General features: G+C 33.9%; 7 protein-coding genes and 2 pseudogenes across 7 annotated transcripts; 6 read left to right on the forward strand and 3 right to left on the reverse strand.

The window, feature by feature from the left end:
- Window positions 1-3,955: 3,955 nt before the first annotated feature.
- LOC114166248 (histone H3.2) lies at window positions 3,956-4,624 on the reverse strand. Its single transcript, XM_028050959.2, has one exon. It carries the CDS (start codon window positions 4,546-4,548, stop codon window positions 4,138-4,140), a length of 411 nt encoding a protein of 136 aa, XP_027906760.1. The 5' UTR covers window positions 4,549-4,624; the 3' UTR covers window positions 3,956-4,137.
- An 11,452-nt stretch (window positions 4,625-16,076) lies between these two features.
- On the forward strand, window positions 16,077-17,468 carry LOC146883216 (uncharacterized). The gene has a single exon (XM_085667477.1). It carries the CDS (start codon window positions 16,077-16,079, stop codon window positions 17,466-17,468), a length of 1,392 nt encoding a protein of 463 aa, XP_085523603.1.
- A 5,500-nt stretch (window positions 17,469-22,968) lies between these two features.
- Window positions 22,969-26,174, forward strand: LOC114166511 (aspartate aminotransferase, mitochondrial-like). Its single transcript, XM_028051253.2, has 10 exons — window positions 22,969-23,270; window positions 23,363-23,448; window positions 23,613-23,819; window positions 23,900-24,005; window positions 24,113-24,217; window positions 24,307-24,479; window positions 24,726-24,885; window positions 25,036-25,131; window positions 25,224-25,318; window positions 25,846-26,174. The coding sequence occupies exons 1-10, from the start codon at window positions 23,103-23,105 to the stop codon at window positions 25,943-25,945; spliced, it is 1,296 nt and encodes a 431-aa protein (XP_027907054.2). The 5' UTR covers window positions 22,969-23,102; the 3' UTR covers window positions 25,946-26,174.
- A 1,508-nt stretch (window positions 26,175-27,682) lies between these two features.
- On the reverse strand, window positions 27,683-28,562 carry LOC114166558 (uncharacterized). The gene has a single exon (XM_028051305.2). The coding sequence runs from the start codon at window positions 28,436-28,438 to the stop codon at window positions 27,941-27,943; it is 498 nt and encodes a 165-aa protein (XP_027907106.1). The 5' UTR covers window positions 28,439-28,562; the 3' UTR covers window positions 27,683-27,940.
- A 9,135-nt stretch (window positions 28,563-37,697) lies between these two features.
- On the forward strand, window positions 37,698-45,913 carry LOC146883217 (uncharacterized; annotated as a pseudogene).
- A 9,416-nt stretch (window positions 45,914-55,329) lies between these two features.
- Window positions 55,330-58,130, forward strand: LOC114165725 (weak chloroplast movement under blue light protein (DUF827)). Its single transcript, XM_028050301.2, has 4 exons — window positions 55,330-55,347; window positions 55,477-55,652; window positions 56,280-57,233; window positions 57,357-58,130. Exons 2-4 carry the CDS (start codon window positions 55,485-55,487, stop codon window positions 57,897-57,899), a joined length of 1,665 nt encoding a protein of 554 aa, XP_027906102.2. The 5' UTR covers window positions 55,330-55,347; window positions 55,477-55,484; the 3' UTR covers window positions 57,900-58,130.
- Window positions 58,131-59,394: 1,264 nt separating this feature from the next.
- Window positions 59,395-63,932, forward strand: LOC114166284 (uncharacterized). The gene is made up of 6 exons (XM_028050999.2): window positions 59,395-59,515; window positions 59,967-60,056; window positions 60,736-60,881; window positions 61,752-61,946; window positions 62,818-62,877; window positions 63,618-63,932. Exons 2-6 carry the CDS (start codon window positions 59,972-59,974, stop codon window positions 63,783-63,785), a joined length of 654 nt encoding a protein of 217 aa, XP_027906800.2. The 5' UTR covers window positions 59,395-59,515; window positions 59,967-59,971; the 3' UTR covers window positions 63,786-63,932.
- Window positions 63,933-78,628: 14,696 nt separating this feature from the next.
- On the forward strand, window positions 78,629-82,277 carry LOC114166680 (CBL-interacting protein kinase 2-like). Its single transcript, XM_028051444.2, has 2 exons — window positions 78,629-78,777; window positions 80,213-82,277. Exon 2 carries the CDS (start codon window positions 80,641-80,643, stop codon window positions 82,039-82,041), a length of 1,401 nt encoding a protein of 466 aa, XP_027907245.1. The 5' UTR covers window positions 78,629-78,777; window positions 80,213-80,640; the 3' UTR covers window positions 82,042-82,277.
- Window positions 82,278-82,843: 566 nt separating this feature from the next.
- Window positions 82,844-83,590, reverse strand: LOC146883218 (secreted RxLR effector protein 161 pseudogene; annotated as a pseudogene).
- Window positions 83,591-117,291: the final 33,701 nt, after the last annotated feature.

Genomic DNA, 117,291 nt, shown 5'->3' on the forward strand with positions numbered 1-117,291 from the left:
GTGTATGACGAAATTCCATCTAGCTTCTATTGGATTGACAGTTTCTGCTGTAATGTTTAACTTCACGTAATGACTTAGTTAAAAGTATGATCTCTTAAGATATAAGATGGGTAGTGACTCTCATCTGATATATATATATATATATATATATATATATATATATATATATATATATGCATTACCTACTTCATTCCTGTGATGGTTGTTGACTCTCATCACTAAAACATTTGAGTTCAACTTTTGTGTGGAGAACAAGATGGGAATCAAGGAGAGACTGATACCATTCCAACTCCTATAGTTATAACTTATAATTGATTAAGACTCTGATCCAGATGCAACGGTGGTTGAGATAACCTTTGGTGATCGCCTTGGTGCTCTTCTTGACACTGTAATTGAAGCCATTCACTCTCTTTTTACTTTCATTTTTGGATAATGAGTATTACTAGAACTGACTATAACCACTGTTGCAGATGAATGCGTTGAAAGACTTGGGGCTAAATGTTGTTAAGGCAAATGTATTTTTGGATTCTTCAGGCAAGCACAACAAGTTTTCCATTACAAAAGCGTTAGAACTGTATTCTAGAATCAATTATTTGTTTAAAAGGAATAACAGGAAAAAAAAGGGTAGGCTTGAAAGTTCTAGATGGCCACTAAACTGGGAAAGCTTCTAATCATGTCCACTATTTATATTGAAACAACCTTCAGAATTGACCAATGTAACCCTTTGTATTGATTGTGTTAATGGAGCTTTGTTTACAGTGATTGTGGTGTAAAAGTGGAAGATCCAGAGTTATTAGTGGCAATCTGTTTGACAATTTTGAATAGAATGATTTAGTATCGCCTGGTATGTCTCTTCAGAAACTATCATTCTTGTATTATATTGAAGCATGCATGGTTTAGTTTTGGAATTAACAGATTTAATTTGATTGAAAATGGTGGTGAAGAAATAAAGCGCCCCCTTTCCTAATAACAGTTTGAAATGAGATGCCCGTGGATAAGCTTAAAATAGTGAAAGAGTAGTGTAACTTACTTGGAGGATCATGTTCCTCTATGCTTTAAATCCTAGGTTCTTTAAAATAGCTTGTAGAAATGATCCACCATATTTCTCCTATTCTGTTGCTAATGTTTTAGTTTGTTCATTAAATATTTTTATAAAATACTTACTTTCTTTCAATTTTTCGGGGATCTTTCTTGACAGAGTCATCGTGAAGTTTATCTTGGGAAAGATTGAGGGACAGTTGTTGATCAAAGAGGCTTAAAGAAGGGTCAATGGAGGATTCCGTGTCCTTGATTCTTTTTTGTGGGTTTTTAGGAGGTGGGGTTTTGGAGAGCCGACGAAGGAGAGGAAGTGATTAAAGTTGAAACTAAAAGCAGTGAAAATTTTGTTTGTGCTGAGGTTTGTTAATGTCTTTTCAGCATAATGCATGTATCACATGAATGGTGCTCAAGCATTTGTTAAATATTTTTAAGATTCTGAGATTAATGAAATGATTTATACTCTAATTATCTACTTAAAAATTAAGAAAACTAACTATTAGGGATATTACCCTAAAACCCATATCTACTATTTTGGTGTTCTTCTATCAAAGTTAAAGTTCTACTAGAAAATTTACATACTAAATGTTAGCATTACAGATTAATATAGTCACTTAAATGAATTCCAAATCATTGAATAATAATGTTAAAAGCACAGAGAGTTACACCTAAGTTTTGTCTTTTATTGTTGCCTATCATCTTTCATCTCTTCTATTTGGCATCAACCAATAATTGATTGCATTTGTTGTTCTCATGTTAGTTGACCCGGAGGGACTATGAAGAGTTCAAAGTCAGGATTAATGCATTGGTATAAATGGGACAAAAGGTTCATGCGGATAGTTGGAGAATGTAGGACTCTACTCCGCGGCCTGAGAACAATGTCAAAGATCCTCTTGGAATATTTAACTACATTCTATTTTTTTTATCAAATTTATGGCATTAACTATGTTTTATGTGAATATTCTGGTGCCAACATTTGGTTTTTCCAATGTTTGCAAGATCTAACTTATGGTAATCTTGAGATTGTAATTATTGGCAAGGTTTTATAGGATCTGTTTTTCTTTCCATTTAAGTTATAAATCATTTTACTTGATTGATAATAAAAAAAATGTGCCTCTAATGGTCATAAAGAATTTAACATCTAGATTGCTCTAACAGAAAATCATATCCAACAGAGGTGTTGTCTCCTCTATATATTTAAATAGTCTTTAGTAATATTTATTAACTATTTTAACATTTAACTATTGATTCAAATGTTATTTTGTAATTTTAATATTTATGATTAAAAAAATAATAATATCTTTGATTTTATATATCAAACTATTTCAATATTTTGTATATGTTTGTTAATATCTATATGTGTTTTTATTTACAAATTTTAATATCATGTTATTTTTATTTTTTACAGGACCATTCGATTATGTACATATTTTCTACATGATCATATTATTATTTGAATTAATATTAACAATAGTATTAGTAACATTAATATTATTATTAGTGGTAATGTTAGTATTATTATTATTAGCATTAACGTTAACATTATTATTATTATTATTAGCATTAACATTGATATTAACATTATTATTATTATTATTACTTTAAGTACTTTTATAAATCGTCAATCTGAATTGATATGAGAGTTAAACTTTTAACTTTAACTTTGTATTTGGCCGTTACGTCCCACGTCCCAATATCAATTTCATGCAGTATTTATTTTGTACAGATCATATTACACAATATATTTACAAATTTTTTATGTTTCTTTGTTACTTAAAACAAAACTATTATGATTGAAATTTAATTGAATAAAATTTTGAAAATGTCGAGAACACCCTTCTAAACATATTTTTCTGTAATTGTTAAAATTTATTTAAAATATCGAGACCATTTTATTTTATATTTTTATTTTATCTATTATTATTTATTTAATATTAAAAACCAAATTAATTACTATAATACTTTCATATTTAGTGTATTATGTTTAACTTTTATTATAAATTTAATGTCTGCGTTGATAACAATACCGATGTATTTTTGTTTAAAAAATTTAGCATCAATTTTAGATTACTCTAACTTTTTTTTAATAGGGACCATATCATCTTACAATATGCTTGCATTTTTTTTCATTTTTCTTTAAGTTGATTATTCATATGTGAACAATACTTTTGCACGGGACCAAAATTCACAATATACCTTTATTTTATTTTAACAACGATATGTATATATGCATTTTATTTTAATATAATATATAACAACCAACTCTACATGTGTATAAATTAACTCAGAGTCAATGTCTACATTAATAACAATATCTTATGTATTTTTTATATTATTTAAACCTTGAATTCATGTTAAATTTTTAATAAAATTACATTTCATATATATTTGCACTTTATTCATATTTGTATGTTACTTTTTATCTAAAATAATTTAAATTTAATTTTTTTTTGTTTTGATTTCATAAGTCAAACACTTTTGAAATATTATTTTTTTTAGTCTCGATCTATCTGGATGTACTTCTATATACACTAAATTAATTTTTATTTTATTATTTAAATGTCATATATGTAATTATAACTATAAAATATAACTAAATAAATAATTTATTCAACTATAAAAATAAAAATATTATTTTTCTTAATCTAAATTATAAAAAAAAAAAAAGACCCGTGCGTAGGCACGGGTCTCATACTAATTTGTATTATATATAAACTATGTCAAAAGTTCTTCCGGTTACTTTATTCACGATCATTTCAAATTTCAATAAATAAAAAATAGAGAAAATTAAGTGGACGTTAAAAGAAATAGCATATTTTTTATTAAAAATATAATAAAACTTGAACTATTAAATTTATTTGCTCACAATTCCTTATTATAGTGAAAGTTATTATTTACGGACTCTATGTTCACCTTGAAATTCAATAAAGAAAATATAATAGTTCTGTATTAAAATGAAAGATAAATGAAAAATAATAATGAAAACAAATTTAACTAGAAAACACTTCAAAAAAATTTATCTACATTAGACTGATACACAACAGTTCAAACAGCTGAACCAGTAAATTAGAATAAACAGAACTTCAAAATAATTATGAAAACTCAAGCTCTCTCGCCCCTGATTCTGCGAGCAAGTTGAATGTCCTTGGGCATGATGGTAACGCGCTTGGCGTGAATGGCACAAAGGTTTGTGTCTTCAAAGAGTCCAACAAGATAAGCCTCTGCAGCTTCCTGCAAAGCAGAAACCGCGCTGCTCTGGAAACGAAGATCTGTTTTGAAGTCCTGAGCGATCTCTCGCACTAAACGCTGGAATGGAAGCTTTCTGATCAGCAATTCCGTGCTCTTTTGGTACTTTCTGATCTCTCTCAGTGCCACCGTTCCCGGCCTGAAGCGGTGAGGCTTCTTCACACCACCTGTTGCCGGAGCAGATTTTCTGGCTGCCTTTGTGGCCAGTTGCTTCCTAGGAGCCTTCCCTCCGGTGGATTTACGTGCAGTTTGTTTGGTTCGAGCCATTGATGAGAAGTATTAGTTTCAGTGTTTGTTTGTTTGCTTGCGGTGGCCTCCAGATCCAGAATTGTTTTTTTGCTTCAGTGTAAGAGAATTGTATTCCAATGAATATTTATACACAAGATACAAATGATACGATATATCTGAGCCTTCCATTTCCAATTAATCTACGGTTACCATTGCGATCCATGTCTATGTGAATGAACCAATGAGATTCGATTGTTGAAGCGGCAACTTTAATTTCGTAGCGTTCGTTGTTTCGTTTCATCGAAGAGCGCGGGCTACTTCAATTTCAAAAAGTTTTGTTATTACTGTTGAGGCCCGCTGATATCTATTTGTTTCTTCTGATGTTTGTTATCAGATAATTTCTTTCTGCACCCCATACTTTCTTCTTCTAACTCCATAATTGTGTTTAAAATCTATAATCTCATAGTTTATTACATATTATAAATCTATCATCTCATTATTTATTATATGTCATAAATCTATAATCTCATAATTTATCGTATATTATGCAATTTAAATTTTAGAAATGCATTATATATTATATAATATAATATACAATTCATTTCAGATTACATTATAAATATACTTTTAGATTAAGCTGAAAACATATTATAAATCGTATAATCCATGATATATTTTGTAATGTATAATCTAAAATATATTTTAAATTATACCATGTAAAATTTGTCTCAAAACTCTACGATGTAAAAATCAGAACCATGAACAATTTACACTTTTTCAACATCTATAAAGATGTATGTTGAAGGAAAAAAAGAGAATCGATATTATTGTAAAACAACTACAATCATTTGAATTTTTGTTATTGAAAATTTAACGGGCCCAATCTATGATGCATGGGCTATTCAAACATTACTTTGCTGGCTTACTCTCTATGCACCTCCATAATTTCACAAATAAAATATATTTGGAATAATAATTTATTTGCATTGACTTTGTAGCAACCTAAATTTTTATTTATTTATTTATTATTATTATTATTATTTTCTATAATATATTTTTAAAATTTAGAGGCAAAATTATACAATAACATCTAATTATACTTAAAAGATTCAAATATATATATATATATATATATATATATATATATATATATATATATATATATATATTTACAATATTGTATGCATCTTATATCCACATTATTTAGTACATATTATATTTCCTACACTAGAAGAGGAATGAGTGTTATTTATTTACAGTTTTCCCCTCATATACTGATTTTCAAACAGGTGGAGGGAAAAGGTTATGGATAGGATTCACTTGGATTGTTGGGGGTAAATAGAAGGTAACTTCGATTTTTGTCCTTCAATGATAATAGGCGTGTTTAGGGTAGAGAGGAAAGTAATAGTAGAGTTTCATGTTCCCTGAAATGTCACAGAATTATTCACTGCATTGGTTTGCCATGCATTCTCGGGGAAAACAACCACAATGTCGGCGAATAAGGGATCAGGTGTGTTGGGAGCAGCCATCTATGATAAGGTTATAATTTTTTTTTTCACACACAATCATAAAACTGAGAAGTGAGACAAATATCACATAAAGATATACAGCATATCATAATAAGATAAAATGAAATGAAAATTCTCCCAAATCCATAAAATTGGATTTTATCATACTTTATAAAGATATTGATTAATTTTGTAGTGACTAGTCAGGATAAATGAGCTCATGGCCAACAAAGTAACTCAAAAACATCTCATCTTGAGTAATACTAACTCGTTCAACTCCCCAAGATCATAACAAATCTTTATTTATTGTAAATTTTATTTCAATATTAAACCATATAATTATATAAATAAGTAAATAAATAGGATCAATGCATAATTAAAATAAATATAAATAAACAAAAAGGACCAGTATGTAACTGGAGATAAATATAAATAAGTAAATGAGAGTAAATATAAATTAAATATATAGGAATGAGAACTAAATATAAATTAGAATAAGGTTAAGGACACCTCACTTAAAGGTAAATATAAAAATAATTATGAGACAAGAAAAAATAAAAGTCAAAAGATTGAATGATAAATGTCTCCTCCCCTTATCTCAAAGATTGAAAAAGATAAATGCATGTTTCTCCCTTTTATACACTCGCATTGTTAACACTTTTTTTTTTATTTAACTATGCCTTCATTATTTTTATTGTTCACTTCTCTATATTGCTTCCTTTCCCTCTCATTGTCTTTTTTTTTTTTGCTTTTAGTCGTTCAAATCTTTGCTATTTATAGACATCTAAATCTATACATACATATATGGATACATTTTGCATTCAATTTCTTTAGATTTTGGTTAGATTTGATTTATCTTCATTCTCAAATTTTTATCCAAAGCTCTTAAACATTTAATGTACTGACGCTTTGTACTTAAATTTTATCCATCAGTATTCTATGTGATTAAGCCAAGTAGTGAAAAGTTAAAGCTATTATTATATTCTCTGTATCTTAAATCCTTACGTATTGAAAAAGAATAAAAACTAACAAAAATCATATATATATATATATATATATATATATATATATATATATATATATATATATATATATATTACAATATTCTATGTATGTTAAATTAATAAATATCTAGAAGCTAAAAGCTAACAAAAGCTATATACATTGACGATGCATCAGCTCCTTCAATATATTTATATATATATATATATATATATATATATATATATATATATATATATATATATATATATAAAAATAAGGTGTTTATTGTTCAATATATATATATATATATATATATATATATATATATATATATATATATAAATTTATAAATTTTATCTACTAACTAAAAAACTATCTTAATTTAATTACTTTATCCTTCCATTTATATTTTTATTATTTTATTTAAATATTTGTTATCATCATTATAGTAGTACTTATTAATTATTATCATTCTTTTTTTCTTTATGACTTCATTATTTCTAATAAAATAAAATTTATAAATAATGTGATTGTAATAAATTGTATATTATTGCATTATAAAATTTATGCATGTTACAATTCTTTCCTTCTTACAGAAATTTCGTCGACGAAATTTTGCTTTTATTTACTAAAACAAATGAGGATAAATTCCTCTTATTTTTTCTTCCAATTCCCATGTGGTATCTCTAGTAGTTTCATTCCAAATGACTTTTACCATAGGAATTTGTCTACCTCTTAGTTCTTTGACCTTCTTGTCCAAAATCTGTATAAGCATTGCGTCAAATGTAAGGTTATTCTTTAATTGTACTATATCAGGTCTTATCACATGAGATGGATCAGAAATATATTTTCTTAATTAAGACACAAGAAAGACATTATGAAGGTTGGGAAGGAAAGGAGGTAAGCAGATTTCATAAGTAACAGCACCCCTCTTTCTAAGAATTTGGTAAGAACCAATGAATCGTGGAGTGAGTTTCTTTGATTTCATCACTCTACCAATTCTAGTTATTGGTGTAACTTTCAAGAATACATGATCACCTTTTTGAAATTCAAGAGGTCATATTTTCTTGTTAGCATAATTGTTGTCTACTTTGAGTTGCTTTCAATTTGTCCCTGATCATTTTGATTTTCTCTGTTGTTTGTTGAATCATGTCAGGACCTAATACTAAGTTTTCACCGGTCTTAAACCAACACAAAGGTGCTCTACATTTTCTCCCATATAATGCCTCATAGGGTGCCATACCTATGCTAGAATTTAAACTTTTGTTATAGGTGAACTCAATCAAAGGTAGGCATCAGTCCCAACTATCAGAATTTTCTAACACAAGCTCTCAACAAATCCTCCAAAGATTGAATGGTTCTTTCAAATTGTCCATCAATTTGAGGATGATAAGTTGAGCTAAGGTGAAGCTTGGTACCTAAGGCTCGATGTAAACTTCCCCAAAATTTCGAAGTAAATCTAGGGTCCCTATCAGATATAATACTTATTGGAACTCCATGTAACCTGACAATTTCTCTTATGTACAATTCAGTCAAAATCTCCAATGAATACCTAATGTTAATGGGTAAGAAATTATCAGACTTTGTTAACCTATCCACGATAACCCATATGGAATCAAATTTTTGAAGGGTTAGTGGTAAGCCAACTACAAAATCCATTGCTATACTATCTCATTTTCATTCAAGTATATCAAAGGATTGTAGCATTCTTGCCGACTTTTGGTGTTCTATCTTAACTTTTTGACAAACTAGACATTTTGCGAAATATTGTGCCACTTCCTTTTTCATTTTGGGCCACCAAAACATTTTCTTGAGATCTTGATACATTTTCGTTCTGCCCGGATGCATGCTTAATTTGCTTTTATGTGCTTCCTCTAGAATCAATTTCTTAATTTCTTCATTGTTGGGTACACATATCCCATCCTTAAATCTCAAAGTCCTTGTCCTATCTATGCCAAATTTTCTTAATCCTTTTGAACTATATATTTCTTTTTCTTTTGAATGAGTTCATCACTTTCTTGTGCCTCATGTATTTGCCTATGCAAGTTGCTAGTGATCTGGATGGAGTTTAATTGAATTTTATCATGGCTTAAGGTGAGTGAAAAATTCATGTCTAAATTTTTCTAAAAAATTCATTTCTTGAATCATCAGTAAGGAGACATGTAAAGATTTTCTGCTTAAAGCATCTGCCACTACATTTTCCTTTCCTGGATGGTAATGCAATTCAAAATCATAATCTTTCAGAAATTTCATCCATCTCCTTTGTCTCATATTTAATTCCTTGTGGTCAAACAAGTATTTGAGACTCTTATGATCACTAAAAATTTCAAACTTACCACCATAGACATAATGTCTCCATATCTTAAGTGCAAAAATAATGGCAGCTAGTTCTAAATCATGGGTTGTGTAATTTTTCTCATGTGTTCTTAGTTGCCTAGAACCATATGCCACTACTCTTCTATCTTACATAAGAACACATCCTAATCCAATTTTAGAAGCATCGCAAAATATAACAAAGTGTCTAGTAGGATCAGGTAATGCTAAGACAGGAGAACTGGTTAATCTTTTCTTGAGTTCTCGAAAACTATTCTCACATTTTTCTGTCCACGCAAAAACTTTGCCCTTTTTGCTGAGTTAGGTTAATGGCATAGAAATTTTAGAAAATCCCTCAATGAATCTTCTATAATATCTTGCCAAACCGAGAAAACTGTGAATTTCAGTCACTGTTTTTTGTGGTTCCCATTGTAAAGCTACTTCTACTTTGGTTGGATTCACTAACACTCCTTCTTTGCAAATCACATGACCTAAGAATTTCACTTCTTCTAACCAGAATTCATATTTAGATAATTTCATACAATTTTTTTTCTTTCAAGATTTGCAATACAGTCCGAAGATGCTCCTCATGCTCCTCGGGAGTCCAAGAATAAATAAGAATGTCATCTATAAAAACAACTACAAAGTGATCTAAAAAGGGACGAAAAATTCTATTCATATATCCATAAATATTGCAGGAGCATTGGTTACACCAAAAGGTATCACTTGATACTCATAATGACCATGTCTAGTTCTAAAAGTACTTTTTTGAAAGTCTTCTGTTTTTACTCTAATCTGATGATATTCGGACCTCAAATCTATTTTAGATAACATAAAGGCTTCTCTCAATTGGTCCATCAAGTCATCTATTCTACGAAGAGGGTATTTATTCTTTATGATACATTTATTTAATTGACGGTCTAAAACTTCCATCTTTATTCTTAACTAATAAAACTAGAGCTCCCCAAGGTGACACACTAGGACGAATGAACTATTTTTCAAGTAACTCCTCCAATTGTTTTTGCAGTTCTTCTAATTTAGAGGGTGAAATCCTATATGGTGCTATAGAGATTGGTCCAACTCCAGGCATCAAATCTATGGAAAATTCAATTTCTTTGTTGGGTGGTAAACTAGGAATATCATTGGGAAAGACTTCAGGAAAATTTTGAACAACTGGAATATTTTTCAAATCAACTTCCTCTTTTATTTCCATAGAAGATAATAACAAGTACCCTTGAATTTTATTCACTAAAGGCTCACTTTCTGAGTTGGAAGGTGATTTCAAAAGATTATCAGAGTTTGGAAATATTATTGATTTCTCAGCACAATTCAAAAGGACTTGATTAGAAGATAATCAGTCCATACCTAAGATTACATCTAATTGAGATAAAGGTAGACATACTAAATTTACAAGGAATTTTCTATTCTTAATGAATATTGGACAATCTAAACAAACTCTATTAACAATTATTGAGTCATTTGTGGGAGTTGAAACAACCAAATTAGTTTTCAGAAAAATGATCGACAGATTAAGGTGTTGAACACAATAGTGGAAATGAATGAATGAGTTGCACCTGAGTCGTACAATACATTTAAAGTTTTTCCTTTAGTAAAACACATACCTTGAATTAGATTATGGTTTTCATCGGCTTCAACTCCAATCGTGGTGTAGACTCTTCCTGTTGTGGTAGGTCTTGTCTTGGTTGCAGTTGGATTGAAATTTGGCTCCTGTTGTCCACACTCAAAGAATAGGTGACCAGGTTTTCCACACTTGAAATAAATTGGTCCCTTAAGATGACAATTTTTAGCATGATGACCTTGTCCGCATTTAAAGCATCTAATATGATCATATACATGTCTACTAGAATTTCCTGATGAAGATTGATTGGATTGGATCCTCCATTGTAGGCGATTGTAAGATTTTTCCTCATTGCGTTTATTTTTATTTGTCTAGGGTCTAAAATATTTCGGTTTGTTATTTTGGTTGTTCTCAAAATCTTCCAAAAATCTACATTGTGAATAAGCGTAGGAAAATCAACAATTTCTAGTATCCTTACTGCTTTTCTCAATTCATCCCTAAGTCCATTTTAGAATTTTATACACTTCATTCTCTCCTCTGGGTGATAAAAGAAAGAAGAGTATTTCCCTAATTCTTCAAACTTAGAACCATATTCCCCTACTGTCATATTTCCTTACCTCAATTGCATGAACTCTATTTCTTTTGCTATCCTCACATCATTTAGGAAATATTTCTCTAAAAATCTTATTCTAAATACTTCCCAAGTAATGATTATTCTCCCCCCTTCAAGTAATCTCCTAGTACTAGCCCACCAATATTCAACTTCTCCTATCAGCATAAATACAACATAATTCACCTTTTGGTTGTCAGCATAATTCATAACTCAAAATATTTCCCTGTTTCTTTAATCCATAACTCAGCTTTTCTTGGGTAATATGAGGAGATAAGAAAAAAATAAAAGTTAAAAGATAGAATGATAAATGTCTCCTCCCCTTACCTCAAAGATTGAAAAAGATAAATGCATGTTTCTCCTTTTTATACACTCGCACTGTTAGCACTTTTTTTAACTATGCCTTCGTTGTTTTTATTGTTCACTTCTCTGTATTGCTTCCTTTCACTCTCACGGTCTTTCATTTTTCTTTTAGCCGTTTGAATCTTTGTTATTTATAGACATCTAAATCTATACATACATATATAGATACACTTTTGCATTCAATTTCTTTAGATTTTGGTTAGATTTCGTTTATCTCCATTCTGAAATTTTTATCCAAAGCTCTTAAGCATTTAATGTACTGATGCTTTGTACTTAAGTTTTATCCATCGACATTCTATGTGATTAAGCCAAGCAGTGAAAGCTATTATTATATTCCCTACATATTAAATCCTTACGTATCGAAAAGAAAAGAAAAACTAACGAAAAAAAATAAATATATATATATATAAATAAAAGGAGTTGATGCATCGTTTTATATATATATATATATATATATATATATATATATATATATATATATATATATATATATATATATATATATATATATATATATATATATATATATATATATATATATATATATATATAAAAGGTGTTTATAGTTCAATATATATTTATAAATTTTATCTACTAACTAAAAAATTATCTTAATTTAATTACTTTATCCTTCCATTTATATTTTTATTATTTTATTTAAATATTTTTCTTTATGACTGTCATTAATTCTAATAAAATAAAATATTTATAAATAATCTGATTGTAATAAATTGTATATTATTGCATTATAAAATTATGCATGTTACAAATTTGGCTGATGTTAATGAGAATAACTTCAAAAAACAATTTGTATAGTACCTTCATGTTCAAATAACTTAAAAAAAAACAAATAGCAAAAAAATTATAATGGGTGAAGGAAAAAAGTGTAGATAAAGAGGATGAATGTGAATGAAGAAAATAAATGTGGATGAATAAGATTAATATGGATGAAAGAGATGAGTGTTGAGACGAGGGTAAGAATGTGGATGAAGAAGATGAGAAAAAAAATGTAAATGAAGGAAACGTGTGTGGATGAAAAAGATGAGTGTGAAATGAAAGAGACAAATGTGGATGAATGAAATAAGTATGGATGAAGGAGATAAGTATAAGGAGATTTACAGTGGCGGAGGATCATTGGGGCAGGGGGTGGCCATGGCCCCCCCTCCCCTCCCCCACAATTTTTAATTTTTTATATTATATATATTAATTATTTTCAATTTTTTAATTTTTTTATTATATATAACATATAAAAATTGATAAAAATTAAATGAGATATATTTTTATTTATTTTATAAGGCATAATATTTAATGTTAATAAATATTAAAATATAAAATCAAATGTAATAAATAATAAAAATATTTATTAAGATATTGTTTATTTTCTTTTTCATTGTATTTTACATTTTTTTCACAAGTTATATTGATTTCACATTTTCACATGTTTTCTTTTCATTTTGAGTATGGATATAGGTCATCTTTAATTCTACACATTTAGATTAAAAATAATCTCTAAATTAGCATCAATTAAGTTGACGCTAACTTAAAGAAGTATAAATATTAAAAATGATTAAGTATGTCTTTTGTCTCTCAACTTTCAAAACTTTCAATTAAGGTTGAAATTACTTCATCTTCAAAATTTTGATCCAATTTAGTCTTCCAACTTTATAAATGCGTGAATTTAGTTTTTTTAACTAATTTTTGTTAAGTTTTTAACTTTCAAACACACTTTATGATAACATTTGAGTTGTTTAGATAGTTTGACACATTTATGATACAATGTTTGAAACATCGAATCAATTTAGCAAAATTTGGTTAAAAAAACTGAATTCATTTATTTTTAAAATTAGAGAACTAAATTGGATTAAAGTTTCGAACATAGAACAATTCTAATCTTCATTGAAAATTAAAGGATTAAAAACATATTTAATCTATTAAAAATAAATAAGACTAACATATGTTAAGCCAACGCCAACCTCATTTTAGTTAATACAAATATTTATTTTAGGTAAGTTAACCCTAACATAAATATTCATTTAATTAAAATTTTAAAAGTAATTTTACGATGCTTTTTTGTAATTTGTATAAATAATAACATAGCATTAGCTTCACCTACTTTTATAACATTGTAATTTGGTTGACTTTAATATTTAAAAACTAAATTTATATTTTCTTGTAATGTTAAGAGGAAAAATAAAAGTGAAGAACCACATTTTAATATCACAAAATCCTGAATAGAAAATGTACTTGATCGAAGCTATTTTAGTATGGAACTAGACGATCTCAAGAACCCTATGTGTCGATCTTTTCTCCGCTCCTCTCCGGACTTTTCCTGGATCTACTTGCTGCGTGAACCTCTAGGGTGAGGTACTTGTAGGCACTCCGACACTCAAATCAAATAGTGATTCGATATGAGGTGTATCTAGGAAAGTGAGAAAAGCATACATCTTTGTAGTCACTAGACCCTAATTTATATTATTCACTTAGCATACCTTCGGAACCCATAGTTGGCTTTTCAGGTGAAAGGGTGGACACGAAAGGCTATATCGACCTTTTCACTAAATTTGGAGGAGAAAAGGTGACGAGGACGGTAAAGATCAGGTACCTCATCGTCGATGCGCACACATCATATAACATATTATTAGGAAGGCCCTCTCTTAATTCGTTGGGCGCAGTCGTTTCCACGTATCATTTGGCAATGAAGTTTCCCTCCGCATCTGGAGACATCATCACCATACATGTGGACCAACCTACTGCCCGTAAGTGTTATGCAGATAGCTTGAGAGGAAGACCCAGGTCACCCCCAAGACGCGCAGTGCACAACATTGAGAGAACATCGAGGATTGAGGGCGCAGACTTAGATCCTCGCTTCAATGATGACACACGGGTCGAACCAGTTGAGGCCACAGAAAGACATGACTTCGGGAATGGGCTCAAGTACACCTACACTGGTAAGGCGTATGCAGATGTCGCAGAGCTGAAGCAGACGTTGAACGAGCACGCCGATTTGTTTGCATGGAGTGCAGCTGACATGCCTGGAATCGACCCTCGAATTGCTTGTCACAAACTGTCTGTTTATACATAAGCAAAACCGGTCGCTCAAAAGAGGCGAAAAATGGGGGGAGAAAAGAGGGAAGCAACCAAGAACGAGGTGCAGAAACTGCTCTCCGCGGGCTTTATTACAGAGGCTACGTATACCATTTGGTTGGCCAACGTGGTGTTGGTCAAAAAGTCCAATGGTAAGTGGTGGATGTGCACGGACTATACAGACCTTAATAAGGCCTGCCCCAAAGACACTTATCCTTTACCCAGCATCGACCGACTTGTCGATGGAGCAGTTGGTCATAGGGTACTTAGTTTCCTGGATGCCTATTCGGGTTACAACCAAATACCTATGTACGTAGGTGACAAGGAGAAAACAACTTTCATCACAGAGGAAGCCAATTTCTACTATGAGGTAATGCCCTTTGGCTTGAAAAACGCAGGAGCGACATATCAGAGATTGATGGATCGGGTTTTTCATCATCTGATTGGAAAATGCATGGAGGTTTACGTGGATGACATGGTGGTGATGTCCGATTCGTTAGAGCAGCATATAACAGACCTCAGGGAGGTGCTACATGCAGTGCGCCAGTATGACATGCGTCTGAATCCAGAGAAGTGCGTGTTCGGGGTCACAGGAGGGAAATTCTTAGGCTTCATGTTAACGCACCGAGGTATTGAGGCTAACCTGAACAAGTGCCAAGCGGTGCTGAGTATGCGTAGTCCTGCAAACATCAAGGAGACACAGAGGTTGGTCGGACGTTTAGCAGCACTGTCACGATTCATGCCAACATTAGCTGAGAAAACACAGCCCATGCTTAAACTGATGAAGAAGGCTTGTAAGTTCGCGTGGGATGAAGCCTGTCAGCACGCGTTTGTTAAATTGAAGGAATATCTGTCCTCACCCCCGATATTGCACAAACCCGCAAAAGGTAAACCACTTTTAGTATATCTAGCTATTTCTAATAACGCTGTAAGCACTGCTATAGTCCAGGAACACGATGGACAACAACAACCTGTTTACTTCATCAGCAGAGTTTTGCATGATGCTGAGCTGCGCTACTAGACGGTTGAGAAGGTGGCATTAGCATTGGTAGTCACAACCAGAAGACTACGGCCGTACTTTCAGAGCTATGAGGCCATAGTGCGAACTGACTACCCAATACACAAAATGCTGAGGAGACCCGATCTGGCGGGCCGTATAGTGGGATGGTCGGTTGAGTTGTCCGAATTTCATATTCGCTGTGAAGCGAGAGGAGCAATCAAAGCCCAATGTCTAGCTTACTTTGTTAACGAGCTGGCTGGACAGACAGAGCTGAACGATAACACATGGACACTTTTCGTGGACGGCTCCTCTAACACCAAAGGCGGAGGGGCTGGTATAGTTTTGCAAGGACCGAACAATCTTCTTCTTGAACAATCCTTGCGGTTCGGATTCAAGCCCTCCAACAATCAAGCGGAGTATGAAGCATTGATTGCTGGACTGCATTTGGCAGCAGACATGGGCGTCGAGAATCTTACGTGCAAATCCGATTCACAACTCCTAGTTGGACATATGGATGGTAGTTTTCAGGTGAAAGATCCTCTCCTCATCCGCTATTACCATGTTGTAAAGGGAATGTTGGCACAATTTAAAACAGTACGGCTGGAACACATTAATCGCGCGCAGAACTCCATAGCATATCTACTCTCTAAGTTAGCCACGACTAAGATAAAGGGACATCATCACACAGTAATTCATGCTACTCTCAGTCAACCCACTGTCACCATGATAGATAGCAATGTCACAGAGGTCGCAAAAACAGAGGACAAGGGGTGGATGGCTCCCATAGTTCAATTCATACAACACGGTGAGGACAGCGGGACTGACGACCCTGCAATCAGAAAGAAGGCTTCGCGGTTCATGCTCATAGGCGGCGAGTTATATAAAAGAGGATTTTCCAACCCCCTCTTAAAATGTGTGGCCGAAAATCAAACGCAATACTTGATGGATGAATTGCACACAGGCATTTGTGGTTTTCATTCCGGCTCACGAACCATGGCGTCCCGCATCTTGAGAGCAGGGTACTATTGGCCTACCCTCAAGACACATTGCGACAGGTATGTCCAACGATGCACTCGCTGCCAGCAGCATGGCAATCTCCTACACGCGAAGCCAGAAGAACTTCATACCATTATGTCTCCATGGCCTTTTGCTATGTGGGGTATGGACATCTTAGGACCTTTCAGTCCTGGGAAAGGACAGGTCAAGTTTTTGCTCGTGGCAGTAGATTATTTTACCAAATGGATCGAAGCAGAACCTCTCGCTACGATCACGGCTCAGCAGGTACAAAAGTTCGTTTGGCGCAATCTAATCTGCAGGTTTGGCGTTCCAAAAACCATCGTAACAGACAATGGGCGACAGTTCATTGATAAGGGGCTGGCTGACTTTTACAAAGGACTTCATATTCACCATGTTACTAGTTCGGTAGAACACCCGCAGACAAATGGCCAAGCAGAGGCTGCAAACAAAGTCATATTGAAGGAATTAAAGAAACGACTCGGGGATGCAAAAGGCACCTAGGCCGACGAACTACTAGAAGTTTTGTGGGCCTATCGCTGCATCCCCCAATCCACGACTCAGGAAACACCATATAGCTTGACATACGGGGTTGACGCGATGATTCCTGTTAAGATCGGTGACACTTCACTAAGACGACGGCTCTTTGATGTTAACCTTAACAACGAGAGCATGCTCATCAACCTAGACTTGCTCCAGGAGCTCAGGGATCGTAGTTGCATCCGGGAAGCAGCATCCAAGGCTCGAGCTCAACGCCGTTACAACTCTAAAGTCAAGCATCGATCGTTTCATCAAGGAGATTTGGTTTGGCGAATGGCTAGTAACGCACGAAAAAATGCAGGCAAATTCTCTCCTAACTGGGAGGGCCCATTTCGCATCTGTGAAGTCGTTGGCAAAGGAGCTTACCACCTTGAATATCTATCTGGGAACCCTATACCAGCAACTTGGAATTCGTCACATCTAAAATTTTATTATAGCTAAGACTATTCATGTGTCAAGCGATGTACTCTTTCCTACCTCGATTTTTTTTCCCTAAGGAAGGTTTTTGTCGAGGAGGTTTTAATGAGGCATCCTTGTTACTAATAAAGTATTTACGTTCCTTTTATATTGTTTTGCAATTGGATTATTTTTCTCACACGCTAATGTTGTTCTTACTCTCCCAAGGGCTCTGGCAGCCTCGTTAACCATGACGAGCCCTCCCCTCAACTCTTCACCATGGGTCAGGTAGTATCATTAACCATGATGATCCCTCCCATACACTGCCACTGCGCTCTATATAATGTTAAGTTTTTCCCATATCACGCCAACAACTACCTTCGCCAAGTGCTCGGCCATCGCGGCCGAGAACATATCTCCCCCTGTGGCCAACACCTGCTCTTGCTCGCATGCTAAGGGACGCCGTTATCGCAATACAAATGCTGACGTGCCCCTGTTGAGTTCAGTCACAGTACATATACGACAGTTAATTTCAACATCAGATAATATCACACAAACATAACGGTAGTTCATTACAGACGTCCTACAAATCATAAATGTTCAGCATCTGACTTAAAGACCTTTTACACAACACAAAAAGTCATATTAGCACACAACAACATCACACACACAAGTTCATCATATAGACGGCGACGATGACACCTTCCCGGGATCGCTAGCAGCAGCTTTGGCAGATGCTATGTCATCAATACTCATCAAGACCCATCATAAACATCCTTCTCGATGCTAATAAGATCATCTCCTGCATCAAAGTTGAATAGGTGGGCAGTCTGACGAACGACTTTGTAAAAGCCTTCCTCATGTTGAGCCATGACATATCCCTCCAACTCGTAGATTCGCTCCAGGGCCGCAGTATGTTCGGCCTGTAAGGCCGCCAATCTCTCCTCTAACCTTTCCAGCGCTGTTTGCGATTCTTCATCCTTCATTTCCAGCTCTTTGCAATGCGCTTTCAGTGTATTGCGTTCCCCTAATAGTTGGGACCGCTCATTTTTCACACTTCCCAGTTGTAGAGACACTTCTTGCCTTCTTTGATTTGCCTCTGCCAAATCCCTTTGCAATATTTGAATTTCACCAGATAGCCTACTGGAGTCTGGCAACTTGCTTAACACCGTCTCCAGGTGCCGTCCCATTACCACAACTCTCGCTTGGAACTCGTTCAGTGCATACAGCACGGTCTCTGGACGGATGGCCGACACTATCTCCGCCTCCTCTGGGGACAAGGACACCTCTATGCCCTCATTTATCTTCAATTGGGAATCAAAGAGGGCCGATAAAGCATCTTGACCTCCTTCTTCAGCATTCTTCGTCTTTTTTGGTGAAGGAGGGTGGGGGGTTCTTGGTTTGGAAGGCCTGTCATGACGTTTACCCCTCTTCTTTTCAACAGGTGGGGGTAATAGGTCCCCCCTCTGTGATGACCCTTCTGCTGCCATCCGCCCAGCACTTCCACCACTCTTTTTCTTTTCTTCTTCCATTCTCTTGCGCCTTAGTTCCAGGTAGATATCTTTTCCAGAGCCACCAGCTGCTGCCATGATACCTGCACAAGCATAAATGCATCAACCACCATTAAAATCATATCCCTGGCATTTAGCCAAATAAACATACATACTGAATAATTCATCGCGTGGATGGGTGGATCTAAATACACCAATAATTTTCTTTGAAGAGAGTTTCTTGGGCAGTTGGTCCAAGTAGGACAGTGTATGTCGGTCTTCAGGGGTTAGCGACTCTCTCGGCCAAGTACGGTATGTGGTAGGGGATTTGGTCCAATAGAAAGGAAACTTAGGCGTTCCATCATCACAATAGAAATACTCAGTCTCGGCGGACCTAATAATGACTTTAAAGAATCCTGTCTTAAATCTCTTAAACGATTGGGTGTACGTCGCTAACAGACACTAGTGACTTTGACCTACAAGGGACACCCAACTAGCTAATTCCCCTGGCCGAGTACTATAGTACTGTAGAAAGACTTGGGGTGATGGTTTTAGATGCAGCACGCGACAAATTAGTCTGAAGGACTGCAAGGCAGCCCAACTGTTGGGGTGCAATTGACTAGGAGCTACATTTAACACCCTTAATATGCCCATCGTGAAATCGTCAAACGGCACGCATACATGTAAGTCGGTAACCAAGGTTGAGTACATATAAAAGAAATCATGTGAATGACCCTCACGCCCGTGGCACACACTATCCCCTCTCTTAACCCGCTCAACACTCAGAATACGCTCGTCGACAGTATCTGCTATGATATCAACACGCTTGCGCCAGGTTGCTAGTTCGGCGGATCGGGTGAACCGCAACAAGGGAAGTTTAACTCTAGGGTCTACCCAGTCATACCCTGGCTGATGTAGGGCCGCATATTCCTCGGCCCCTACAGCACAGTCGCTATCCTCTGGGGATGTTACACTGTTCGACGAATCAGGTATATCCCGCTCCTCGTCTGACTCACTACACCTACTAGAAGCACAATAAGCCGAAGGGGATGACATACCTGGGGAAGCTGCAACTTCTTCGCTTGGGGGGACCTCCCTTCTCAAAGCACGAATCCCTCTCAATATGGGCCCTCTTCTTTATTTATAGGAGCCCTAAGGTACCAAGTGTACATAGGTTATGCACGGGTTCCAATGTCGCCATTATGGCTTGTATCTCGAGCCCCGCGCTACTCTAACTCTACCTCTAGAACCTGCACTCCTAGTTTCGTTTTGCAGCGCCGTCGTACGATTAATTACTCTTTCATTTATGTTTTCATCCAGACTCTTGTTTCACTTCGTTTACTACGAGCCTGGGGGGGCTAGTGTATAGGAAGTCTGGGTACATCCCATTAGTTAGGTACAATAGGGAAGCTTGGGAGGGATGTACTCGGCCACGGACACGACAGGAAAGGGTGTTACTCAAGATAAGGCACAGTCGGTAAAAGAGGGTTAGAGTGGTGTGGTCAGAGGCATGTATCTCGGCCCAGGTGCCGTAAACACCACGGCCCAATGGCTAGACACATTTCAGGCACTGAAGTCAGGGAGTGGCTTGGTAGGGTGGCAGGCACGTGTAGGGTGGAGGCCGAGTAGATGTCGGCCCTTGGTGCCTGGTACATCTCGGCCCAAGGGTCCTGATGTGTAATGGGCCAGCAGTGCAGAGGGGTAGACCCATCCCAGTCATGACAAAGATAGCACACAGGTCCAAGAGTTCGGAAGTCCAATGGAATGTAGAAATGTTACCGTTAAGGTCTGGGAGGCAGTTACTGTATTGATTAAGATTCCTTAGTGTTTAATGGGAGAAGGAAACCGCTATGTAGGCAATAAAAGTGGGAATAATGCCAGGTAGTATAAAGAGATATTTTTACTGTCTAATAAGGGGTAAGTTATCTGAAGCTAATATTTTACAGAGAGTATCTGGGGTTATTGCTGACTTAAGCATCGGAGTATTTGCAGGTACCCACCCCTGACGGTGATCCAGAGTCAGCTGTAAGGAGAAGAGACGTGAAGTGGGAGGAAGAATACTGAAGGCCTTTGAGATCGCTTGGCTCTTACCCTTACAAGAACACTATTATTTGCATACTGTTCGCATTCGATGATCAACTCTTTCCTTTCTGACTGAGATTATGTGCATCAGTTCTTTCCTTATTAACTAAGATTGCGCGCGCGGCTCGTTTGTACATTGTCAAGGATCAGTTCTTTCCTTAATTACTGAGATTACGCGCTGCTCGTCTGTACATCATCATCCTTACCCAATTGGCCACTATTGGGCCAGGATATACCCGACTAGGCAGCGGGCCGAGATGTACCTGACCTCTACACCATGTTGGCCCATTTTCCTTTGCCTGATGGGTTTGCGCACACATCTCCTTCTCTCTCCCTGAGGTCAAGATGTGGTCAGCCTTTCCACATACAGATGGGTCGGGATATGGTCGGCCTGTTACCCATACAGAGAAAAGAAAAGATTGATAAAAAATACAATAAAAAATATGAAATTGAATAAAGATATAATCCTAAAAAAAGATTAAAATGAGAATTACAAGTAAATAAAAGAAAAGAAAAATAATGAAATTTAAAATTAAAAAATATTAATAATATTTTTAAATATTTTTATTTAAATTAATATTTATAAATATTTTAATTTGAAAAATATTTTTTTACATAAAATAAAAGCATATTTGTTTATTATTTAAATTTAGAAAATTAAAATAAAAATATTATTAATATTTAATATTATGTTACATTTTTATCCTTTACATATAATCTACATAAATAAAATAAATAAGAAATTCTCTGGTATACTATATCTCTACACTTTTTAGCATATATTTTTAAAATCCTAAAACTCGAATAATATTAATAGGTAATGGGGAGCACAAGTAAGTAGCGTCAGAATTCATAGTAATAGGAAAATAATAGATTGCCTATGTTTTAATCATCGCTGTGTTATATGTGTAAATCTTTTACTGAAAAGTTCTACCTTTCTTCCAAACAAATATTTATAGTCAAACTTTTTCAACCCTTTATTATTTCTTTAATTTTATTTGTTCCATACATTTACTTTATTCGCTTTTAAGATAACACCTGTTCTCTCTAGAATAAATCAAACGCACCGACCACATACTTTTCTTATATCTTAATCTAATCCTAATACTATTTATAAGGAAATTCTTTTAAAAATCCTAAGACAATAAATAAATAAATAAATCCTTTATAAATTAAATTTACTTTATATATAAATTAATTTGTAAAAATAACTTTTATATACATTTTTTAAAATTTATACTTTTAACTTGTACATGAACCAATTTAATTTATGAAAAAATATAAATTTATTTTTTCTTTATATTACCAACAGAAAAAATGACAAGGATTATGCAAGATGACACATTAACGTAAATGCATAATATATAATAAGCAAATCCAATCAAATCAATGAGCCCACTTTGGTTTTCCCACGAAAAGAAACCGTAAACAAACCAAAGCAGCACATAGGAACTCCTTGAAAAGATCAATGCAAAACCACGGCAAGAGAAAGTTCACTCTGCATCATCTTTTTCTTCTTCTTTACTTTCATTATATAACCATTCAAAAGCCTTTTTCTTGTTTCAACAAACCAAGAGCATTTCACTGAGTTCACAGCGTATACTATAGCATAAGAGTGTTGCATTGCACTATGTGGAGGTACATCAATGGAAGAATATCCAGAAGATTTTTATCCACTTCTTGTTCCAGTGCCCGTGGTTGGTGGGACCATGTAAAACCAGCCCCAAAGGACCCCATTGTCAGTGTCAACGAGGCCTTTCTATCAGACCCTTTTCCCCACAAGATCAATCTTGGAATGGTATATGCTTATATATAGTTACAGTATATCTATATCTGTTCATGTTTCATGTTTTGTCATCACTGACTTTTTCTGATCTTCGTCTTTGTAAGGGAACTTACAGGGGTGATGATGGCAAACCTTTCATTCCTCAATGTGTTCGTGATGCAGAAAAAAAGATTCAGAGATGCAAATTGGAGTGAGTAATCTTGGATTCTCCTTCTTCTGTTCTAAGGGTGATCTTTGGCTAGTGATGTTTCCATTTTCACACCAGAATTTGTGTATCACACTCTATCAACAGTAGTGCTTCTATGAATATGTTACTACTTTTCAAAAACGAATTAACGTTATATTTATTGACAGGGAGTTAAACTGTTCCGCAGTGAGAACAAAATTTGTGGAGGAGTGTGTAAAATTGGCATATGGGGATGATTCATATGTTGTAAAAGAAGGATTTTTTGCAGGAGTTCCGACTCTGTCTGGAACTGCATCATGTAGGCTTTTTGCTGAATTTCAAAGACATTTCTATCCTGAATCTCAAATGTATCTACCAGACCCTACCTGGTCAAAGTAGGTTCTTTTCCATTGGATTATTTTTTGAGATATTTTCGTTCTTTCAATATCTAATGCATGAAGTTTGCATTCTGCAGTCACCACAATATATGGAGACAAGCTGAAGTTCCTGTCGAAACTTTTCACTACTACCATCCAGATACAAAGGGTTTGGATTTTTCTGCACTCGTAAGTGATGTCAAGGTAAAAATAAGTAAGCTTTGGTATGAATTTCATGCTTCTTGTCTCTCAAACAAATAAATAAGCTATACTTTTAATCTTCTCTTTTTATTCTGTGTTGCTAATTTCAGAATGCACCAGATTGTTCTTTCTTCTTGCTTCATCCTTGTGCCCACAATCCAACTGGTGTTGACCCTACTGAGGAACAATGGAGAGAAATATCATACCAGTTTAAGGTGAAAATGAGACATGAGATGCTTCAGTATAGCTTTTTTCTATAAATCTAAATCAATTATAATATTATTCTAACTTATTTATCTTCCAGGTAAAAAATCATTTCCCCTTCTTTGACATGGCTTATCAAGGATTTTCTAGTGGGGATCTTGACAAGGATGCCATGGCACTTAGAATTTTCCTTGAAGATGGGCATTTAATAGGATGTTCTCAATCATTTTCAAAGAACATGGGATTGTCCGAACATAAAGTTGGTTGTCTTAGGTAAGAGAAGTCCTATACACAAGTGATTAGATATTTAGAGGCATAGGATGTGCTATGTAATGTAAAATAGAAGTTAGATATCAAATATGTTCCATGATGCATTTTTTAGGCAAGGATCAAGTACATGATATAATATAATGATAATATAACATGAAGCTCAACCTCGTAACAATGTTTCCTTAGTTTTATTGTTTTACTTTTCACGTTCTTATCAGCTTTAGTAATCTACATTAAAATCTATAACAGTGTTTTGTGCCAGAGTACAAAGCAAGTAGCTGCACTTAAAAGTCAACTGCAGTTGATGTCCCATGCAATGTATAGCAGCATTCCTTTTCATGGTATTTCACTAGTTGCTAAAATATTAAGCGACCCTGATGTAGAAGCACTTTGGAGGAAAGAAATAAAGGTAGTATTCATCTTCTTAAGTCCTTGTTAAGAACTAAAGGGTTTGATATACCTATATCAGAGCCTTTAGTTCTTAACACTCCTTTTAGTAACTTTTCTTTTCTAAATCAATTCAGGATCTAATCACATTTTTTGGCAATGCTATTTGAAGGTCATGGCTAATCGGATTGAAGCAATGCGAACTACCCTTCGACAATATCTTGAGAACTTGGAATCACCTTTCAACTGGAAGCATATAACTTCTCAGGTTTTGGATGCTTGATTAGTTACCTTATGCTTAATGAATCATATATTATAACTTTAGCTCACAATTGTACACTTTGATGCAAACACATGCAGGTTGGCATGTTCTGTTTTTCTGGATTAACACCCGATCAGGTTAAACAGTTGGAGAAGCTGTTCCATATATACATGACCCTTGATGGAAGAATAAGGTATTCTTTAAAGGAAATACGAAAATTCAACCATAGTTACTATGATTAAACTGTCAATTTGTTTTTTCTTCTTTTATTACTTCGATTAAATATGTTTTGTCTCTAAACTTGAACACGAAATTAGAATTCCTTCATGTTTTAAACTTTGATATACTTTTGCCTCCAAACTTTAAGAATGAATAGATACAATCCCTTTAGTCCAACAACTTTAACTTCTTCTTTTTTCGTGTTATACAGTGTTTTGGGTTAGCATTTGAGCTTAAACGTGTCAAATTGCGTAAACATTTCAAATGTCAATCTAGAACATCATTTAACATGTAAAAAGAAATTAACATTGTTATGTTGAAAGACTATATTCATTTATTTTTAAAGTTTAAGCATCAAAATATATCAAAGTTTAGGACATTGACAAATTCCAATTTTTCATAAGTTTAGGGACTAAAAATATATTTAATATTTCTTAATTTGATAACTTTGACTTCACTACAACATATTCTTCCTACATAACTCCTTGGTGATACTTGCAGCATGGCAGGTGTGACCACAAGCAATGTGGCTTATTTGGCAAATGCAATACATCAGGTGACCAGAATCCATGAAGAAGCACTAAGCTCATGTTACGTTTAGAACTAACAGTTCATCTCTACCTCATTCTAATCATTGGATATACACAAACCACTTATATACTTCTGTAATTCTCTATATACCTGGCATACACAAATGCCGATTACGTGAAATACTCAATTCGACAATTTTGTACTATGTAGTGATTATTGTAAAAATGTAATTTGTAAATACAGCCACATATTGAGTGGTGATAAAATAACGCATATGCTTTGAAAAAATAGGTGTCCATCTTGAGTTCTTAACTTGCAACTGCTTTTGACACTGCTTTTCTTCAAGACCATCTTGGACAATATTTTTATCCTTTGACTCCTATGAAATCTTCAGTTGGTGAGGCCAAGATAACATATAGGGAACTTGTTAAAGAAAAGAAATTGAATATGAATCATAATCACATAATTGAGCTGAAAGTCTGGGGAACCGTGTGGTGTAGCATTTTAATGGGTCGAAACAGACAAAAGGAAAAGAATATTCTGCTTCTTTTGCCGGTGAATAGGGAAAGAAAAATCTAAAATTGGGGTTGATTACTTGTTCTTGGTGATCTTCTTCGATCGCTGGAAAATCTTAAGGGGCCATATAATTATAATATTCCAGTTACTTTTAAGTTATAGAGACTAGAATTATTATGAAAGTGTCACAGTTATAAGTTAATAGTTCTTTGTGTTACTGATATATTACACAATATATGGCCCATGTGCACATGGAACCTGGGACAAGATAAAGTCACTACCAGCTTCTCTGCCGACAAATTAGCTTAAACAATTTCAAACAAGTTTCAAGTTGTTGGTACTCTCTAATCTCTAGTTCTGGTAATGTGCTATTGCATTATACTAAAATGTCGGTTCTGAGATGTTGTTATTAACTATTTTTATAATTGTTTGAGCCACAATAAATTAATAATACATAGTTAAATTGGAAAAGACTAGTTATTTTTAGTAGGTACGTGTCTTTGAAGTAAATACACTAAAGACAACAGTGGTTACTGTTGTTTTATCTGATGTAATGTTAAATCTGTATTTGTAACACAAGGGAAATGTTAAACCAAACGGAAACCCAAAGTATATGTAGTCTTTCTTTACCAACACGAATCAGAAACAAGCCAAATTAGTTAACTCTGAAATGATTCCAAATGTTGCAAGGCAGATTATTATTGGAACCAAGTGTTGCTTCACATTCCATACAAAAAGGACTAGAAAAACAAATTCACTATCTTAATATTCTTCGTTGAAGCTTGTGCTACGCATTGATTTAATTCTGATCTTATAATCAATTTTTCAACTAAGCATGTGAACATCTAATTGAAGTCATGATAGCTAGTATTTTTGACACGATTCATTAAATGATACTTTTTGATTCCTAGGCTAAAACTAGAAGCATATACAGAATTTGGAACTGTGAAACATTTTCTCGTTGCAATTTCCACCAGTTCTTCTCTTTGCAATAAATAAAATCATTAAAGACAGACAAAATAAACACCCTATAGTAGAGGTATTGGTGAAAAGATAAAGCATTGGTCAAAGATGCTGATTAAGGTGTTTCTCCTTCCCATCCCTCAAAGTAAAAGTGTGGTGTAATTAATTGTGTACAAGTCAATCAAATGCTTAAAGATCATTCAGCTGCAAGTGGATTAGTACTAAACTTTCTACCACTAAATGTTCTGTTATTACGTGTTTTATACGTTTATCACCACCACTACAATCACAACCACAAAAGTAATGTATACGGTTCTGTTTTGGCACATTCTAAGAACAAAAAAAGGGACTGTGATAATTTCAAACTGCACAAAATGTTTAAGATACACTCACACACCAGAAAATATATGTCCTTGGAAGCAAGCTTGTAATTTGAGAGGACAAAACTCTCAAAGACAAATTCTAGCATAGAAAATATATTGTCCTCTAAGAGAGTATAAGCTAGAAAAATTTACAAAGAAAAACTATATAAGCAGCACATTGTCCTCTTCAGATCCAAGGCCAAGCTTTGATAACAACGAGTACCTTAAGAACTTGAGGCTCGAGGAATGGTAAAGCATAACTTGGAAGAAGGTGAACTAGCACCACCTCCTTCATTATCATTGGATGATCCATAGCCTAAGAGCTTCTTCTTTCCAAACTTGGCCATAGGGACAACTTTGGAGGAGTTTGATGATGATGACCATGAAGAGTATGAGGATGAGAGAATCATTTTCTTGAGGTTAAGTTTTGGTAGCAAAGTGAGCAAGAGATTGGATTTTGAGTGCTTCTTCTCTTTCTTTTTGTAGGCACTGAAGTTAAAATGATAAGAAGGTGGAGGAGTAAGAGGAGGGAGAGTGTCCTCTGAGAATGTGTGTTTGGGTGTGCCTGGCTGAGATTCCCACACAAATGGCACAGCAAGGGCCATTCTGAAAGAAGGGTTGGCCATGGAACTTTCCTTTGAGAGTAGCCTGCAGAAGAATTTGTCATCTTGCTTGATTTGAAGGACACTCTTCTGATGTAACTCGGATTTAGCGTTAACCATCTTTGCTTGATTGGAACCGTACGAGTTGTTGATTTGAGTTTTGCAGAGGAGATAGAAAAAGGTTTTGGCCTGGTTTCTGGTTCAGTTGCAAATGAAGTCATAATAGCTTGTGTATCCTTTTATATCTAACAGTGTACCTTAACTATGCAACTTGTTGTTGACAAATAATCGGTATTAACTTCACACTTTTAAGGACAAACCTTCCAATTTTCTGTACCTAACTGTTTTGACCATTTGTCTATGTTTTATTACACTGTCTTTGAGCAAAATATGAGACCATGTCCTTGTGTTACTCCCTAAAACAAGACTATTAAGACAAGCGTTGTTCTTTTTCTTGTGTCAAAAATGTGAACAAACAATGTTTAATCTTCTTGTAAACTGTATATAATCAAATGATCAAAAATTATCCTTCACATACTCATTTCTTTCAATTAGGAAAAACAAATCTGAGTACAAGTTTGTTAGGTCATTACATTATATATACTTCAAACTATTGGATTTTTTTAGAGAAGATCACTCGGGAGATACTATACCAATGAACCTAATTTACATATAAGGGATTGATACTACCTCTAACCCAAAACCTTAAGGTAATCGGTCTATGGGTCTTCATTTTTATATGGTGCTCAACTTTCTCAATGTGAAACTTAGACTTACTCTTGGATTCCCAACACAAACCTACTAAGAAATGGATTTTAAACTTAACTCAATCTTAAAACATCGACTTATGTAAATTTGCTTTATATCTAATCGATATAAGATCTCTAATACTCTCTCACGTAGAAACATATACATTTTAAGTGTGGAACTAAACATTAATGGATAGTGTCATAACAAATGACCCGATAAGCCTAATAAACAACACATCTCACTAAGATAGGTTTCAGATGACTCTGATACCATCTTTAAAAAGTGAACTTTAAGTATAATTTAACTTTACAAAACCGTTATAAGTAAGGTTTTACGCTCACTTTCTGGAATTCTCTAATCAATTGAGATCTCCAACAAAACTCTTTTTTACACGGTGACCTTGTGAAATATATGATACAATCTTCACCAGCCGGTTAAAGTCGTTTCATAGTTAGTTGGTTGTAATCTTCAACTGAGAAATGGTAAGTAAACCATCCAAATTTTCAATGGAGAAATGATGACTAAAACATGATGATTATCTCCCAACTGGCCTGTGGTACATGCTAGCTTTTGATTTCTGGTATACTGAGTTAGGACCCTACCCTAAACATGTAAACAAGGTTATGTATGTATGCAACATTGTCCACATTCTCATGATGAACCACTTCCTTTCAGGAAAATAGATACCATATACAGTCCATATAGGTTAATTAATTTTTTTCATAAACCTTTCAAAACATGAATTTCTTGATCCAGCACCTAGAGGAGGAGGTAAGTTTAGGGCTTGAGGTCCTATAGACCAATTGTCATGAGGAAGCAGCAGCACCTGAAAATGGTCACTTTAAAATGAACCTAACATGGGACGCACGTGCCACATGAAGGGACATACACATACTCTACTCTACCCTTCTCTCCTCCTGCATTAAAATTATCTCGTATTAAGTGCTACCCTCACATGCAGCTTCCATTAATGGTGAGTTCAGAGTTTGATATGGCCACATGGGTTTCTTTTACATAAAAGAGACTTTAGATATATGGGGGTATGGTGCTATGATAATGAATGAGACCTAACTAATTGTGTTAATGGGAAGATGACCTACCCTGTGGTCCTACCCTCCTCTAACTATTTTTGCATACTTGACACATTTTTGTGGGTTGTGATCACAGTGTGGCACCTGGACAAGTTTTGACACAGACAATTTTCTGTGAGTTTCATGTAGGTGTAGGTGTGAGTGGATATGCATAATAAGGTAGCTGCAATTTATGTAATGGCTGAAGCATTTAAGAAAGCTTCATTGCATGATTTTATATCTAATGATTAGTAGCATTCACTAGAACTATCTGATGGTTGTGTAAAGCTATCAGATATTATTAATACGTGCCTTTCAACAGGAAACTCTGGAATTGTCTTTCTGTGAAATTGCATTCCAAGAATGTATTTTGTTGGTGCAACAGGTAAAACGTCTTTGCAATGGATAGAGGTGCTGATTTGAAAGGGTGAAGTTAGAAGCTTTCATGATCTTAAGCGTATCCCACCAGAATTTATTATAGGGTTAACCATATTTTTTTTCCTTAATTTGTAGGAAAAATTAAAATTAATCTATTTTCAAAATTTTGATCTAATTTAATTTTTAACTCTAAAAATATGTAAATTTAGTCATTTAAATTAAATTTATTATATATTTTAAACACTTCTTTTATTTAATATTGAAGCGAAAATGTGTCAAACGATATAAACAGTTAAGTGTTATCATGAAATATGTTTAAAATATCAAATAAATTTAACAAAATTTAATTAAAATTATTAAATCTACACATATATAAAATTAGGAACTAAACTGACCACTCAAAAAATGGACTACTAATTTCAATTTTTATTAAACAGACGAAAAATATAGTGAAATTATAATTTCACCATGCTTCTGTCTTAGGAAACTCTCACTTAATTGTTGTACAATTTTCACAACTAGTTTGTATAAGTGAGACTAGTTACAAAGTTATTATTCTAGGCTAAGTAATTAGTTAATTCTTTTATACTAACGAGAGAGAGACGTAGACACCATGATTTAAACTATTTAGTGTTATTCCATGCTCATCCGCAAAAAGAAGAATAAGTATTAAAAATCCTAAAACATTTTCTTACTAGAATTGTTGACAGGTTTAAACAAGTTTAAGTTCAATCAAACTCTCCGTTACTTTATTAGGAAAATTGTAAGAATGTAATTTGCTAAGATAAGGAAGAGATAAAGAAGAAAAGAAAAGAAAAGAAAATTCAAGAACATGGATGAATAATAATTTAATTATAGAAAGTGATGAAATTACTAGTTAATGTTACCTAATTTGTTTATAGCTTGCATTTATTTCTGATGGCCATTCACTTATTTGCAATAATATACTAGTATACAATGGTCATGTATTCTTTCTTAAATAATTCCTGAATAATATGAGAATGGTATAATGAACCAAGACTCTTCTTGAATGATTATTAAACGATTGAAACTCAAAATACTACGTACAAATATAATACTCATAACTGAATTTTTGATAGAGAAAAATAAATATTTTCAATATATCTCTCTGTATAAAGAATCAAAATTATGCCATCTTTAAAAATATGCTTAATTATATTTGTGTCTATGATAAATTTAAAAATTTTTAATTGAATCTCTAATAAAATTATGTGATTTATTGACTTCTTGAAATTTTAAAATTTTTCAGTTAACTGTGGTGATTAACTTTGTAACGTGAGAATTATCTTATATTGTGACTCTTCATGAATGTCCTCACATAATATAAAAATATAAAATTACAAAATATGAAATATGAAACTATAAAATTATGAAAAGAAATTTATAGAATTATCAAATTGTAATTTTTTTTTGTAATTTTATAATTTTATATTTCATAACTAACTTGTTATATATTTAATATTTTTGTAATTTATATTTCTTTTATTTTAAAATTTATAAATTTAATTATCATGTTTAATTTTTAAATATTAACAAAATTAAAACACATTAATTGGTAAGTTTTTATTGTAAGTAATTTACTGTAATTTGAAACAAAATTTACTGTAAAAATATAAAATAATTTACTGTAAAAGGTTTTTATTTATTTGCAAGTAATTTTATAATTAAAAAATAGTTAAGCTTAAAATAACGATTAAATTTAAAACAACGATCACTTAAAAAAATAAAATTGATAAAATAAATCTTTTAATTATAAAATATATTTATTTATAGAATAAAATTAAAAAACAAAAACACAATGTATATAAAAGGTATATGGCGGAAAGGAACAAGAGTTCTAAGACTCTAAACAAAACTATCTACAACCACAAGCTACTCCTACTGGATAAACTCGTTGTTATCTCCACTTGCACTTCCCTCTACTCACACATTAAAGTAATCATCGCAAAAGAAATAACAAAGACATAATACATAATCAGCTGAAGGGTAAGCTAATGTATATAAAATCACATGTCACATATTAAAAGCATTCAAATTCAGCAAGACAACATGTGATCAAACAATTTCATCACAAACAATGACTCTAGATTCAATGATTCAGATCTATGCAATCAACACTAGACTCATGGTGATGTGCACTTGTGGTGGTTTCCAAACTCTACAGAGTTTGACCTCAAGGGGTTATCATCTAACTACTCACAAGGTAAGCCCCCTTCGCACCTAGGACTTTATCCAATTCAATGACTGGACCTCCTGCATCTCTTCACGACATAACCTACCCTCTATATTTGAGTGTGAGTAGTTATTAGAGAAAGTATATCACCATAAAGAATCCCTATGTTATTGCATTTACTAGAATACCATCAATTAGAATTTCTCCATGAAATTCCATAATGTATATCTCATTCCATGTTTCCAAATACCCAATACATTCCATTCATCATTATCAATTAAATATAGAACTCTTCATAGTAGAAAATGGGTTTATTGATATATGTTCTGACCTTGGAACACTCGCTCAACGAATTCATTCTCTCGATGGGCGAAACACCAGTTTCGACCAGCGACCAAATGGTCGCCCAATGAGTATTCCATTGGGAGTGCATGGAATTAAATCCCTCATAAATCGTCTAGCAAGTAAGGCTCTTCCAGCGAAGCATGAATCAGAGGCATCTTTGTTTTGGAAAGTCGCCTGGCGAGAATTACTTGCCCGACGACCTCAATATCAGAGCTATCCCTGATGTATAATTCGCCCAGCGAGTATTTACTCAACCAACGAGTCTACACAATTATGCAGAACAGACGTTTCTACATAAATTTGCAGCCATTACCAATCCACTTCCTTAGAGAATCCTCACAAACATTAGACAACATAAAAGCTCAATGCCATATTATTATCAGTGTAAATTGGTACTAGCATAAATATCAGATACAGACAAACTGCAATACAATACTCAATTCAATTTATCCCTAATTCTCATACTTCTTAACATCAATTTCACAATCAAGAACTCAATTTAAATCATGAATTCTATAAATTAAATAATCACACAATCTCTAAACAACGAAATTAGTTTCTCTTACCTATGATTGACTCAAACGATTACGGAGTAACCTAAAACCCTTACTACTATCGATGCTCAAAATTCAACCAGAAACATGATCATGGAACATCATTAGAATCACTGATTAGCAGGGATTCTCACAAAAGACTCAAAACTCACATGCGATGTAGAAAGTATCACATGTAAAGTTTTAAGAGGATTGATTGAGAAAAGAGTAGAAATGCAACTTACTCAATTAAGAAATTTGATAGGACAGACTCGAAAATCTCGCCACGGTGGTCACTCTGGCAGTCTTTGATCTTCACAAAGATGAACATATAGTGAAAGGTTTTAGAGATAAGGGAGAGTTTTTTTTAGAAAACAGATTCTAGAGATGAAGTGTTTTCTAAATAATGAAATCTTTTTATGAAATTTCTATTTATATATAACATTTTATTATTAAAATAATAATAGGATCTCATTATTTTTTAACACTGCCACTCTTAAAATATGATTTTTTAGGTTCTCACAATTTTTGTAAAATTAATTTATAAACTATTTTTTAAATATATACATATATATATATATATATATATATATATATATATATATATATATATATTTCTATTATACCAATGGAAACAATTAGAAATATTTCATTTAAATCTTTCTTGTTCTTCTTTTCTTTCATTTTTCATTCTCCTAACATTATGAATTAGAAGAAATTTCATACCTTGAAAGATTACTCAAATTAACTCTCTTGTTATAAATAATCAACAAAAAAATATATAATTATTAAAAATTAAAAAAATGTGAATTATTAAATTTATCCTGGAACGCACTGATTGGAAGATTCTGTACACAACAATATTAGTGGGTGGTGGGAGGGCAGAAGATGTGTGTGATCATTATTTTCTAAGCTACAATCACAACTGTGGGACATTTGATATAGTGGACTATGTTCAATTTTGAAGAAATAAATGAATTTAATAGAAAAATGCTTTTAATATACACCTCACATTCATTTCGTAAATTGAATTTAATTAAAATGTTAAACATTCAGTTTGATAAATACTAAAACAGTTCTTATCAGTATTTTAAGAACACAGATGAAAGAATTAAAAATAGAAAAAAATATTAAAATACGTTCTTTGTGAATTTTTAATGTATTATCAGGTTTTTCCATTTTATTAAAAAAATAGTTTTAAAATATTATCTAAGTAAAAAATTATAATTAGTTTATAAATTAAAATTATATTCTAATATTAATTAGCAAACCTATAAGGAACTAGTATCTAATTTTATGATTAAACTTTTAAATTAAAGATCTAAATTATTATTATTATTTTGTAATTATTGGTGTCATCTCAACCTCCTCTGTGTTGTTTCTAGGGTTAATTATGTTTTTGGTTTCTTAATTTGCAATGAAAATTGAAATTAGTTTATCTTTGAAACTTTAGACCAATTTAGTAGCTCATGCGTGGATTTAGACCTTTTAACTAAATTTTGTTAAGTTTATTTGATATTTCAAATGTGTTTCATGATATTTCTTTAGCTAGCGTTGAGGCGAAAAAATGTCAAATAGTATAAACAACACAAATGTTATCATGAAGAGCGTTTGAAATGTTAAATAAACTTAACAAAATTTGGTTAAAAAGACTAAACTCGGGCATTCCTAAAGTTGGATGACTAAATTGAGCCAAAGTTTCGAAAAGGGACTAATTTCAATGTTCTATAAAAGATAAGGGACTAAAAACATATTTAACCCTTTTTTCTATGTCACTAGCTAGACATTTGGTCATCTCTTCCTTTATTTATCTTTTTTCTCTTATATTTGTTTCATTATTACTAATTGTATCTCCATGATAATTAGAGGTATCAATTTGGCCCCTAGCCCATGGGCCAGCCTTGGCCCACCCTTCATTAAGCCCCCTTTTAGGCGGCCCCAAATGAGGGGGCCAAAAAAAAGCCCCAGCCCCCAAAGCCCACTCTCCAATGGGTTAGGACTAGGACTAAGGTGGGTTAGGCCCCCAAATAATACTACATTAAGCCAGAATCAAAGATCAAGTCGAGCGACCCAGACGAGTCCGAAGACCTAGACACGCCCAACAAGCCAAACTGACCCGATCACTCGGACAAGTTCGAAGCCCCAGACGGGCCCGATGACCGATACAAGCCCTATAATCTAGACGAGCCCAAAAACTCAAATGGGCCCAAAGACACGAACCAACCCAACAAACTAGACGGGCCTAAAGACCTAGATGTACTTGATGACCCAAACGAGTGCAACAACACGGACGGGCCCGAAAACTCGGACAAACTTGACGACCCATACGGACCCGATGATTAGGACGACCACGACGACACGGACGAGACTAACGATCTATACAGGCCAGACGACCCAGACAAGCACAACGATCTGGACGGGTCGGACAAACCCAACGATCTGAACGGTCTCGACGAGCTAGATGGGCCCGATGAGACGGACAGACACAACGAGACCCGTACAGGCCTGACGACCATACGGGTCCGACCTCCCGAACAGTCCTGACGATCCAGACGGGCCCAACGACTCGAACGCGACTAACGACCCAAACGGGCCCGATGACCCAGATGGGTCCGACGATCCAAACGGACCCGATGACCCAGACGGGCCTGACGACCCAGACATGCCCGACGATTTGGACAGATCATTCCATGTCATTTGGCCCGTCAAGGTCATAGGGCTTGTCTGAGTTGTCAGGACTATCTGGGTCGTTGGGCCTATCTGGATCGTCGGGCTTGTGTGGCCATCGGGCCCATTCTAGTCGTCAGATTCATCTTGGTCATTAGGAGCGTTTGGTTCGTCGAGCTCGTCAAAGTTGTCATGTTTGTCCAAGTCATTGGGCTCGTCCGAATCGTCAGACCCGTCTGAATTGTCGAGCCAATTCCAATATTGATAATGTTAATTTTTACCATTATCCAAGCTATATTTCATTAGCAAAATCATCTCTTCCAAAGTTTTTAACCTACTTAATCCTCAATTTTACCTTACTTTTGTAAATAAATACATTTTGGGTTACATTTATCTAAATATACCACTAATCCCCATTTTTTGTGTCCTTTTTGTAGATGGGAAGCTTTGTCCAAAAATCCAGATTAATGAGTGACCCGAAATAGCAAGGAGAAGAAGAAAAATGTCAACAGGAAGCGCTTGGCGACACGCCAGGCGGAACAGACCGCCAGTCAAGCGCCAACCAAGCGCCAGCCAGGCGCCCCTGTTACGAACCGCCTGGCGGTAACTGGAAACTCTTGTGTAAATGCAAATGTTTTGATTATATATATGACTCTTTCATTAATTGCTAGTCTTCTTATTTCTTCACTTAAAGCTTGCATTGATTTAGCCATCTCTTGCATGATTTTTGGTTCATTGGGTGTGAAAATATCTTTTGAAACCTAGATTTGGAATAAGAGAACTCAATGGAGCTTGTACCTAGGAATGGGGCTTGACCCATTGGTTGTCTTAAACCTTTGTGCATAAAGCAAATTTGCTTATTAAGAGTTCAAGGAATTGACTTTTAATAAGGAAATTTAGGCTCAATCTATTAAGGAATTAGGGTTTGAGTAATATTGTGGGTTGGCATTAGCATATTAATGAAGAGGATGTTAAATTGCAGTTGCATGAGAGCATAGTTGGTGAATTCTAACTCCGGCAATATCAAGTCATATCATTTCTAATCTTTTCCATTCACTAAGTGTCTTTAACTTCCAAAGTTCAATTTTAATTATTTATGCAAAGTTTAATTTCATACATTGAAACTCAAAATATGGATTTATTCATTAGTTTAAATTAGTCACTAATTATGCAAATATTTAGTATACACGAGTCTCTTGGGAAACGATATCCCGGTCTTACCGGTTACTACTTGCGCGACTTGGTACACTTGCCAAAGTCTTAACAAGTTTTTGGCGCCGTTGCCGGGGACCCGTATCTAATACTCGACTTTTGTGTGATTTCTGACTTATTTAGACTTAAATTCTTTTGTGCATATTTACAGTTTTTGTTTACTTTTATACGCACATTAATTTTGGGCTAACTTGTAGTTCGAGCTTGCTTTTGTTGTTGCTCTATAGTTTATGCAGGGTAGGATCCGTACAAGGAGGACTGCATCTTCAGAACCACTCCTTGTTGATCCCGAGATAGAGAAAACTGCCCGCAGAAACAATAGTGCCACAAGGAGAAGACGAGCTCAAGCACAACAAGTTGCCCATCACTCTTCTGCTTCAGACACTCTTTCATCTACTTCTCAGAATCCTGATCCTTTTCCAGAAGAAGAAATGGCAGACAATCCTCATGGTGATGGTAGAGGTCGTGAAAGACGCACTTTGGAAGATTATGCAGCGTTCACAAGCCATATTAACTTCAACAGTATTGCTAGGCCAACTGTCAATGCCACCAACATGGAGATGAAGCCAGCTCTTATTCATCTGGTGCAGAGTAATCAGTTCAATGGCCTATCTCATGAGAATCCCTACACTCATCTGGCCACATTCTTGGAGATATGCAATACTGTGAAGATCCATCAAGTTCCTGATGAAGCCATACGCCTGAGTCTCTTCCCGTTCTCACTAGCAGGACCTGCAAAAGCCTGGTTGAATTCCTTTCCTGAAAATAGCCTCACTAACTGGGATGATGTGGTTGCAAAGTTCTTGAGCAAATATTTTCCCCAGTCTAAGGTTAATAAGGGAAAAAAGGAAATCTCGGCATTTCAACAAGATATGGATGAGTCCTTGGGCCAAGCATGGGATAGATTCAAGGGACTGCTGAGGAAGACTCCCATTCATGGGTTTGATCAACCTACACAGCTTACTCTTTTCTTGGCAGGTCTTAAATCCCAATCAAAGTTGATGTTAGATGCCTCTGCCGGTGGGAGTATCAAGTGGAAGACGCCAGAGGAAGCTTATGAGTTAATAGAGAATATGGCCGCCAATGATAATGAAGCTTACACTAAGAGAGCCCATTCTCAAAAGAAGGGTATTCTAGAGCTTCAATCTCAAGATGCTCTATTGGCTCAAAACAAGATTATGACTCAGCAGCTGGAAGAAACTGTCACAACTTCCTCAAGAGCTTCAAAATGCCTCTATAGCTCAACTCCAACAAGTGCAAAGTTGTGAGTTATGTGGAGGAAACCATACTAATGGGCAATGTGCTATGCCAAGCACATCTCAAGAGGAAGTTAGTTATATGGGCAATCAAGGTCGACCAGGGAACTATAACCAAGGATGGAGACCTCATCAAAACATGGGCCAAGCAGGACCTTCCAATAGGCCCCCACATCAACAAACTTATCAACATCCTTCTTTGTCTGATAGAAAATCCAAGCTTGAAGACATGATGCAGCAATTCATGCAAATGTCAATTCAGAATCAGAAGAACACCGATGCCTCAATTAAAAACTTGGAGGTGCAAGTGGGGCAATTGGCCAAGCAAGTGGCGAATCAACAAAATAGTTCATTTTCCGCCAACAACGAAGCCAATCCCAAAGAGCAATGCAAAGAGGTGGTCACAAGAAGTGGTAAAGAAGTGGGGTTGAATGCTAAAGGAAGTGATGAAGCTAAAGCCAAGCCCAATGATAAAGGAGAAGAAAAAGATGAGGAAGAGATAAATGAGGAAATTGTTGTAGAAGAGGAAGAGAATAAAATTGAAAATAGAGAAAATGAGAAAAAGAAGGAAGTGGCAATAAAGCCACCACCAGTGAAGACTCTCCCATATCCTCTTAAGCCTTCTAAGAAAGATAAAGAAAGGCAATTTGCAACGTTTCTGGACATTTTCAAGAGGCTTCAAATCAATATTCCCTTCTCAGAAGCCTTGGAGCAAATGCCAACCTATGCAAAGTTTATGAAGGAAATCCTCACAAAGAAGAGAAGATTTATTGAAGAGGAAACCATAGAACTAGAGGCTGGATGCAGTGCTATCATTCAGAAGATGTTGCCTCCAAAGTTTAAGGATCCTGGCAGCTTTACACTTCCAGTCACAATTGGGAGCCTAGCTGTGGGGAAGGCCTTACTTGATTTAGGTGCTAGCATCAACTTGATGCCTCTTTCTATGCTCAAGAAGATTGGGGAGTTGGAAATCAAGCCCACTCGAATGACATTGCAACTGGCAGATAGGTCAATCAAATACCCCCACGGAGTAGTGGAGGATGTGCTAGTTAAAGTTGACAAGTTCCTATTCCCAGTGGACTTTGTTATAATGGAGATGGAGGAGGATGTTGAAGTTCCTCTCATATTGGGGAGGCCATTTATGAAGACTGTAAGAGTGCTAATTGATGTTGATGATGGCAAACTCACAGTGAGAGTTCAAGATGAAGAAGTGAACTTCAATGTCTTTGAAGCCATGTCTCACCCAAAAGATATTGGAGGATGCTTCAGAGTTGATATGCTTGATGAAGTGCTCATGAGCTCCAAGAAAGATCTACATGCCTCATCTCCTCTAGAGAAAGCTCTACTTGATGCCTTTGAGACTCTCAATGATGAGGAGGAGAAAGAGATTGATGAGTGTTTAGCCAATCTTGACGCTTTTAAGGAAATCCCTCCTCATGAGGCGAAGATGGAAGACTTGAAGGGTGAGAATGAAGTCACAGAGCCAAAAGTGGAGTTGAAGATGTTGCCCCAACATTTGAAGTATGTGTTTCTTGAAGGGGGCAACAACAAACCTGTGATTATCAGTAGCTCCTTATCACCCTCAGAAGAAGAAAAGTAGATTGAGGTGTTAAAAGTCAACTCAGGAGCCATTGGTTGGTCCATATCTGATCTGAAGGGAATCAGTCCCTCCTACTGCATGCATAGAATCTTCATGGAGGAGGATTTCAAGCCAGTGGCACAACCTCAGAGAAGGTTGAATCCTGTGATGAAAGAGGAGGTGAGAAAGGAGGTATTGAAACTCCTAGATGCTGGGATTATCTACCCAATCTCTGATAGTGCATGGATGAGTCCAGTGCAAGTGGTTCCCAAGAAGGGCGGCATGACAGTGGTTCGTAATGATAAGAATGAGTTGATACCCACACGAACTGTGACCGGCTGGAGGATGTGCATAGATTACAGAAAGCTGAACAAGGCCACAAGGAAGGATCACTTCCCTCTTCCTTTCATGGATCAAATGTTAGAGAGATTGGCAGGTCAAGCTTTCTATTGCTTTTTGGATGGCTATTCTGGTTATAACCAGATTGTGGTGGACCCTAAAGACCAAGAGAAGACCGCCTTCACTTGCCCTTTTGGTATCTATGCTTACAGAAAGATGCCATTTGGGCTTTGCAATGCACCAGCTACATTTCAACGATGCATGTTGGCTATTTTCTCCGACCTTGTGGAGAAGTGCATAGAGGTCTTCATGGATGACTTCTCGGTGTTTGGAAGTTCATTCGATCTTTGCTTGGCAAATCTGGAAGTTGTGCTCAAGAGATGTGTTGAAACCAATCTCATTCTCAATTGGGAGAAATGCCATTTCATGGTGACTAAAGGGATTGTCTTGGGCCACAAAATATCTTCCAAGGGCATTGAAGTGGACAAAGCAAAGGTGGATGTCATTGAGAAACTCCCACCACCAACAAATGTGAAGGGAATCCGGAGCTTTCTTGGACATGCGGGTTTCTACCGACGCTTCATCAAGGATTTCTCCAAGATAGCCAAGCCATTGAGCAACTTGCTCAATAAGGATATTTCCTTTAATTTTGATGCTGAATGTTTAAATGCTTTCAATCTTTTGAAAACCAGCCTAGTCTCCGCACCCATAATCATTGCACCTAATTGGGAACTTGATTTTGAACTTATGTGTGATGCAAGTGATTATGCGGTTGGGGCGGTTTTGGGGCAAAGAAAGAATAAAATTTTTCATTCCATACACTATGCTAGTAAAGTCCTTAATGAACATCAAGTGAATTATGCAACTACTGAAAAGGAGTTACTAGCAATAGTGTATGCCTTGGAAAAATTTCGTTCTTATCTCATTGGTTCTAGAGTAGTGGTTTACACTGATCATGCTGCAATTAAATACTTGCTTACTAAACCTGATTCTAAACCTAGACTCATTAGGTGGATTTTGTTGTTGCAGGAATTTGATCTTGAGATTAAAGACAAGAAGGGTTGTGAAAATCAAGTGGCAGACCATCTGTCAAGACTGGTGAATGAAGAGGTGACCACACTGGAGCAGGAAGTGTTAGAAGAATTCCCTGATGAAAAGCTGCTCCTAGTATCTAATAGACCTTGGTTTGCAGAAATGGCAAACTTTAAGGCTGCTCAAGTTGTTCCTGAGGATATGAGTTGGCATCAGCAACAAAAGCTGTTCAGGGAAGCAAAATACTATGTGTGGGATGATCCTCATCTTTTCAAGATTGGGGCAGACAATCTGTTGAGGAGATGTGTGTCTGAAGAGGAGGCAAGAGATATCTTGTGGCACTGCCACAATTCACCCTATAGAGGACACTACAGTGGAGAAAGAACAGCTGCAAAGATTCTACAATCTGGGTTCTATTGGCCGAGCATTTTCAAGGATTCTCATGCACATGTGAAACACTATGACAAGTGCCAAAGAACAGGGAGTATCTCCAGAAGGAATGAAATGCCTTTGCAGAACATACTCGAGGTTGAAGTGTTCGATTGTTGGGGTATTGATTTCATTGGCCCCTTGCCTTCCTCATTCTCTAAGGAGTATATTTTGTTGGCTGTGGACTATGTCAGCAAATGGGTGGAAGCTGTTGCCACGCCCACAAATGATGCTAAGACAGTCATCAAGTTTCTCAAGAAGAACATATTCTCCAGATTTGGTGTCCCAAGAGTCTTGATAAGTGATGGAGGTTCTGACTTCTGCAACACTCAGTTGAAGAAAGTCTTGGAGCACTACAATGTCAGACACAAAGTTGCCTCTCCCTACCATCCTTAGTCAAATGGACAAGCAGAGGTGTCAAATAGAGAAATCAAGAGGATCCTTGAGAAGACAACTTCTTCCTCAAGAAAGGATTGGTCTATTAAGTTAGACGATGCTCTGTGGGCCTATAGGACAACATTCAAGACTCCAATTGGGTTGACTCCATTCCAATTGGTATATGGGAAGGCTTGTCATCTTCTGGTGGAATTGGAGCACAAAGCCTATTGGGCCATGAAGTTCTTGAATTTTGATCCATCCTTGTCAGGGGAGAAGAGGAAGCTACAACTTCATGAGTTGGGAGAAATGCGACTCAATGCCTATGAGTCCTCCAAGAGCTATAAAGAGAAAGTGAAGGCCTATCATAAGAAGTTGGTGAAAAGAGATTTCAAACCCGGTCAACAAGTGCTTCTGTTCAACTCAAGATTCAAATTATTCCCAGAGAAGTTGAAATCCAAGTGGTCAGGCCCATTTACCATCAAAGATGTCAAAGCTTATAGGGCAATTGAAATTGAGGACCCTTCCTCACAAAGGAGTTGGGTAGTGAATGGCCAAACGCTCAAGCCTTATTTGGGTGGTGAAGTTTTAAGGATGACCACCGTCATGCACCTCAGTGAAGCTTAAGCGTCTTACCCGTCAGGCTCGTGACGTTAAACAAGCGTTTCCTGGGAGGCAACCCAGTGCTCTAAACTCATTTTAGCTTTTAATTTTCGTTTTTAAGATAGCTTTGTGTTTTTATGCATGTGTGAAGTGTGTTAGCATAGATTGTTGTGTTTTATTTGATGTTTGAACTTTGTGCTAAATTTGTTGCATGCATTTGTGAATTTGTGAAAGCATAGCCTAGAATGTTGTTAAGCATGTTTAGTTTTAGGATGTGATAGCATGTGTTTGTTGTTGCATTTTGGATGGAGTTCAACCTTTATGCATCATAATTTATGGTAGTGTAAAGTTGGTTGTTTGTGAGAATAAGAGTAACATAGTTGTGTCGTGAAATCATGTCTTAAATTAAGTTGTGCATTTGTTAAGTGAATTGAATGTTTTGCTTGAGTGTGAATGCTTGCTTTGAAGTTGAAAAGCTTGAAAAATTATGTGTGCAAGAGTGAAAGGTTGGTGGGAGCACAATTGAGTCAAAACCAACCCAACCAATAGCCAAAAACACGAAATTTCCACCACTGCAGCCTAACCGCCTGGCGGTCAATACTCTCCCGCCTGGCGATAGCAAAAAATTCAACCCCTGGGAGCATTCCAGGAGCTAGCCGCCTAGTGGATCCCTAGCGCTTGCCTGGCGCCATACCAGAAAAAGAGGTCCAGAGTGATTTTACTGGTATACCTCCTGGCGGCTCGGGACCTACCGCCAGGCGGTAGCGTTGCACGAGGTCTGCTGAGCTTTTTAATTGTGTTTTTTTCAGCTGGCCCAATCCCTCACCCTAACTTTCACTCACGCCTGGCGCCGCTGCCCTCACACTCTCACCTTGCAAAACCCTAACTCTCAATCTCACTCTCTAATTCCCAATTCCTTTCCTAATTCCAACATCCTAGCTTCCAATTTAACCCATTCTCGTGCCTTAGTCTCACTCCCACTACACTTCCAGCCACACTCTCGCCAGGCGATCGCGACTCTGCCCCCTTAACACGCACCATCTCCTCTTATACACTCATCCAATCTCACTTCTTGCATTTCAATCTTGCATTCCACTCAAGTAAAGCTTCTTTCTTCTACTATTTTCGTTTTATCATATTTGATTTACTCCATAGTTGATTCACTAGTTTAGGGTTCACTTTGCTTTGATGTTCCTTGTTATTGAACTACCATTATGATGCTTTTGGACTGTCATTGCTTTACATTCCCTGGATTGTTGTTTTTGGACTACCTTTGTGATGGTTTATGTGCTGTCTGTGCTGCAATTTTCAAAAGTCCTTGGCTGTGCTGTTTTGTACCGCCTGGCGGTGGCCATTTTGGCCTGTTTTTCCGCCAGGCAGTGGCGCCTGCAGTGCTCACTGTTGCAAGCTAGCGCCTGGCGGCAGTTTTGGAGGGGCCAGGCGGTGGCCCCTGTTTTTGCCTCTTTCTTTGATTTTCATGTGATTGTAGCTTGGGTTGTGAGGCACCAATGCTACAATGGTTTTTGCATCTGAATGACTTGACATTTTGTTGCTCTAGTTTAGTCTTTAGATGCAATTAACTCTCTTTTTGATTGAATCTCTCACTCCAATGCTAACTTTAAATTGCCTCTTTGTACCAATGTTTATTTTGCAGATGGCATCCTCCTCAAATCCCAAAAGAATGAAGACCACCGTTGGCAACCCTTCGAAAGGGCAAAAGCGAAAGGAGATAATTTACTCTCATTACTTCCTCACAAAGGATAATGAGGACCGCTTCCAAGTGGTCATGCAACGAAAGTTGGTGGCAGAGAGGAAAGTGATTCTTAAGCCCGGGGAGGTCAACGAATTTTAGCTGGAGTTGATCAGGCGTGGCTGGGAAAGGCTGGGTAGCTATCCTAGCACTTTTAGTGTAACCTTGGTGAAGGAATTTTATGCTAATGCCAAGGTTACCACCTCAGTAGCCCCCACCTTTCTCAGTTATGTGCGGGGGAAAAGGGTGCCCTTTGATGCTGACACGATCAATGAGTTTTTGGGCACCCAGCTGGCTGATGATGTGGAGTGCCAGTTTTCAGTGTTGGATGATGAGGGCGTGGCGCCTGGAGAGCTGATCCAAGCACTCTGCTTGGCGGGTGAAGGATTTCACAAGGGTACGATTCAGAGAGGTTCCCTTCACCCCTTGGCCTGCTTCTGGTCAGCATTTGTGCACGCCAACATCTCCCCGTGCTCCCATGTGTCTGATCTTACAGAGGAACGCGCCACCATTTTATACACTATCCTGACAGGGCGGGTGATGGATGTAAGGCAGTTTATTGCAAATGAGATCCACCGGTGTGCCAACGCCGCTGGCAAGGCTGCTCTTGGCCATCCCTCTCTCATCACCCATCTTTGCAGCCTGGCAGGGGTGGATATTTCTGTACCCCCGTTGGAGAAAGCAACGCAGGACCTGGACTTTTCATATTTTCAGAGGTTCTGCTCAGTTGCTCCCAGACCCAGGAGGCACCATCAGCCACAGGCAGAGCCTGAGCCAGAGCCCGAGCCCGAGGCAACACCCACCATTGACATGCGGTTGCAGGCTTTGGAGGCCAAGCTCGACCACCTTCGGCTCCTGGAACCCCAGATGCAAGCCTTATACCGGATGGGGATGGCCAATGCTGACATGCTTAGGGGCATCTCCCTAACTATTCCTGAGTTGCACACCCCATCAGCTGAGGAGTTTGCTGCCACTGTTGCTTGGCCTGCGGCCCAGGCCACTACTACTGGGGGAGGTGGAGCCTCAGCTGCTGCAGAGGATGAGGATGAGGAGCTAGACGAAGAGGGCGAGGATGACGCCTGAGCACTTGGAGAGAGTGATTCACTTTTTGCAGGACTTGTTTTGTTGATAGTCCTGATTTATTTTATGCTTTTAGTTTTCAGTCTTAACTTTCTTTTGATAGTATTGAACTTTTTAGCATAGTGTAGAACTTTGTAACTTGGTTGTGGTGAACTAATCTTTTACATTGAATTACTACTTTTCATGATCATCTTTTGTGCTTGTTATGAAATGATGTTGAATTGGCTTGTGAGCATGAGCTTGTGGTTGTTCTCATTTTGATATAGTGATGCTTGAGTTTAATTGTGATCAATGATTTTGGCATATGTTGACAATTGTGGAACCCAAATACCCTGTGAGAGATTGTGCCCCAGAGTTGATTTGTGTGAATGCTATCATTGTGGACTCATAATTGACTTTGCTTGAGTTCAATTGTTATTCATTTACTTGCATGCTACAGGTGATCAAGGTCATCTTTCTTTTTCTTGTTACATAATTGAGCCAATCCTTTTTAAGTTGATTTTTTGTGCAAATCCTTTGAGTCTTCTTTGAGCCTTAAAGATAATATGTGTCATTCCTTGAACCTTGAGCATAGTGAAGATTTTGACTACCTTACTTTGAGCTTGAGAGAGCAAATGATTGTTAGTCATGAGTATGGTTCAAGTTTGGGGGAATTATTGCTAATACAAGGGAGCATGGGAAAATTTGTAAAGTTTTTGGTTCAATTCAAAAAAAAAAGAAAAGAAAAGAAAAGAAAATTGGTGCAAGCAAGTTGGGAATTGGTTTCATTGGTTCAATAGAGAAGGGAGAAAAATACTTTCATGATTTGATTAGTTGCTCTCTTAGCTCAAGGTACTTTTGTTATCCTGAAAAACCAAATTTCCTTCTTAGCCTAGCCACGATACAAGCCATAAAAGACCTTGTGATGATAGCATGCTTGTGAAAGTTTTAGCCATTTTGAACAAAAAGCAAAGTTAAATTGTGTGACATTGTGATGGTAGAGAGAATGTTGTTTATATCTATACACTAGTGGGCTTGAGTGAAACACTTGTTCTTGTGAGAAGTGGTTCCCATTGATCAAGGAAACATTTTGCCATGATTGTTGATCCCTTATAAACTCTTGCATGCACTTGTGATATTTTTGTTTTGTGAACACCATAGCTTTAGTTTGCCTTGCTAATGAAACACATGTGCTACACAATCTTTCAAATAAGAGCAAGCACAATTGACATATGTTTTCTTGATTTACTAGATCATTGCAATTGTGTTGTTCATCTAGGCCAAGTTACCTTTTTGCTTGAGGACAAGCAAGGTTTTAAGTTTGGGGGAGTTGATAATGTTAATTTTTACCATTATCCAAGCTATATTTCATTAGCAAAATCATCTCTTCCAAAGCTTTTAACCTACTTAATCCTCAATTTTACCTTACTTTTGTAAATAAATACATTTTGGGTTACATTTATCTAAATATACCACTAATCCCCATTTTTTGTGTCCTTTTTGTAGATGGGAAGCTTTGTCAAAAAATCCAGATTAATGAGTGACCCGAAATAACAAGGAGAAGAAGAAAAATGTCAACAGGAAGCGCCTGGCGACACGAAGCAAGCGCCAGGCGGAACAGACCGCCAGTCAAGCTTCAACCAAGCGTCAGCCAGGCGCCCCTGTTACGAACCGCCTGGCGGTAACTAGACACCACCGGGCGGTAGCTGCCAGTTTTGCCCCCTATTTGCTCAATACCGCCTGGCGGTGAGACCCTTCCGCCAGGCGCCAGTGTTCGCTGATGTGGCAAGTTGGCTCCTTTTCTTCTGTTTCGCGAGGGGAAAAGGATCTTTGGCATTTTGGAGGCACGAAGAACACATTTGGAGAGCTTGGAGGAGTGCTAGGGCTTGTGGGAACAACTCCATCTTCCTCTTTGTATCTCTTTCTCTTCCATCTCTTCCATTTTTAAGCTTGAGCTCTCCATGGTAATGGAGAGCTAAACCCATATTTGTTGGGGTTAGATGTAGCCACGAAACTCTTGTGTAAATGCAAATGTTTTGATTATATATATGACTCTTTCATTAATTGCTAGTCTTCTTATTTCTTCACTTAAAGCTTGCATTGATTTAGCCATCTCTTGCATGATTTTTGGTTCATTGGGTGTGAAAATATCTTTTGAAACCTAGATCTGGAATAAGAGAACTCAATGGAGCTTGTACCTAGGAATGGGGCTTGACCCATTGGTTGTCTTAAACCTTTGTGCATAAAGCAAATTTGCTTATTAAGAGTTCAAGGAATTGACTTTTAATAAGAAAATTTAGGCTCAATCTATTAAGGAATTAGGGTTTGAGTAATATTGTGGGTTGGCATTAGCATATTAATGAAGAGGATGTTAAATTGCAGTTGCATGAGAGCATAGTTGGTGAATTCTAACCCCGGCAATATCAAGTCATATCATTTCTAATCTTTTCCATTCACTAAGTGTCTTTAACTTCCAAAGTTCAATTTTAATTATTTATGCAAAGTTTAATTTCATACATTGAAACTCAAAATATGGATTTATTCATTAGTTTAAATTAGTCACTAATTATGCAAATATTTAGTATACACGAGTCTCTTGGGAAACGATATCCCGGTCTTACCGGTTACTACTTGCGCGACTTGGTACACTTGCCAAAGTCTTAACAAGTTTTTGATATTTGGGCCCATCTTTATCGTCGTGTTGGTCCAGGTCGTTTGGTCCGACCGGATGGTAGGGCCCATTTGGATCGTTGGGTTGTTCCAGTCGTCGAGCTCGTTCAAGTCATTGGACCCGTCAGTGTCGTCGAGCTCGTCCTGGTCGTTGTTCTTGTTGGGTTGTCAAGCATGTCCGGGTCGTTGGGCCTATTTGGGTCGTTGTACTTGTTCGGGTCGTCGGGCCCGTCTAGATCGTCGGGCCCGTCCCATAGATAATAATATATTTTAAAAAATAATATATTTTTCATGTTGAAGATGAAAGTCCATGGGTTGGCCTTGACCCACATGGATTTTGTTGGGTTTTTGACCTTGTGGGCTTCTTTGATGGGGTTTTTTTTTATTGTGGGCTTTTTTGGCCCTAGCCCTCATGGGTCAGGACCAAGCCCTGTGGGCTAGGCCAAATTGACACCTCTAACGATAATGTAAAATGACTAAAATATCCCTTTTCATTGTACTATACCATATCACCACCACTATTGTTGTTATATTTCTTTCTCAATTGCAATTATTAAGATGAAGAAGATGAAGAACTCATTCCAAAAGAAATAGTTTGTTTTGAAATTTATTATATTATGTTACAAGAACTTTGTTCCATAAGTTATATTGAAATTTCGAAATAAAACGCATTCCATGTGTTTCGAAAAGTTATTTCTAGAAAGTTCATTTTGGAATGTTTGTTTTAAGAAGATATTGTATATGTTTTGGGAAAAAGTATGTCAACCAAAGAAGGTATGAGGTTAGGAGTTAAGGGCCTAACATTATTTAATAAAGCGTTTTTAGTAAAGTGGAGATAAAGACTAGGAACATAGACACATGAACTTTGGAAAGATGTTTTAGAGGCAAAATATGGATTGTGGAAGAGTTTGAATAGTACATACGACACATCAAAGGAATCCGAGTGGTGGAAGAATCTAAGGAAGGTGTGTAGTGGCGGGAGAGCAAGTAGGTAGGTTGAAAACAATGTCATTTGAAAAATAGGCACAAATGAAAAAAATTAAATTCTAAGAGAATAATTGGGTGGGTGAGGTGCCTCTGAAACACATTTTCCAAGAACTTTTAACAACTCAAATTTTAAGGATGCTTGCATAAGAGATATAGGCATCTAGAAAGAAAATAGATGGGAATGGAATTTGGAGTGGAGAAGAGCATGGTTTGAATGGGAACTAGAACATGTAACAAAATTCTTGCAAACCATAGACATGATTCATGTCAATGGTGTCAATAGTGGACTTGGAAGGGTGGTGAATGATAGGAATGTACTATCAACATACATATAAGTTACTACAAAATAGTGTTGTGGGAGAAAATGCAAACTTCTATGAGCAATAACTTTGGAAAGTTAAAGTGTTACCATATGCATTCTACTTTACAAGAGAAAATTTAGGTTGTCGAAGGGTGGTAATTGGGAGTACAACTTGCGCTTTTTGCAGTCAATGCAAAGAAACACTGGGCCATTTGTTCTTTAGATGCAAGTTTTCAAGCAAAGTATGGAATATGTGTTACATATGGATCGGTGTAAGCTCTCTACATTACCATGCTCCACAACAACACCTTGCAGTTTAGTTTATTACAACTGAATAATAAAGGAAACAAGATGTGGAGGTGTATGAGGGTGACACTTGGGTACAAGATGCAAAGGAAGTGTTTACTTTAGCGCAACCAAAGGTTTGGGCTTGGATAATACATAAAATCCCAAAGGCTAATTTCACATATCCTGATTGGTGTATGAGTCTCGTAACATGTTTGATGATTGTACAATAAGGATTGATGTAAAGATTGCTTAGAGAACAAGTATGGGTAAGGCTAAGTATAGAGACTTAAAAATGTGGTAGGGATTATGTTTATTACATATGTGCTCAATGTATGCAGGTGTTTTAGTATGTCTGCATAAGTTATATACAAGGTCTTATGAAGGAGTACATGACATGATATTGAAGGATTACCTATGAAGTAAGACCTGCTAAGGAAATCAAGAGGTTGCACTTCTTTTTCTATTACAAGGTATGCAGCCAATGAGTGAAGTCAAACACAAAGGTCACGATTTTAGTGGTATTTTCACCCAGATACAATACACACACATAGTTCGCTTCTTAGATTGCTACCTCAAGTTTAATATGACATGCCTTGTGAGTAGAAACTTGTATATTTATAAGGTGTAATATTTATACTATACATACTACTATTTTATAACTAATGTATGAGATTTAGTCATTTATACATACTTTGAGATTATATGAGTTAGAGTATCTTAGTGTTCTATTAGTCTATATATTTTTACTTTCGCTAATTAAAAAATATATGTTTTAAAAAACTTATTCTAACAATTTTATTTTAAATTGTTCATTCTAAATGTATTTCATATATTCAAAAAGTGTGTGAAATTCAAGAATTCCAGAATAACTAATTCTAGAAGATTTTTGGAACACATAATTTAAAAGGTACTTTTACAAATAATAAAATTTCCATTTTAAAAATTATATGAGTGCAATTATAAATTATTGAGACGCAGAAAGATAAAGCCTTATATTTTATTTACTTTCTAATTGATGCATCAAGCTTCCATACATGGACCAGGCCCAATACAAAAGTAATTAAGGGAAGTCTGTTACTTCCTGCACCTCATCATTCTGGATTTTATTTTTTGGAAAGCATTAAATCACATTCCGATTTTTTTTTTTTCTGAAGAGACTCACTCACTCTTATCCTAGAAAAAAAAATTCGGAATATTTGATGGGGTGCAGGAAGAAAGTTGATAGGTGTATGATGAGCAATGCAAAGCTCTAAAGTATAAAGGAAAAGGATAAAGTGTATTTTCTCAATTTTTTTTTCATTTTTTTCATTGCAAAAGTCAAATCTCTCTCTTTTTCTTTTTTGTCACATTTCTTATACATAAATAGTAATGCGTAATTTATCCTCGCTTTTACAATACAAGTCAAGTCTCTCCCTCTTCTTTCACTATTTTGTGTGGTACTTTTTTTTTCCTTGCTCCACCACTATTTACAAAAGTGTCAAAAATTGATTTGAAACATCTATGAGACTCCGTTTGTTAATTAAGTCGTGAACTTATTACCTAATTCATAAATCAAATAAGCTAAATTTAAAGTTAAAACTATCTCTTTAATAATAATTTGTTTTTTGTCGTGTGTAATTCAGATAAAAGATTTAAATTATTTTATAATTATTTGATATATTTCAAATATAATAACATTATAAGTTTTATTATTTTTTTAATTTATATGATTAAATTTTCTATCAAACTTATGATTATCACTATTATCGTATACAATATCTTAAGATTTAATTAAAAGTACATTGAGTGTTTATATATATATATATATATATATATATATATATATATATATATATATATATTAAACTAATTATTTGGACAAGGTCTACTCTAGTGCACATCATATACATATTAGAATTCCCACTGCACTAGTATAACTAACATGAGTTCCGTATTTCTTCTCAAATTTTAAACAGGTAGTAATGGTTACATATAGAAGAATAGATGACGTTAACAAATTGTCATGTATCTTGACACAACTCGTGTCAAAACGGTTAGGGAGTTTTTGAATGTATTCTTGTTGGCCTAAAAGTAGATTCTTATAATCACAATCTTGCCTAATCCATGCCCAAAATTCAACCGCCAACTCTCAAATCTTTCATTCATATTCGTTGCTTACAAGAGACTTCAACTTCTATATGTTCACCTATTGTCTACATAAAATATAAACATCTAATCACGTACATTATAAGAACTTTTATTGCACACATGAGAGACGATGAACCGGTCAAATTTCTTATTAGAGATTGCTTTAACTATACAACAACCTCCATAGTTTGAAAATCCAATTTAGTTTGTTTGGTATCATATATAAAAATTTCACAAATAAAAATCATTTTAAACACTAAATGGTTTACCAAATATAAAATTAAAGGCATAAGAAAAAGTATTGAGATTAAGAGAGTCTATTATTATGTGATTGTGAGAATGGTTGAAGGATATTTTTCAAGATTAGTAATTTTACTCTTTGGATTTGGTTGTTCAGTTTATAAAGTCTTTTTGTAGTCCTTTATTTAATCAGATTAAAGTGGTTGTCATTACTATGATTATTTGGATGAATTGAAGGATGAGAAACCACAATATATTTTAGGATCCAATTGCTTTTACTTTTGCTATTTTTTTAATTAATAGGAAATTGGTGTGTGTGACTATGAATAAATCTAATAAGCATGTGAGTAAAATTTTTCAATATTCAAACTAGGGAGAGTATGGTGGTTTCATTTACATATCTAATATGACAAGTTTTATCTACTAATTGGCTTAAGGTGAATATTGATGGTGCAACTGGGGGTTGTTGTGGTTTATCTACATGTACTAATATTTTTAGAGAAAGTCGAGGTGAATATGTAGATAGTTTTTCAGCTTTGTTAGGAGTGTAGACTTCTATTTATTTCGATTTTACAAAGATCATTTATACTTTGGAGCATGCTTGGAGGGAAAGCTTTTAGAGACTTTGGTTGGAGAGTGATTCTACTTTAGTTTGTCATAGTTTCTTAGATGAATGAGTGTTTCCTTAGAGTTTTAGAGAGAGATGATGTTGGTGTTTGCATTTTTGTAAGCATATGCAATTCAAAGTTTCTCATGTTTTTCATGAGGGAAATCATTGTGTTGATAAGTTATATAATTTGACTTTTATCCCTAGCAAACAATATAAATGGTTAACATTTTACCTTCATGTATTTATTTACAGTTTTTCATAATAGGTTGTTTCATGAAGTGCTATTATTATCATAGGTTTGGTGTGGTTACCCAATGCTTTGTATTCATTTTTTTTTTCTTTTTTCTTTTAATAATTTTTTATGTCATGACAAATGATTGATGGACTTTGAGATGTCAACTAAGATGTCAAAGTTCATAATGATACTTAGCGTGAACATATTTGGAAGAGAAAATGGAGATGATTATTTATAAACATTTTTGTTTAACACATTCATAAACTAATACACTTATTACAAAAGTAAAGTACTTATGTTCAATAAAAAAAAGTGATATTATATTATTAGAATCGCATAACGAAATGTTTGCGTAAGACAAAAACCAAGATGACGAAGGGTGAATTGAGTTATTAATAAATATTTTGCTTTTAAATTTTTTTTCTTTTAATATCAAAGTTTAATGCATAATGTAAGGCTCGAGAATTATGAATACCTATAACATAGTGCTAAACATATGCATATAGCATGCATAATGCTCACTAATTTTAAGATAAAACATGATAAAATCTGAACCCAACTTTTTCATTTTCTATTTACATTCATCAAAGCACATCTTGAGTTTATAGCGAAGATCCTCCCTAATCTTCACCAGATCTTTTAAGATTTATTGAAGAAATTTGAGACACCTCTGATCAAAGCTAGAAATGAAGTGACAACAATTGAATTATGATAAATAATTTTAAAATTTTTTAAGAAATTTGACTGGACTATATATCATTGTTCCTTACTACTTGATTCAACAATTGAATGATATCAATTAGAATGTTTTTGGTCACTATCAAATCCCCACTTTATGAATTATTATAAAGTAAATTGGGCAATCATGCTGAGCTTGGATGCATGAATGATGAGTATTTTTTTCTTTTCCTGCTATGTTATTAGTGCAAATGATAAGTAATTTTAGGTTTTGCTTATATGTTGTAAATTATATTTATGTCATACTTTTTTTTTTTTTCTCTTGCTTTCAAAGGTTACTCTAAAATGAAAATTTCCCCAAAGCCACGTGGTTGTGCTCATGGACTATGGTTACGATCCACTAAAACAATTGAGGTGAAACATGAAATATAAAGAAACACATTGCAAACCTAATCTAAGAATCAATCTACATGAATTATGAATTATGAATGATAAAGTTAAGTAACGTCCTAAAAAAAATTACAAACTCATTACATTATCTTAATATTAGATTGGAAGTCTATCATAGCCAGTATACAAATTAATTCATGATTTATTAGTATTAAATATATTCTATACTATAAAAATATATAAAACATAGTCATACATACAATTGTATTTTCATAAGTCTATACTTCAATCCTAGTATAAAGAAAATATTCTTTTCTATAGCTATCTAGATTTAAACTTTTTTTACATTTTTATTTCTATTTTTCCGGTTATGGTAAATATTTTTTTATAATTTTTTATTATAATAACTATTTTAATTAAGAACACACATGACAACACCTGAATTTTTATTCATACAATATAAGTTATTTATATAAATTTTTTATTTTCATATATTATATACAGCATTAAACTTTTATTGCTTTTAGTGATATGCTTTTTTTATTCAATAATTTAATTGTATCATTGTATTTAAAATTAAAAAAAAAAAGTTACATTTTTAATATTATAATGAATAACCTCAAAAATCACCGTCCAAATCCCAGTGGGCCTAATAACACCCTAATCTTGGAGTCTTTATTCTAATTTCATCACGCTCTTTACGTATAGTTTATGCAACCTGAATACACTTTACATTTTAAATTTGATAAGGTACGTATTTAAATCTAATAAATTAATAATAGTATAGTATTTAAGCCGAGACACATCGTTTGTTACCGTTGACAGACAAGAGTCTGCGCTTGAGAAGTGTGGCGGGCCCCGGTCCCACCCAGTTTCGAAAATCAAGGCAAAGACTTCGGTGTCAGCTCACGGCAAACTAAGAACAACACACCGTTTGTTTCTGTTAACTATTTAGTTCCCATGTTTACTTCTACAATCGCCAAAACACCAACCCTTCCTTGTCGTTTTATTGTTATAATTATTGTTGTCATTACTTCCGTTGTTTTTTCACTTTTTTCCAGTCTTTCACATGGAAGTTTCCGACACGGCGGCGAACCGGCCTGAATCGGGTTTCAGGGCGGAGATCGATACATCGGCGCCGTTCGAATCGGTGAGGGAAGCCGTCTCGCGGTTCGGCGGCGTTGGGTATTGGAAACCCATTCTCAATGGTCTTGGCAATAAGCATTTCGCGCCTGAGGTAACAACCCATCAGCGTCTTTTTGCTTTGAAGCTGTGATTCGTGTAGTAACCGCATTGCACAAAGGAAAAGCTTCGACCTTTTCTGGTTTTGAACATTTCGAAGAAAATGGTTTCGTGTGTTGTTTTTGCTTCTGCCAACTCTGTTGTCTATGGTGTCGTGATAAGAAATGGGGATTTGTTATTTTTACTGTTGTTGTTTTTATTGTGCGTAACCATTTTTGTTCTGCTGAGTAGACTTTGGTTTGGATCTGAAGGGCAGTGATCTAAAGTAAAATATTATAAATTGTGAATCTTCACTAAATGTGAGAAGTAGATGATATTAAAGTTCAAATCATTTGCATGTTTTTTTTTCCGTTTGTTTGTTTATTTATTTATTTTCGGGTAGTGTGCTAGCAGCTGCTAAGTAAGAAGAACCCTTCGCCATGACTATGAAGGTCATGCATAAGATATCTTAGCTGGATTATATTTTTTCCAGTGTAACATTTTCGTGGCTTTTTTCTGTTTAGATAAGGACAACTTAAATGCAGTTTTTTTTAATGCTTTTTTATGATGTTTTCGAGTTATATTTCGGCATTTGTATTGAGTTAATTTCACAATTAAAGTTTCTCTCTTCTTCTCTTTTTAGCTGCATCACACTCACACAGAAGAGCTTGATCCTGGAAAACTGGAGGATCATGCTGCTTTATTGGAGAAAGAGCTGATCGTGAAAGAAAGGGAAACTCTCGATGTCTTGAAAGAGTTGGAAAGTACCAAAAGGCTTGTGGAGAATTTGAAATCGAAGTTGCAGAAAGAAGAATCTGAAGCGAAATTGAATTTCCAAACGAGTGTGTGCAATGATATGTCTTCTGCTAAAGAAGATAAGAAAAACCAAGTGAATAATGTTGTTCAGGATTTGAAGGAAGGTGGTGTCCAATATCATTCATCAGCACCAGGTTTAATATTAAAGGAATTGGAGCAAGCAAAACTGAACCTGAACAGAACCACAAGCGATATTGCCGATGTTCGCGCTTCTGTTGAATCACTCAATAAGAAGTTAGAGAAGGAAAGATTATCTCTTGAGAAGACACGGGAGAGGTTAACTCAGAACTCTTCAAAGATATGCTGTCTGGAGGAAGAGCTAAACCAGACAAAGCTAAAACTGGTAGTGGCAAAAGATGCTGGTTTGGATAACCCTTCAGATATTACAAAAGAGCTCCATCGGTTGAGTTCTGAAGCAGAGAATTTCAAGAGAATGGGAGAAGCTGCGAAATCGGAAGTCTCGAAAGCAATGTCTGAGATTGAACAGACAAAAGCTATGATAAAAACTGCTGAAATCAGGTTGGTTGCTGCTCGAAAAATAAAGGAAGCTGCTAGAGCAGCAGAAGCAGCTGCACTTGCAGAGATGAAAGCTTTATCTCATAATGATAATTCACCTGGAGAATTCATACAGAAGCATGATGGAATTACCCTTTCGTTTGAAGAGTATGCTGCACTGACCTGCAAGGCGCGGGAGGCCGAGGAACATTCTAAGAAGAGAGTTGTAGATGCTATGCTTCTAGTTGATGAAGCAAATGTTTCAAAAATGGACATTGTGAAAAAGGTTGTTAGAGATACATTTATCCTATGTTTGAATTTTTCCTTTGTATTTTTGTCTGATAACTCGTTCTCATACTTCAATTCTTCAAACTTTCTCTTATTTGTGTTTTATCAAACACTTATGAAGGTAGAGGAAGCCACAGAGGAAGTTAAAACCAGCAAGAAGGCCCTTGAGGAAGCTCTAGAAAGGGTGGAGGCTGCAAATCTGGGAAAGTTAGCAGTTGAAGAGGCGTTAAGGAAGTGGCGGTCCGACGGACACAGACGGCGGTCCTCCATACATAACTCGACCAAGTTTAAAAATGCTTACCCTTCTCACCACCGGAAGGAATCTCGGTTACTCGATGTGAACGGGTTGAATCTGGTACATGATGAGGTGAAACCAGTTCTGAAGCCAACACTGTCTATAGGGCAAATATTGAGTAGAAAGTTGATGATGCCAGAAGAGTGTGAAGGTGGAGCTATGGTTGGAGAAAGAGTGTCGGTGAAACGGAAGGTTTCTCTTGGTCAGATGCTAGGAAGAGAAAATGCAGATGCATCATCCTTCCAAGCTGAGAAGGAAAATGTTCAGAAGCCGTTTTCTGCAAAGAGAAAGAAATTTGGATTTGGTAGATTCTCTCTTCTTTTGACTAAGCAGCAAAAGAAGAAGAAGCCAACACTGAACTTGAGGTGATTGATGGCTTTCTTGATCATCATCTAGTGCTGAAAAACTCATGTTTGCATCTTCGATCTTTCCCATATCAGTGTATCATCCACTTATTGTGCCTGCTTGAGTAGATTATTGTCTGTTGCATTCTTTTACCTCTCCTTGTATATTAACTAATGTTTCCATCTATTGTGATGCCACTTGTAGAGATGATTTATGTCAATTTGACTCTTGTAAGCTGATGTTATATTTCTGATATGCCTGAGGTTGTTCTGTTTTTTTCTCCCTTTTAACATTACACGTGTTGACATGTTTATGAACTTTCTAGGGAATTCACTCGGAAGATATAAGAGTAATGAGACTCTAAAACTATAATATCATCTTCAATCATATTAGGGTTTAGGTCCTAACTTCAATTTTATTTTATTTTATATTATCCGTAATTTAAAATGTCAGTGTTATCATATAAATTAAGTATTGCTAAACTAAATTATGATTTCCATACTGAAAAATATTTATTTAAATTTTATATGGTTAGAAATATTTGTGGAATATGTATCTAAAATACCAGTTTCTTATATGTATTTATGGAATATCACATAGCATAAATTTATTAATGGAAATATTTTTAAAATAAAAACAATCTTTTAGCAACTATTTATTTAATGGAGGTATATAGATATAATTATGAAAGTACTTAAATTTATTAATGAATTTTCATCAGTGAATTATTTTTAATGACACATCTAAATAGCTATTTATTATATTAGGATGATGCTTAAGTAATTGAACCTTTGCGGAAGTGTTAATTGTTTTTATTGTTGATTTCTCGGAAAATAGTTACTATGCGAGTTTTTTCTATTCTTCATTATTAGGATGTGGTAAATTATTCTTTTAACCCGCATATAACTTTCATTTTTGGTTCAGTTAATTTTAAAATTTTAAACTTTAAAAATATACTAATTAAAGTAAAAATTTAACCGAATACGTTTTAAAATATTTCTCAACATAATATTTTTAAGTATGTGATTCTTGAAAATATAATACTTTACCTTATGAATGTTTATGAATACAAGTAATGTGTAAACTCAATCAATTTCGATTATGTTTTTAAACGTATTTGAGTTGAACCCAATTTGTAATCCATTTATGTAACATTTAATTGTACTAAATATTCATTTGTGTTAAATATGTTAAAATAAAAATCAAATAAAAATGCTATTAATGACATGTTGACATTATCACTCACTTTTGACATTTTAAATTTCTTTGGTGAGTTATTCAGTTTAAGTAATTCACTATTTATGTAATATATTTCTAACAAACTAAAATTCAAAATTGATATAATCCAAACCAAAGTGTTTAACTTGAACTGACTTCATATTTAAATTTTAAACTAAAATAAAGGGATCGAACAAAGAATTTCTAAATACAAAATTAATAGCCATTGATTTGGATTTTTACTTTTTTTCAAAACTGATATAGCCGATTAGAAAGGTGAAAAGGTAAATTATAAATAACTAAAAGTAAATTATAAACGTGATAGGAATCATAACTTTTGTGTGACCTTTCCCTTCTCCAGACCCTCGTAGTTGCACCTGACACATTTCTTTAAGACGTTGCCCTAATTTCTTCCACAACAGGCAATCTTCCTTCTTCATTCCTATGTCGTTCGTTATAATTAACGTTTTTTCTTATCATAATTGCCTCCTCAATTTTTCATCTTTGTTATGCATTCATCTCTATGGCTTTTAATTCAATACATACAAACATAATAATATAAATGTCTTTTTGTTTTTATGATCATGCAATTCAAACTGATTTATTTTCTGCAGTTATCTTCGTTGGTTCGACATTATTGTTATGCCACTTATTGTATTATGGTTTATATACGTTGCATATTTGTATTATTGCTAATCTCTACATAATGAATATTTAATTGATAAGGTTGTTGAAAATATATGTTGATGCTGCATATATTCGCTTCAGTTGAAGATTAATTCTGTATACGTGTGTATCTCTGTAACCGTTAGCTTCTGTCTATTTTTTTTTTCTGGTGGAATTTACCATTGGTTTTTGAAGTGTTTGTCACAGGGATCATGGACGGAAGAATGGGGCTTTTGTTTCTGTTTTTGTTGGGTGCTGCTTGGGTTTGCGATGCAAGAGAACTGGCAAACTACGGCGGTAAGATTTTTAGACTAACTTTTTATCATCCTTTTGCTTTCTGTTGTCATGCTCGGTGAGATGCATAGAACATAGTTACATATTCCTCCAGAGGGTTTATTTTGATAAACTTGTTGCAAGTATTTTAGGAAAAAGAAAAGTAAGAATTTTTTTACAAATTAACATATAAGCTATTTTGCCTTATTGAGAAACTCGTTTTGTTTTTATTTTTGTTCTTTTGTAAGTGTTTACGAAGAAGATTATTCAAATACACTTTCATCTTATTTCAGATTGTATATATTTCTTATGCTAATCAAGCATGGCTTATTGAATTGCTTTGATCAATTTGTAGAGGTCTTTTGTGTTCATTTGATGGGAAAGGAAGACCAATCCTAACGTTCCTTTCCATAAGCCTTACAAATGTGTGTCAATTTACAAATATCCCTTTCTTTTAGATAAATTGATGTAAGAACTATGGGTGAAGTTTTCATATTCAGGCACTTTTGATAAGTTATAGTAGTAAAGATTCCAATTTCTCAAAAATGTAACTGCTATGTCTAGTTCTTATTAGACTTCTGAAGCAAAAATGCTACTTGGTAAACATATTGTGTAAATAATTTCTGTTAAAGAACGGGTATGATTTTAAAATACTAATGCAGCTTCGGTACTGATTCATGTTGCGGACATATTTTGCATGCAGAAGTCAACAGGAAATCAGATGCCTGTGAACTTTGTGAGGAATATACCACAGAGGTCCTTGATTATCTAAATGATAAAGAGAATCAAAGAGAGATTATTGATGCACTTCACGATAAATGTTATCAGATGCTCTCTTTCAAACAGCAGGTTGGTCTCTTTTCCTAAATCTGTTTTGCTTACAAATATGATAATTATACATATTTTACTTCTCATAAACAGAATAACCGTTAGTACATAAGGAAAGAGGATGGACTAATAGTTAGCATAATGGACTAATCTCTTTTTTCAAACATAATGAGACTTGGCAGATAGTTACATAGATGGAGGGAGGAATTAGCATAGATATGAAAATAGGTTGGTTGAAGGGGATAAAATTCACTCAGATTTGTTAGTTAGCATTATTAAATTGAGCATTTTCTCTATTGTAAAAAGGAGAACTTTTGAAGATAATTCTCTTCTTTGTTGATAATCAACAATATTCGACACAATGTTCAGCATTATTTTCTTGTAGTTTGTTTCTAGGTTCCTTACAAAAACACAACCTAGTTGTTTGTGGACTTTGTTCGGCGAAAATTGTGAAATAAAATAGTGATTTAAGACATAATAATTGGACAGACTGTTAGACAGGAGCAAGAACAGCTAGTTGATGACAAGACATGATTGCAGGTTTATCATAGGAGCACGTTTAAAAAGAAAAACTAAGAATCGGTAGTTTTTACAGCTAAGAGTTAGTTAACAGAAAGGAGCCCTTTATTAGATGAAAAAGAGCGGGAGTTTATGAGATTTGAGAGACTTGTAAGTTGTAACTAGAATAAACCGATGGAAAGGAGAGTTCTATTTTCTAACATTTTTTGTACATTTGTTGAAACAAGGAAGTTTGATTTTCTTTTCATTGTTCTTCTCTGAAAAAAGTGTTGATTCCTAAAACAACAACTTAGGAATGTATGGTTCAATGTAATGAGTCAGAGCTTGTTAGACTTTATATTTAATAATATATATTTGTTCTGTATTTCACAGTGCATTGAATTGGTGGATCATTATGCCCCACGTTTCTTCTCAGAAATCGCATCAGTTCTGCCTAAAGAACTCTGCAGACAGGTCCACCTCTGCCAATCTGCAAATATTTCCTCACAAGTTCAAGGAAATACCTGTGACTCTTGCAAAGATACTGTTTCAGCCATACTGGTTAAGTTGAATGATCCTGACACCAAGGTTAGTAATTTAGCCTGTGTTACTTACGAACACACTCTGTAATATTATTTAAAATTTAATCAAGACTACAAAATCATAATAAAAATTACTAAAGAAGACAAAAAATATCCATTGTATTTTTAATTTCCAATAAATTTTAATAAATAAAAAGTAATATATTTAAGTAAATGTTTTAAAAAGAGTGTGTTTGTAACATTTCTCATCAAAGTTTATCTTATCCCCATGAGAATTTTCTGCTCCTTCTTGTCACATAAGGGTTTGTTGCATACTTTTTATACTGTTTCAAATTAGAATTTTCTTTCCTTTTTCTTTTGCTTGGATGGTTTGCAGTGAAACAGAAGAAAGAAATTGATTATGGTCAATGCAGCGTGTAGGTTTTTATGCACAAGCACATTAATATATAATGTGCATTTTTGTCCTGTTTTTGTTATGAGAAGGATAGATATAAAAAAGAATAAGAAACGAATTATCAATGTTTGAAATTGAAAATATAGTGGTCATTTGTGAAGGACGTGGCTGTGGCTTGCAGATGTACCAGGAAAAATCTGCATTACCCTCAGAAATAATTTAAGTCTGAATGTTACATGTGCTTTAATTTTTATTCTTGTAGCATACACTGTTAAACACCCGAGCACTCATAAAACCCTCCCTTAAAAACTAGTTGCTAAGAGAGGAAAACTAGGTCACTTAATATTTTTTACTTAATATGAAAGTTACATATGCATTATACCTAAGTCCCTGTCATATATACTTTACTAGGTTTCTATTTTTTCCTTGAAAGCCTTCTAATATTGTTGTTTTGACCCCACTCTGCTACTCGACGTTTTTGTCACCTTTTGTTGCTTATGAAACTAACTATTTAATATGTCAGCTTGAGATAATGGAGGCACTGTTGAAAGCATGCAATTCTATGGATCAGTTGTCAAAGAAGGTAAGAAAATTCTATCTTTCTTTCACTCTCTTATTTACTAAATTACGTTGTATTCTTAAACACCTTGTTGCATTGAATCTATCCTTTCCTATGAATCCAAAAAAGGATTTTTCAAATTTTTATACTGGTCTTGGCAAAAGAAAATTTTGCAACCACAGTTTTTGCCCACAGGTATTTTCATTTAATGGTTTATCTCCGCTGTCAACCTCCTGACCTAGCCAATAATTGAGCTCTTGTGTGCAAATTGGTGACATTATTCTCACTTCACCATCCAAAGGATAGTCCAACCAAACAAATGAAATAATTTTGTACTCTTGGAACTGGATAAACTTTTCTTTTTGTGGGGCCGCAACAGAGTTGAAAATATATAAATCTCATGAAAGAAGGTTAAGATCGCCTAAAGTCTTATAACAATAATTAGTAATGGATAAAATTTATTTTCACTCCTTGAAGTGTTTTTAGTACTGTTTCTGCATTCATATTTGTTTTTAATTTTGGTAATCTATAACCTTTAACATGAACTTTTATTATAAATTACCAAGATTAAACTCTAATTAAAAAATAAAATAAAAAATGTCTTCTTAGTATATGCATTGACAATATAAAGAAATTGTCTAGTCATATATATATATATATATATATATATATATATATATATATATATATATATATATATAACTTTCATGATCAATTATTTCCTCTTGTCCAAGGTTTTTTCTAATGGAGAATTTTTGTTGCAGTGCAAGAGGATGGTATTTGAATATGGACCTTTGATTATTGTCAAAGCAGAGAAGTACCTGAAAACAACAGATATATGCACTACATTACATGTTTGCCCAGCTTCCACTGCAATTAGCAACAATGAAGCTTCAATCATGGAAGAAGTACCTTTGATTTCTGACTCTTAATCATAGGAGAAGAGTTCTATTATATTTATGGAGTGCTTATTGCTTTAAGTTCTACTCCTGATATTTCTATCTGAACTAAAATCCATGTGCTTGTAACTATGTGCTCCTGATAACTCTCACTGAATGTCAAAGACCATGATTGTGTGATGGCAGTGTTTTACATGATTTTCTTTATTTTGAAAGAGTGCCATTTAAGTTCCAAAAAGAATGATTTTGTTTATCAACTATTTTTCGAACAAATTAAAAAAAACAGATACTAATTATTACCTGATAAATAATATGTAGCAAAAATGGTTGCTTTGTCTCAATTTTAATTTCAATGTTTACGTTGCGGTTCTGCATCAATGTGAATAGGAGAAATTTGATCATAAATTAAAATGATTGATTCGGAAGTTCATATATTAAAATTTCAAGTTTATATTTCTCATAATAAATTAATATTGAATAAATTTCCCCTGCTCGATGTTAATTAAATAGAAATTTCGAAACATTGTATTAAAATTTTAAATGAATATATATATATATATATATATATATATATATATATATATATATATATATATATATATATATATTTAAGAATATGGGTATGGTTATTTAAAAAAAAAGTCCCTAATTTGATCATTATAATTTTTATTATTTTTTGTTAATTTTTAAATAGTTAATTAAAATGACTTTGGTTGTGATGCTCGCAAAAAGTTTCTATTGTTATAATTCCTTAACTTTTTTGGATAAAGTATTTTGCTTAGAAATTGAAATACTTTGTATTTAATTGTTTGCAATTAAATCCCTTCATTTTTTAAATAATTTGTTTGGATAAAGAAATTAAAATACCTTACATTTCAATTTCTTGTTTGAAAGAAACAATTGAATTTCTGGTGAGATAAAATTTAATTTTTAAAATATTTATTTTAGGCTTAATTATGTTTTGAGTTCATGATAAATTTGGAAACGGGCTCGACGACCCAGATGGGTTGGGCTAACCTGACTACCAAACCGAATTGGTCTGACCCGTCGACCTAGACGAGTCGGGCCGACCAAAAAACTCATACAGGCTGGCTCGGCCCGATGATCCAGACAAGCCTGACGACCCATACCTACCGGTTGTGCACCACCCGACCCAACTCGGTCCATCTAGGTCATTGGCCAGGCTTGGTCCCACTAGGTTGTCAAGCCCACTTGACCCATCTGGGTCGTTGGGTCCGTTTGTGTCATTGGGTCTACCTGACCAGTTTGTGTCGTTCGGTTGGCCCAAACCGGCTAGGTTATTAGGTCGGTCGGGCACGTCTAGGTCGTTGGATCCGTCTAGGTCGACAAGCCGGTCAAGCCCGTTTGGGTCATCGGGTCAGTCGGGCCCGCCTAGGTCCTCGGGTTGGTCGGACCCGTCTAGGTTGTCGAGTCCGTCCAACCCATCTAGGTTGTCGGGTTGTTTGTGCCATCGGGCACATCTGGCAAGTTTGTGTCGATGGGCTAGCAAGGTTGTCGGGCTCGTCTAGATCGTCGGACTGGTTGGGCCTGACTAGGTCATCGGGTCGGTCAGGCTTGTCGGGTCAATGGGTCGATTAGGTCGTTGGGCTTGCCCGACACGTCTGGGTTGTCAGGCCCGCTCAACACGTCTAGGTTGTCAAGCTCGCTCGACACCTCTAGGTCGTTTGGCCCGTCAAACTCGTGTGAGTCATCGAACCTGCTGACTCGTGTTGGTTGTCAGGTAAGATCGACCCGTCTTTGTCTTCGAGCTCACCCGACTCTAAAAAGTTTCTATTGTTATAATTCCTTAAAGATTTAAGCTTATATTTTTGTCTTTAGAGTAATGTACCCTCGTTAATGGTTTATATGTTTATCATACAAAAGCTTAAACGATCATTTCAAATCATTTTCGTCATTGTCTTTGTTAGTATGAAACTTTACTTTTATTTTAAAATTACTAAAATAAATATTTATCATAAAATAAATATTATGAGAAAAATTAATCTTAGATATTATATAACATCCTGTCTGAATATTACGAATTTAAATAGTAAAATAAAAAATAAAGAAAAACAATTTAATATACCTTTATCTCTATATACCTTCATCTTTATAAAGGTTGTAAAACTCTTTAAATTAGAATTCCAACTCATTATCTATCATTAGATGTTTAACATTCTTGTTAGTTTGATTAAGCATAAAATTAGACCAATGTTTGAACTAAGCGAAAGTTTTAGATTTTTACTTTATTGTGAATATTCAAGTCATCCTTGAATAGTCATTATTGATAGAGAAGAAATACCTATCTTCTCTCAACAGAGAAACTCTATGATGCTTATCTTAAGTGCAATGTTCATAGAACTGTATGTTTTTTTTTAATTTTAATCCTTAGAATATGTAAGACCCGCAAAAATAATTAATTAAAAAATGCGGGTAGTGAGAATCTTTATGACATTAAATATTGATTATTACATGGAAAAGTACTAGTTCAAATTGTTGAGAGTACTTGATTGGGTGAGAAGATTTGGGTTCAAGTCCTATGTATGCCATTTATGTGCTATTTAATTTGTTATTATTTTAATAATGTGTCGAATCATGATGAGTGAAAGTATAATCCTAGAATTATAGGAATTATCACAAAACATGAATTGGTTGAATGGTTGTGCATTGATTTGACATTGGCATGGTTATGGGTTCGAACCTTGGTAGACCTAAATTAAAATTTCTTTTTTGCCAAAATTTTATTTGACATGAATGAGAAAGGGCAGAGGCAAATTTCTTTATGTATAGTATGTATATGCATGAATCATTCCTGTCACGTTTGAAATTCTGGGTTTCTAGAAATTTTCCAAAAATCGCCTGGCAAGCATTCAAAGTCGTTAGGCGACTCATGTTGTTTCTGTGTTGTTTTTGGGTTCCTGAAGCGGAACCGCCTAGCGGCATGATCCTTACCGCCAGGCGGCGTATTATCTGTCACCCAGTTTCTGGGTTTTGTTTCAATGGCCTGGCGGTGATGAACACCCGTCAAGCGACGCGAGTGAGATTGACTCGATTTTCATGTTTTTGGTGTTCTGGAATGATTTTATTCGGTAAAGAAGGGAGTCTATATAAGGGTGGATTACGGAGTATTAAGAATGATTCAGAATATGTTTAATTAGTGCTAATTGGAGAAATAGTCTATGAACGATCATTTAGGGCATAGAAAAATTGGGATTTGAAATTACATATTTATTAATATAGAAAGTTGTGATGAATTCTTATATTCGCACTTAAAAGGGAAAATTATAGTATTTGAAAGCATGATTGCATTATTGGATTGTGGAATTAGGCAGAAGAATGGGTTTTGGAACATTATGGTGCCTGTGGCATGTGTAACAAAATCTGGAAATTTCCAGAAACTGATGCACCGCCTGGCAGGATGCAATTTGCCGCCAGGTGACGATGGTTGACCAGCAACTGCTGGTTGACTTGGCAGGGGTAGGTTGGGGAGCTGTGAGGAGGTGTACTTAGTAGTGAATATAATAGTGATGGAAGATATACAAAGGGATCAGTTTGGTAATGGGACAAGATTTTATGACTTATGGAATTAAGAGTGGGAAATCATAGAAGATGTTTAAGTATGGAGATGGATTGGACAATAGCATGACGGGAGTCGCATCAGTAGTGATTGTAACTAAGAGAGATGTTGTGTTCCTAATAGTTATAGAAAGTCTACGACTAACTTAAGGATGAATGTTGCTAAGGATGACCAATAACATGATTCAAAGGGGGATTCCTTGAGGTAGTGTCTATACTAGTGGGTAGGCATAGTAGGTACTTTTAACGTGCAAAGAAATGACAATTCAAATGGTTGAGTGCCACTGATTTGTTTTCAGCCTAGATGGGGTTGCATCCTTAAGGGAAATTGAAGAATATCGTAGTTATAAGTTGTGAATGATGGTGGATATTGTATAGGGGTATATATATATATATATATATATATATATATATATATATATATATATCCATTTAGACACATATATAAAAGGATTCAGTAACCTGGATGTGTGAAATTACAGGACTAAAGGGGTGGAACCTAGTTAAGAGTGTGCCAAACCAGTTAACCATGCATTACTGGTGCAGCGCCTGGCGGCAGGTTTGGAATTGCCAGGCGATAGTTACAGTTTTAGAGAGCGGCAGAGAGGCGTGGCGCATGGCGGTAATGGTTGATCCGCCAGGCGATAACTGCAGGCAAAGGATCCAGAGGCGCTTGGCGCCTAGCAACACGTGTCCCCCGCCAGGCGATTTAAAAGCGTGTAGCGCCTGACGACTTGTGAGCTGCGCCAGGCGATAATACAGAGGTATGAATGATGTTTTGCTTGTTTTGGATGTGCGTGGTCTACAAGGCTTTGGTGATATCTCGAAGGTTGGCTTGTTGGTGTTCCTTGAGTTGTGGCTCAGAATGTATCTCTTGAGTTGTAGCTCGAGATAGGAGTTAAGTACGTGGCATTCCTTGAGTTATGGCTCAGAATGACATCTCTTGAGTTGTGGCTCGGGATGGCAGCTGAACACGAGGAACTCTTGAATTGTGGCTTGGGTTGGCAAGTGTTGCCGATGTGAGTGTGCGTGTGGTGGCGCGTACGGATGGGTCCAGTTAGATTGCCCTCCTTAGTATTAAGTTGACGAGTTTGGTAGTCTTGGGACGTTACGAATGTTATTCGTATTGGGAACTCTACCTGGTGTTACGGAGTGTGGTCTATAGCATGGTTTCCCGCACGTGCTCTATCAGTTGTGGCTTATAGGTGTGGCAACAAGACATCTCGAGGAATTCATCAAAAAACGTAGAACACGGGTAACATGGTGGTGGCCATGTGATGTGGAACCAAAGGATAGGAATTCCTTTGGCGTACTTGTATTATTTATCTAGTGTATATATATATATATATATATATATATATATATATATATATATATATATGTGTGTGTGTGTGTGTGTGTGTGTGTGTGTGTGTGTGTTTGTTTTTGTGTTATTGTAAGTTCACCCTATGTGCTTGTGTTTGGCGATGATCGTGTACGCGGTATACTGGAGCAAATGATGTTGCAGGTGGATCTGGTGAGGCGTAGCACCGGAGCGGGGCTAGATTGGGAGAAAGTTTCTCAGAGTTTTGATGTTTTATGATTTTGGAATAATTTTGTAAACTCTTGTTACCAGACTTGGATATCATAATTGAGTTTTCAAATTATGGATTTAAGTTATTTTCAGATGTAATAAATGTTTAAATTTTCCCGCATTTTTGTCTATGATTGATGGATTCGATATTCCTATTAAGGTATGGTCTGGTAAGCCAACAAACTAGTTATTGTTGAAAGTGTTTAGTTGAATTGCATACTACTATGTAGACAATAGTAAATTAGAACCCAAACTCAAGAATGAGGTTCTTCTAGGCTATTAACCAAGAACAAAAAAGTTTAGAATCTTTTCATCCATAAAGGGTGACTGTAAGTAGAGACTAATTTTCTCTATTAAAGTATGACGAAGTTCAAGTAAGTGTGAATGGATTCTCTGATAGGTGGATATAAATGATTTTGTCATTTAGACACTAAAGCAATCATCTGAAGCATCATCTAGTTACATTGAAAGAGATTCACAAGGGGTTTATCTACACTTGCACCAATTAAAGTTTGAAGATGAGATCATCCAATGCAACAACCAATTGTAATGCAAAGGTATACCAAGATAACCAAACCTACCTCTATGAGGTACATGCTTGATGAGGTGGTGCCTTTTGTTTTAACTGTTACATCAAAATGGAATCGTTGTTTGAACCATGCATATTGTAAGGAAATCACTTTTTGCAGATCCTAACAAGTGGAATGTGGTTATGCATGAGGTATATCAATGCCTTATAAAGAATAAAACTTGGGATTTGACAAAGTTTCTTAAAGCCAAAATCTTTGTAGGATGCAAATGAGTATATGATGAGTTCATATTTATGCACTCATTAAGCACCACTCAAACTTGATTTTCTTAGATAATCATTGTGCATAAAATATGTTGTTTTAACCAGGGTTTATTTCAAAGAAGTAAAATAAGCTTTTAGTATGAAAACATTAGCTTTTATTAAACATTATAATGTGTGTTTGTGTAGTTGAAGATAGAATAAGCTTATAAATCATCATTCGAAGGTGCAAAGATGAATCGTCTAAAAGCACCATCATAGACAAAACAAATTTAGACAATTCCTAGTGTTATAAGAGATAAGTTACCCCACTTGATAAAGAAGATAAAGTGCTCTTAAAATATATGAAGATAAAGGATAAAACAAGAAGCAACTGAGTGTCATTCAGCCCCAAGGAGTTTGTGCTCAACCTGTTCAACCCTAGGGAGTTGGTGCTTAGCCCCATTGATCCTAGTGCAAGGTGGTTGGCACTCAGTGCCTCTTTGTCCAACGAGCTTGGATCTACGCCTAACGATGTTTACAGTTTTGAGCTTGGGCTTTTCACTTGAATTTGTTGATCTTGATTATTGTTTTGAACATATTTCATGTATTTTGTAGTATGAGATAAAATATTATTATTCAATAAAATACTAATAAATATTAACAAGATTAAAGTCCCTAAATCTTTAAAGTATATATATATATATATATATATATATATATATATATATATATATATATATATATATATATATATATATATATATTCTTGGAGATAAACTTGAGGATATTTTTGGAGAAAATCTTGGGAATAATCTTGGAGATAATCTTGAAGATAATATAGTTCTATAAACTTAATCTCTAGACCTTAAATCTCTACACAAAATCTATAAGCAAATATCTACAACAACATAACCCAAATTAACAACTAAAATGAAATCAGTACTCTTGGATCTTCAACAAAACTACAGTTGAGGTCTATCCAAAACTCTATAAAAGGATACCATTAGAAGGCTTTAAAAGGCTCTCATTTATTCCTTCATCCATCAATCAATTCCTCTATCAGTGTCCAACACTCCCTTCATGTTTTGGGGTGGTCTTCTACATGGAACACTAATCCTTTTTGGTTGATTCTCTTGTAATATCATATTGAATTTTGATGTTGTGCAATTAAAATATTGTTCTTCCAAGTTATTCCAATATAGTTTTTTTTTCATCTATTCTTTTTTAGTTCTAATCTCTGCTTTTGGATTGTTTTGAACTGCAATTTTTCAGTCTTATGTCTTTAATTATAACTTGTTTTAAACTTTTAATAACCTTTTGTTTAAGTGAAAGGTATAGGATTTACACTATTTGCTGACACATGTATAATATGAATAACATTGTAATCATACTTGGATTATAGTAATGGATAAAGTGATTAGAGTCTTTTTTGAATTATAGAACCGATTGGTTATTTCTATCTTATATACTCGTTTGCTTAACAATAAGAGGTTTAAGAATAGATAAAATTTTATATTTTCTGGATTATGCGTGCAAAACTAAAATGAGAATCCTACTTATATGAATTAATTAATGAGTTATTTGAATATGTAAGAAACTTAAGAATTTAATTAATGAATTATTTGATTAACTTGAAATTTGACCGAATGATAATTATTTATAGCCAACGAAGAATTCAACTATGAAAAAGATGGAAAATCAACTTATCCACCCCCTAATTTTGTATATATTTCTAACACCTCATTGCATATTTGTTATAAGTGAAGTTTTGTATAGGATTCATTGGAATAAAATTTGGGATGACTTAACTCTTTCTATATTAACATCTATTTAATAAGTTCCAACAATAACTTATCAAATTTGGAACTATTGTCGGGAAATTCAATTTGAATTTTACTTTATAAATTCTTATTTAAGTTTGCATAATTTAATTTGTTCATATTTTGCTAACAATATTTTTTACCGTACATAATTTGACTTTTTATTTTATTTTAATTATTTTCTAATTTATAATTTGTTTTAGTTTTTCTTAATGCAAAACAAATTTTCATTCTCGTGTGAGAATAATTTCCCATTACAAAAATAATCAACAAAGTAACTTTCAAATGAATGATGTTTTATATTTCTAGCAACCTCATATGAACAAGCCTTACGGTTTAATTTTTGTATCATATTATGAATATCCCTCATGCTATACTTTGATTATTTTTTATCAGTCTTTGCAGGAATCTCAACAACAATAATTTGCCTTACCAATTGTTGCCCATGTGGATGTTAATGTAGAAAGATGATGTTGTACTTGTTATATATCGAGAGAATGTTCATAATAAGATTAAGGTTAAAATACTTTTTTTTTTTCCAATTTTCATCAAGTTTTTTCAAATAAGTTATAATTTTGGTTTTGTGTTCAAATAGGTCCTAATTTTCGTCAATTTTGTTCAATTGGTCCTTTTTTGCTAACACCGATTAAATTATTAACGACCATGAACAGTGACTGTCACGTGTCACTTCGTGGTTTTTTAAAATTTTTTAATTTTTTAATTTTTTTTTTAAGTTTTTTTTTAAATTTTTTTTAAAATATACAAGTGTCAACCCAGTAGCGTGCCACACGTCACTTCGTGGTTTTTTTTTATTTTTTTTAAAAAAAAAAATTGAATTTTTTTTTTTAAAAATTTTAATGTCCACGTGTCAACCCAGTAGTGTGCCACGTGTCAAAGTCAATGTTCTATATTCAATTTGGTTCCTATATTTGTTATTTTTGTTCAATTTAGTTCCAATTTTTGTTAACATTAACCAATTTGGTCCCTATCAAAGATGTGATCAAATTTAATTTTTATATCAAAGTTATAATGATGTGAATTTTAATATATTATATAAAAATATTTAATAAAAAATGTAAATTTTAATATAAAAATTAAATTTAGTTTCAATTTGGAGATGGACCAAATTGGTTGATTTTAACAAAAATTGAGACTCAATTGAACAAAAATAATAAACATAGAGACAAAATTGAATATAGAACATTGAGTTTGACACGTGGCGCACTACTGGGTTGACACGTGGACATTTTAAAATTTTTTTAAAAACAAATCAAAAAAATTCAAAAAAGTAAAAAAATAATAAAAAAATTCAAAAAAACCACGAAATGACACGTGACACGCTACTGGGTTGACACGTGCACATTTAAAAAAAATTAAAATAAATTAAAATAAAAATAAAAATAAAAATTCAAAAAAATTCATAAAAACCACAAAATGACACGTGGTAGTCACTGTTCATGGTCGTTAATGATTTAAACGGTGTTAGCAAAAAAGGACCAAGTTGAACAAAATTGACGAAAATTGGGACCTATTTGAATGCGAAATCAAAATTAGGACTTATTTGAAAAAACTTGATAGAAATTGGGGCCAGAAAGATATTTTAATGTAAGATTAATGATATATCTATTGATGGATATATTGATATTACTAAAGATGTTGTTGAATCTGTTCATAATATTCTTTCAATTGATGGTATTTTAGATTTTACTATTAATAAAGATATACTTTATAATAAGAGATGATAATTTTTTGGATTTTGAATTAACTGATTTTAGTGATTTGAGTGATACTTTTACTTTTAATTCTTGTCCAAATTCATTTACGTATGAGACTTGTGTTGAGATAGCAAAATGTCCATTGTTTGATACTAAAGATGATAGTTATGATGCAAGTTTTAGTAGGAATACAAAATTATAATCAACTAAGATAAACAACTTGATTACTTACTTCAATAAATTATTTTCACTTTCAGGTGTAGATTTTTACTTACAATATGGGATTCTCAGAATTACATATATGTTTATGTTGACTGAGCTAATACATTCGAAGATGCTCATGTTGAGATTCCTGTTCATACTAATATAATGTATTTCTTATAGTAAATATAATATCATAAAACGATTCCCTTCAAATAATCTTTCTCTCAAATTTTCTCAAACAAACATATTATTCATATAAATTGCACTTTGAGTTAGGATACTAGGAATTTAACAATCTCTATCAATAAATTCTAATTACTTTTCATAACAATACATCTTTCGTGTCTTTGTTCTAAAATAATAACTTCTTTTTTCGTTGAATTGCAATATAAAAAACTTATAGCCAACTTTTTTTTCTTAATAAAAATAGTATGTTTTAAAATGATTCTATGATTAATTCATTGCACTTTATATATCACTAATTAATATTCCATATAAAGAAAGAACTAAATAACTTAGATCAAGAAAATACAATGTAAAAGAAAATAAGAAAAAGCCTTCAACAGATTATAGAAGATGACAAGAGAGACAAATACAATATTAGGAGTGGAGAAAAATGAACTCCCTCAGATAGCATATTGCAAGTCTATAGAAAAACATGAAAACTTATCCATATAGAATAGTACAGTGAGACAAGAAAAAAAAAAGAAAAAAGAAGAAAGGAAGTAGTATTATTTTATTCATACAGATCATATATGTAATATTCTAATACATACAGATCATAAAGCACAAAGTATTTGCAATATATTATTCACTCTTTTCACTTTCACAAGTAAAGAAGAAGACAAAATGGTTTTCTGATATGAACAAATTGCTCCTGCAAATTCTTCTACCTTTTGGTGGTTTTTGATATTTGAGTTTGGAGTTTTCTTATTCTAATGCTAAAGGAGGAACAGACACACTACCAATTTATATTTCAAATAATGCTATAAAAAACTAATTTAAATTTTAATTATTATATTTAGTGACAGATCTTAAACGATATATTTGAAAAAGTCAAAATAATATATTCAAGATTTACATATTTAAATTTACTGATGCAACAAAAATTAATATATATATATATATATATATATATATATATATATATATATATATATATATATATATATATATATATATATATGAAGGATTGTCTTTTATTTCTTTAGATATTTTAACTCATATAATTGAATCAATATTAAAATTTTTAACTTTTTTTTTTCTTCTTCAATGTATATAACCATATTGTTGGCAAAAAATTCATCATTTATTTTATTAATGTGAATATATTGATTCAATAAGTTTTTACAAACTTTCATTATATATAATTGTATTGTCATGTTTTCATCTTCACAAATAATTTTCCATTTATCACTTTAAAAAATAAAGCTGTTCTTTTATTTTTCATCAATATATCTATTTTAAAAAAAATTAAAACTAAACAATAATTTATCATAGTTCAATAAAAAATTGTGAAATATAATTACTAAAAAAATAATACATGATAATTAATCACATTTAAAAATCGATTATAAAAAAATTAAAAATACTAATACTTTTATATAGATGTATAAAATTTTTTAAAATACCAAATATATAAAATATATAAAAATATATTAAAGTTAAAAAAATTATATATAAATTAATATAAAAAAAAAATTGGGGGAGAAGGGTTAAGGCCCCTTCTGGTTCTACTAAGTTCCGTGACTGATTATGCTGAAGGTTGAACTTCAATTCTGGACCACACAATATATTATCAATAAATCCAAACTTATTAGCTTCAAATGTCGCGGGTATAAAGAAAAAAAAAAGAGGTTATAAATAAACTAACAAGTTAAATCCAAACTTCAAAAGTTTTAGCCATTTGAATTTGAGTCTTCTAAATAAATAAGTTAAATATGAATAATATTTATTTTTGTACAAGTTAAATTTAAACTTTGTGTTTGACTTAGTTCATACTCTTATAAATGAATACCTTCTTTAATAAGTACATCAATTATTTGCCCAAACAAAAGGAGAGGAATATAATGAATAATTTACTCATGTTATATAAACTATTGAATAAAAACTTAGTGGTTGGTTAGTATTGTCACCTAGACGACGACAATAATAATAATAATAATAATAATAATAATAAAATAATAATAATAATTTAAAATAAAATTTGTTAGATGATTGTTTCCTTATTTTGTACTAAATTTAGTTAAATAATTATTTTTGGGACAGTGTTAAATTGATTTTAGAAAGTAGAAAATTTTATGTTTTGTGTAATGTAAAATAATTTAAATGCACGTATCTTCTTCAACTCTACGAAGTGTTTTTAAAGATGAAATTATAATGGAAATTTCAAACTATAAATTGTAGAATGAGGTTAGAACAAATTTATACACCTAAGAGTTGAAGTCAATATTAATTTATATATAATATATTTTTTAAAAATATATTTATATATTTTTAAGAATTGAATTATCAAAAAAATAATAATAACTTGAATACAATTAGTAACATTAATCATACTATTTCAAAGTATTTTAAATTAAATTATTACCAAATCATTTGTTAAATTATATTATTTTTATTTTCTTTTAATTTCTTCATTTAACTTTGGACGTGTTAGAGCTTCATAAAAAACGAAGCGTCCTTGATCCTTTATTCCGTGGTTACATCCTTCACTCTCCTTGATGAAAGTAAAGACAGGACTAATATTGCTGAAAATTAAGTAAGATGCACTTAATTCATATATTTATTCATTCACATATAACTAAGAGAGATGTAATATATGTGTAAAGAATAAACCCTAATAACTTTGCATGAAAGTTAATTATTCAAATTACATTTAATATATATTATTTTATCCCAAAATTATTAATCAAGATCTACTGCTACTTATATAACCTTAAATAGTCATCTCTAATGTCCTAGTCAATAAAATTTTGAAAAACTTCTCATTCTTTTTTCCCAATCTAATGGTTTCCAAACTCAAAATAAAATTAGAAAGAAAACATAGAAAATTAATTCAGACAAGTATTTTTATTTCAAAATAAAGGCTAAGTTAACGAAAAAGAATTGTGTTTCTTTTAAATGAGATAACATATAAAATTCTGTTTTTTGTTTGTTTTATAAATATTTTTAAATTTATGAATAATATTAATAATTATTTTCTTTAAATTATCAAGAATGGGTGAAACGATTAAAAATCAAAGAAAAAACAAAGATGTAATAAAACAATAATAATGAATATTATCTTCAAATTTTAAATAAATAAAATTCCCAATGATAAAAAGACATAATAATGCACCTAAATGACGCTCATTCATGCACTGCGGTCATAAACGCGTCAACGCCGGATTCTGAATCTGGAACAGTGGTCCCCACTCTGTCGACATGTAAGGCATCCCACCAATCAAATTTTGACACGTCTCTCACTATTGGAGCCATCCGTGAATGAACCGCAACACGGGAAGGCTTTACCTGGCTCGGGGCTGGTGAAGATGCGCATATTCCTGCGCCACGTGGCAGAATATAATTGGAGAACCTTGACACTCATGTGTGTTTGGTGTTGAATGTTGTTCGGCCAAACATTATTTGTTTGTCCCATTAAATGTTCCTAGTTCTCGTTCATTAGACACATTAAAAATTCAATATAATAGTTTTTTAAATTATTTTTTCATTCTTCATTATTATTTTTTAGTTCGTACACTATATTTGTTTAGTTTTAGATATACATTCATCTTTTCATCTAAGGGAAGAATTTTTCATTAAATAAATTTTCTCTTAATGTTTGAAGAAATTTTGTGTGTCAATGATGGTTTTAATAATTATTAAGAAATCATCCTTATCGATAAAAAGCATAATCATAATTAAAATGTTATTTATTCTGAAGTCTGAAATCTAAATGATGCGAGAATATTGAAACATTAGAATTAAAAAAAATATATATTCTCTTTTTTTTCCTGTTACATAGATTCTCTTAAAAGTTGAATTATATAAAGTATTAACAAAAAAAATATCTAAAAAGAGCGTAAATCCTTCAAGTCAATTATTATAACGATGTGAGATCTATCATTATAAATCCTCTAATTAGAAGAAAGCAAAAAGAGAAAGAAATTTCAGTGACAAGTAATTTTTAAATTCTTTTGAGTTCGGTTTTTCCATTTATTATATTATAAAGTTTACCAATAATCTTCCTTTTCTCGCGTTATATTATTGAAATTTGTAATTTTTTTCGTATTGTACACGCATGTTAAATTTGTAACAGAATATAACATGTCATGAAAAAATATAAGAAAAAACAAAACAAGGTAAACAATATATCGTTTTCAAAAAGTTTGTTAATAATAGTAAATAAAGCAGTAAATATCTTGGTTCAAGGCTGTCTGTAAATAGTTATTTTTAAATATTTTGAAATAAAATTATTTTTTTAATTATAGAAGAGAGATTGTGTCAAAAAGGGTAAAATCTACATTGACAGGGAACTCTATATACTTTAAAAAGATAGTCTCACGATTTTCTATTTAGGAAATTTATATGCCTTTCTATTATGAGAACCATACTCTTTTTAATTATTAAAGAGCCTATTATATATTCAATGTATCTTATGTAAGTATATTAATACATTAAAATCTATTTTTTTATGCAGGATATATTTATTAAATTTCTATTTGAAATTATGAGAAAAAGGGGAAAAAAATCAACTAGTAAAAGAGAATCCAAATCATATCATATTATTTATGAGGGAAACCAGATTCAATCACAATACATATGGATTAAAAACGTAATGAATGTTGAAATTTGACGTGATTACATTTTTTTTAATATTTATACAATTTGATAGAATTTCACTTGTATAATGTTTGAATTTTGAAACAACATAACTATTAATATATAATTTTAGAGGAAAATGTTGTTCTCACAAATTTAACGAAGTGCACTCTTACTCCTCTTTTTAGGACTTTACTGAAATTCATAATATGTAACTATATAATTGATCATAATTTTAATATGACAATCTTTTTATTAAATGTAATAAATATTTTACTTTCTTTTACAAACATAGTAATTAATTATCGAATACATGCTTCATTTTTGTTTTTTCCGTGTTTTTTGCTAATGTGAGTAAGAAACAACTGTTAAAACTAGAAGGTGTTAGAATATTCTATGATTCTCTTTGTTAACTTGACAGCAACTAATCTGTCTTTTTCCTTCTCATTCTTTGTTATAACGCCTCCATCATCACCATTATTCATCTCCTTTCTTACACCCAAAAAACCAGAACAGACAAAGGAAAAAAGAGAGAGAAAAATCATCTGTAATCATCTTCCAGGTAAATTCAGATCACCCATTTCGATTTTCTTCTTTATTTTTCTGGGTTACTTTTAGATCTTCATTCTTGTTTGAAAATTTGAAAGCTTGATTCATTATCGACTGAAAGTTCGAAACTTTTCGCTTTTCTTCTCCTGGGGTTTAAAGTGGTTTTTCTCATTTTCTGAATCGTTTCTGGCTGTTTTCTTCACGGGAAAAAATCGTTCATCATGGTTGTGGGGGATTTGAATTTTGTGCTTCTGAGAAATACTTATCAGCTATTTGATTTCACATTAAGGATCTGATTTTCTGCGTTTTGAACGTGGTTTCTTAAGAAGCTGCTGGTTATAGCTTCTACGTATAAACCATGACTTCTTTTTTCTCATCTTATTTGCAAACACACCATATATTTCATGCCAAAGAAAGACGCAGAAATAATTATAAAGCGTGCATTATTTATTAAACTTGGTTTTTTGTGTACTGATATAAAAGAAAAAAGCTTATTTTTTGTGTATCCTGAGAGGATCTAAGTGCATGTCCATCAAATTTGAAAAAATAACAAATGGTTTGTCACAAATAAATTGTAAAATTTATTATATTTTAAAACCGAATTTCTGGTAGAGTATGATTGCTGTTTTGATGGGTTAAGCTGTGTTTACCTCTCTATCTGTGTTTTTTTTTTTTTGCTTTTTTTCTCTCTTAACGGCTAATTGGCAATTTAGGTTTATTTTTTTCTAATTCTTTTCTTCTAGAAGACTTTTGTTGCCAATTTGTAGAAACAAGGACTTAGTCACATGTGGCATAAGCATGAAAATTGGTAGAGTGATAGCCAATGTTAGGTAGCGGAAGGTGGAATCACATGTTGGTGGAAACGGTCCCAACCAAGTTATAGCTATACTTGCCTGTTTGAAACTTTCTTGAATATCCTTTTCCTTCTTAATTAACAATTAAGTGTTTTAATTTTAAAATATTAACTAGAGAACATGAGTGTAGATGACTTGATTTGTGTGTGAAATTCAAAACAGGATGCAGGTTTTGTACAGTCCCTTTTATGAATCTCAAGTTCATTATTGGTGTGTTGTGTAGTATTGACTACGTGCTTCTGTCATCAGCTGATTGATTACTTGATTAAATTGTATTTCTTTTGCATAATGAATTGCCATGTCTGGTCTGGATTTATTGTTAGATTTTAACATCTTATATGTCTTTCAGTTGTTTAAACTTGTTTTGTTGTTCTGTTGAGAATCATTTATTTGTTTAAACTTAGAAACAACTAGACCGAACTGTATTTGATGTGCTAAATACTGTCTTTGGAATCAGTCCTGTTTGAGTATGATCAAAACTTGGAAAGAAGTTATAAAAATTGTTATGCTGGTTATGTTTGTAAAGTTTTATAAAATTCATTCGGTGGATTAGATTCTAAGAGTTTTCTTATTAAATTTCTATCATTCTTTCAGGTGTGTCTTTCCTGCTGCTAAGGCTAAACTAGGTGCTGCTTCATTCCTTAATTATTCTTCAAGCTTTCTGATAGGACCATATTCTTCAGTCTTCTCTGCTGTCATCACCAATATCAGGGAATGCTGAAAGATGTGTTTGATGGTTAAAATTTCCTTCATTGAGGCTAATGAATTCGTGCCTCCATCTGAGCTACCCTCATTCAATCCTGATGACATTGGATGTTTAGTCCATTGCTTGTATCTATTTCACGCTCAAGCAACTGAGGTGCCTAGAAATCTCAGCCATTGTACAATCTCAAAATACTACGACTGTGAAGACGGTTGAGCTTTGAATTTCTTGAGTAGCACTTTCCTGCTTCTGGCAAAGTGATTGCCTGTACTTAGTGCTAGTGATATTAGCATTCTTTACGCTAAAAGTGTGTGTAGAAATGGAGCAAAAAGGAGGTGTGCTTATGCAACGATATGAAATAGGAAGATTATTAGGCCAAGGAACTTTTGCAAAGGTTTACCATGCTAGGAACCTCATCACTGGCATGAGTGTGGCCATAAAAATTATCGATAAAGAGAAGATTCTGAAAGTTGGGATGATTGAACAGATTAAGCGTGAAATTTCAGTGATGAGACTAATCAGGCATCCACATGTGGTTGAGCTTTATGAGGTAATGGCCACCAAAACCAAAATTTACTTTGTCATGGAGTATGTAAAAGGCGGTGAGCTCTTTGACAAGGTATCCAAAGGGAAGCTCAACCAGGATGATGCTAGGAGATATTTTCAGCAGTTGATCAGTGCTGTAGACTACTGCCATAGCAGAGGTGTGTGTCATCGCGATCTGAAACCAGAAAATCTTCTACTGGATGAAGATGGGAATTTGAAGGTCTCAGATTTCGGGTTAAGTGCGCTGGCCGAAACTAAGCACCAAGATGGGTTACTCCATACCACATGTGGTACCCCTGCATATGTTGCTCCAGAAGTGATAAACAGAAGGGGTTATGATGGTGCCAAAGCTGACATATGGTCATGTGGGGTGATCTTGTATGTTCTATTAGCTGGTTTTCTTCCATTTAGAGATCCAAATCTGATGGAGATGTACAGGAAGATTGGCAAGGGAGAATTCAAGTTTCCTAACTGGTTTTCACCAGATGTGCGCAGACTGCTGTCAAAAATCTTGGATCCAAACCCAAAGACCCGGATATCAATGGCGAAAATTATGGAAAGTTCTTGGTTCAGAAAGGGGTTACAAAAGCCCACCATTACTCAGAACAAAGATGAAGAACTATCCCCTCTGGATACTGATGGAGTATTTGGTTGTTGTGAGAATGGAGATCCTATTGAACCAGCAAAAGACTCAAAACCTTGTAATCTAAATGCCTTTGACATCATCTCCTATTCCTCAGGTTTTGACTTGTCTGGTTTGTTTGAGGAGACTGATAGAAAGAAAGAAGCGCGATTTACCTCAGACAAGCCCGCCTCCATTATCATCTCCAAGTTGGAAGAAATCTGCAAGCGCCTTCGGTTGAAGCTGAAGAAGAAAGATGGAGGTTTGTTCAAGTTGGAAGGTTCAAAAGTAGGAAGAAAAGGGCCTTTGGGTATTGATGCTGAGATTTTTGAGATCACCCCAGTTTTCCATCTTGTGGAGTTAAAAAAGTCTAGTGGAGACACATTGGAGTACCAGAAACTTTTGAAACAGGAAGTGAGGCCTGCACTTAAGGACATTGTTTGGAACTGGCAAGGAGAACAGCCTCATCAACTGCAACATGGAGTATTGCAGAATGAGGAACAACCTTCACATCCTGCCATATCAGAGCTTGTGCCACAAGCAACTGCGTAGTGAATATTATGTTCCTAAATTTGTTTTTATGTTGTCTGTGTTTTATGTTCTTGGTCAAGTGCAAACTGTCATGTTGATAGTTGTCGCGGAATAAGGTAATTAAGCATGTAGACATACTTGCTCAGCTTGCTTAGTTAGTTGCTTCTTTTACAATTTGTGTCTTCTGTGATCTCTGCAGTTGAGCCTATTGACTATGTTAGAAATGACATCAGAAATTGCTCAAGCATCGTAAATAAGCTTTTCTAAAAGTTGGAATTAATTTATAAATAAGTTAACCTGTAAATAAATTGATTATATTTTAGAAAGAAAGAAGTTTGTTTCATTTTTTTAAGTGCTTATGAAGAAATTTGTTCACTGTATGTTTTCAGAAAAATACATGAACAATTTTAACTCGTAGATTTCTTCCTACTAGATTATTAACTTATAGCAGCAACTTGTGTTTTGTATCCTGAAACCTTAAACTGAGATAAATATTAGTTTCTGATTTTCGTTCCATATTATCATCAGCAACTCTCTTGCAAATGGTGGCAAGTATCATGGACTACTCTCAGGCTTTTAAACTGTCTTTATTGAAATCAGAGTTGGCAACGTAATAACGATTGGAAGCAGATCAGAGTGTGAGAAACAAATATATGAAAGTAGAACATTGAGAGTGTGAGAAACAAATATATGAGATTGAATGAGATATATTTCTATTATGAATTGAATAGCAAAAAACGTATTTATACAGAAAAGTGTAACTGTTATAGCTAACAGATATAGTAGAATCTATTTTTGGTTTGACTTCTTACAATATTCCCCCTCAAACCAAACTAGATACATCTACAACACTAATACTTTCCCTCATAAACTTGAACCTTGCGTGCTTCAAGGCTTTCGTCAGAATATTAGCAAATTGTACCTTTGACTTGCAATGCTCCACTACTAGCTTCTCATTTGATACTTGTTCTCTAATAAAATAAAATCTCGTTTCGATGTGCTTACTCTTTCCGTGAGAGGCAGGGTATTTTGCCAAGTTTATGGTTGATTGATTGTCAACCAATAACCTCAGCTTGCACCTTTGATTTATTCCTAGGGAACACAGCCAAATTGCTTGACAAGCAGCTTTGGATGCTGCAATATATTCAGCTTCACATGATGAGAGTGCCACTACCGGTTCCTTGGTAGAATTCCAAGAGATAGGTGCCTTTCCCAAGAAAAAAACGTAGCCAGCAGTGCTCCTCCTATCAGTTTTGTCACCGCACCAGTCTGCATCTGAGTATCCCATCAACTCTTCATTTTCTTTTGATAGAAGCACCTCAAAATACTCAGTCTCGTGCTGATACCTCATGATACGCGTCACGATTAACAAGTGTGAAACTTTGTGGTCTTGCATGTATTTACTAACAACTCTAACACTGAAACTCAGATTTGGGCGAGTGTTACACAGATATCTCAGGCTTCCTACAATGCTTCTATATACTGCAGGGTCTACCCCTTCTTCCTCAGGATTGTGCTCCAATTTCACACCAGTTTCAACAGGTGTGATTGTAGAATTGCTCCGCTCCATACTGAACTTCTTCAATAGGTCACGAGTGTACCACTCCAGATGTTGTTTGTGTGAACTCAATGCCGAGAAAATAGCTCAACTTTCCGAGGTCATTCATCTCAAACTCCTTCATCAACTCAGCTTTGAATGACTCGATGCACTCCTCATTGCTGCCAGTAATCAAGATATCATCAACATACAAGCATATGATGATTCTGCTGCCTTCAGTCCTTTTCACATACACTTCATGTTCTGATATGCACTTCAAGAATCCAATTCCCTCGAGAAACTTGTTAATCCGTTTGTTCCAAGCTTTTGGAGCTTGTTTTAACCCATATGAAGTCTTCTTTAGCTTATATACTTTGTGCTTATCATTCTCCTGCACAAAGCAAATAGGCTGCTGAACATACACTTCTTCTAAGGGGCCATTCAAAAACGCAGATTTTACATCCAATTGATACAAACTCCAGTCTTCGTTTGTTGCCAAGGCCACTACCAATCTGACAGTTTCAATTCTAGAAACTGGTGCATAGACCTCTCCATAGTCTATCAAAACCTTCTGTAGAAAACCTTTGGCCACGATTCTGGCCTTGTGCCTCACGATTTCACCATCAGCATTTACCTTGACCTTATAGATCCATTTGAGAGCAATGGGCTTCTTATTTAGTGGTAGCTCTACCAACTCCCAGGTGTTGTTCCTCTTAATAGTGTCAATCTCCTCCTCCATAGCTTGCCAACAATGTCCATCCCTAGCTGCCTCCTCAAATGTGATCGGTTCTGATTAAGCAATTAGTGCAAAATGCACTAAATTCTTGTCAGATGTTACGATAGTATCATGAGTAACATCATAGTCTCGAAGATATGACGGAAGTCATGATCTTCGTCCCGATTTTCTCAAGGCCAAATCAGTTGTGTCTTGCTCTGCTGAATCTTTTTCTAAGACTATCTTCGATGTGTTGTTGGCTTCCGTGCTTGCCATCGTCCAGTCCCAACTAGACAACACCTCACTCTTCCTTTTAATTAGATAGATCCACATTTTCCTAGTGAGATCATCTATGAACGTGAGAATGTACCTGTTCCCCCTAGGAGTTTCCATTTGCATTGGACCGTAAACATCTGAGTAGACTACTCCTAGCTTCTCAGTGGCTTTCGTAGGGATGAATTTTTGGAACTTGGGCCTGGTCTGTTTGCATTGTATGCATTCTCTACACACCTCTTCTGGAATCTTGATTGGTGGAAGCCCCCTGACTATCTTCTTCTCATTTAGATCAAACAAATGCTGGAAATTCAGATGCCCAAATCTGTTGTGCCATTTCCACTCATCCTTGTTCACTGTTGTGGCAAAACACTGATGTTTTCGAGTATTCATTGCAATACGAAAGGTTCTATTCTCAGATAGATCTGTATGAACAACCAGTCTTTTTGATTGATGTAAACACTTAGACCATTTTCCTTCATTTCCATGATAAAACCTTTCTGCAACAATTGCCCAAGACTAAGCAGGTTTGTCTTTAAACTTGCTACATACAGAACACCATCAATTACCACTTCTCTGCCACCTGAATCCTGTAACACCACACGACCAATGCCTTCCGAATTTAGGCTGCTATCATCAGCAAACCTAATCTTTCCCTGTGAAGAATCATCAATCTTGATAAACCAATCATGTCTACCTGTGCTGCTGGTTTTGGCCATAAGCATCACCACTTCTGAATCAGAAGAAGCCTCGTCCTGAGCCAAATTAGCTTGGTTCTTTGGCTTGTTCTTAGCACTCAAAACATTTTCGAAAACATGTTTTTCAAAACATTTTCGAAACTTTTGCTCTGATACCAACTGTAACATCCCTAAGGAATATTACTTTGAGAATATCACAAACAATTAAATAAATGAGACTAAATACGATAATATAAAAATTTTCCTCATTTATATATGCAGATTCCCAAAACGCGGGAAATTAAAGTCGTATTATCAAAACATTGTAACCGTTCACAATTCAAAAACATTACAACTCATAAAGCCAAAACGGCTAATGTCCAAAACATAAATACATCAAAAAGTTTAAATCTTCAAAAAACCCAAATCATCCCTCTCTCTAGTCTCAAGCGTCTCCTGGCTCACCTGTCAAGTCATCTGCTCCCGGATAACGAATCATCCGATCATCGCCATGCACACACAGATAGGGTGAGTTATGCATATTAAACAATTTAAATATGATACCCATCCCAATGAAAATTTACAGATACATTTTAATTACAAGTTATTCACCCTGATCTCAGATTCCTTCCTGAGTCCCATGCATGAAACTAGGTCTTGGGACTTTCACTGTGCTTCCATGAAACTATCCCTTTCGTGGCCCAACCCTACGAGCCAATCCTGCTCATAGTCCAACCCTACAGACTCCTCGCCTGTAGTAACACATCCAAGCTTACACAACTTGGACCCTAGCACGCACGCAATCACCATACTATGGACTCCTCGCCCGATAGTAGCCGACGGGAACATCACAGTTCCTTGCCCATCGTGCGCACAACACATGCAATCACCATACTAAGGACTCCTCGTCCAATAGTAGCCGACGGGAACTCATCTAGTTCCATGCCCATCATGCGTTCCACCACTCAAGCACGTCCCAGACCTCTATTGGACTTAGTCCATCAACCCAAGCATAAAAGAAGTGAACTTAGTCCTTCGAGTTCACTAATCAAGCAAAAGAAGATAATTGTACAGCCACACAAACCGCCTGGTATCGCCTAGACACCGCTAGGCGGATACTGGCAGAGAACTGCCCGGTGGTCATACTCCCACCGCCAGGCGCTGCGGCCCAGATTGGACCCAAAATTCTCCGTCACCGCCTGGCGGACACCACCCTGCCGCCAGACGCCTAGCGCTAACAGTGGCCACTGCCACTTGTCTTTCACTCTACCGCCAGGCGGTTCACCTCGCGCCGCCAGGCGCCATACCAGTAGCACAATGCTACTAGTTTTGGCACTTTTTTACAGGTCTTAATAGACCCACATTTACATAATATTTCCATCCCTCATTCATTCATAATTTTACAAGACATAAAATCAAACCAGAATGTAATATGTACAATTAGCTAAACCTGAATCTCAATCCTCTCATCTCGATATGCCTCGCATAATACAATACAAGAACATGCCCTATGGTGTAACTAGTAGGCTCATCACTCACCACAATACAAAGTACAGTTTGCAGTACTCTTCTCTAATTGCACTTACACCTAAGTCATACCACAAATAAATCCTTAGTCCTCCTATGTTAGTATGTTCACTTAATTCATGAAAAGAGATTTGCTGACTTTTAACCCAAATCTTCCAGAAATCCCCCCCTGTGACTCTCCATAACACATTTTTCAGCAACATCACCAAAACGTTCTCCCCTCTGATGCGTCGCCTGGCGGTCACCCAAGTGCCGCCAAGCGGTTCATACCAGTTTCGCACACTGCCACATTTTCCAGCATTCACAGTGTTCACCACTAACCCAAATTCCTTTTGCATTAGTTCTAACATATCTCCACCTCCACACAACAATCATCATTCATATCCTAATCACACTAATGTCTATTTTCAATCAACAAAACTCACCATCGCGATCAACCATGTTTTCCAATTCTAATTCCTCATGAACCCTAATTTCCAAATTCCATTATAATTCATGTATTAATCCACCAATAATAAATTTTACAATCAACAATCCATCAAATAAGTTATATTCAAATCACCAGATTCTCCCCGAACCTCGCACACCACAAAAATACCAAGAATCAGAAGAAACTGGGTAACCCAGTTCGTGTCGCCTGGCGGGCTACCCTTAGCCGCCAGGCGGTGCATATCAAAACCCAGAAAACAAGCGCTGGTGGCATGAGCAGCCTGGCGGTCCTTCAACCCCGCCAGGCGGTTTCTGGAATTTTTCCAGAAAACGCAGAAAAGGACGGTGAATCATCAATTTACACATTCCATTTAGTCTAGAAAAACACGAACGACATATACATATACATATACATATATATATATATATATATATATATATATATATATATATATATACAAGCAAAACAACTCCCCTAACCTGGATTAAAGCTTTCCCCGATATTCTTCTACTTCTTTCCTTGAACTCCAATTGATCTCCCTTGCCTTCTCTCAATTCAGCTCCCACTGATCCACCCACACTCTTAGTTCCTCACTGAATTTCGCACTTTCTGTCTACCTCACAATTAGGCTCTTTAGTGGTGTTTTAATGGTGAGTTAAAACCTTAAACGAAAAATTGCATTAAGAGGGGGAAATGACCTTTCAAGCTCACTAATTGGCTTGCTTTCCAGCTACCCCTAACTGATACTTCTATTAGGGCTTTTCCTTAACCCTTGAACTTCAAATCAAAACCAAAAATGACAAAAATGAAGTTTCCTTTGGGTCTCCCAAGGTTTGAACCCACACCCATGCACATGCCAACTCAATGCCTAACCAATGCAACTAATTCATATTTCATACTACCTAATACAATTCAATAATCATAAAAACCCCCCAACACGTTTTAATATACACAGAAATAATACAAATTTAATAACACACAAAAATAACATACATAGGACTCGAACCCAAGTCCTCTCACACAATCAAAATACTCTCAACCACATGAGCTAGTACTTTTCCACGTTATACACTCCGCATTTATTACTTTAAAGGTTCTCCTTACCCACATTTATCCAATAATTACTTAATTAATTATTTAATTTTTCTCGGGTCTTACACTTTCGATCATCCATTCTATACTTGTGTGCTTCCAAAGAACGTTGGAGTTCCTCGATCTCCAATGTTTCAAGATTCTTCGTTTCCTCAATAGTTATCACTAAGTGATCAAATTTAGGAGGAAGTGACCTTAATACCTTGTGTATCACGTGTTGTTCTAATACTTTATCACCACAAGATTTTATCGCATTCACCAATTATTGAATCTTGTCCAGGTATTGAGCTACTATCTCGCTTTCTTCCATTCAAACTTTCTCCTCTATACTTGCAACTTCACTTTCTTGTGCTTATTACCATCACCATACGTCTTAATAAATATTTCCCAAGCCTCTTTTGTTGTCTCAGCTTGTGAAATCTTGTTAAAGATTTGTGAATTTACACATTGGTACAACAAGAACCTTGCTTTGCCGTCCAATTTCTGCTGCAGCTTATAATTCTTTTTGTCTTCCTCTATAGCTTTACTGTTAAGCTCTCCAAGGCCAGTTTCAATCACGTCTACCACGTCTTGGAACTGAAACGCAACCTTCATTTTTATCTTCCAATCATCAAACATCTTACCACCCCTGTATGATGCTTCCACTCCCGACCATCTTGATTTTGAAACTCCTAAGAACTCTACACAAGTCTTGACACCTTCACCCTTTCTTGAAGATTGTGCTACCTTCACGACCACGCACCACACTACGATGCTCCTTCTTACACGATCGAACAACTCTGTTCCTTCTACCACACATGCGAACCTATGCTCCTGATACCATATTGAAATCAGAGTTGGCAACGTAATAAAGATTGGAAATAGAACAGAGAGAGTGTGAGAAACAAATATATGAGACTGAATGAGATATATTTCTATTATGAATTGAATAACAGAAAACGTATTTATACAGAAAAGTGTAACTGTTATAACTAACAGATATAACAAAATCTATTTTTGGTTTGACTTCTTACAATAGTCTTTGGAGTTCGATCATGAACAATATATCTTTTGAAGTAAACTTTTATTCAAAAGATATAAGGACAGTGTGACAGATTTGAATGATAAGTGTCCGTAGGACAAACTTCTATAAATCAGTATAAATCAGTTCTTTTTATTGTGATATATATATATATATATATATATATATATATATATATATATATATATATATATATATATAAAGAGAGAGGGGTAAACAATATAAATAGGCCTTATAGGTATAGGTAATATGTCTCCATAAATATTTATAAAATAAAAAAATAATAACAATAGTTTTTATAAGTTAAAATGAAGTTTTACGTAGTATAACTTATATAAATGTTTTTTTCCAACTCTTATTTGTATATAGTATAGCTTCTTACAATTTTATTTGTTATTAATGTAAGGGGAGTTTATCCAAACATTTATCTCTTACTTCTATACTGAATCAAGACCCGTTCATCATATTATCAATTAACATGGACATTTTTAATTAATTAATATATATATATATATATATATATATATATATATATATATATATATTTGTTATAATATGAATAGGAAACTTGGATATATGACAAAAGCATGATTTCTAGGTTTTATGGATAAACGTATCATTAATAATGGTATGCTTAAATACTTTTTCTCTTTTCACCGCACTCCAAATCACCAAAAAGAGAGACCACCTTTCTTCAAAATCGACACACTAACATCTTTTATGCACCTGGCAAAACGATATGTACCTGTAGATATTTACCGTTAAAATTTGTGAAAGATACTAAATAGATATTAATAAGTATGGGTATTTAGTTACCTTTTTAGTAATGAGATGGGTATAACATGTTATACGACTTGTGAATATCCACTACTACCACATAATTACTCTTTTTTATATTTTTTTGGATAATAATTATTAGTGAATTTTATTTTAGTATTTTTTAATTAAGAAATCAAAATAAAGTTATTAGTGAAAGAGATATTAATTATTGAAAAGTTGCTTCAAATTTGACTTCATATATTTATTTTTTATTTAATCATATAAAATTAAAGTTATTTTTAAAAAAGATTAATTTTTTTAAAATTTATATTTTGATGCTACTCATTCAAGTTTTCATTGCATCAATATTTTAGTGAGTAATTAATTTGATTTAAATTGTACTTCAAAATTATTTTTTATTTAATTTTATATTTTATGTGTATTTTAGTAATTTTACTTAAAATTTAAAATATATAAAAATAAAATATTCACAAGTATCCATGAGTACTTGCAGTTATAAAAGAAATTCATGAGTATTTTTTCATGGATACCAGTGGATAATAAGACAGATAATGGGACAATTGTTTAGTGTAGGACAGGTAGAAAGTAAGCACTACCTGTACTAGACTTGTTCCATCCCTACTCACTACACAATGGTGTAACAATTAGTAGAGGAGTGGGTCATGAAAATGCTCTTTTGGAGATAGCACAACACGTGGCAGTTGAATCATGCAATGAGCTAGAGAGGAAAAAACGTGCCTAACACACATTCGAGGGATTTGGTGTGGGCCAGAAAAGAGAATATATTTCAGTTACCGAGAGAGAGGAGGGGGTGGTGAATTTATGATATTTGTCTCTCTCTTATTTTGTTTCTTCTTGTAATCCTTTGCTACTGAAGTAATGTAGGAAATCCTTTATCATTGAATAATATAACAAATTCCCAAAGTATTTCACTTCCCTTTATAATTCCATTTTTATCTTCATTGCAATTGGTGCTTTCATCACTCATGGCTAAGAACACCCATTTCAAGGAGCTCTCTGCTACATGAAATGCATTCTCGAGGTATTGGAGAATCGCGAAAAGGAGTACTCTATGCGGTTTGAAATGATAGAATTTGCTCTGGATGCACTAATGAAGCACAATACTGCTACATGTTCTACTGGTTTAGGGCAATCCCTTCAAGTTTGAAACGTTAAGTTAGATTTCCCTCGTTTTGATGGCACTAATGTTTTATAATGGATGTTCAAAGCAGAATTTTTTTTTTAAATATTACAACACATCGGATGATCAACGTTTGACCATAGTTGCGACTCACTTGGATAAAGAGGTAGTTCCCTGGTTAAAAATGATGTCCCGTGATAAACCATGTTTAAGCTTACCCAAACATCCAGCGTTCATGACTATTATGTCCAATTTACTACTCTTGCCAATAAAGTTCACGGTATTACATCTGATGCACTGCTAGATTGTTTCATAGGTAGTTTGAATCCAGATCTCCGTAGGGATGTGATCGCCCAAGCTCCTACAACCTTAATTCATTCAGTATCTCTAGCAAAATTGTATAAAGACAAATACAAGTCCATAGTTGAACCCTTTAATTTGGGTTACATTCACAAATCTCATCCAACCCACACTCCCCAATCTCTCAAAACCACTAACCTTCCTCCCTTATAGTCGAACCCTACCCCCAAACAATACCCAAATCAACACTATCAAAAAAATATCCCCTGTTGAAATGCAACTTAGAAGGGAGAAAGGATTATGTTATATATGTGATGAGAAATTTTCTCCAAGTCATAGATGTCCTAATAGGAAATACTTATTGTTACAAATAGATGAAGAGAATGTACACTAACTTGAACCAGAACCCCTTCATAAGGTTACAACTATTGATACCACAAATGTTGCTACCTATTTTGATAATCAGCATCATTTGTCTTATAATGCTCTTAACGAGTCCTCTGGTGTGGGCACCATGAAATTTCAAGGAGTTATTAATGGAATGACGGTGCAAATTTTATTGGACAATGACAGCTTAGAAAGCTTCTTACACCCATGAATAGCTCACTGCCTCCAACTTCCTATTGAACCTATTCCTAATTTTCAAGTGCTAGTGGGAAACGGGGATGAAATCACTATCGAAGGTTTAGTAAGAGTTTTGCACGTTAAAGTACAAGGTTACACTCTGAATCTCCCGGTATATTTGTTGCCAATTTCAAGTATTGATTTAGTCCTTGGGGTTGCTTGGTTGGCTATATTGGGACCACATATCTCTGATTACAGCAAGCTCACTCTGAAATTTTATTTGGGTAACCAATTTGTCACCCTCAACGATGAACAACACAAGCTACCAACTCCTACTAAATTTCATCATTTAAGCAGGAGGAATCACACTACTGCCATTTCTGATGTTTTTACACTACATGATCAACATCTTGTCCTATAGGTCAATGGTTAGGTATTCCTAAGACAATTGTGTTAGATACAGACAAAGTCTCCACAAGCAGTTTTTAGCAACACTTCTTCAAGCTTAGTGGCACAAAACTCAAAAGGATTATGACTTGTCAAACTCTTAGGAAATTCATTTCTATTTTGCACACAACTCAAGCTCATATGAAAAAAATTGTGCAACAACATATACTACAGTGGAACAAATCATAGCACTCTCAAGCTTCTTGGGAATATCAACCAGCTAAGGCAGAACCTTACTTCTATTTCAACCTTGAGGACATGTTTGTTTTTAATGGGAGAGGAATTGTAACAATTAGTATAGGAGTGGGTCATAAAAATGCTCTTTTGGAGATAACACAATACGCGACAGTTGAATCATGCAATGAGCTAGAGAGGAAAAAACGTGCCCAACACACATTCAAGGGATTTGGTATGGGCCAGAAAAGAGAACATATTTCAGTTACAAAGAGAAAGGAGGGGTGGTGAATTTATGATATTTGTCTCTCTCTTATTATGTTTCTTCTTGTAATCCTTTACTATTGAAGTAGTGTAGGAAATCTCTTATCATTGAATAATACAACAAATTCCCAAAGTATTTAACTTCCCTTTAGAATGCCATTTTTATCTTCATTAAAAATGGCTCCCACTCTTTCTTTCAACCAAAACCAACACTCCATCTTTGTTTTCATCTTGGCCCATTGCAACATAGACATAAATTTCTCCATCTTAATCTTTATCTCCCATTTTTACATTCAATCTTTAGCACCTCACATAATCAATCTCCATCATCACATCCATCTTCTACTTGGACTAAATCACCAAAAAATACAGCATTCTCAATTTCATCAGACCCTCCACTTCCACTCTACACAAAACAATTTCAATACAACACAACTAAAATAAAGAACCACAATCTAGTTTATCCAAAAGAGTACCAAATTAAAAAAAAACAATAAAAAATGAAAAGAAAAGAAAAGAAAAGAAAAGAAAAGATGGAGATGGAATTGTTGTATAGGAGCAGCCTCAAAAGAATAGTGGTGGCATGGTGCGACAACACGACTGCTACATCCTGGGTTCGCGATTTTAAAGGTGAAGAAAAAGGAGAGCCCCACACGAGGGAGGAAGACCGACAACGATAACGACACAACACATTCTAATCGTTGCAACAACGTCAACAAACTAAGGGGGAGCTTGATGGTTACCAATAACAAAAGCATAATTAATATAAAATCTATAAATCTATAAATTGACTGGGTAAGACTTGGTCAATTAAATTAGTAAGCAAATAAATATTTTTATTAATATGATTAATAAAAATATCTTATTTGTTACTAAAAGAAAAGAAAAAAATATATTATATGGACTTTTCTATTTTTCATTAGATGAGATTAAAATCCACATATATGAGACTCTTAAAAACATAAAAGAGAAGATACACATTGGTTCTCTTTCTAGAAAGAAAAAGGTGCAGTTTTTCAATATTTATCTGGAAGAGTTGCTTTTACCATATTATTAAGGTTACAGTTTTTCACATGTCAAGGGTTGACACCACAAGGCCAGTCTCGGTGTGGATACACGTGTAGGACCTTCATGCTTTTGAAGGAAAAAAATCCCAAAACCCATACAAGATTTTTTTTTTCCTTATTTTTTTGTCTCCTTGATATGTAGTACGCATAATTTTAACCAAAATAGATATGATATTTCTGTTGTGCATGTTATGAATACGATTTGTAACCTTCATGGGTCAGATTTTATTGTATATAATATAATTTTGAATGTATGGGAAATGTTTCCAAGTTTTAGATGTGGTTATGTGTCACATGTTATAATGTATAAATGTGTATTGACCATGAAATGACATGGTTGATCCTGTGAAACCCATTTTGTTTAAATACCCACACTTCAGTAAAGAGAAAATCAGTCTCCCTTTTCTCCACCAAACCCTTCCTTCCATTGTCTCCCATTTTCCCTCTCTACCTTCCCCTAACTCTCAGACCATTAATCTATTGCTTCTCGTTTACATCTTCCATCATTTTTATAATAGAGACTGGATTGGAGACCACTACGGAGCCCTCATCTTTCTGATTGAACATCCTTCCTCTCTAAAATCCTTGGGTTGAGTTTTGGGTTCCTATGCCCTCTTTAGTTTAGGGTTTTCCTTTCTCAAAGTTGGTAGTTGTTTAAAGGTAAGGAAAGCTAGAACTCCTTCTTTTTCCTTGAAATGAATTGTACTTATTTTTGTTCCAGAATATGACGAGTATGTTTAATTGATGATTGCACTGAATGGGGATGAATGTCATGTTTGGGTATTGATGACTATTTTTCAACAACCATTTCCCAGCAAGTGTATTGGTACGTAGTAGTATCAACAAGTGTCGTATCCATAGGGATTTAGCAAGTATATTAGTATTTTGATTTTTGGATTTTTGATTGATAGAGAGTACAATTAAATAAAAATAGTAGTTATTAGATAGATTAAGTGGACTAGGGGCTATGAATTGATTTCATCTCATCTTCTCCTACAACACCACTGCCATCTTGTTTACTTACTTTACAAATCATTCAATGTCATGGGAGTACTCTTTCTATGTATATCTAGGATCATCTCTAATACACTAGAACCTAAGGACTCCAAACCCTAGTATGATCTCTCAACTCCTGGCAGAATGGGTCTTTGCTTTAATGTGTAAGACTCTTTCCTCCAACATCCACTATGGTATGCCATGAATCATCTGCTCTGGTATGCCATGAAGCATCCAGTACATGTATAATGATTTGATTTGATGGGACCACATTTTGAGATCGGATTCTCGACTCAAAATCCAAATCAGTTAAATAAATGAGTGATTAAGTCATCATTAAGAATAAATCAAATCACAAACAACTAAATGAAAGCAAAGATAAATACCCAAGAAGTAGAACTGAATAGAATCAGAATTGATTACATCAAACCTGGACACAAGGGAGTTTAACTACTCATAGAATATTACAATGCAATTTCAGCAGCATCTACACATAAGATCTACACTAAGAGCACCTCCCTCGTGCCTCACAGACCCTATTTTGTCATAATACTACATTGTGCAGCCTCCACTCAATGCTTAGAATGAAAAGCCAAGGTCTTTATTTATACAAAGTTTTGGGTGGTGCTCAACCCAACTTTTGGCGCTCAGCCACGTGCCGCCTTAAATGTTAAGCTCATTCTTTCGTGGCTCAGCCATGCATCGCCTTAAGTGGTGAGCACATTTTCTTATGGCTCAGCCATGCACGCCTGTTGAGCACCATTTTGTTGTGGCTTAACTTCAAAAGTCATATTTTGGATTCTTCCTTGACCGTCGTACTAGAGCTCAACCACGAATTTGGGGCTCTGCTACATCATTTTTAACTCTTTGAGAAATTGCTACAAAATCATCAAAAATTCATCAATTTCTTATTTTTCTTCTTTGTAGTACCTCATTCTGTAATTGTCAACATCAAATTTCGGTTGGGTAAGAAATAAAAATTTTAATTAAAAAAATACAAAAAGTGAATATTTAAGTGAATATAAATATATATTTCTATTTTTACTTTTTATCTTATTTTAACTTTAATATTATCTTGCTTTATTTTTATTTTATCTTGTTTTATTTTTATTTAATTTAATTTATTTTATTTTTACTTTATCTTATCTTTCCTTTTTTATTTTATCTTATTTTGTTTTTTTATTTTCATCTTCTTTTATTTTTGCATCATCTTATTTTATTCTCTTAAAAAAACATATAAAAATGTATAAAAGAATTTTTAGAAAATGAGAGTCAATCGGTTTGGCCTGTTATTCCTTCCTCGTTCACGCAACAAAAAACGTTTAAATTATGTTTTTTCTCTACTTTTGGGTTCTTGGAAAAAGAAGGAAATGTTTGGGTGGCTATATCACTAATGCAGCTATGACAGTCGTAGTAGCAAACCTAGCAACAGTGGTAAGGTGGTTGGAAGATAACCTGCCTCATGCTTTTTGATCATTGGCAAAATTTCAAACAAAAGATACATAAAATGGGAAACTAGCATGATAATAAGGGGAATATAGCTGTTTGAAAAGAGGACAATTTCCTAGCACGGGCAGCTCACTCATACGAGAGGATTTTACCGTTTCAAAATACAGTTGATAACATAGAACAAAAGGAAAAAAGGGGGAGGATGAGAAAAAAAAAGAAAAGGGGAGATGAAAAGGGAACAATGGGAGGAACGGGAGAACAAAGATGAGGGAGTGGTGCGGAGAGAATAACAAAGGTGGTTAGCCAAAGAAGAAGGAAAGGGGTGATATCGGGATAAGCAACTACAAGAGGTAAGCACCCCAATCTTGAATAAATGATTGTTTGAATGAGCATGATGTTTTTGTGTTTAGGCTTGATATGTTGGTGAGTTTCGTCCTCAATACTTGAGTATTATTTGTGAATATGCACGATGTAAGTATGTTGGGTTTCATCTTTTTGGACTATGAGTCAAATATATTGTGCTCCCTATAGTTGTTTGAGTCTGGAAAATGAAATATGCTCTATCAAAACCGCAAGCATCATCGTGCACTCATCACCGTTTTCGTACCATCATCATGGCCATCATAATCTTCTTCATCTTTCTTTCTTAGCCAACCTACATAAAACAAAAAAATAGAAACACGCAAAGGCCAAAAGCCGTGAAGATCCTCACCATTCTTCATAGTCCACTCTACTCCATTATTCCTATGCAACATAGTTTTCCTCCATTATCACTTTCATCTTGAACATGCACAAACAGCCAAACCAGTTCATCCATCACCTTCACGCACTCACATAAATTCACTTAACTCTTTCAACATCGGCATTCATCAACCAATACATACAAAACCAAATTCAACTCCAGCCCTGCCAGAGCCACCAAATCATCACACCTCATCTTCCACGAGATTCACCGTCACCATCAACAACCTTTATACACCCAAAACCATACCCATCACGCCACTGTACCCACACACAGAACCACCACCATTTTCGCATTCCACTCCCTTTGCTTTGTATTTTTGTTTTGGCCTTTATTGCTTGCCAACACCACTTCTCTTCACAGTTCACACCCCGCTTTCTAAGTTCACTCTACTTTCAACTTTTACTCGTTGCACTCCTACCTTTAATAACCACACCACATTTACTTCATGCACCTCACACATTACTCATGCACCCTCCTATTTTCGTTTTTTCACTTTTATCCTTTTTTTTAATAAATTCTACTTTTATAATTTTCTAAAAAAAAAAGAAAACGAAAATATTTTAAACTATAAAATATTACAAAAAAATAGAAAAATCTAAAAAATGAAAAATGTTCTTTTTTGCTTTATTATGTATGTTTGACCGCCCTCACCGTGTGGCACTCATTTTCAAAAATACAAAAAAATAATAATTTTCTTTCTCCTTTAGTGTTTGTCTGGTCGCCTGTACTATTGACTCATTTTCAAAAATACCAAAAATAGTTTTCTTTCCTCTTTAGTGTTTGTCCGGTCGTCCGTACTGTGTGACACTCATTTTCAAAAAAATCAGAAATAATTTTCTTTCTCTTTTAGTGTCTATCCGACTGCTCACGTCGTGTGATACATATTTTCAAGTAGTTCAAAAATACCAAAAAAATATAAAATTAAAAAAAAATAAAAATATCAACATTTTCAAACAACAATCTTTATTAAGAACTACGTGATATTTGAGTAGGAACAAGGCCAGTCCTTGTCAGGTTCACCTCTAAAAAAATCAAATCATTTTCTCAATTGTTTTCCAAATATCTTTTAAAGAACTACGTAGCCCTAATTTTCTCATTTTGAATGAGAATACGTAGGACCAAGGTCAATCCTTGTCGGGCCCAAAAAATTAAAAAATATTTTTTTTCTTTTTAGCATTATTGTCTTATTATTTTTGGAGAAAATTAATATTTTGAAAACTACATCAACTTTGCATTTTTAACTAAAGGTATCGCCCTCGGGTAGGCGTTGTAGGGTGCTAACACCTTCCTTACGTGTAATCAACTCCCGGATCCAAAAATTTGATTTTTCGCAAGCTTGCTTTATTTTCACAGTTTTTCATAGTTTCCTAGAAATAATTATGGTGGCGACTCCAAATCTCTTTTTTAAACCCGTTTTCTTTTTTGGTTCGCTCTCCCATCGCAATTTCGGTTGTGATAGTAATTATAAGCTAAAATAGGTTGTTTACTTAGAAAATATGATCAGCATAACCTTACTAGAGCTACAGTCGTGAATTTGACCTTTGTCACTTGTTTACTACATAACCTTTTTTGTAGCTACCCAATCAGATTAATTCTTTTTGCATCGAGTTCTTGATTCAATCATCTTTAATTTAAAATTAAATACAAAATTTTTAGAGCTTTACATAAGCTATAGTTTTATTTCTAAAATCCCAATTTTTTTGCATAATGTGTTGTTAAGTTGGATTGGATAAAAATGATAAGATTTAGTTATTTTCCAAGAGAGACAAATGTTGTATGGTTTCTAATATGCGTTTTCAAGTGCTTGTGTGAGAGTATAAGAGATTCCATGTGGGAAATCTTATTTGATTTAATTAGTAGTGTGTTCATTGATGTAAGGAGTCAGTACTGGAGGTTTATCCTGATACTCTAATGTTCATTCAAGACTCATGTAGAATGGAATGAGTCATATGGTGAAAGGGGCAAGAGGTCTTGTCTTTAAGAGTAGCCTTAGAGTTTTTATGACTGTTAAAGGGACTAACCTTGTGTGGTAGGTTGAAACCCATTGACAATGACTCTGTAAGTAGTAGAGGCCATCACAAGTGCAAAAACCACCAAGAATCATACATCAATGTCTAAATCCGGATAATTGAGTCTAGAGTGTCATCATGTGTGATGGGTTAATTGATATTGCTTAGCTTGGTGTAATTAGTGCATTGTTTTGCAATTGTTTTGAGTGTTATATATATATATATATATATATATATATATATATATATATATATATATATATATATATATATAGGGCTAAATATGTTTTTGGTCCTTCAACTTCTAGTGAAATTTGGAATTAGTTCCTCTTGAAAACCTTGAACCAATTTAATCCTTCAACTCTGTAAATGCGTGAATTTAGTCCTTTTAACCAAATTTTATTAAGTTTATTAGACGTTTCAATACCCACACTTCAGTAAAGAGAAAATCAGTCTCCCTTTTCTCCACCAAACCTTTCCTTCCATCATCTCCCCTTTTCCCTCTCTAACTTCCCCTAACTCTTAGACCCCTAATCTTCTGTTTCTCGTCTACATCTTCCATCCTTTTCGTAACAGAGACTGGATTGGAGACCACTACGAAGCCCTCCTCTTTCTGACTGAAAGTCCTTCCTCTTCAAAATCCTTGGGTTGAGTTTTGGGGTTCCTATGCCCTTTTACTCTTAGGGTTGTTTAAAGAACTCATTATTTTTCTTTGAAATGAATTGCACTTATTTTCATTATGAAATGTGCCGAGTATGTTTCATTGATGATTGCATTGAATGGGGATGAATTTCACGTTTGGGTATTTATGGATTAGAGAAATTTACGGGTTTTGTTGAATGAATGTGATTTAAGATAAATTTGATGGAAATTGAGACTGTAATGTGAAATTGGAAATCTTTTTTACTTACATGGGGCTTAAAACGGATTTCAGGTTCATTTGATGCTGTGATAATTGTAGAATTCGCGTTTCTGCGTTATGTAGACTTGTTGGGCGAGTCCAATATCTAGTTGGGCGAGCCGAATATCTCGCTGGGCTAGTTGAGTTTTCCAACTCTGACTTATCTCGCGAAATTTTGAATTCCCGCTTTGTTAACCATCAGAACAAGTTGAAATTTTTACAGCAGGTCCTAGACATATGATGCTTTGTTTTGATTGTTATGATCTCTGTTTGGAAGTCTATAGTGAGAGCAGTTTTTTATAAAGGTTCCCTTAGATTAGGTTGTTGGTAGCTTTAACCTTTCTCACTTGTTTACTGCATAACTTTTTCTGTAGCTACCCAATCGGATTGATACTTTTGCATCGAGTTCTTGATTCAATCATCTTTAATTTAATGTAAATACAAAATTTTTGGAGCTTTACACAAGCTGCAATTTTATATCTAATTTCCCAAATTATTTGCATAATGTGTTGTTATGTTGGATTGGATAAAAATGATAAGAATTACTTATTTTCCAAGAGAGACATATGTTGTACGGTTTCTAATATGTGTTTTCAAATGCTTGTGTGATAATATAGGAGATTGCATGGGGGAAATCTTATTTGATTTAATTAGTAGTGTGTTCATTGATGTAAGGAGTCAATACTGGTGGTTTATCCTTATACTCTAATGCTCATTCAAGACTCATGTAGAGTGGAATGAGTAATGTGGTGAAAGGGGGGAGGTCTTGTCTTTAAGAACAACCTCAGGGTTCTTATGATGGTTAAAGGGACTAACCTTGTGTGGTAAGGTGAAACTCATTGACATTGATTCTACAGGTAGTAGAGGCCACCACTGTAACATCCCGACCGGATATTACGAATTTAAATAATGAAATAAAGAAAAAGTAATTTCAAGTCAATTAATACAACTTCATTTACCAAGAACACGGGAAATTTAGAAACTTTTATTTCATTTGCAATAGTCCAAAATTCCAGAATTTTAAATATCATTATAATCATCCAAAAGTCTGGTAATGTAAATGATTACAATTTATTCAAAATCATAAAATAGGAAATCTCTGATAAAAATATTTATCCCAAGTCTAGCCCCTGCTCCGTCTCTATGTCTCACCGGATCCACCTGAAACATCATCTGCTCACGCATACCGAGTACACGATCATCGCCAAACACAATAGGGTGAGCTAAATAGAATAAACATATATACATAAGATATAGCACATTCAGATGTATAACACACAAACACACCAAAGGATTTTCCTTCCTTTGAATCCATACCACATGGCCACAACCATGTAAATCGTGTCTACGTCTTCTCATGAATACCCCAAGATGTCTTGCTGCCATACCTATCAACCACAACCGATAGAATACGTGTGGGAAACCATGCTACAGATCACACACCGTAACGCCGGGTGGAGTTCCCAAATACGAACATAGTTCGTAACATCCCAAGACTACCAAACTTGTCCGCTAATCACTAAAGAGGACAATCCATCTAGACCCATCCATATTGGCCATAACCAGCACACTCACACCGGCAACACTCGCCAATCCGAGCTCAACTTAAAGGTTCCTCGTGTTCATCCACCATCCCGAGCTCAACTCGAGGGATGTCATTCCGAGCTCAACTCGTGAAATGTCACGTGCTTAACCCCTATCTCGAGCTCAACTCAAGGAACACCAGCAACCCACCTTTGAAGCATCACTAAAGCCTTGTAGATCACACAACCAAACAACAAACACATCATTTTGCTGCCACCAGATTGTCTGGCGCTGCTCACGAGGCGTCAGGCGCTGCCGCTTCCAGATCGCCTGGCGGAGGACGCGTACGGCCAAGCACCAAGCGCCTCATTCCTCACTGCCTCTGCAACTATCGCTTGGCAGAACGTCCTTCACCGCCAGGTGCCTCGCATCATACAGAGCTTCTGGAATAGTGATTATCGCTTGGCGGGTTGAACTCTGTCGCCAGGCACCACACCAATACAAAAAACAGTTCTTGTTTTTCTGCACTTCATTCTCATGCTCCCCTCAGTCACGTAATTGCACATCTCCATAGTATCGAGTCTACTAATAGTTGTGTTATTACTAATGTCCTTACACTCATATGGGTTCCCAATTCCATTATATCAAGTAAATCTATGTAAGATCAATTGAACCACCAACATTTTATTAACTTTATATTATCCCAATTGCTTTAGTCAATATACTCGTTCTTGTCAATTTCCACTAACCAGTTTTACACCCTTTGATCACTTTGTAATATACCTATTTTGTCATATTCAGTTACCCTTTGTAATTCATGCCACATTATTCATCCCTTAGACAACTTGGTTATACTCTTGGCTCACTAGGCACCTAATATTAAATTCCAAATGCCTAAATATTTTCCCTTGATTCTTCCCAGCCAATCTCATTCCTTACTCCTAATTAGGCACTAATTGTAAAATACCACAAATCCTTATTCTTCCCATTCCACTTCACCCTCAAATTTATTCATTCCCCATTATCCTTTAGAATTTCTCCAAATCCAATTTTCCCCCAACAACTGGATATCAAAATACCAAAGAAAAATCAGAATTTCCCCTCGCAGCCACACAGACCCATTGTCCCTGCGTTGGCGCCTGGCGGCAGGACACGTGCCGCCAGGTGGTGCATGTGTTTCTAGGCAAATTTCTAGAATTTCAGCACCTGCGAAACCCCCCTCATTTTCCCAATGCTTTTCTTGCATTACTCAGCTGTTTCACACACGCATATAATAACCTTGACTCAATATTCGATTTGTTTAGCTATCTCCAGCAACAATCCAAATGGAATTAACAACCAAGCTCTCAATTCATCAAAACCCCTAAATTCCAACCCTAAAAAGGATGTTCATGGCAATTTTATCGAATTTAACTTCGAATCACAAGTAATACATCAATGTAACACTTCTAATCACATATAATCACTTGAAACTTCCCTTTTCCCCGATCAAAATAACCCCAAAAACCCCAAAACTCCAACATCGAGTTAAATCGACTCTTGTCGCCTGGCGGGTATTCATCATCGCCAGGCAATTCAACCAAAAACCCAAAATTTGGGTTGCAGCCATGTGTCGCCTAGCGGCCAAGGATATGTCGCCAGGCGGTTCCTGCTCAGGAACCCAAAAACAAGCAGTACAAGGATGAGTCGCATGGCGACAGTTCATCGTCTGCTAGGCAATTTCTGGAAAATTTTCAGAAACACAAATTTCGAGAAATGTAGGGAATCAATCATACATATACATGTTATAATTCGTACAATTTATGCAGAAAATAAAAGAAACGCAGTCCAGCTCCCCTAACCTGGTTTCCCTTGCTTAAAACTTGAGTAGCCCTTGATTCTCCCTTGCTTCCAATAGCCTTACTTAGCTCCCCTCAATTCAGCCTCAATGCTTCACTCAATCCTCACAACTCTCAATTTTCGTACTCTATTTTCTAAGCACAATGGCAGCCTTGCAAAACCCTTCTTCTAACCACAAATTAGCCTTTTAATGGTGCCTTAATGCTAAGTTAATTACCCAAAAACGAAAATGAGACTTAATGGGAATGTTAATGGTCATTCAATGTCTCGTGGGTTGTTTTACAGCCACTCTTGGCTGCTCTTTAAATAGCTAGGGTTCCTATACCTTTTCACATTCAAGCAAAAACTAACTTTTGCAAAAATAAAGTTTAATTTAGGTTCTCCAAGGCTTGAACCCACAACCATGCTAATTCCATATCAATGCTCAACCATTCAACCAATTCATATTCCATGATGACTAATATAATTCAATGGTTATATTATCTGTCAACATGATCAACATATATTTAAAAATAATAATATTTAAATAATACACAATTAGCATACATAGGACTTGAACTCAAGTCCTTTCACACAATAAAGTACTCTCAACCATTTGAGCTAATACTTTTCCACATCACATCCATCAATATTTAATGTCATAAAGGCTCCCACTACTCGCATTTATTAATTATTTATTTATTTAATTAATTAATTTTCACGGGTCTTACAACCACAAGTGCAAAAACCACCAAGAATCATACATCAATGTCTAGATTTGGATAATTGAGTCTAGAGTGTCATCATGTGTGATGTGTTAGTTGATATTGCTTAGCTTGGTGTAATTGGTGCATTATTATGCAATTCTTTTTAGTGTTATATATATATATATATATATATATATATATGTGTGTGTGTGTGTGTGTGTGTGTATTTCTTTTTCTTTTTCCAATTAGCTTACCCTTTTCTCTCTGTGTCTGTTTCCTGTATGGTTTTCCTTTTTGCAATGATCATCAAATTTTGGTGTGAGCAGATGTGGAGATTCCTAGAGATTGTTCTGATGGTGGAGATGTTGTTGTTTAGACTAGGTGGTAGTTATTACTCTTTGGAGCACCATTTTGAAGAACATTTTTAACTTTAATTATTTGCTCTGTTGAGCAATCCTTTTGTCAAACTATTTCATATTTAAGTTCTGTTTATGGCATTGTCTTGTGCCTATGGTACTCCTGCTTTGGTATATTTTGAATAACTGTAGAAGGTTGATTCTCATACACTTTTGTCGCATGTTGTACTTTATATTATAATATGAAATGCCTTATTTTAATAGTTTTATACTAATAGAATGGGATGTTACAGATCCTTAAACATGTGTTTTTTAGATTAAGTTTTATTCTTAATTTCTATTTAACCTTTTACTTATAATAACATGTTTTAGTTTGATTTCTTTTATATACCCGTTAAATAAATTTAATCTTAAGCTTATTTCCTAATTTTTCTTTTTTCTAGTGCTTTTAATAAATCATGGATATATGTTGTCTCGTACTTGACTCTTATTTTTCAAAATTAAAAGTGATAATCAAAATATGTTTTTAAAAGGTATGGGTACTCAAGAAATCATTCACTCTGACTAGTACTTGATACATTTCTTTTTTAATAAATAATCAAATTGTGCTTTTTAAAAAGCACAAGTACTTGTGTGATCATTTGCATCAGTCTAGTACTTAATGCCTCTCATTTTTCAATAAATAATCAAAATATGTTTTTAAAAGGTATGAGTACTTGAGCAATGGTCCGCATCGGCCTAGTACTTAATGTCTTTCGTTTTGTTCAAAATATTTTCAAAAAATTAAAAATACTAATATTCAAAACCTTTTGTATCAAAGAACTACGTAACATTGATTCTCTATTATGAATAGAGATACGTAGGAGCGAGAAATCATCGTTGTCGGGTCCCTAAATTATTTTTTTTTTTATATTATTTTTGGGATGATTAAACATCTTGAAAACCAGATCATCTTTGTATATCTAGTTAAAGGTACTGTCTTTGGGCGGGTGCGGTAGGGTGTTGATACCTTCCCTACAATGTAACTGACTCCTAGACTCAAAATTCGATTTTTGCATACCACGTGTTTTATTTTATGGTTTTCCACTGTTTTCTAAAATAAAGTATGGTTGTGACGACCAATATAGTATTTTTTTTCTTAATTTTTTTTCGAGTTAGCCATCCCGTCGTGATTTAGGTTGTGACAATATGTAATGAGGTTTTACGTACAAGAAAAAAATGTATATAAAATCTGTATGTAAAACATAGTTTGTCAATATATTTTAGTCTGTATGTAATTATCCGTAAATAATTTAATTTTTTTTTGGAAGTGGAAACAATATTTGTTAAACTCACATTATTGTACTTATGGCATTTAAATGTCATAAAAATTAATTTTTGTAGTGAGAAGAGTATATGTGAATAATAATTTTATCCAAAAGGATAATAGTAAATTGTTACAAATATGTCCAAACATAATAATAATAATAATAATAATAATAATAATAATAATAATAATAATAATAATAATAATAATAATAATAATAATAATAATAATAAAAGAAAAAAGAGTAGAATGTAATTGTGATGGTAAAATTTTAAGATTGTAACAGTATTATTTTTTTAATATAATGATTTTATATTATTGTTAACTAATTTGAATATTTTATTTACGTTTAGGAAGAAATAAATGATAGGATCTAACCTAAAATACTATATGATTTGTGTTGAGAATATTACTTAATATCTTTTTTATTTAAATTAGTTTTTAGAAAATATTTCAGTTTTAGAGATATGTTTCAGTTTTAGAAATTTATTATTATTTTAGATTAGGAGTGAGATATTCTAAATATTTTATACTTGATATTTGTTATATTTTGCTCTATATATAGAGTATATCAATAAAATACAAAAACATGTTCCTCCGTATAACATATCACATATATCTCTCATATATCTTTTATATCTCTCATATTATCAAAAGCCCTAAAAATCCCAACAACTGGTATCAGAGCCATTGTTCTTACTGCCGATAGAATGGAAGGAAATATGTCACATGTCGCTATTCCACTCTTTGATGGTGAAAGCTATGATCTATGGGCGGTAAGAATGCAAACATATCTAGAAGGGCTAGATCTATGGGAAGTTGTGGAGGAAGATGATGTTCCCTTGTCTGAAAATCCCACCGTGGCTCAAATGAAAGCGCATAAAGAAAAGAAAACGAGAAAGGCAAAGGCAAAATCATGCTTGTTCGCAGGTGTTTCACAAATGATTATGACCAGGATCATGACTTTAAAGTCTCCCAAAGAAATATGGGAATACTTGAAAGCAGAATATGAAGGGAACGAGAAGATTCGAGGCATGAAAGTTTTGAACTTGATAAGGGAGTTTGAGATGCAAAGAATGAAAGAGTCAGAAACAATTAAAGAATACTCAAACAAATTGTTGGGTATTGCCAACAAGATAAAATTGTTGGGAAAAGAGTTTCCAGATTCCAGACTCGTTGAGAAAATTCTGGTGACAGTGCCGGAAAGATATGAGGCATCTATTGCTTCCTTAGAAAATACAAAAGATTTGTCTACAATTACCTTTACAAAGGTGATACATGCCTTGCAAGCACAAGAACAACGAAGATTGATGAGAGAAGATCATGAAGCGGTTGAAGGTAATTTAAATTACACGGAAGATAATGCTCTCATAGTCAAGAAAAATAGAAGGAGCAAATACAACAACACACAGGTTTTTCCATCTTGTCCCCATTGCAAGAGAAAAGGTCATCAACCTAACTGGTGTTGGTGGAGGCCAGATGTCAAATGTCACAAATGTGGTCAATTGGGACATGTGGAAAAGGTATGCAAATCTAAAGATTCTCAAGAAGATGTTCAGATTGTGGAGAATAAATCAGATGAGGATAAATCAGAGGAAGATCTACTTTTTACAACATCATGTGTCACAACCAACGAATCTTCAAAAGATTGGATTATAGATAGTGGTTGCACAAACCATATGACTCATGATAGAGAAATTTTCAAGGAGCTGAATAAATCAAATATTTCCAAGGTAAGAATTGGGAATGGAGAACAACTTGCTGTGAAAGGTACAGGAACAGTTTCAATTAAAACTCATTCAGGTATCAAATTAATTTTTGATGTCTTATATGTTCCTGAAATTACCCAGAATTTGTTAAGTGTTGCTCAATTGTTAGAGAAAGGTTATAAGGTCTCCTTTGAAAATAAAGTATGTGTGATCAAAAATACTAACAACATAGAGGTATTCAAAGTCCACATGAAAGACAAAAGATTTGCACTGGATTTTATGAAGGAGGAATTTGCTACAAATAAAGTGAGCATGAAAGAAGGATCAAAATTAGAAGATAAATATCTTTGGAAGAAAGTAGATGTCCAAGTGAAGAAAGTAGATGGAGGTTCACATTTTAATATTCACAAAATGTCCAATGCCACTCCAATGAAATCCACACCGAACAAAGAAAAAGAAGATGATGCTGATATAAGAAGAAATATGAAGGATGATGCCAAATTGAAGAAAGATGTGATGCCATGGAAGAAGGAGAAAAACAAATATTGCAAGCACAAAAAGAGGAGAAAATCAAGCATCAAAAGATGGAGAATCAAATCCGAAGATATAAAATAAACAGATATTAAGTAAGGAGGAATGTTGAGAATATTACTTAATATCTTTTTTATTTAAATTAGTTTTTAGAAAATATTTCAGTTTTAGAGATATGTTTCAGTTTTAGAAATTTATTATTATTTTAGATTAGGAGTGAGATATTCTAAATATTTTATACTTGATATTTGTTATATTTTGCTCTATATATAGAGTATATCAATAAAATACAAAAACATGTTCCTCCGTATAACATATCACATATATCTCTCATATATCTTTTATATCTCTCATATTATCAAAAGCCCTAAAAATCCCAACAATTTGTTATTTAAATTTGTATGATATATTCTAAAGGACAAATAAATATAAGTTTTTTGTTTTATCTTGTTTCACAAAATTCTTTAAGATAGATGAATTTAAGATTTCATGTGACACCATATCTAATATTTCACGAGGAGAAACAAACTTTAAGTTTTGTCTTACACGTTCTGTAGGAATTGCAAGGTAAGAAGGATAGGATTGTAAGACTATCCAAAGTCTTAACAAATCTTTTGCCAAAACTATTAGTCATAAGATTGATTAGAGTCTCGATATGATCAATTTAATGTCAGCCATTATTTCTTTTCTTCTACTCCATTTAAATCCTTCTAGATGTAAATTTCTGAATTATCGTTTTTATAAATTACCTGGAAAATTTATCCTTTAGTTATATTTTACAAACTAATCATTAAACTTCAATTCATTTGAAGCTGAATTGCCAAATTACAGTTCAAGTTGAGAAAGAGTAATCATTATAAATTCTACTAAAAATAAGAATATTACATTGAGATAATTACTCACTCTCAAAAGAGAATAAACACCCAAAGAAAGGAGAAACATCACATTAACATAATTAAAACTCGATCTTCATTTGTTTAAGTAAGGAAAGAAGACATTTGTCATACATATATTATTGAAATTATAATGATCTTTGTCAAATGGGGTGTCTTTAAACTCATTATTATGTTGAGATTTATAATGTTTGACCTAAATAAAGTGTTCTTGGTTTTACCTTGTGTGTCTGACACTATTTTGAGAAGTGGGGATTTAAATTATGTGTAGACGGAGATTTAGTCTTAGGGATTTAAATGAGTGGTATTTGAACTAGATGACATGGTCTCATACATACAAGTTCATTTATCCTCAATAACATGTATAAAGATTATTTAAATCTATGCATGTGAATCAAATAGTTGGTTTGATTAATCACTTCATAAAGGACTTTGCACAAGAATAAGCTGCAATAGTGCAACAAAAAGTTGGGAGACACTCCACCCATTATTGGTTTGTTGATGCTATAAGTAAATTTTATTATTTTAAGATTCATATTCCCTTCTCATTTAAAGTTGAGCATGATGTTATTATGACATTAAAGTGTTAATTTTTTATAGATGAGCATGGAGTTCCTAAGAAATTAAAGTTGAAGGTTAAGGATGTTCGTAATAATTTATAAAATTGACTATGTATTGTGATCAACTATGATGAAAGGCATCAACCTATTGGTGAGACATTTTATTTACTTGGAGGTGTTGGTGGATAGTTAACAATAAATCATGTGTTATTTCTTATAAGTTTTCACAATTGGTCAAGGATGATGTATGAAATTATCCACTCTAGCTAATTTAAACTATATTATTTATTTTCATATTTCTTTATTTACTATGTTGTTCTAAACTAACATCGTATTTGAAGTACCGATTGTTTCAAGATAAATGAAGGCTTAATAAAAAGAGATGTTTTGTTTAAAATTGGAAAACTAGGGAATGAGTATACATATAAGCATTGAAATGAACTTTAAATTTATGATGCACTTTTGAATAGAAATGATCCTATGAAAAATGTTCTAGAGGGTCATGGCATGGAACAATGGACATTATTTCTTAATTATCACCTAAAACTTATGCAATGGTACAAAACATACTAATGATTATATTTACACTAATCTTCTCATTTACATGCGTAAATTGATTTTATTTTCATTTGTATAGCCTTGATAATATAAATAAAGAGATAAGTAAAAGGAAAATTATTCTTTTATTCAAGAATCATTCTAATGTATTATTTCAAAGAATAAGGTACCATATATACACATACAAGAGTGTTATAATTCCTCATCTATTAAAGGAATGAGTGCACAGATTTGCTCACAGAGGTAATAATGCCTAAATTATAGCTAATACAATATTTGATTACATAATATTTGCTAATAAAATATTTGACATATCTTAACACCCCCACTTAAGTTGGTGCATGGATATCACACATTCTGAACTTGAATAGAGACTCATTAAACACTTTGCTTGACACTCCTTTAGTGAGAACATCGGCCAACTGCAATTCTGATCTTACAAAAGAAAAGGAAATTATTCCAGCTTCAAGTTTCTCTTTGATGAAATGTCTATCAATCTCCACATGCTTTGTTCTATCATGTGGCACCAGATTGTGAGCAATTGCTATAGCCGACATATTATCACAGTACAAACGTATAGTTTCATTTTGTTTAAAGCCCAAATCTGATAGCACATTTTTAATCCACAAAAGTTCACATACACCTAGTGTCATGCCTCTGAATTATGCTTCAGCACTAGATCTTGCTACTACATGCTATTTTTTACTCCTCCAAGTTACAAGATTCCCTCCTACAAAAGTAAAGTATCCAGAAGTAGATCTTTTATCATCTTTTGAACCTGCCTAATATGCATCAGTGTACCCTTCTACTTTTAAGTTTCTATGATTTGAGAAAAAAATTCCTTTTCTAGGAGTGGACTTTAAATATCTCAAAATACTCTTAACAACATCCATGTGAAGCTTTCGTGGGTCATGCATAAATTGACTAACAACATTCACTGCATAGGTAATATATGGATATGTGTGAGACAAATAAATTAATTTTCATACCAGCCTTTGGTATCTCCCTTTGTCTATGTTTGCTGAATTAGAGCATTGAAAGAGTTTATGATTTTGTTCAATTGGTGTATCAACTGGTTTACTCCCAAGCAGTCCAATTTCTGATAGTAAGTCAATAGTATATTTTCTTTGGCATAGAAAAATACCATGCTTTGATCTAGCTACTTTAATACCCAAAAAATATTTGAGGTTTCCAAGTTGTTTCATCTCAAATTCAGATGCAAAGTATTGTTGTAAACTGGAAATCTCATCTTGGTCATTTCTTGTAACAATCGTGTCATCTACATATAATCAAAGCTGTAATTCTTCCTTTTCCTTTCTTAAAAAATAAGGTGTGATCAGAGTTACTAGCTCTATAGCCAAAAGCCTTCATAGAATTGGTAAATCTTCCAAACCATGCTCTTGGGGATTGTTTTAATCCATATAGAGCCTTCTTTAATTTGCAAACCTTCATTCCAATTGAATTTGTCATGCCTGGTGGAGAATCCATATAAATTTCTTTTGAAATTTCTCCATGTAGGAAAGCATTTTTCACATCAAATTATAGAAGAGGCCAATCTTGGTTTGCTACTAGTGACACAAGTATTCTCACAATATTGAGCTTGGCTACCGGTGTGAACGTTTCTTGGTAATCTACACCGTAAGATTGAGTGTAACCTTTAGCCATAAGTCGTGCTTTATACCTCTCAATAGTTCCATCAGCTCTATGCTTAATTGTAAATACCCATTTGCAACCCATGGTTTTCTCCCTCTTGGTAAGGACACAAGATCCTAAGTGTTATTTTTTTTCTAAAGCTGCAATCTCATCAACCATTGCTTTGGTCCATTTAGGATCTGCCAAAGCTTCCTGTATATTACTAGGAATAGAAATTGAAGATAATTGAGATACAAACGATGCATATGATTGGGATAACATGTGAGATGACCCATATTTACTAATGGGATATTTAACTTTGGCTTGGAGGTCTGGTTCATATTTAGCTGGAGGTTGACCACGATTAGAACGGAATGGAAGATTATACTAGACAATAGTAGATTCAATGTTTGGTGTGTTGGTGGTCTCATGCAGACAAGGATCAATTTCATGATTGGTTTCGTCTAAATTAGTATTATCAAGGGTAGGATCAAGAGAAACAATTTCATGATTAGTTTCAACTACATTAGAATTATCAGAGATAAGATCAGAAGATACCTCTGAAGAGTCAAGCCAAACTTGTGGAGAAGATTGAGCCAATTGGTTAGGATCAAAAGATATTGCATTATCCAAAGGAGAAGTTTCCATATTTAGGATTGGCTCACTTCCTGCAGAATGATCCTCACACTATAATTTTATATATAGGATATCAAACATACTAACATCATGATTATGCACTTCACTTTCATTGTCGCCCTGAAGTGTAGAATCAACATAAAAAAAACTATCCTCATTAAATGTCACATCCATAGAGATATAAAATTTCTTTAATGGTGGATGGTAAGCACAATAGCCTTTCTGAGTTGATCCATACCCAACAAATACACATTTTAAAGCTTGTTCTACCATCTATCAAAAGTGATCTTGTCACCTCTAATATATGTCTATTTTTTCTCTCAATCACCCCATTTTGTTGTGGTGAATATGGACATGTAGTTGGATGTAAGATGCCTTTGGAGTTCATGAACTCGATTAACTCAGTCTTAAAATATTCCCCTCCATTGTCTGATCGAATGACCTTAATATGTGTGTTAAATTGAATAACTATCATATGATGAAAGGAACGAAACACATTACACACATCACTTTTATGTTTAAGCAAATACACTCAAGTTACCCAAGTAGAATCATCAACAAAATTGATAAATCATTTTTTTCCATTATGTGTAGATTGTGGGGCAGGGCCCCAAACATCTGTGTGGATTAATGAAAAAGGAAAATTTGTTTTTTTATTGCTTAAAGGAAACACAATACGATGACTTTTTGCCATTACACAAGTTTCACAAATAAAATAAAAAATATTACATTTATGAAATAGTGATGGAAATAATTTTTTTAGATAATCAAAAGAGGAATGCCCTAATCTTCTATGCCATAACCAAATTTCCTTTTTATTTTTATCTTGTATGTGTTCATTCGCAAGACAAGCCAACGTTCCTGTACGGGTTTGTTGTGAGACATTTTCAAGATAATAAAGTCCTTCTCTCCTTACCACTGCCAATCTTCTCCTTGGAATGGATGTTCTGAAAAAAAAAATAATGGGTTGGGTAAAATAAGGCAACACAAGAATGTGATTTGGTTAACTTGCTGACAGAGAGAAGATTATAGTTCAATGTAGGAACAAATAAAACATCAAGAATTGATAAGGAGGGTGAAAGGGATATAGTACATACACCCTCAATAGGAGATGAGACCTCATTGACATTAATAATAGCAGTTTTAGAACAATTAAGGGAAAATTAATAAATTTATGTGGATCACAAGTCATGATCGGTAGCACCTGAATTATTTATCCAATCACTACCCTTAGTAACAACAGAAAGATCAAGAGCAGAGTTAGATATACTTGACTTGGTCACAAATCTAGCAGTAGTAGAATTATGGCTCTTGGGAGTAGCTTCTACCTTGGTATTAGGAGTAGTTTTGCCTTTCGGATGCCAATCCGGATAGCCATGGAGTTTAAAACATGTTTCCATGACATGATTATCCCCATTGCAGTGCATACACTATCAAGCATAGCCTCTTGGCAGTTTGCCTCGGCACAAACAGTTGCATAAACCGATTGAACATTTGGAAGGGGAGTAGTAGCAAGGATACAACCATGAACTGCATCCAAATGTGTATCTAGGCCAGCCAAAAAGACATAAACTTGTTGATAATTAATCATGTTGTTATACTTTTCAACATCTTTAGGACATTCCATGCTACAATTTGTGATAGTATCATACTTCAGCCATAATCTTTGCAATTTACCAAAATATGTAATAACAAATCCTCCATTTTGCTGAGTAGATATTACCTCACGATATAATTGATATGATTAGGACGCATCCTGGTTGACTGAGTATGTTTGTTGCACAGTGTCCCAGATATTTTTTGTTGTAGCTAAGCAAATAAAAAGGGATCTGATTTCTTTTGTCATGGAGTCCAAAAGCCAAGACTTGACTAGACAATTTTCATCTTCCCATACTTCATATTCATCAGATTTCCTATTTTCTAGTGCAACCTTTGTTCCAGAGATGAAACCCAAACATTTTCTGCCTTTGATCTTGTTATGTGCGTTCAATGACCACTCAACATAGTTGGTGTCGTCAAGTCGTTCAAGGGTGAGCACTTCATGCATATGGGTAGCAGTGGAAGTCCCAAAATCATGTTTCTCCGATTGATTTTTACCGGAAGGAGCCATCAGAAATATTCAAATAAATAAGCACCGCTTCCTATATTGTAGAGGATTTCAGTGTTTGGCTTTGATACCATATAAAAATGATGTAAAGAATTATTCTGATGTATTATTTCAAAGAATATGGTACCATATATATACATACATACATACAAGGAGTGTTATAATTCCTCATCTATTAAAGGAATGAGTGCACAGATTAGCTCACAGAGGTAATAATGCCTAAATTATAGCTAATACAATATTTGATTACATAATATTTGCTAATAGAATATTTGACATATCTTAACAAAACATACTAGCGATTATATTTATAGTAATCTTCTCATTTACATGCGTAAATTGATTTTATTTTCATTTGTATTGCCTTGATAATATAAATAACGAGATAAGTAAAAGGAAAATTATTCTTTTATTTAAGAATCATAGGATATTTTACCTCAATCAAGAAAATGAAAGTATTTTCCAATCATAGACAAAATTTTAGAAAACAATTATGGGTGGTATTGATAACAAACATGAAGTATAGAAATAAAATATTAATATTGGATAATAAAGAAGATGATACAATATAAGGGAGAGTTTGTTGTAACTACATCTAAACAAAAATGAGTTTCATTGATGAAAGGAGAAGACAAAATTATTTTAAAAAAAGAGTCATAAAAACATAAGAGAAAAAATATTCGGCCAATGTGTGAGAAATTTATTTATTTTTTCCAAAATCAGATCTCCCCATACACCATATCACTTTTAAAATAGTTCATTAAAACTCGATATAAAGAATAAATCATCTTTATCCATTTATATATTTCATTATTTATATATTTACTTACATACCTATCTATCTATCTATCTATCTTTTAGGTGGAATTGGAATATTTAATTTTAAGCTAATAACTTTTATTAAAAAAAATTTCTTGAATAATATTGTTTTCATAAAGATTTTCAAATTCTTTATGTCAATAAATTATACTTTTAAAGTTGAATATCCAAAATAAAAAAAAATGTAAAGATGGAATTGCTAAATAGGTGTTATCATTTACTTTTTTTTTTAATTCAATAAAAATGTAGGAATACTCTTTCTTTATTGATTCAAAAATGTATTTCCTATGCAAAAAATTCAAATTCACTCATTTCATATGATTTCTTCTATTTTTCATAGCTTGTAATTACCATGTTTTGCAATGCTGATCTAGTTGCTAGGTCTAAGGCTGATCTAGTTGTTAGACTAATATCAGTGAGACTGTTAAGACAAGAGTATGAGACTAAGACAATAAATGAGGAGTTTAATGTTGATAATTCGTGTAAATGTTCAAGACAGGACAATGAGCATGCATTAAATAGAGAAATTTGATAAACATTGAAGATGAGAAAAATCCAAAGAGTCAAAAAAGATAAACACAAAGGAGAACTTTGAAAGAAGAGAAGGACAAGACACTTCTGAACTTTTTGGTCAGAACAAGTATAAATATTAAAAATCATCTACATCTTAAAATTTTAAATTTTTATTTATCAACAAACTTACATTTAGTTTATGTATAAATTGATGTATTTATTCTTATTCCTTTTGTACAATGTTACAATGATGTTGATGTAGAAAAACTTCCAAAACCAACCCTGTACATTTACATTTTGTTTTAAAATATAATTTGGAGGGGTTTGTTTTACTGTATAATTTTGCATTCTAAAAAATCATATTCATAAGAATATTATATCTAAAAGAATTATTTCCATGGACATACTTGATTGATATTTAGTAAATTTAGATAAAATGATGATTAATTTTTAAAAAGAGGTGAAAGAATGTAAGAGGATATGATGGAGACAAATAATTAATAAATTGCAGTCGAATAAAAATAACGACTTCTCATATATATATATATATATATATATATATATATATATATATATATATATATATATATATATAATACGAATATAATGCTTAGATTTTCTAAAAAATAAACATATTCAACCTATATCTTCATAATCTTTCTATCAAGTATAGAAATATTTATTTTCATTATAATGTTTATTGGGCCAAAAAATGAAAAACATGTGCATCTCTTATTTTTCATTTTTAATATTTATATGATGAGATTTTAAAAGAATAAAACTATATACGCATTCATTTTATAAGGATGGGTATAATTATTCTATTTGTTCGCTATATTTTGTTAGAAGAAAAATGGATAAAGTAATATTGGAATTGTTGTTCTTCATTTAACAATTACTTGGATAAGAAGAGAATATAAAATTATAGATATAAATATTTTATCTTTTTAATGGTTGTTTTTCTAGAGAAAAAAATACATTAATTTAGAAATTTTATGTTTGTCATTTTTTAATAAATATGATTTTTGTAAGGGTTAAATATATTTTTGTCCTTTAATTTTGAGTGAATTTTGAAATTAATTCATTTTGAAACTTTGGACAAATTTAGTTTCCTACTTTCAAAATACAAACCCAATTATATTGATATATAATGTACTTTTTCCATTTAAACCTTAAAACGTAAATTATTTTATTTTGAGAGAATATAAAACTAAAATTAATATAAACATTAAGTCTTAACTTAACTCATCTAAATAAAATGATAGAGAATTCAGAAACGCATAACTATAATTATTGTAATAAAAAAATGAATTAAGTTTTAAATTCCATAAAGTCGGATATATTTTATTAAGCTGTTATTAGTTATTTTTTATTAAGCATTCTATTTTTCTTTTAATTTTTAATTAAATATTTAATATTTAACTTTTCATTTTTGGATGATTTGTTTCTTATCTTGTCTCGTTACTTAATTTGTTTTTACTATTAAAAATATA

The sequence above is a fragment of the Vigna unguiculata genome, chromosome 10 (genome assembly GCF_037176805.1).
Source record: "Vigna unguiculata cultivar grain cowpea cultivar isolate G323 ecotype 2 chromosome 10, ASM3717680v1, whole genome shotgun sequence".
Lineage (NCBI taxonomy): Eukaryota > Viridiplantae > Streptophyta > Magnoliopsida > Fabales > Fabaceae > Vigna > Vigna unguiculata.

Excerpts from the sequence above, each read along its gene's own strand:
- LOC146883216 (XM_085667477.1), top strand. The coding sequence starts at position 16,077 with ATGCTGAGGAGACCCGATCTGGCGGGCCGTATAGTGGGATGGTCGGTT.
- LOC114166680 (XM_028051444.2), top strand. The coding sequence starts at position 80,641 with ATGGAGCAAAAAGGAGGTGTGCTTATGCAACGATATGAAATAGGAAGA.
- LOC114166284 (XM_028050999.2), top strand. The coding sequence starts at position 59,972 with ATGGACGGAAGAATGGGGCTTTTGTTTCTGTTTTTGTTGGGTGCTGCT. Across the intron at positions 60,057-60,735 it reads AGAACTGGCAAACTACGGCG|AAGTCAACAGGAAATCAGAT; the intron begins GTAAGATTTTTA and ends TTTTGCATGCAG. Across the intron at positions 62,878-63,617 it reads TGGATCAGTTGTCAAAGAAG|TGCAAGAGGATGGTATTTGA; the intron begins GTAAGAAAATTC and ends TTTTTGTTGCAG.
- LOC114166248 (XM_028050959.2), bottom strand. The coding sequence starts at position 4,548 with ATGGCTCGAACCAAACAAACTGCACGTAAATCCACCGGAGGGAAGGCT.
- LOC114166558 (XM_028051305.2), bottom strand. The coding sequence starts at position 28,438 with ATGGTTAACGCTAAATCCGAGTTACATCAGAAGAGTGTCCTTCAAATC.
- LOC114165725 (XM_028050301.2), top strand. The coding sequence starts at position 55,485 with ATGGAAGTTTCCGACACGGCGGCGAACCGGCCTGAATCGGGTTTCAGG. Across the intron at positions 55,653-56,279 it reads ATAAGCATTTCGCGCCTGAG|CTGCATCACACTCACACAGA; the intron begins GTAACAACCCAT and ends TTCTCTTTTTAG. Across the intron at positions 57,234-57,356 it reads AAATGGACATTGTGAAAAAG|GTAGAGGAAGCCACAGAGGA; the intron begins GTTGTTAGAGAT and ends ACACTTATGAAG.
- LOC114166511 (XM_028051253.2), top strand. The coding sequence starts at position 23,103 with ATGTGGAGGTACATCAATGGAAGAATATCCAGAAGATTTTTATCCACT. Across the intron at positions 24,480-24,725 it reads CATAAAGTTGGTTGTCTTAG|TGTTTTGTGCCAGAGTACAA; the intron begins GTAAGAGAAGTC and ends AATCTATAACAG. Across the intron at positions 25,132-25,223 it reads GGAAGCATATAACTTCTCAG|GTTGGCATGTTCTGTTTTTC; the intron begins GTTTTGGATGCT and ends AAACACATGCAG.